At 45.4% G+C, this 144,179-nt stretch overlaps 1 protein-coding gene across 2 annotated transcripts; it reads left to right on the forward strand.

The window, feature by feature from the left end:
• The first annotated feature begins 3,487 nt into the window (after positions 1-3,487).
• Positions 3,488-83,192, forward strand: LOC119162161 (LIM/homeobox protein Lhx9). Of its 2 annotated transcripts, none has more exons than XM_075879430.1 (5): positions 3,488-3,797; positions 59,710-60,002; positions 77,286-77,686; positions 79,201-79,412; positions 79,740-83,192. In XM_075879430.1, the coding sequence occupies exons 2-5, from the start codon at positions 59,773-59,775 to the stop codon at positions 79,950-79,952; spliced, it is 1,056 nt and encodes a 351-aa protein (XP_075735545.1). In that variant the 5' UTR covers positions 3,488-3,797; positions 59,710-59,772; the 3' UTR covers positions 79,953-83,192. The 2 variants fall into 2 exon arrangements, with proteins under 2 accessions (XP_075735545.1, XP_075735544.1); XM_075879429.1 differs by lacking the exon at positions 3,488-3,797 and adding an exon at positions 22,303-22,677.
• The last annotated feature ends 60,987 nt before the right edge of the window (positions 83,193-144,179 follow it).

The following is a 144,179-nucleotide window of genomic DNA, read 5'->3' on the forward strand; positions in this document are numbered from 1 at the left end:
GCTCTCCCCAACTTGTCTTCCTCCTGGCTGGCCTCTACTCAGCCTTGTGCGCCTGTTCGAGGTCCCCGTGCACGGACGCGTTCATCTGGACGCTGGCCACTTCACAATTGGGAGGCGAGTGTTATGTCCGTAACGGTTGTGTGACTGCAGCGGATTTACCACCGCCTGGTGGAGTGAAGAGCAAGCTGTGCAAAACGAATAGCCTATCTTCAGGAGAAAAAAAAAACTTAAGAAGAGAGAGAGAATGAAGGGGATATGCCTGATGGCTGGTAACTGAAAACTCTGTGGTCTATAAGCCAAGACCTTCAGCTGTATTTACCGCTATTGCTGCGTTTCCTGCATGAAAAAGCGGCTAAGCTAGACGCATGATAAAAAAAAAGAACTGCGTTCATTGTACGAGAGTAACTGTACAAGAAATACTGGCCCAGCCTAACCATAAAGCCATGCAGATTTAAGCTAGATACCAAAGGAGGCACTCAGCTGACGGTGTAAGGGAAGCTAAACATTTTCATAGAGCACAATTGCCAGCCCAATCAACTTTCGCTAATTGTTGTGAAAACAAACGAGAGTACTAACATCAAGCTGTTGGGACGAGATTGGCTGTTTGATTGATGTGGGGGGTTTAACGCCCCAAAACCACCACATCATTAGGAGAGACGCCGTAGGGGAGGATTCCCGAAATTTCGACCACCTAAGGTTCTTTAACGTGCACGAAAATGTGAGCACACGGGCCTAGAGCGTTTTCGCCTTCATCGAAAATACAGCCGCCGCAGACAGGATTCGATCCCACGACATGTGGGTCAGCAGCCGAGTACATTAGCCACTAGACCACCGCGGCGTGGCAAGACTGGCTGTCAACACTTAAGTTAGACTGGGCTAGTGGGCATGGGGTTTGCTTGGACAAAGTGGCATTGCTTGAAAAATATGCTAAGATTTTTTAGCCTACCTTAGGTACAATCAAGAACAGGGCCATAAAATTAGCGAATGAAGAGAACTGCACACCCACTCTTTTTTTTTTTTTTTTTTTGTAAAGCGTGGCCGGTACTATTTACGGTTAACGAACTTCGGTCTTCGGAACTGCAGAGCCTCGCGAAAACCGGAGGGCTGGTACCTGTTCAGCAGAGTGAGTGGGCGACGCCACTAATAGATGTAGCTAAACCAAACAACCAGGTCAGGGTGTGGGGAGGATTTCAAGGTAACACTAAATCTATTATCTTGAGAAAGAGAAAAAGAATTAAAAAGAGAGAGAGAAGGAAGAACATAAGCGTAATGATTGGTAAGCAACTGGAAATTCGGCAGACTGTAAGCCAAGCTTCTCAGCGGTATTTACCGCTATTTCTGCATTTGATGCATGAAAATACGGCTAAGTTAGACGTATGAAAAAAGAACAGTACAGGGACAGTGCGAGCTCGAAGAGCGAGCCGTTTTCACACTTCCGTTGTAGACTGCCTGAAGGCTACTCCTGGCACTACACTTGCAAGGTACTTACATGGTCATTTTACAAAGGGGAAGTACTCACTACACAATAATTCATCATCTGGCAAAGTGGCGAGGTTCCCATAGAGTTTCCTAATGATACACTGGAGGAGACTCTGGTACTGGTGTCTACGGGAGCTGTACCGCACGGAACTTCAGCGAGCAGGGTAGTGATGGGTAGTACACAGATTTGTCTAGTCTTCGTACTTCTGGCTCCGTGTGTGTTCGTGTGGCTTAGAGCTGTTTTCTCACGAAACAAAAAATAAGGAAATGTTCAGCGGTTGTGGTTCACCACCTCATTCTTCTAGGCTTACCGTTTAAAATCGGGCCACGAAGCTCAAAAGGCTTCGTTCTTTTCTTCAAAACAGAACCAAAACACAGCAATAAACGAAGCCACAAGTGTGATTCACTTTCCGCAAGAACGAATATCAGGCAAATCCGGGTACTACCCATCATTCTCATGATCGCTGAACGATCGCAGTGCCAGAGTCCCCTCTAGGTAATTTTAGGAAACTCTATAGAGGTAACCACTACGCTTCTGTAAAGCAGTGCATGCACCTATGTAACTGCAGACTTTGTGGAGGCTGCGGCTGATTAAGATGAAGAATTATGACTGCGCCCACTGAAATGGCTCGGAAGCTTTATTTCACCCATAGTTGCGCAATTCACACTCTGTGACGGCTGTGGGAAATCTACTGCTTTCGCCACGCAATATATTCACCTGTAAACGTGATTGCTTGCCCAACATGACGCCTGTGTAGGGCGTTTTTGCGAACAAGTTAAAATCACCGGCGTGACTCCGGGGTAATAAATGAACTGGTAACGCGATATGGGTAGCTGCGCTTTTTTTCGAGTGTACGAATTTGTGCATTTATATTCCTAATGCGGTTTCATTTACATAGCTGACACGATAAATGTTATTGCAAAACTTGTGGTTTGCTTTCATACACAAAAATTCACACAGTTCTTTATATATTTGCCTAATATGACCCGAAAGTAAAATTCATCTTACATTCCCTCTTCTCAGTCGATTGCACTCAATTCCTCGTTCTCTCCTTCCCCATAAAAAAAGTGCCGCCATATCCACGAAGTGAATGATGATGAGTGGGCGAAGCTCCGGAGGTAAACCTGGTAAACCATGAATCCTCTGTACATTTTGCCCACTCGATTTTATTACATCGCTCCCCCTAGCGTACGTCGCCGCACTAAATCGAACGATTGCCTTCAAGCAATGACACGCGCCATATGTGACATCATTCCTATTTTATAAGATCTCGCGTCTTTCATCAACTACAAGTACCGCTTTCTAGTTTATAACATCTTGCATCTTTTCATCATCAGCTACAAGTACCACCATCTAGTAAACACAACAAGAACTAAACGAGAGGTGGCTACATACAGGAGGCGGTACCGCCATCTAGTGAACACTGCAAGAACTAAACTAGAGGTGGCTACATACAGGGGACGGTACCGCCATCTAGTGAACACTGCAAGAACTAAACTAGAGGTGGCTACATACAGGCTACAGGGGACGCACAGCCCACGCCCTAAGGAGCTTCGCCCCTAAAAAAGTATTTCTGCACTGAACGTCTTACCCCCGTATTCTAGAACGTCCCTTCACTCAACGCTTCACCTTCACTTGAGAAAGCCGGTGGGAGCGCCGTCTCTAGGCACGGCAAGTCACTGCATATCAGCGATAATCTGCTGCGATTCTTGAGTAGCCAAGCGTCATCTTCAGCCGAGTGGTGGCGCAGTGTTCAACTCTGTCAAGTGAAGGCTGAAAGTCGAGTCTAGGAGCGTTTGTGAATACGGGGGTAAATGCACTGACCGAAGAAGCGAAGGCCTTGAAAGCATTCTGCCCTTCACGTGGTCTTGCAATGCTCCTGGGACCGGCCGATGCCACATAGATAATTTCAGGCCTGCTCACTGTTTCTGCAGCGGGCTCTGACGTCACTCTGCTTAGATCGGTGTGTTTCGCTGCACAGACGTGCCTTCTCTTGCTCTCGTCGCTCGACAGTCATGGATTTCCAAGCTTGACGAACGTTTTCGTGGCATGCTGGTGTGCTCGTTGGCGACTCGAGAAGACCTTATTTTTCTGTGTCCGTGAACTGCAGCGGGGATATGTGATGCGCTTTATGCATTGAATATTCACAATCTGTACGGCTGGAAATCTGAAAGGCTGGGCGATGCTGCGTGGTGAATTGTCGCGGCAAAGGCCGAAGTCACGAGTGTTCTTGTTTCCTAAGGACAATGAAAGAACAAAATTGGAGCGTGTCGTTCGTGAAGCTGACGTCAATGTCCGTTTTCCTCGTGACCCGAAGGTACGTGTGTACATAATAAATATTTCTAAGCCGTTCCAATGGCACTATATCCACCATGTTCCGTTCTTGCTCTAAAATACCGGTTACATATGTGTTTCTGGCCTGTTAACGTAAGCCCTGGAATTAGAGTAATCAACGCGCGTGACAGCATGTTTTCAGAACAGGTGTTTTTATTGAGGGTCGGTAAACATTTCGCTATTGGCAATTAGTGCAGCGGAATTCTTGTATTGCGTCTGTTTACTTGGTTCTGAAAAATGAAAGGAGTGCTGTTGCATTGCTTAGTGCGTTGGTTTTGTGCATAACATATTCTAGGTGGTGTTCTAACCACTTCATTTCGTTATTATAATTTCGCGCTAGTCTTGCCAGCACTTTAGCCTAATACGATTTCTTCTAATTCAAGGTAGAAGGAATCGGAAAATTAACCTTATTTGTTTTGAGCGAACTTAACAACCACTACCAAATTTACTGATCCAAGAGCCGGTAGTGCAGTAGAAGTGCCCACGGGGGCTACACGGTTTAATATAGACGCAGTACTAAAATTTTCCTCAAGCCCTAAGCTATAGGAGCCACTATGCACCAGTGCGAGAGGGGCCATACCAAAAGAGAAATGCCATTTCTTCTGTCGGTCCAAAGAAATGTTTGTGAAACAAAAGATTTAGTTTTTCTTGCAATGGTCGTCACCCTTGTATTGTGCTGGATAACATACTTGTTGCAGCAGCACACCCACTCCTCAGTAACTACCTGTCTATGAATACAGGTGTTCGAAAGACTACAAATGAAACCACAGAAACTTTGCAAATGAGTAGGAACAGTTTCTTTACATGTGTGTGTGTGTGTGTGTGTGTGTGTGTGTGTGTGTGTTTAAGTAAAAAAAGAATAAAATAATTTAGCTTATTTGTTTCGAGCGAACTTCGGCGACCTTGAGCGTATCTATCTATCTATCTATCTATCTATCTATCTATCTATCTATCTATCTATCTATCTATCTATCTATCTATCTATCTATCTATCTATCTATCTATCTATCTATCTATCTATCCGCCTACGACCTTTAGCTCTCCTGGCCGCTTCGCCAATGGTATCAATACTAAAATTCGTATGGCATAACATCACTGTAGGATGAACAAAGTGATTAGTCATAACACGGAAATATTGATATGTATAGCATGATTTACATTTAAAGGTCTTGCTGCTCTTGCGGTGGTTCCGTTCACATGACATGTTGCAAAACGGGTATGGAATGACATGACTGCATGACCAACAAAAGTGACAGATCCGAACGTGGAAATCATGGCATGCATGTCGTGTAAATCATGACTTCTCGCTACGCTCATGGTGCGCTTGCAGTCGTTTTGATAGCTTCACATGAACGAAACTTGGCATTACGGGACCTGAATAGATGACAAAAGTATATGACTGGTGCAAACATGATAATCATAAGATGCGTGTCATGTAAGAACGTGACTACATTCCACGCTCATGATGGGCTCGCGGCCGTTTCGCTAGCTCCACATATACCAAATTTGGCATTGCGTGAAGCAAACGGACGACGAAGGCAAATGAGACGTCTAAACATGATAATCATGACACGGGTGTCATGCAAACCATGACTACATGCTACGATCATAGTGCACTCGCGGTCGTTTTGCTAGCTCCACATATATCAAAGTTGTTACCTGACGTGAATGAATGACGAAGGTATATGACTGGTTCAAACATAAAAACCATGGCAATCGTGTCATGTAAGAACATGGCAAGATACCACGCTCATGATGCATCCACGGCCGTTTCGCTATTTTCACATATACCTAATTTGGTATTACGTGACGTGAATGGACGAAGAAGGCAAATGACACGTCCAAACATTATACAAACGTCATCAGGATATGTGTGTCATGTAAAACATGATTACTTGCGACGCTCATAGCGCGCTCGCGGCCATTTCTGTAGCCTCACGTATACAAAATTTGGTATTACGTGAGTGAATAAGTGACTAAGGCAAATGACATGTCCAAACATGATAATCATGACATGCCTGTCATGTAACAAATGACTACATGCTACGCTCATAGCGCGCTGGCGGTTATTTCGCCACCTTTACGTACACCGACTTTAGTATTACGTGGGGTCAATAGACGATGAACACCAATGCCAGGCGCAAACGTAATAAATCAAGACATGGAAGTCCTGTAAGGCATAATTTACGTCCGCCTCGTAACGTTGTGCTTTTTTTAAAGTGACTTATCAACTTTCCTGATTCTTGCTTCGCATATCATCGATTCCCACTTTACGTGGGGGCTGCGGCGGCTGCACTTTCGATGGAGGCGAAAATGCTGTAGGGTCATGTGCTCAGATTTGGGTGCACGTTAAAGAACCCCAGGTGATCAAAATAAATTCCGGAGTCCTCCACTACGGCGTCTAGGGTAATCATAATGGTTTCGGGACGGTAAACCCCATATGTCAATCAATCAATCAATAAATTAAGCAACCACTCAATCAATCAATCAACTTGACGTGGGGTCTGCAATTTTTTTTTTGTAAATTGCCTCCTTATCGTATTCCTAGTACAACGCGCGGTGACGTCACACGGAGGTTGAAAAGAAGTAGAGGCACTGTGAACAGTATCCGCAATGCCCACGGCCTATAGGTGGCGCTCCGTGCAATCCAAGATGGCTGCTGAAGGATGATGAACCCGTGAACTCGCATAAGAAAAGATAGGACGCACGGATGTACTCGCCGTACCACCTTCACCGGATGAACTCTTGATCGTCAAATGAATGTATATCGAACCAAAGTACTTTCCCAACCGATAGAAAATGCTGAATGTTGGCTACCTCATTTCTTGCCGTAGTGCAAAGAGAGGTGGTGTCAGCTGATCTACTATGTATTGATGTTTTGCGTAATCCAGTGCGTTCCACATAAAACTACACGAAAAGATCCAGAATTCACGTATCAACTGAACGGCACTCCGAGATCATTTGTGCTGAGCCTGTCTCGCGGATTTGCCGCAGTAGTAGGCCATCAGCAAGTAGCGCACCATCGCGGCTGCACAGGACCGAATGTTTAACGCAGCCATGGATTGCAAACATATTACGCCGTCATCATTACTTGCGCTGTAAGCATCATGCAGCTGCTTCTTCAACGGAACACAGGCATTTAACTTCCCAATAAGTGGCGCTTGTGTCACATCCATGATCAGACTCTTAACAGTGCACAATTACCTGCACTCGGATGTTGCAGGTTCCATCAGCGTGACCAAACAAGGATATTGACATGCTAACACTTTTCGCAACATCGAAATTACGAAAACTAGTCGAACAACAACGTCGTTCGGAAGGCACTGGTGAAGCACAGGAAAAGTTAGCGTGGACTGTATAGTCGAAACTGCATATTTTCTTGCTCTAACCATTTCGCGTCGCTAGTCAAGCTCGAACAAATGTTGGCGCCATGCGGCGCTCTCTAATATCCCCTGTGATTCGGATACATTCAACGCACAAGAAAAAGTATGCTTTTATTTTGAGCTCTCTGAAGGATACTATACAATAAAAACAATCAAAGTGACTTACGAGCGTGCACGAAACATTAAATCACGATGGGACGTGAAATGCAACTCCCTGCTTGTGAGCGAGCAGCTGATCGTTCATCGTCGCTGTCACTCTCTGCGCGTTGACAACCATCTACGTTGAGCGAAAAATCTTGGACGTCGAGACGGTTTCTTTGAACATCACTGCTAAAAGTAATCCGATGAATTCTCTCCGCCAAACGACTTCGACAGCACCAACAACGGTCGAGCATTCACTACGCACAGGACCCAAACGGCGTCTCTCACCACGTTTACCTCATGGTGCGGACATCATTTAGCTCCAATGCCCGAAAAAAAAAAAAAAGAATCGCTTGCCTGTGCTGCCATCTATCAGCAAACGTAACAAAACAAGCGGCGCAGCGAAGGCCAATATTTGAAAGCGCAAATCGCGAGCCTGCGCTATATTCCGCGTACAATGAATGTTATGGGATTCCTGCACTACAAAAGCACTGACGAATGCTATACGCACACAAAACAAGGCGAGTTATAACTGGAATGGTCAGACGATAACATTTAACTATCCAAAGTGACTGCAGAAAATCTCGTGAGGCTGATATTTGTACTCTGCGGGCTATAATCAAAGGCGCGAGTTGCCTCATTTTTTCAAAAAAAAACTTCGCGTCTCGCAAGAACGAATCAAATTTATGGCGTCACGGATGGTCCGGTATATTCACTGGTGCACGAAATATACCAAGTGGTTTGTGTTCATTTCTTGCTAACGCGTAAACACTGTGAGCCGCTGAACAAAGAACAGCAAGGAAGCATTGGGAGCGTCTGCCTACTTACATGATCATCCTTGAGAGGACGCTCTTGAATTCCGCTAGGCAGCGCGACAGTCTATGAACATTGCGAATTGTCAGCCCGGGCACTGAGAGTAAACAATTGTAAAATTCATACAACGTTGCCGTAAGCAGCTCCAACAAGCACGCACTCATCACCAGCTGAAGACTATACCCAATCAAGTGCTCACGCAGTTCATCATTTACGTCACAGTCACATTTAGAGAGAAAGAATGCGACATTAAAGAGACTACATTTATTGTGGTGAGGCGAAATGCCAAATCGTGCGTACGCACAGCGGGCAGAGCTTCCTTATTTTGTCGCTTAATTCTACGACGAAGAAGGGCCGGCTCACTGAATTTCAGCCAGCGATGCAGCATTGTAACCAAATTAGTTATTGTTAAAAAATATTAGGAATTCAGAATTCCCGCTTCTTATAATCATTCCTCCCTTACTGTTTTATTATACTTGGTTTGTGTTAATAAAATATTTTGCGGTGCCAGCTAGTGCATCATTTGACGCATGCTAATAATCGGACATTTGTTTTCTTTAACGTAACGTTTTCCCACGTCATTTCTTGTGTTCATGCTTATATCCTGCCCCCTGTACCTGTCCAGGCTGGATTGTTTATTGGTCTGCAGCCTGCAGCGAATAATAAATAAAAGCTACGTTGTTTTTCGTCTTCGTATATAGCAGCTTTTAATTTACATATCTTACTCTATTCTAATAGGGCGTCCCCTGTACAGCCTGTTTACTAGATAACCTCCCTCTGTATGCCTGCATATGATCCCCATTGGTAACCTTATCGACGATGCCAATAGAAAGGACGAAGCACGACAATTATTCTTCAGCTCATCAAGGTACGTTTAAGAATTCGGACTACCCATATATTGACGAAAAATATCTGAGTTACTTTTTACGACACAAATTGAAGAATTGTGATTCGAGTGGTCGCATGCGCGCTGTAAGCATGAGCAAACTGGTGGAGACACCACTCTTAGTCACATATGACGAAAAAACAAACAAGCAATGACTCTATTCCTTTATGCTACAGCGGTAAGCGGGAACTTGTTCCTTAGACTTTGACAGACAGTGCATAGATTTTAATTTAGGTTTACAGATTCATGCTTCCCCTCCAGTTATAACGGTAATTCCGTTATCTTGCGGCGAAACACCGACAAACGAACATCACTGCCTTACACACAGGAGCACACGTATGCACAGAAAAGGGCAAGAGGTGTAACAGACGCGTGTGCGTGGGCTGCTGCGGAAGAGGAAGAGGGCACCTAAATGTCAGCGTCTTGCGCTCATCTCTCTGCTAAAGTAATGAGCGAGAATTCTCGCGTGAAGTACCCGCCAAAACGGTCGAAATCGACATGTACAGGCCCAGTGTGTGGTTCCCCTGGGGCAACACCAACTGTTGCTGCCGGTCAGGGTATCGGCGGATGCGGCGATAAAACCGAGCGGCGGGTTATCATACGCCGTCCATTTGTCTGTGACGAGTTGGGTCGGGCGAACCATTAGATATTTCGGCGGAGTCCGCCGAGGAAGAACGGGAGAAAACGAAAATAAAAGTACAAGATTACAGCCGCGGCGCAGCTCGACGCCCAGCGCCTAAGGAAAAAAAAAAGAAAGAGAAGAAATAAAGGGAAGGTAGCGCGCGTCGCACAACTGGCCCCGAAACGCACTCGCCAGGTGAATGGCGCGCGAGCGGCCGTGAAACCGCAACGCATGCAGCGAATCCCCTCTCCTTCCTCTACGGTCCGCGCTCTTCCTCCGTGCGGCACAACAACCTGAAAGCGCCGTCGAATGCGCCACGATAAGCAGCCGCCGCTTCGTCGCGGACCCTGAAACAAAAACAAAAGGGATGTAGAGGTGGAGGGAGGCAGGCAAAACAAAAGGAGACCTGACAGGAAGGTGCTAAATGAAAAGAAGGCTTTGAAAGCAAATGCGGGAGGTAGCGGGCGCAATTCAGTTGGTGCACCTTTTATTTTGTTATTTACTTATTTATTTTTGTTCCCAAACGGCGTCATACACCGGTGCACCCGCGCCGTCGGTTTCTGTTTATTTATTTTTATAAATCGTTCACGGTTTCCATCGTTTAGGCGGCTGCAACATCCACCCCTGGCGCGCAACGCACCGGTGGCTTCCCTTCCGACTGGTGCAACGCGCTTAGCTCATTCACAGGAGTCCTCGTTCTTCAGCTCGCTCCTTATACATTCTCGTATTCAGCGGCAGCGTAACGGCGAGAGAACGTGGGTGGCTGCCAAAACAGGGGGGGGGGGGGGGGGGGGCGAGCGCAGCGGTTCCTTTAGCGAACTGGCTCACGACGATGTCGGTGGTAGCCGGAGCTGGACAGGTGGTTTCTCCTTTTTAGCTCTTTTCTGCATTGCGCGCCACGTAATGCCAATCGCTCGTCTCTTACCTTCTTATTTGTTATCGTTTTCACTTCCCCGTTTACACCGTTGCTGCTGTGCTCTCTGTCGTGTTTCCGGACCTAAAAAAACCTTGGTTGCTTGAGCTATAACTGCTACTTCCCTCACTTGCGTATTCTCGCACGTTTGTACAACGGCGGTTTCTATAACTGTCCACGATTATAGCGTTGGAACCGTTTGCTGTCGCTGCGTGCGTGCCACGAACTCCCGGCAGTTTCGGTAATGGTGAGGACGCAGGTACTGTGCATTACAGAAATAGTACAGACGGTGGTCAGGCCCGACATTGCACAACTTTGTGGCATTGCGTGCAGCCTCCCTGCAGTGTAAGGGTGGAGTGGTTAACGAGACCCGACTTCAGCACCCCGGCCACCGCCTATGCCGGGAGCCTCGTGGACAGTGCAGTGACTCCCTCCCGTACAGTGACGGTTTAAGGCGCTGCCACGCTGGCCGCCGATGCATTTACACGAGCGAATTGTTTGGATGAGTCAACAATATATGAAACCTGCGCGCGTCGGACGCTTACGCGCTTTTGTATTCGGTGCATATAGGAAATTTTATGCAAGGAGCGCACCGCCAAGCATTGCAATTCTTCATATACCAGTCAATAACCCGATGGCACTGTTAAAATGTGGTATTGATGCCTATGTCTCTTGATTCAACGCTGATTTATGCGAACACTTAATACCGAGAGACCAGAGGGGACGCACAGGACTGCATAGCCGAGTGAGTAAAGCAATAGTGGTAGTTTTCAGACATGATGAAGTTGACGAAGGTGTCATGAGCGAGGTGTGTTTTGAGACAATAGCAGTAACAATAACGAGCGCGTCAAGTGTAAGTAAATACGTCAGCAGTGAATATGTCTCACACTTAGTGCAGAATTATTATGGTAATTATGAAGGTCTAGAAAACAACGAAAGACCTGACGGGTGTAGATACACGGCTCCCCAGAAATTTTAGCCTTGAGCATAAAAAAAATGAAGTTGTTTCTTCTACTTTTGCCACAGTGAATCATGGAGTTCAGTTTAATCACTTGGCAAATATGCGAAATGTCCAGGTGTTATTCTGACTTTATGGAATGGAATGAAAAAACTTTATTTCGGTCCTGCAGGACGCGCTTAGCGCGTAGCGGGCGTCTCCCACGTAGGGACCGACAGGCAGTACCTGGCGGCCGCTTCGTGGGCCTGCTGGACGGCCCATTGCTGGTCGGCGAGAAGTGAGCTCCTGAGGGACCTCTCCCACTTGCTTGAGGTAGAGTCGGGAGGAGTTGTTCTACCCTCCGAGAGCATGTGTTCGAGTGTCGCTGTGTGTCCACATGATGGGCATGTGTCGCTGGGGTATGCATCGGGATAATAAACGTGAAGCGTGGCAAGGTTTGGGTACGTGTGTGTCTGTAATAGGCGTAGGGTTAATGCCTGCGGTCGGTTAAGTTTCGGATGTGGGGGTGTAAAAATGCGGCGTTCCAAGTAAAAGTGCTTTGTAATTTCATTGTACGTAATTGGTGCATCCCGATTGGTATCCAACCCAGCAAGATGAGGTTGCCCTGTGGCAGTGCGGTCGGTAAGTGCGCGCGCTGTATCATGGGCGATCTCGTTGAGGTTGGATAGGGCACCCGGCACCTGGCCGAGATGGGCGGGGAACCAGATGACAGTGTGGTGCTTCAGGGCACTCGGGTCCGCATTGCGCAGGATACGTAACGCCTGGTCGGAGATGACTCCGCGTTCGAAGGCTTTGATGGCCGGCCTGGAGTCACTGTAGATGAATTCCCGTTTGCTGTCGAGCATAGCTATAGCTATAGCTACTTGCTCCGCTACTTTGGGGTTTCGGGTGAGGATTGTGGCTGAGTTAAGAGTCTGCTGCGCGCATGATACCGCGACCGCGGCGAAGGCTTGGTTGTTGCGATAGGCAGCGGCGTCCACGAACGAGACGTTGTCCGCTTCCATGTCTATGCGCTTGAGAATGGCGGTCGCCCGCGCAAGGCGCCTGCCTCTGTTGTATTCGGGGTGTACATTTCGTGGTATGGGAGCGATCGTGATAAGGTCGCGGATTTCACAGGGAATTAGAGTCAACTCTGGGGCGTCTCTGGCCCTCGAGGAGAAGAAGCCGAGCTCGCGCAGAATATGGCGGCCCGCCTTGGTGGTAGTGAGTCGGGTCAATTGCAGACGTTCTGACTTTATCGTGCGATAAAATTAAGTCTATAGAGAGATCAGCGGAGAATGCTCATAAGGTGCCCTTAGTGTAAGACCATGATATCCGGGCCATTCTGCTGATTGTAAGTGCCAAATATTTCTTGTCATAATGATATCGTGTCCCACACAAGTAAAACCACTCAATCTCTTATGCAAGAAAGCAATTAATACATAAAAAATCTCAGCATACTCACGGAGTGAGTAATGATGAGTGGGGCGAAGCTTCCGTCTACCATCCATTCGTTCTTGCTACCGTCCGTCCGCACGACAATCCGTGCGTCCATTCATGCGTCCGTCCGTCTGTCCATGCCTCCATCCGTGAGTCCGTCTATACATATATCTGTCTGTCTGTTTGTGCGTCCATCCTTCTGTACGTCCGCGCGTCTATCCATCCGTCCGTCTGTCTGCTAGTTTGTCTGTCCACCCATCCGTGCGTCCATCTAGTGAACACTCCAAGTACCGCCATCTCCCATCTCGCATCCCCTGTGACACATACCCTCTCTAGAGCGGGTATGTGCCACTGGTGGCTACGTACTACTACACACATACAAGGAATGGACAGACCCACGCCTTCAGAAGCTTCGACCCTAAAATGACAGTGTAAAACGCAGCAACAGCAAAAAAGTGTGCACATACATGATGCAAGGGGCTGTGGAAAACATTATCTGTGTCTTACCAATGGTAATTGTTCGGCCAATATTAATAACCATTATATTGTGATATAAATTATCTGGACACTCTGGGCGAATTTTTGCGTCACCGTCACGTCCCGCACCAAGTGCACATTGATAGCATATCCCCCCACATCGTATATGCCAGAGTAAAAGCGTGTGAACTTTGGCGTTGAATGCGGCTGAAGGAGAGATAAGATGAGCCGGCCATCGACGTCGCACGAAAGGCGCACGCGATAGTGATCCCGCGTGAGAGGCCTGCCTTCCTCTGGCTCCTCAACCAGAAAGGAAACGCCCCGCCCGTCTTTCCTTGGGCGAAGGAGCATGAATCAGCTGATTCGTGCTCCTTCGTGGGCTGCGTCGCTCGTGCTGCAACTGGGAACTTTTAACAAAGGGGTTGCGAGTACTGGGGTGCACGCTGTCTGGGAAGACATCAGCAGAAGGCTCGTTTACAATTGCTTCTCCCTTGCTCGCACCGCTTACTTTCCGCTCAGATGACAGACCGCACGAAACCTGCTTCGCTTTTGTCTTGTGGCGTTTAATAGCGTGATATGTGTGATCCTCACTGATGCGCTGTTTTCGACTTACCTATTGACATTTTTGGAAACATATAGAAAATTTGGAAGTTCGCCTGAAAAGACTATGTTAGTTTTCAAGAAATTAGGCATATAAAAACGAAACTAGCTGGAAGCTCTGAAGTCCTCACAAGTGGATTTGTATGCTAGATTGAAGACGTTCTTCCGTGCACTGTCAAGTTCCGCGTCCGTATTATTTACGAAACCGCCTATGCACAACATTGTTTAAAAGGCGCGTGCTTGATTCACGTATAAAAAAACCCAGAATTTTCATAAAGTGGTTAACCACAACTGAATAAACCAACGATCTACCTGTTGTTTATATTGCATTTACTTGGTTAATTAGGTAAGATATGATACTCCAAATTTCAATTATTCTTTTTAGGAACAAGTACGTTTCACTACATTGTAGAGGGCATAGCAATATACAACCAAATCCAGTTTGCATTTGTTTGATTGCATTTTTTCAAACGCACATGTGGCGTGACTATTTTTCCAGAGTTGAAAAAAAAAAAAACCGCGACATATGAAATGAAGCCCCAGGACAGAGCTCAATAGCTACCGTATTACAGCGCCCTCAACCGTGCATGGAGGCACCGCCGTGGTGGTCTAGTGGCTAAGGTACTCGGCTGCTGACCCGCGGGTCGTGGGATCGAATCGCGGCTGCGGTGGCCGCATTTCCGATGGAGGCGAAAATGCTGTAGGGCCGCGTGCCCAGATTGGGGTGCACGTTAAAGAATCCCGGGTCGTCAAAATTTCCGAAGCCCTCTACTACGGCGTCTCTCATAATCATATGGTGGTTTTGGGACGTATAACCCCACATATCAATCAACCAATCAATCAAGTCAACCGTGCTTGGAGCGAAAGATCCGCGCGGGCGCACAACGGTGAAATGACCGGCCACGGTTCTATGCATGGACTTTACAGCGCTTTGGCAATCAAACGCTGTCGTCCCTGATGAGCGACTGGTTGACGAGCCGTGGGCACATGGTCTTTTCTTTTCTTTTTTGCTTGAAGTATGAACAAGAGCGTTTTAATATGGTAGCGCACGAGCGCAGTCACGTGGTTTTAGCTCATAAAAAAGAAAATAATGGATAACCTCCCTATTATTTCGTTTTTCTCCTACTCCTCATTTAGTTCACAATTTGTGGGGTTTGTTTAAACGCCGGAAAAAATCATCGCGCAGTATCTACACCCTCCAGCAAATATTTACGGGGTGAAAGGTTTACAAGAATGCTATATTCATGCTTTATTGGAGAACATAGCACCTAATTAAGTGTTTCTGACTGAAGTCGTTGTTGCGACCCGCTAGATAAAAAGCGTCCGGTACTAAAGCAGGACAGATTAGGCTGTGCAGTGGAGTCCGCACCGCGTAAACTTACGGGTGTATGTTGCCATAGAAAACTTGAACGGTCGTTTGGGAAGGGCTTCGACAACTATGAGATGCACTTTGCCTCAAAGCAAATATTACGGATTGTGCCTAACTGATCTATATTAATGGGCTAATTAAGGGCATTATAGAAAATACCCCAATGGGCATCACATGACGGCAAATCATGTGTAACTGGCTTCATTCAGTTGATTATTCAAAACAAATCATCGGTTCTTGTTCTTTGAAACACCCTGTATATGAAACACCCTGTATGATAATAAGAACTAACAGACAATGATGCCTAGAAAAATATGGGGAATGTTGTATCAAGACTGTTTGTTGGCCTAGTTGGTACTTCCGTAATGACATATTTTAGCCTCGAAATAGCACAAACAGGGAGTATATAAATACAGAACGACAAGGACAGGTGGCACTTCCAACAGTCAGAAGTTCCGCCTGTCCTTGTCGTTCTCTATTTGTTTACTCTGTGTTTGTGTTATTTCGCGGCAAAAATGTGGGGGATGTGATTAGTAGTTGTTGTAATGTAAATATGAAGAAAGAGAAGTGGACGAACACTTAATTGACCGCTGCCAGGGACCCAACTTGCAACCTGCGACCTTCACATAAGGCGTCCCATGTTATACCAGATCAGCAACAACAGCATTTTACCGTCCCTCCACCTTCAGGGTGGAGGGACGGTAAAACACTCCCATTCACATATGGGAGTGTTAGTCGGCGTTGCAAGTGGCCATGATGACGAGTCGGCGCTGGCTAACACTCTCATGTGTAAACGCGCCTGTATAAAAGCCATAAAGTGGACGGGGGGATTATCAACGCGGTATAGCTCAGTAGAGCATCGGACGCATTATGCAAAGGTTTCAGGTTCGCTCTCTGCCCACGGCAAGTTATCTTTCAGTATAATCTCATTTTTTTGGCCTTACATTATACAACTACTTCAAATCACATCCCCTACACTTTCTTTGGCATCATTGTCTGTTAGTTTTCATTAATACTGTATCTAACAAAGAAGAAACGAGAGCTAAAATTTCAACTTCTTTCCTGAAATCTGTATACGTGCGAGATTACAGGTTTGGTGCATGCTTTTTCTGCAATACTTGGTCGTTGTGCGGAGAAACTGAAGCGAAGTACAATTGTTTGCTTGAGTGAACGCGAATGACATTGTAGCCCATACTCGAAGATCATGCGGCTACAGATACGCGTACAAGTGAGCTCTTGTTCATTTCGCTTGCCGTGCCTCATAAATTGCTTCGGAAGTGCTAGAAATGTCTACCATGAAATACCAACTAGGCTGATTTTTTACTCCAATGCAACCTAAAGACATACTGCTCATAAGTTCAGATTTTATTTTAAATGTTAACGTCTGGCCATTTCATACATGCTAACGTGTCCGTAACATGTCACCCTATACAAAATACCTCAATTAAAGGTAATGAAATGCCGATGCAATACGCCTACAGCATCTCAAATTAATAAGCAAAGGTGCTAACAGCCTCTCAGGACACGTGCGAGAGAGAGAGAGAGATAGCGAGAAAGAGACGATAATAATTAAGGTAAAGTTATTCGAATCTTACTAGCTGGTGACGCAATCTGTGAAAATAATGCTAATGATGTGGTAAGTGATTCACATCGGAATACAAAGGCGATGCGTGTCACCTTGCCAAGAAAGTACGTCAACCATGACACTTTGTATCGAGTTTTTGCTCGTTTTATTTTATACTAATTCTGACCCTAAATTATGATTAGCCCACCATTGCTGCTATTACTGTGGTCACACACTGCAGCTGTTATATTATTGTATTGACACACTGTAGCTACGGTGACGTGTGCCTATACACGCCATTCAAATTATTCATGTCGAATAGGCGTTTAACATACTATTCGGGACATTTCAACGCTCTTTTATTGCGTTAAGCCACATCTGTCTCTATATGCTTGAATTAAATATTAGGCACACGAAATTTCTGGCGACACAATGTGTCGGGTCCTGCTGCTAAGGGAACTCACCAAATTAGTTTTTTTTTTATTCTTGAACCAACGAAAAGGAAGTCTATGTTCCACTCTATAGGCTTCTATCACTAGTTCGAACAAATTTAACGCTATCTATAGCCGCGATTTCTCCCATCCTCAGTACATGGTTAACAAAATTTTACCTAGTGTTAAACCGAGAAATGCTGAACGGCACCGCTCACCAGTCCGCGCGAGTGGAACGTTTTGAATAAACATCTTGACATACCCGCAGATGCATATAGTGAAAGCTTCGGGAATGCCCCATGCTTTCATACAGTTCATCAGTATAATACTCTGCCACTCCGTTATACAATTTTGTTCATTAATTCAGGAGGCTGCATGGAAACGCTTCGCATTCGTGTAAGCCACGGGTATTCGCCTTTCGTATACGGGCTTTTAGACTAAGCCGCATTGTCAAATCCACCCTCCTGTCCCCCCCCCCCCCCCTCAATGGCACAGAACTTTTAAATCATCAGTACTGAGTACACACTCTGCACCATGCGAGGGTACGCGGGCGAGTGCATACACACTCCCATGAACCTTTCAAATATGGTGGCGCTCTCAGCTATTCTCTTCTATAAATCCACCAGGCGGCGGTAACGTCGAGCACCTATAGTCTCGACAGTCTTCCGATAGATTTCAATATCGATTTCACTCGTTTCCGATGAAGTTTTACTCAACGAACGAGTGCAATTCAGCATATTAAAAGGCTGTGAAAGCCGTCTTGTGCTTTTTAAGGACTACAGGCTGTGAACACCTTTAACTTTTGTGCAGTGCCACCGCTGCATACGCGTCAGCCCATTGACTGACAATCCTTTTTTTCTCTCTTTCTCTTCTCTTTGCTCCCTTTCTCTTTCATATTTATACCCCCTTCCCATTCTCCCCGCGTAGGGTAGCAAACCGGGCATGTGCCTGGTTAACCTCCCTGCCTTCTCTTTTGTTGTTCTTGTCCTCCTTAAGACGCTCAAAGAATTATCGTATAGGTGCTGGCTTTCTGGATGCTAACATGTTGTGCAGAGGTATGTCGTGAGTTTTCATGTATCGTCCGCATCCAGAGTTGCCATTTCATTAAACTGGAACGGATGACTCGGAGATCACATAACGCCAGAGATAGACGGCTTTTTTCATTACCAATTGTATACGCCAATGCATGCATGTAATGCTTCAAAAGGAGGCGTTGCACGTCTTCTGAGTTGTGGTCACGAGTTATGTGGTTTATATCCATGCGTAACAATTAAGAAACTGATAAGGAAGTACTGGTGTATAAGTGATATGCAGTTATGCGCGAGTTTTTATTAGGCATGCATGCTGGTGTTTCCAGTAAATTTGTGAGGAATTATGCCGAATGGCATCCAAGGCATGGGGTGAGAAGCCCTATAACTTTTCTATGAACGAGCACCGACACTTTCGAATACTACGTGAGCATTGCAAGGAAAATTTAAATGTAGAAAATCTTCCCTCAAACTTTCTATTCCACTACATTTTTTCATCTACTTGAGCCATCATCTTTAATATATTTCTTTTCGTGAACACTGATGGTAGCCTACTTAGAAATCTACGCTACATATATTGGAAGTGCACTCTTGGAAAAATTGGAAAAAGCTGTCACAGTATGCATCGTACCGCCAGATGACGCATTCTGAAGAACTTGAAGTAATTATCTAAGATCCGTCCTGTGCAACTTTAGGTAATTAACGTAAAACATGCAGGGCAGTGAATTTATAGTATGTTTTAGAAGGAATCATGCCGGCACCACCCCAATTTCTAGTTTTTAGTGTTTTTTTTTGGCCTTTTATTACACTCATAGAGCAGAAGCGCCCTGCAGACTTTGCGAGATCACTGAAGTATACTTCAGTGATCTATCCTATACTATAGTATAGTATAGTACTATAGTATAGTATAGTATAGTATAGTATAGTATAGTATAGTATAGTATAGTATAGTATAGTATAGTACTATAGTATTTCCATCGGAAATACTAGAGTATTTCCGGTGCAGGCGGAAATGTTGTAGGCCCGTGTGCTCAGATTTGGGTGCACGTTAAAGAACCCCAAGTGGTCGAAATTTCCGGAGCCCTCCACTACGGCGTCTCTCATAATCATATAGTGGTTTTGGGACGTTAAACTACACATGTCAATCAATCAATCTCAAGTAGTATTCATGTCAATTTCCTTCTTTTATTCTATACTTAACAAAATTCATTGCAGTCTCACTCAACTTGAAGCGTGTGCATGTGGCTCCACAGAATCAGTATACGTTACTCACTGGGTGTAATGTGGCGCACGACGACCAATGAATCGAATCTCTTCAATCTTCTCAATAACTTTGTCATAGCTGAGCCTAATAATTATAATAAAAATAACAATATTATATATTATTGAAGAATATATATATATATATATATGTGTGTGTGTGTGTGTGTGTGTGTGTGTGTGTGTGTGTGTGTGTGTGTGTAAAGATGCAAGTGAAAGCAGGGAGGTTAACCAGACGCAGGTGCGGTTTGCTACCCTGCTTTGGGGAAGGGATGAAGAGGGGAAAGAAGATAGGCGAGAGGGAAGAATGGTACACACAATCACGAGCACACTCGGGGGAGCACACGCAGTCTATACAGGCGGTCGCTCAGGATAGTTTTCTTCAAGTAATCCAGTCGCGCTTTAATAGTCGATTTCCGCGCAATCGGGACGCGTGGCCAAGGTGCCAGAATCACAGAGAAGGGTCTATAGTCCAGTTGGTTCAAAACCATCCGGAGCTGATATCGCTGTGCGTCGTAGCAAGCACAGCTGCACAGGACGTGTTCGATGGTCTCTTCAGACCCGCAGGAGTCACATGTAGAGGTGTCTGCCATACCGATGTGAAAGGAGTACGCCTTTGCGAATGCAACACTCATCCAAAGGCGGCAGAACAGAGTCTCATCGGAGCGGGAAAGTTGTGATGGTATAGCTGTAGCTTGAGCGAAGGATCCAGTGCATATAAGCGAGACCTTTGGAAGCTGGTAGACGACCAGAACGTGCGTGTGAGATCTGGAGCCAGCAAGTGGAGTTATCTTGCCGGATCAGTCCTTAGTAGAGGAATTGGTACCACACTCGTTCCTTCATGGGCTGAGTGGGCTGCATCATCGGCTAATTGATTTCCAGTAATACCGATGTGTCAAGGCAGCCACTGATATACGATATCATGCCCTCATGCTAGAGCTTGATGGTGGGAGTGTCTTATTTCATGCACCAATTGCTCTTGATTCCTCTTACACATAGACAACTGCAAACTCTGAAGTGCTGCCTTTGAATCGCAGATCATTACCCAATTTCCTGATGCTCTTTAACAATATATTATAAAGAGACTCTATATCAGCCAGCTCTGATGCCGTAGACGTAGTGTATGCGACTACCTAAATTTAATTGTCAATGCTGCAGCCAGACTACAGCAGCAAGGGCTGCATGTAAAAGCTGCGCTTCGTACAATTAGCTTGACACAGATCCAGGGCTACATTCGTGCAAAACATCGTGCAAAACATCAAACATTCACCCGCATTTCTCGCAATTTGATCTGCGTGCAGGGCAAGAAATCTACAACAGATGTCACGCATTTGTTAACTGTTTCATGCATAGAATTCTATTTTTGGTAGGAAAGAGAGTTTTATTGAGAAAAAAGGGCGAGCTATTGTGCAAAAAATGATTTTCTCGTGAGAATCGAAAAATGGCAATTTTACTTCAAAAAATATCAGGTGGTCACTTGAGGTGGCCACCACGCAGTAAGGGTCTATTGGTCACTTTCGGTGAAAGTACTGCTCTTCGTTTCCATTATCTTTAGCGTTAGCTACTCATACAACATGCTTTCCAGCACTATCAACATAGCATATATAGCACATACTTATATATCAATAAATATATCTCGGGCCAATCGTCTAGCGCGCCTTGAAGACGACGGCAGCCGGAATAAAACAAACGTAACATGTCACATTGAACCCCAAACGAAGTATTGTCATCTCAGTCAGATTGCCAAAGGCTTTAAAATATTTGCCATTCAAAATCTGGCAGGCGGGGCTCACGTGTTTCAAGAGGGGAAAAAAAAGTGAAGGAAAGGTGTACCTGGGGCGACTACCATGCTGGAAAGAGTTAAGTAGGGCAGGCACAATGCAAAATAACATCAATGGGATCTATAATAGCGCAAACTTTGAAAAAAGACAGATTTGAGAAAAGAAGTAAGGGGGAGCAGAAAGCTCGGATGCCTGGAGTATTTTGTCCAGACATACTTGAAGTGTTTTGTCCGGACAGACTAAGAGCGTTTTGTTCAGAACGTATTTATTTTTCAATTTTTTTTTGTTTCGGATATTGTGCAATGTAATTTTGATTATGCTTAGGAAAGATCACGTATGAAAATGTGGATTTCCTATCGCTTCGTTAGTTCAATGTTCGTTAACGGGTAATACTGCAGTGTACATTGTTTCCTTTTATAACATGTCGAAGACCAGAAAAATGATAGAGCGAGAAAATTTAACAAATCCTACTACCACCCCCCTCCCTCCTAAACACATTAACAAATTGCATTGCGCGGTGCCATCCCAAAATATAGCGTTATTCGGGGCAATTAAACAGGGGTAGCCGTGTCATGTCGCGGTTTAGCGAGGAAGATGACGACAAGCCTGTAGGTGCACTGACACGGGCGTGCCAGAGAAGAGGGAGCTTGGCTCTGCAAGTAGAAAGGAAGGGAGGGAGGGCAACAAGCAGCAAAGAAGCAGCGGCGGGCGCAAGAGCGCAGCTTGGAAAGACGGCAGCGCGCGCACGCAGAGCCGCTTCTCGGCGCGCCAAGTGGGCGGAGGCCCCGTGACGCAGGTCCCTCCTTCGCGGCCCTCGCGGCCCCACCGGCAGGCGGTGCCTGGGCAGAGCGCGGCGGCGGGATTTTATTCGCGACCAGGGCGCTGCCGTGGCCGCTTCTCCCGACTCGCGCGGCCGCCTCGCTGGATCCGCCGCTGTTGCCGGCTGCTGCTGCTGCTGCTCCCTCCGTCAGCGCTCGCCCTCCGCCCGAGTTACCGCTGGTGTAGGACTCGCCTCTCATCTTGCTTTTCCATCCCCTCCGCCGCTGACACCCATCATCGGCATCGATCGTCTCAGCGTTCATCTCTCCGCCCTGGACATTCGCCACCGGACTCCGTGTCGCCGTGTGCCGCGCGGTGCGCGTCCGGAGACAGCAGCGCATCGTCGGCCCTCGCTGTGCCGCGACGCAAGTGAGGAAACGCTGGATACTTCGCGTCAAGGTGGGCACTGCATTGGATATTTCATTGTGATGCTCGGATGTTGGTCGCTGTGACAGCGCTTCTCGGTTTCGCGCCCGCTCGAGGGACAAACGAGGCAGGCACGGACGTTCATCAATGAGTTCTCGTCCGCCGTGTCGTGTTGCTTGTCTCTTTTGTTCCTCGCTTTTTGGTTTCTCTTTCATCTCTGCCAGCGGTGCCCCAAGTGTACACGAAGGCGAGATGTGTGCAAGCGCTCACTAACCGCTGTTACAGAGCGCTTGTCTTTCTCATCTTTGCAATGATTCACGGTCGATCGATGTATAGCTATAAGGAAAGGTAAGCTTTCTTTTCAACCTTTTTTATCTTTATTTTACTTATTACCTGAGATTAGCCGCGCCGCGGTGGTGTAGTGGTTAAGGTACTCGGCTGTTGACCCGCAGGTCCCGGGTTCGAATCCCGGCTGCGGAGGCTGCATTTCCGATGGAGGCGGAAATCTTGTAGGCCTGTGTGCTCAGATTTGGGTGCACGTTAAAGAACCCCAGGTGGTCGAAATTTCCGGAGCCCTCCACTACGGCGTCTCTCATAATCATATGGTGGTTTTGGGACGTTAAACCCCACATATCAATCAATTACCTGAGATTACCTTTTTGTATCCTGCTCATGCGTAGGAGAGAGCGTGGGTTAAATGACATTCATAATAATTCGCTCGTTCGTGCTTGCTTTTGAAGTTTGCATCAGTAGCAGAGAGAGTGAGAAAAGACTTAGTCGTCACTGAATATTCAGGCGGTGGTTGCAAAGGATGACGTATTCGAATTTCCATAGTTGACATGATGCGTCATGAATTCGGCTCATCAGAAAGTCAATAACATTTGCGCCGTTATAAGCGAAAGAACGTTTTGAGTTTCGAAGCTTCATGCGCACCCGGAGAAGCTCTGCCACATTTCCTGCGAATTAGTGCATGTTATAACGGTTCTCCAAAATCACGCATTGTGACATCACTGCACGCTCCCACAAGATACCCCCGTGATCAGTCATTTATTGGAGAGCGGTAAGTTTGAACGCACATGAAGGTGATAGCGTTGACAGCGGGTATCTGATAAAGATACGGACATGCACTGGTGTTCTACACAAGTCATCTGATAATTTATTGGTTTTGCTGTTGACTACATCATCAGAACTACATAGAAGCGTTATCCCGCTCTCACTACTATCATCGCGATGAATTGACATGTCAAAATTAGGCATATATATAAACACTGTAGACTGCGTACGCGCATACACGATGCGAGTGCCATGCGCGAACTATGCGCACAAAATTTTGGCCTTTAATTAAATTTATCATATGCGGCGCATGCTCTGTATGTACATGTGATGACGAGCAGTCGCAAAAACTTTCATGTAGCATCGCACAGCCTCCATCCAAAGGTGTTCCAATTCATCCATCTGCGATACTTGTCAAAGGAGCCACCTCTGTCACAATGCGTGGGCTCATATGCCAGCTACATGATTGATTGATTGATTGATTTGTGGAGTTGGATCTTCGAAAACCACCCTATGATTATGAGAGACGCTGTAATGGAGGGCTCCGGAATTTTTGACCACCCGGGGTTCTTTAACGTGCGCCCAAATATGAGCACACGGGCCTACAGAATTTTCGCTTCCATCGAAAATACAGCCGCCGCTGCCGGGATTTGATCCCGGGACCTGCGAGTCAGCAGCCGAGTACCTTAGAGCCACCAGGCCACCGTGGCGGGGCATTTGCCAGCTACATGCACGTACTTCTCATGTAAAATTGAATATTAGTTAGATTTGATTTATTTGTGGGGTTTAACGTCCCAAAACCACCATTTGATTATGAGAGACGCCGTAGTGGAGGGCTCCGGAAATTTCGACCACCTGGGGTTCTTTAACGTGCGCGCAAATCTGAGCACATGGGCCTATACAACATTTCCTCCTCCATTGGAAATGCAGCCGCCGCAGCCGCGAATCGAACCCGCAACCTGCGGGTCAGCAGCCGAGTACCTTAGCCACTAGAAATATTAGTTAGAAGGTGTGCGGTGAAGTTCAAATCTTGCTTTCATCGAATTCATACGCGTCATGTCACACAAATGACTGCTTCCGTTGTCTATTCATCACCTTTAGGCGTTTTGCCGGTGATTAGCGAAGTTGAACGCTGAGCCACTCTTGAAGCTCTTTGTATATTTTGCGTCAGCACCTCTTGCCATTTTCGTGGCTGTCTGAGCTGACTGCATAGTGATCGTCTATATACGAGGTATTCCTGCTCGCGAACCTGTGTTTTATAACTCAGCCCCTATTCGGCCATATGCATGCGACCATCTGTATCGCACTTGAATGCAATTTGTGCATATATAAGGTAAAGCATCCCGCATTCTGCTTTGCGCAAACGGCGTTTCTTGCAGCCTTATTGTATCACATGCATTGTCCCAGTACTACCCGCCACAGTGGTCTAGTGGCTAAGACACACGGCTGCTGACCCGCGGGTGGCGGGATCGAATCCTGACCGTGGCGGTCACATTTACGACGAAAGCAAAAGTGCTTGAGGCCCCTGTGCTTAGATTTAGGTGCACGTTAAAGAACCCCATGGAGGTTGAAATTTCCGGAGCCCTCCACTACCGCGTCTCTCATAATCATATGGTGGTTTTGGGACGTTAAAACCCAGCGAGTATTGTAATTGCCCTATGTACTGAAGCGATTGTTGCGTGCAGCGGTTTATACGTTTATTGACACGTCGTAAGTCACGCGATAATAAGGAAGAATTCGTCATATCGCACGATCAGTCGTGAGAACGAGGGGCCGAATCCGCTTAGCTTTTTTTGATCGCGGATCTATTTAGTTAGTATTATGTACACTTTAGTTATCGGGTACTTTTTGTCACTTAAACAGCGCAACAACGATCAGCAGAAGGCCTGTGAACTGCTCTAGCTCTCCTGTGCACTCATCTATATAACTCTTCCGGAGTCAGAGCGAGTGTTTTATAGCACTCACTCAGTCTCAGGGAATTGGAACTTTTCTCTGAAATATGAACATATACATGCTGGCTAACAAGGACTCAAGTGATAGGATAGAGTACATGTGCGTAGCTTGTATGTACAGATGCGTCCACTGTTAAAGGGACCACATGAGTTCACAGCATGTTTAGGTTTAGCTATCTTACGAAAGCATAGCAGCTTATACATGTGCATAAGACTACTGTTGGTTGAAAGTTCCTCTGTACACAATGGTGATGTGCATGCAGATTGTTTTTATCAACAATTGCTGCTAAAGGTCCAGCAATATTGTTGGTGTTCATTCGAGTGTTCACTTTAACAGTGGACGGTACTGCACATCATGCCTGCCCGCTATACAGCTCCGAAAGACTCGACTTGTGTTATCCATTTCAGCCGATGGCGACAGAATAAGTGAGATTAAGCTTGGAGCCATAACAAGCCGGGACAGGGGACTGACACTTGAATTTGATTCAATTATGGAAAGCCCGCTGTGATAGATTCGGTGCTGTCACGTACGGCTGTTGAAATCGAGGTCACAGGTTCGTACCCGACGGCTCCTCAATTACATGATTGCGATATGCCGCAACGATATACCTATATGGTGGCGGAGCATATGTTTATGTGCGTGTTAAATTTAACCGGTACGAATTTATACGGAACCACACGTTGCCTTACAATCGGACTTTGATTTGCCCCTAAAATGCCAGACTTTCCTTGGGTCATTTGAACAAGGCGAAAGAAATAAAAGAAGAAATGGTGGCGGTCAGCACCTGTGATATCATTCAAAGATTATGTAGCCGAGCTTCAATATTGTTGTGCATTTCACAATATTCATATAGCACCTTATTTCGCATCTTGTGGACAGTCATAAATTGCGTGAATTGGAAGGGGTATATAAAAGCTATACTATAATGAAATACAAGCACGTTATGAACCACAAGTCACGCTTGCGCGTCCTTATTCTGCGATGTCTATACAGCTGATACCTTTCATGTGTAACGATAAAGGTTGGCCCTTTCTCATCTTCTTGCAACGCTGCAGACCGTTTCAACAGGCATATATTAGCTATGTGCAGCCATACAGACCACCCGACATATACTGTAATGTCTTATTAATCCTGGTACCACCACTTTCGTTCGTTTACCGCACGTGTGTGGAACGGTGGATGGGAAGGGCGGTGACGATGGAGGGTTGAGGGAGAAATCGAAATAGATCAATATTGAAGGTTGACGTCCGGTAACTTCGTGACTTGTAAAGAGAGATGCGGTAGAAGAGGGCTCCGTGTGCACTTAGACAACATGGGGTTCATTTAACGTGCGCGGTATACACGAGTATTTCAGCATCCCGCTCCACTCGTAAAGTGGCAGCCTACCGGGATAGAACCACTGAGCTTGAGTTAAGCAGGGCGGCTCCACGTGGACGCTGGACCAGCCCGTCGGGGGAAAATGTAGCAAGGAAGAGCTGCATGCAGCAATAATATGTGAGGTTTCGCGTTCCAAACCACGATGTGATTATGACAGATGGACGGTTCCGGAAATTTCGCCCAACTTGTGGTCTTTCACGTATACACTGACATCGCACAGTAGACGGACCTCCACCGATTCGCCTCTATTGAAATGCGACCACCACGGCCGGGATCGAACCCGCCACCTTCTGGTCAACAGCCGATCAAGCCACTGGTCAACCGGAGAGAGCCTACAAGTAGGGAGGTTACATTACGTATAGTTATCTTTAATTATCCTCCACGGTGGAAGCAGGGATACAAATAGGAGAGATCAAGGGATAAAAGTGAGAAGAATTAAGGCAGACCAAACGAAGTAACAGTGCTAGGAGAGGGTCCTCTTACGAGTCTCTCACATGAAGTCATTTAGGCGTTCGGTAGCGTGAATAACGTGTTTCGCGTGCACAATAATCGACACCGCTTTCACCGAAAATTTTGCATTAATTGTGGCTAGCTGTCTAGTTGGTACAGTACTGAGCTCATCACTTAATTACCTTTCTGCAATATAACTCTGACACATAATGTGCATGCGTGTCTCTTTAAAGTTGCATGTATGGCGAGTGGATCAAATGATAATAAAAAATCATTGATGAGTTAGTAAATGTTCGACGTGAAGTAGTAAACAGTACGTCATGCACTGTAAGTCTGTTTTGTTGTATGAGTCCGGGGATGTAAGCGACAGGTGTTGAAAACTTTCGAGTGCCCGCAAGGACATATGCACTCACGGCACAACATACGCAACACAGTCGCAGCAAAGAGATATAGGACGTGTCGACCTTACTCATTTCCAGATCAAGTGGTTTAATTGGCATGGAAATTCGCGCAGTTATTGCAGGGTGCCGCAAGCCAGCGGAAAATAATAGCGTGTGCTATGTCATGATGGCAAGGATAGCCTATATACGAAATCTTCGAAACGAGTTGCTCAAAGTGTCAGTTATATAAGCGAGAATACAGTAATACGATCATTTTACCTATACAAGACACTTCATTGTCTGTTGCGTTTCGGTTCTTTTGTCTCGTTGACTATTTAAGTTTATTGGCCAAAGTTGATGCATTCTTGAAAAATTGAGACAAAAACTAAGCTCTGGAAGATAGAACAGGCGACGCGTAACAGAAAGCTCATCCCGCTATCTATTTCTCATGGCCCACTGTCGTTAATTGCGCTTAATTTCTCCTCAGTCTCTTACTTGGTCGCGTTCTCGCTATATAGAGAAAAACTGCAACGCTGAAACTGCGCGTTCGCATGTTGCCCACCACTTGGGCGGCGGCATCGTTGCATGCGGCATTGTGAGCTGTCAATAAGGAGATTTATTAAAGGGAGTGCAAGGGCCCGTAACATAGATGCGCTAAGGGCGTCGACTTGCGGCATGCAGCGGATGTCAATAACGCGGTGTCATGAAGTTTTTTTAGTACGATGGTTGTAGTTTGTTTTCCAATTGAAAATTATTAGTGGCAATAACGTACCGAAATCCTAAATTACGCAGTCGCTATAATGTTGTGACTTTTTGAGGGCAAAAAAATCCCATGTTGTGTCACATTTTACTTTCGTTTCGCACACAACTTGCGTTATTCTCTTCACATTACCATTCTCTTCTCAGTACCATTGCACAAAGATAAATTATTCGAACCAAAACGTTACGCTCTATTGGGAACTGTAGTGGTGATTCCAGATGATGCAAACACGTCTTCTTGATACATTTGTGAATGGTCAGATTCGTTGCGACTATTTTCTCCTGGATAAAGCATCGGTTCTAGTGCCATGGAATTCGCGAGTTATTCTGTGCGCTCTTGCACTGCGAGTCAGCGGAAATGAATCGAAGTGAATGGTCTGCAGCAGTGCACGCGCGTCACAGTCGCGCGGTAATGCACCCATGCTTGAATATTAAAAACAATATCCGAACGCCTGGATGCACGTAACAATTCGAGAAAGGACTCGAGTGCTATAAAATAATAATAATAATAATAATAATAATAATAATAATAATAATAATAATAATAATAATAATAATAATAATAATAATAATAATAATATCATTGTTGAACTTTAACGTCTCAAAGCCACCATATAATTATGAGAGACGCCGTAGTGAAGGGCTCCGGAAGTTTGACCACCTCAAGTTTTTTTATTTGTTTTAACGTGCACCTAAGTCTAAAAACACGCGTTTCAATCATTTACGCCTCCATCGAAAATGTGACCGCCATGGCCGGGATGCGGTCCCACGACCTGCGTGCGGGTCAGCAGCCGAGTGCCTTAGACACTAGACCACCGCGGTGGGTCGTGCTATATACTAAGTTAAATTGAGGTCTCAACTGGAGGCCCAAAAGTTTTTTTTGTATTGTTGTTCTTATTATTTATTATTTTTTTCTTGTGACCTTGCCGTCAGTGTTCGACTCTCATCTCTAGGTCGCCATATAAATATACGTAGAAAATGTTTTCATTAGCGGTCACTTGAAATTAGCCATCCGGGTTCTGGGAGTTTCTTCGAAATAAACAGTTGCATATTTAGCTCAGCGTACCAGGTGCGAAGATAGCAGCGTTTATGCCGCACTGCAAACACCTATAGCACAAGGTTATACAGGGTTTTTTTAGGCAGAATATTTTAAATTAAAAGTTATATGATTGTCAGGCTCTTTTAATGTCAAAAGAAACTTGACTGCAACTTTCGAATGCAAAGCCTTGTGCTCAAGCCAATGACTAAAAGGATAATTATTATGTTCTTGCTAATTAGTCGCATCAGTGTCATTTCAACTGGGGTACGTCCGTCTTGGCGCGGATTCCGCTAGTCCGTCGTGTGGTGAAACAAAAGAGGCCTCACCGTCAAACAATTTTAATAAAAAAATTTTGTTGTGTGGACTAAAGAGACAACACCTGGCATATATATATATATATATATATATATATATATATATATATATATATATATATATATATATATATATATATATATATATATATATATATATGGCTGTGTGAGGGTGTTTGTGTATGCAGATTATCGTATTCGAAGAGAGCAGTCATTGCGAAAGCAATCAGTCACTTCACTCATATGTGCAATAGCTAGCCGATGATGTCTGTCACATTTTGCATGTCCTTTGCGCACAGTTATCATTGGTGAAATTTAGCGTGAAGTAGCGGGAAGATATGAAATCTCTAGTTCCACAAACATAACCGCGGGCATCAGCGTCCACACCGGACCGATGATGAACGGGTCTCTCTCGTCTCAGTGTCGTTGTGATGATTGCGGCAGCGATATTCTCTTCCTCTCAGCGTAACAAGCTAAGCTGTTTCCGCCGGTCTCTAATAGATTTTGCATGGCAGCCGATAACTGCGCGTGATTGATTGATTGATTGATTGATTGATATGTGAAGTTTCACGTCCGAAAACTACCGTATGATTATGAGAGATGCCGTAGTGGAGGGCACCGGAAATTTTGACCACCTGGGGTTCTTTAACGTGCACCCAAATCTGAGCACACGGGCCTACAACATTTTCTCCTTCATCGGAAATGCAGCTCCCACAGCCGGGATTTGATCCTGTGACCTGCGGGTGAGCTGCCGAGTACCTTAGCCACTAGGCCACCACGGCGGGGCGAACTGCGCGTGACATTTGTGTACATAATATATTGGTGCAGCTTCCTACATTTATACTTATGACATTCCCATAATAGTATCTTCGAAAAATGTTATTGTGTTAATTTTGTTTTTCAAGAATAGTACACTTGATAGCCTTGAGGTAATGTTGCATAATCCGCATACCGACGAATACATTTAGGTCAGTTTTGTTCATTTTCAATAATAAGAATTGTTCAGTTTTAATGCCCCCGAAACACGACACGATTTTGAGGGACTCCGCCTAGTGGAGGCCTGCCGCGGCTTGGATTCGATTTCGCCTGGTTCGAGTCAACAGACCACTAAGCTACCGGGGGGGGGGGGGGGGCTGTGATTCACTCCTAGTAATATTTCACGTACAATAGACTATCAGCGCTTTGATGTGTTTACCTTTTTTTCTTTCTTCCTTTATTTGTGCACTCACCCATTGTGAGCAGCTTAAGTATACAGCTGTCAAGCGTTGTAAACTTAGCACTTGGTGGTCTGGTTCGCTTTGATAACGTTATGTGGGCACATAAAAATAAACAGGAAGGGTAGTGGAAGCTGCGCTGAAGCGTTAGCATAGGAGGATTCCAGCAGTACGCATTGTATAAGTGAAACCAACAGGTGAGCAGTAGTAAATGTGTGGAGGCAACTTTGTACAAACGCGACACATGACGCGTCTGTATGCATTTCGAGTGAATCGTTGAAGCTGTTGTAGTTGCACACTCATTTAAGGCTGAAGAGCCTTAGACGAGTTTAAAAAAAATTGGTGAGTACAATGGGTATAGAAAAGTGGTTACTATGCAGGCACTATAGTAAACCTGTGCACGCGATCTGTGGCCAAACTACGATCTTTGGCCTGGACTGCTTTTAAGCGCACTCTGTTAGAGAATTGGTTTCTTTTTTAATTAGAAACGCAAATGACGCCACTATCTTCTATTTGTAGCGAACCACATCTCTGATAGAGAGCGTTGGCATGCAATACTATTTCGTAGTCTGACCACAGCTCCAAGTTAAAATGAATGACCTGTACAAAATTAGAATGAATGGCCGCTTGGCAGAAAAAAAAAAGTTGACGGAGCCTCCGTGAACGAGAATCATCCCAGGTATTCGTAACGTTTTGTTTATTCAGATTTTTTTTCGTTATTGTGGCGGCTGTTTTGTAAACGTGTAGTAAGAAGAATGTCGGAGTGCGCCTATGCCGTTAAAAAGAACTTTTTATATATCCAGGTCAATTCATGAAATTTGCCCGGAATCCCTCGAAAGTAAAAGAAAATATAATATTAGCTGGCCATCTTCATGATTGCTTTTTATTTAGCAGTATATACGGCCGCAAGATAAATATATAAAATGTGGCAGTAATAAAGAAAATAAATGATCACACTTTTAATTAGTGGAGACAAGCCGTAGCGTCAAATGCGGGCATTTTTCTGCAAAGAGTCCATTGTCGCTTTAAAATTACCAAAACTTTTGCCCCTGGGAATTACTGCGGCGCATTGAAATACGAGCAAATTCACCGGCGAAATTGAAACCGCTCATGAGCGCAACTAGCAGACAACCAGAAGGACGTTTCCGACTTAGTTCTTCTGCACTCGTTAACACACACACACACAGACACACAATCACACACACACACACACACACACACACACACACACACACACACACACACACACACACACACACACACACACACACACACACACACATATATATATATATATAGTGTGTGTGTGTGTGTGTGTGTGTGTGTGTGTGTGTGTGTTTCCGCCCCCTATATGTGAAAATAACTAAAAGGAAAAAGGGGGTAGCCCGTACCACCAGGAGGTATAACGGGCTCAAGCCAATCTAACATAAATGAAGAGGGGTAACTTCCCAAATTTTTTTTTCGAAAAAGCCAATTAGTTAAAAAAAAATAACATGGGTAAAGCCTAGTGAGTGCGGCATGAAACTGTAATAAATAAACTAGTTAGCTTCTCAGGAATGAGCAGGTCGATATGCAGCAGCAGTGTATTTCCCCCACTTGAGTTTTTGGAGTTCGCGCGCGCGCGCGCGCGTGTGTGTGTGTGTGTGTGTGTGTGTGTGTGTGTGTGTGTGTGTGTGTGTGTGTGTGTGTGTGTGTGTGTGTGTGTGTGTGTGTGTGTGTGTGTGTGCGTGTGTGTGTGCGTGTGTGTAACCCACGAAGCGACGGCGATGTATCGTTGATAAAGCAACGCTCACTGATTCCGGTCGGCTGTTGCACTCCTCATCTGCTCTGCTCGCTTTCCTGAGCTCTGATTTCATTGCTCTGCTAAAACTGCGTTTTGAGCTTGAGCGTAGAGTGCTGATGGATCGTGAACTTTTGATGACTAATACTGCCTCAGCGGAACTAAGAAGCCTTGTATTGCCACGTGCCTCTCCCGCGAATAGTGCACACCGTGCTGTTTTAATTCGAGCCGAAAGCCGTGCTCGCACATTTCGCGTGAGTCAAGTATGACGCTTCGGGAACCGCAGCTCGAAGCCACGTAAGCATGCATTCTGCGCGAGTGAACTTCGAAAGGTCACTTCATCCATATGACCATACATAACTTCCGCCCGGAAAACCACATGTTCTGAAAGTTCCTCAGGCTGAGTTGTTTACTTGCCAGATTATGAGGTGGTTGTTTATGTCAAGAGAAACAGAGAGAATAAAGAAGAGCGGGTTTGTTTCACCATAAACAACATTTAAGGTGCAAGTACCAGCTTCCTCATGTGCGACATCGAACCACCCCGGCCGTATATACGTGAGTGCGCCTGTTGACATGGTGTTTCAGGTATTCCGCAGATGTTTCGATTCCGGTACCGGTGCCCATCTACAACGCGCTGACGTGCTATCATGGCGTCGGCGGTAATATGTGCGAATAGCCTGCCATGACACCCACACACGTGCGCTTACTGTGTTGCAATATATGAGGAAGAATTTTAGTTTTCATCGCTTTTAGGCTGCATGCAGCCATGTTTGGCGGCTGAGGTTGAACGAACGACCACGCTTTACTTTCCGGCTTGGCCTAAAGGAATGTGTGCCTCCGGGGTTCTTCGTCATTATCTCTTATGTAACCATATCGGCAGTCACTGTGCGAACAGCGTCGACACCTGGGATTGAGATTGTGTATGCTGGTTTTGAAAGGGCTCTTAAAAATCACTGACACCCCTAAAAACTTTCAAGAGCGGTTCTCCTCGACCACTTTTTTTAAGACAAAAGTTCAAAGATGAGAGTGTGCATGGTTTTGTTATGGCCTTCGTTGCTCTTACAGGGCCCCGCCACGGTGGTCTAGTGGATATGGCGCTCGACTGCTAATGCGAAGGTAACGGGATCGAATCCCGGCAGCCGCGGCTGTATTTTAGATGGAGGTGAAAATGTTTGAGGGTGGTGTACTTAGATTTAGGAGCACGTTAAAGAACCGCAGGTGGTCGACATGTGCGGAGCCCTCCACTACGGCGTCTCTCATAATCAACTCGCAGTTTTGGGAGATTAAATCCCAGCTATCATTATTATCGTACTACAGGCTCTAATGGTTCGTCATCTCTTATGTCTCATGAAACACATGCACTCTCAGCACTAAGCTTTGAGCCTGTCATTACCTCGCACTTTTCAGCTGCACGCTGTTATCTCCGCTTGCGCAGTGAAAAACGCACAAAATGGGGTCAAATCATTCCATCACGCGTGATGTGTTAGGCGAAACAAGGCAGAACGGGCGTCTGACCGCTTACATAGAAAGGTAGAGCACAATTCACGTATACTGATATCTCGCTTATACAGACCAATCGAGAGCTTATTTCTTCGTGACGTAGCGCAAATAAAGTGTTGGCTTCACGAAATGTGCGTTATAGACGCGAGACGTCCGGAAAGAATTTTTTAAAGGCTATTCTAACATACTGGGTGTATCATATGGACGAACGGTTTGTGACGAAGTCACCTCTCATGTTTTCTCAGTGGTGCACTCATGACAAATAGCAGTGCCACCACCCGAAGCTTCCTATTCACTATCGAGTCCCGGGAGAAATACGCGGCAAGTATACGACGGGCATCACTTGCGTCTTTTTACAAGCGTATCAGCTGTGGGCTATAGCCTTGGTCACCAAACTGCTAGATCCTGAGTGTTATAAGCTCAAGTTGGATCGATAGCAAGTGCCGCATAGTCGTTTCTACGGGATGAAATGCAAGAAAAATGAAAAAAAACTCACGAGCCCTATCCCTATCGGGAACTTCGCCTCGGCTGAACAGTGGCTAAATGGTGTTCGGCTATACTGGCCCGAACGAAAGAGTGGCGGGTTTGATCTCAGCCGCTACGGTTGCATGCTTTTCGATGGATGCAAACTGCCATAGGCCCTTGTACGGTGCGATGTGAGTGCACGGTAAAGAACACCCGATGGGTGACATTTTTACTAAGGCGTCTCTCATAATCATATCGGGGTTTTGGTACGTCGAACCCCAGATATTTATAATAATATTTCTTTGTCGGGAAAATGAGTGCAAGGAAATCTTGGCATGTGCGTAGCTAAATTACCACTTTTCTTTCTTTCTTTCTTTCTTTCTTTCTTTCTTTCTTTCTTTCTTTCTTTCTTTCTTTCTTTCTTTCTTTCTTTCTTTCTTTCTTTATTTTGTTATTTCTTTTTTTCGTTTTTCTTCTTTCTTTTTCTCGTTCTTTATTGCTCAATGCAGGAAGAGAGAAACGTTTGCTGCTGCATTCCATAGAGTAGCCAAATTTATTCTAATCTCTGCTTGTCTCTCTTGTCATGTCTATAGAAACGTGTAAAAAATGCAACAAATTGCTGAACAATGCTTTTAAACGGACTAAAACGGAGAGGGCAGACTTGAAAGGTTTGTGTTAAAAAAAAGCATTTAAACTCAAAGCTATCGTTGCGAAAAACTTATGATTCGGCAACTAAAGCTTCTCATGAGCAGTGCTCTCTGAATATATACAATGGCTACGTTCGGCAATGGCTGCTTGACAGTTTACACTCGTTATGGGAAAACATCTGGGGATCCATGGCGTAGAACGTATATTACAGTTCTTTTATACGATATCAAAAAGAGTATTTTGTTCGCATCAACTACATAGGCAAACAGCTTAAAATTATTAGGATGAACTGACGAAAATCATAGTGTTCTGAGTTCACAATTCCTGAATTATACTTTACTTCTGACAGCTGAGACCCCTGTGGACTCGACGGGGCTGCGAAAACTTCATCTTGGCGCATAAAGAGTCATAACGCGAGGAAGAATAAAAAAAAAATATCGTGATAGAGATGTTGACAATTGTATTTAGGAGTCAATGATAAATTTGTTCAGGCTGTGAAAATTTCATTTACTCGTGGCAGAAGACGTCAATTTTGTTTATTTCGCGTCTTATATAGAAACATCATCTGGGGTTTTACGTCCGAAAACCATGATAGAGTCATGAAAGACGCCGTAATGCATGAAAGGCTCCAGAAATTCGACCATCTGGTGTTTTTAATGTGCACTGATTTTGCACAGTACGCAGGCATTTACCTTCATTGAAATGGGACCGCCGCAGTCGGGGATCAAACGCGCGACGTTCGGATCATTAGCTGAGAACTTTGTAATAAATCAAAAGCAGATTTAGGATATGGCGTGCTCGTAAAGAGGTCCCTGAAACAGCAATGAGTTTCGTTAACGTAACATCTATATTCCACAAATACCAACGCATCTCTTTCACTCTTCACGAGGGATCACTGCACTATAGCTTCAGCCATTTAAACATCATTAATATGTATCTGAAGTACTCAGATTACACTGTTTTTTAGGTGATATTAATTTTTCCGACACCTCTCTATATCACCTGGCAGGCTGCACATATATGGCGTTTTTTTTTTGTTTAGTTTCTCGCTTGAATGCGCGGAAGTAAAACAACGAAAAACGAGCGAGAATGGGCGGACAAGGAAAAACGGGACCATGTTTGCTGTTGTAATCACCACGGCTGCACCGTCACAGTGAAAGTTGACCAAACTTTCACAATTGTGCTACCTAAACTAAACAGCAGACGGTGAATTGTAGGAGTGACCTCGAATAAATGGTGGTTGTGATTACGCGAGCGCCCCGCCGCGGTGGTTAAGTGGCAAAAGTACTCGGCTGCTGACCCGCAGGTCGCGGGATCGAATCCGGGCTGCGGCGGCTGCATTTCCGATGGAGGCGGAAATGTTGTAGGCCCATGTGCTCAGATTTGGGTGCACGTTAAGGAACACCAGGTGATCGAAATTTCCGGAGCCCTCCACTACGGCGTCTCTCATAATCATATGGTGGGTTTAGGATGTTGAACCCTATACATATCAATCAATCAATGAATACGCGTGATGTGGTTTATGTATAAAGAAAACGAAATTGCCAATAGAGAGATAGGTGGCTCCGATGAGTTGGTTTGGGTTGTAAATGCGCTGCACAGGACAGGGCATGTGCATTACGGACAACGCAGCAGTTGTGAGTAGAGCGCATGTCCTGTCATATTTGCGCGTCGTTGTATTCGTTTTAGGTGCTGCCCATTTGCAGCAGCATCAAGGAAACTGTGCAGCATTTGGAAACACAATGCGAAAAGCGCGATTGACGAAACGCTTAGAATACACAACGAAAAGTGTCCACAGTACGCATTTTTTTTTTTCGTTATGTGTATACCGGTTGTGCAGAAGGCCTTGTAGCACAGTGTGCTGATGATACCCTAAGCAGGTGTCAGCCGCTGTCTGGCGTCGATAATTCTCAATGAGCCCGCCAAGCAAGCCTGCATCGTAAAGCGAACTCAATAGTTTAACCTCAATATCAAAGCAACAAGACTGTCGACCACTCACATACATCTTGGATCTTGCAGCCTCCTGTGGCGAGGGTCAGTTGCAAGGACCGCCATGTGTTTTGCGGCGTAGTGGCAACAAAAGGAAGGCAGGTTGCGTTATACGGGCCAATTTCAAATAAAATTTTCTTTCTTCAAAAAAAAAATAAAAAAAAAGTGATCAGACTTCTTTCAGTACATAGAAATGAAGCTGTCTATCAAACGCCGAATTATGAAGATTCTTACTTTGAGTGTATCTGTGCAAAAAATATGGTCAAATATGAAACAAATCCTATACTTTTTTATTTCAGAATTTCGTTAGGGGTACATGCGAAGTATATTTCGCCCCTGAACATTTTTAAGATAATTTACGCTTTCCTAGAAACCACACTAATATTAAGATCGAATAAAGAAAGTTGAAAGTTTTGGCTAGCATAAAAAAATAGTGAACTTTGAAGATTTTCGTTGCTTTTGAAAAGGCGTAGCTGGCAGGTGAACACAAAAATTTCGAAGTGATCTAGTAGCAGAACTAAACAAACTCTCCGTAGTAGCAGCTCAAGCATCGTTTCGAAGGTCAACGCACAAAAATATAATTTATATCCATTTTTCTCTGAAGCACAGTTAAGCATAGGTAAACAAACAAACTTTAAGAGGGGCGCAGCACGTCTGGCGCACTTGGATGAAATAATATATAGATATATATCCTATTCATGTTCAGTTATGACACAGTTACGCAGTGCGTAACCACCGTAGGGGTAAGCGCTAACACAGGTGATTTGAACAGTTCAAAATGTGTGCAGCTGTTTCTTGTTTTCAGTTGCGTTCACATGAAAAAACACACGCGCATACATTCTAACATACAGCTGCTGTTAGTCATCAAATAAGGCATCAAATAGGGAAAACAAATTTTATAATAAGGGAAAAAAACAACGTAGTTGGTCACGTTTCAGCCGTGGCAAGGCCTATGTCAGCGCATTTCGATGTAAGCGATATGCTAGAGGTCCATGTTACGCTCGGCGTCAGTGTACGTAAAAGAACAACAGATGATCCATATGGTCTAAATTTTTGAAGCCCTCCTCCGGCACGCCTCATATTCACACGATGGTTGTGGCTCTCGAAAGGCCTATAAATTATTATTATATTGAATCTAAGTACATGGGTTCCCTCGCATTTCGCTCCAATCGAAATGATACTGCTGTGGCCATGAATCAAACCCATTTAGGACACCTTGTCTGCTACCCGTGTAGTCAGATTTGGGTGCACGTTAAAGAACCCCAGGTGGTCGAAATTTCCGGAGCCCTCCACTACGGCGTCTCTCATAATCATATGGTGGCTTTGGGACGTTAAACCCCACATATCAATCAAATCACCTTGTCTGCTAAGCTGCCACAGCGAGCACTGATTGTGAGGAAGGATGCCTAGTTTGCTTTGCATGTCAAGTTAAACGGAACAAGTATTGCAACCTTGTTCAACCGCATTGCAAAAACAAGGAGCTACGCCGTTCTGCTGTTTTGGCAAATGCGGAGAGGAAGGTGAAAGATTTCTAAGCTTTGACAATAAAGCTCGTATTTTTAAAGTTGAAGTAAGAAGACGTAACGAATAGGCTGTACGTTGGCGCACATTTCTGAATCCTAAAAAAAGCGCAGTGGTTAAACTTCAAGTGCAGCAGAAACGTCACGTATGGTCCAGTTAGTGTAAAAAGGTGCGTTGCTGCTGACTGATAGACTGTTATAGTACACTCTAGCTCTGGTGGCACGGGCCGACTTTTGAAACTTGCCAAGTGGAGATACGTCTGCAACGCAAGGCAGAACCATCCCCTTCGTTAAATTTAACGACGTTGGTATGGCGCAATGCATGACGTTTTTGCTCAAATTGAAGCTTTGCTGATGCGCTTTGTAGGGTACAAAAATAATAATTGTTGGGGTTCAACGTGGCAAAACTACCTTGTGGTTATGAGAGATGCCGTAGTGGAGGGCTTCGAATATATTTTTAGGACATGGGAACAGATTGGAGCGGCATATCTTTATGTCAGCTAACTTACAAGGTACACCGGAATCGTCAAACGCATACTTGTAAAGAGAAATTAAATAATAAATGTTTCACTTAAGGCGCAAGCGTCGCTTCACATCACGTTCAGATGCCGTTCAGAACACCAGTCCTTTGCGCACAAATATCCTTAGACAAATGAATCGCGTGTCGTTTGTCAATGTGAAAATATGCATGTTGAAAGTAACGTCTAGCTAGAATGAAAAGTGTGATAAGGCAATATAGGTTGATAAGAAGTGGCAGTACATTAGATGTGGACATGCACGTGTAACTACAATCTCACTCGCATAGAGAGTTTGGACTGCCCCGGTGCACGGAACACTTTAATGGGCTCACGGCAACATTCTATAGTGTATACCGAGCAGAGTACGCCAAAATGTTGTAGCACTTCTATCATTCATGGGAAGTGATAGTGGCCTATCTGTATTTTTGCCGACCACGACATTCAAGTCCTGCACAAACTGATTGCGCTGTGCGGGCAATGTGGTTGATTCTCTGTGCAAAATCGAGCCTCGCCGTCCGAGTTCCATCATGCATATTGAACCCTACCCTGTGGTTATAGGCACTTTCCAGAAGCCCGATTAATACGTTCCAGTCATGCAGAGAGCATCATGCACTTCTCTTCATCTGACACTCAAAATAAATCTCGCCTGCATCTAAGCGATAGCTTGCTGGACGCTGCTTGAGACCAGTGTTTTCGCAAGAGGCGAAGAGGACCAGGTGTCCAGCTTCCAGTATAGTCCTAACTTAGCCAGAAATCACCCGCTCATCCCAGACGAATCATACTGCAAAATCAACGGAATAGGATGGCTTTCTATAGGAACGAACAGGATGAAGGAAATGTCCACCCTCCTTTAGCATCTTATGAATACACACATGCACAGCACTGCCGTCTTCCTTCTCGTCGTTCTTGCACGTAAATGCATGCCCCCGGTTTCAATCGAATGTTCTAAGTGAGCTGTTCAGCATGAAAGAGTAGTGCGCGTGTTGGCGCTTAGCGGGTGCTTGTCGTTTGTCGAGCACTCCTAGGCGTTTCACTATGCCCATCAAATGTCTCATGCTAGATTACTTACGCGGCAGTTCGTAGACGCCGTGCCCAGTCCGTACTTCCGAGTGCCCTGCGGTAGTGTTTGCGGCGCCGCAGATCAATGCACGTTAGATGGTTGATGTTTTCAATGGCATCAGCCATCTCATGCACCATGACTGACTTCTTCGTAACGTTGGTTCTATAGTATTGGACTTGGCTATGCTGAGAGCGCCAAATTCGTCACTCAAATAATTCTAGCAAAAGTCGCTGGATGTTGCTTTATTATTATTATTATTATTATTATTATTATTATTATTATTATTATTATTATTATTATTATTGCCCCGCCGCTGTAGTCTAGTGGCAAAGGTACTCGGCTGCTGACCCGTAGGTCCCGGGTTGGAATCCCAACATTTCCGGGTTCGAATCCCGGAAATGTTGTAGGCTCATGTGCTCAGATTTGGGTGCACGTTAAAAAACCCCAGGTGGTCGAAATTTCCGGAGCCCTCCACTATGGCGTCTCTCATAATCATATGGTGGTTTTAGGACGTTAAACACCACATATAAATCAAAATCTTTCTTTCGTTCGTTTTTTTTTCCTTTCTTTCTCAAACACTTCAAGAGCAACCGAGAGATTGGTTGGTCGGTGGTCTCCACGGGCTATTGATTAAAAGCACTGTAATTGCAATGTGCGCGTTTGTTACTCGTGCTAATTAGTTCGCGTGGGACGTATCGCCGTATTTTATATAATTTGAAAGAAAAAATAACACAGTTCTCCTATATAGATCACACTGTCTCCTCTTGGAGGCAAAATTTTGTGTGTATGCGGGAGGGAGGCCAGGAGGTCTGGTGGAGGAGGTGAGCAGGTGCCGACTGCGCTTTCTTGCCCTTCGATTCCCCATGTCTTTCTTACATTATTTCGATATTTCCGCCTCTCGTGCGACAAACGGAGGATGATGCGCACGCCGGCATATATGCGCTGGCAGTTGTTCCTGCTGATGGGCTTGATAGAGATGGATGAGGACGGATGCGGTGCGCGGGCTTGGCGAATGCGATCCGCAGAAAAAAAAAAAGCGCACATTCCACAGATGTCAGTTTTGTGTCACAGAAGTCATGAAAATGGCGGCTTTCGCAAACAGGCCGCAATGTCGTCTCTTGCGAAGACAAGAGATGGGCGTCTGGTGTCATCACTTGCCTCAGAAGAACAAAAAAATATACAAGTGATAAAAATGAATGATACAACGTTAATTAGGTTCTTCCGTTTCAGAGGTTCTTTTTTTTGTATTGTACCTATTTTCAATCATAAGTTTAACATAACCTGCGCTGTGCACTGCCTCATATCTGCGAATTTTTAAAAAAAAAGAACATTAATGGGGCTGCTGCTCATGCTCACGGAAACATTAGGTGAGCTGGCAGAAATATCAGCGGTCGTCTGTAAATCTAAGCAAATTGAAGTCGGCGTTATGCAAAAACGCCGACTTCAATCTTACATGTCGATGGAGATCTAAATGTGGCCGACTCAGTGTCATTTCGCCCTATCATTTTACCGAAACAATGAATTTTAGGTCATATAAACGACCTTTTTGTAGTTCAGCTGAGTCATATATATAAGCTTTGCTTTGTAACTGCATATATACATATACACGCTCTCAAACTGAACCAATGAAGAAATTATGCGATGAGGTGTTCTTTTCGAAAAACTAGGTATTATGAAATTATCTTAACAAATCTGCTAATGAATATGTATGCTGTGCGAATGTAAATGAATGAATGAATGAATCAATCAATCAATCAATCAATGTTATACTGATGATCGATAGGTAATCGCAAATTTTATACATCGCTCGGAAGAAATTAGACGCATACCTACGCATGTGAACTAGAATACGCAACACTAAAATAGGCAGATCCCGCGTACAGTGGGAATCAATGATATGTGAAGCACGAATGAGGAAGGTTGATATGTTATGCCGTACATGACTTCCATGTCATGATTATCGTGTTTGTGCCTGGAATTTGTGTTCACCATCCATTTAGTTTTCATATAATACGAAATTGGGTATATGTGAAGCTAGCGAAAACGGCTGCGAGTGCAGAATGAGCGTAGCATGAGTCATGTTTTACATGGCACGCACGTCATGATTATCATGTTTGAACCAGTCATATAAATTCGCTATCCATTCAAGTCACGTATTACCAAATTTGGTATATGTGAAGCTAGCGAAACGACCGCGAGCGCATCATAAGCATGGCATGTAGTCATGTTCTTACATGGCACGCATGTCGTGACTATCATGTTCACACAAGTCATTTAACTTCTTCATTAATTCACGTCACGCGATACCAAGTTTGGTATATCGCGTGGCGTGTAGTTATGGCTTGCATAACACCGCTGTCATGATATCCACATTAGGGCCTGTCATTTACGTTCGCCATTAAGTCATGTCATATCATACCAGTTTAGCAATATATAATGTGAACAAAACCACCGCAAGAGCAGCAAGACGGTGTGAGACATGTAAATCATGACATTCATGACAGACATGTCATGATTTTCATGTTCTGATTACTAACTTATGCTCATCGTACATTCATGTTATGCCATACGAACTTTGGAATAGATTCCATTATCGAAACGGCCAGAAGAGCTGAAGGTCGTAGGCAGATAGATAGATAGATAGATAGATAGATAGATAGATAGATAGATAGATAGATAGATAGATAGATAGATAGATAGATAGATAGATAGAATGATAGATAGATAGATAGATAGATAGATAGATTGATAGATAGATAGACAGACAGACAGACAGACAGACAGACAGACAGACAGACAGACAGACAGACAGATAGATAGATAGATAGATAGATAGATAGATAGATAGATAGATAGATAGATAGATAGAATGATAGATAGATAGATAGTAAGAATGATAGATAGATAGATAGATAGATAGATAGATAGATAGATAGATAGATAGATAGATAGATAGATAGATAGATAGATAGATAGAATGATAGATAGATAGATAGAATGATAGTTAGATAGATAGATAGATAGATAGATAGATAGAATTACAGATAGATAGAATGATAGATAGATAGATAGATAGATAGATAGATAGATAGATAGATAGATAGATAGATAGATAGATAGACAGACAGACAGACAGACAGACAGACAGACAGACAGACAGGCAGACAGACAGATAGATAGATAGATAGATAGATAGATAGATAGATAGATAGATAGATAGATAGATAGATAGATAGATAGATAGATAGATAGATAGATAGATAGATAGAATGATAGATAGATAGATAGATAGATAGAATGATAGATAGATAGATAGATAGATAGAATTACAGATAGATAGATAGATAGATAGATAGATAGATAGATAGAAAGATAGATAGATAGATAGATAGATAGATAGATAGATAGATAGATAGATAGATAGATAGATAGATAGATAGAATCATATATCTTAAGTCCTTTCCTTGCGTTACCCCCGAAGCAGTGCTATCAGTGCATGCTATCAATGCTACATAACATTCTTAATGCCTAAGTGACGAACGCTGAATTTTCAGAAAAAAAAAAGGAAACGCAAGAAAGATGATTGTTGCCCTGTGACCGGAATATTCGTGAAATACTCGATTATTTCTTTCAGTATAGCGCGAAGCCTCACTACACCGTTGCACCGTTATTGTATCAGTGGAGTCGGCACTACAAGGCAATTGTTGTATCAGTACATTATGCCAAAAATAACTTTTTTTATAATACAATTAATATAATTCCGCAAACCCACGGACGACGCGCGTAGACACTTGTATATAGCACGGTATAAGGATACGCTGTTGGAGCCTCCAAGGCGCGCGCTTTGCGGCATACAAAGCGCCGAGTGAAAGAGGGGACCTGGCGCGCAGTCAATGTGATCGCCGCTATCGCCTGCCAAAGGGAATCGACCGCGAGTTGGCCGGCTACACGCCGCATGGCACGAAAAGCCAACGCGATCCATCACTTGATCGCCGCCTGAACGCGCCGCCGCGCCGCCGATTGAGACCTCGCGAGTTTAGTGAGTGTGTCGCGGAGCTTGCATTGGGGGGGGGGGGGGGGGGGGGGTGGCAGTAGTGCTCGGTTTATATTTCGTACTTTTCATTATTTTTTGAGACACGCTCAATACCGAGTGTTCTTATCAGCTGCCAAATATGAGCATTCGAAAGGCTGCCACTGATTGCGTCTTTTCATATGCGCCCTTGCTGTTTCATTGGAAAACGCATGCCACGGCTTTTCTGTATGTATATGACAGAGCTAGCCGGTAATCGACAGAAAAAAAAAATAGCACAGTGCAATCGCATCAAGAACTGGCAAATATACGGACACAAGCGACCGGTGGCCATTCAGGCGGCTCGCTATTTTCTCGCTACCTTATTACCTTAATTATTATTGCTTTATTTTTACAGTCATTAGCAGAACTAAATCTCCGCGTGATTTCACATTGATGCTTGTGCTATTAAATCTCAATCAATCAAATTGAAATCACCACTACAATGGGAGTGCACGCAGGCAAATATTTTTCCTGGTTAGCCTTGTAATTTACTTTTAGTGCCGAAGCTCCTTAAGGCGTGGGTCGGTCCATGCTCCTATGTATGTAGTAGTAGTAGCAGTAAGTAGCCACCGGTGGCACATACCCGCTCTAGAGCGGGTATGTGCCACAGGGGATGCGAGTTGGGAGATGGCGGTGCACTTCTGTGCTTTTGGGTTTGCTGGGGGGGGGGGGGGGATAAAGTCCTTAAATTGTTTTTTTGGGGGGGGGGGATATGCTATTCTAAAAGTCATATGGCCCCCTACTACGCCCGCAACGCCTGCGGACGTTATTATAAACCCTCCTAATAACAAATAGAAGGTTTCGGGATCTTATCCCGGCTGCGGTGGCTGCATTTCTAATGGAGGCAAATATGTCGGAGGCACGCGTACTTAGATTTAGGTGCACTTCAAAAACCCCATGTGGTCGAAATTTGCAGAGCCCTCCACTACGGTGTCTCCCATAGTCATATCGTGGTTTTGGGATGTTAAACCTCTGATACTGTTATTAGATACAATACCAATGTATTAGTAAAGATTCGGCTGGTCCCATGCATTGTGGATTGGTTTTGTGCGAGGCAGCCATGCTGCGTTTTTCTACTTTGAGTCAGTTGTATTGAAGTGGATCGACGTGTGTTTGCAGGTGGAGTAGTTGTGTGGACATAGTCGGCTGGCCAGCCATGCCGACTATACACCGACGTTTTAAGGGTAACTTATATCATCCGACGTAACGTCAGGGAAGTAAATTTGTTTTATTCAAACGAAGCGCGCAGGCCACAGTGCGATTCACATTTGGTGGGTGATGTGGTGAATACTATATGTAGCATTGGTCGTGTTTCTCCGGGCTCGCACGACTCCTGATATTAGCTTGCTGAGTCATATCAGAACATTTGTACTATTTATCCGATGGTATTACAAACGCCGAGCCAACACGTACTGCAACCAGAATTGATATTAGGCAGACATGACATCTGTAGCACAGTATTAGCTCACCATAAGTATAGCTTAATATATTTTCATAAAGTTAGATTGTCAGCACTGCAACCACTACTGACGTTGTTTACACCGACAGTATTTCGTGCGCATATTTTCTTGCGCATATATAGAGTCCTTTCAAAAACAGTTTCAAGACCTGGCTTGGTTCTGGTGCAGAATACTTGATTGGTACTAAGAATGCCTCAGTTCGGTTGCTTCTGGTATTCTGATTTCTATTCTTTGCGTACGTCGGGTCATCACAGCTGATGCGACATTTTCTTTGCGCGCACCCGTTTAAGTTGCCAACGCCCGTTCTCACCAATACAGATAACTGGGTAGATATAAACTGTGAATTACCTCTGGCTCATACACGCATCCCGCGGCCCGTGTATGTGCCCCCGTGGTGGTACAGGAAAGGGTTTAATGACGTACACGTCAAGATTTTTGCGCTTCCCACGTCACAACCAGATAGTCATGTTCGTCCTATACTTGTAAACACGTTTGCCAATATTGGTCAATACCAATCAGCTTAAGGAGACGACCACGAGAGCACCTATCGACTTCGACGATAGATAGATAGACACGTAGATAGAAACACTCAAAGTGTATTTGTTTCGCTAAGAAATGTTTTGCACTGAAAATAAAAATGAAAATGGTGAGCTATTATTACGTATAGCTTGTCGCATTGAGCTTGTCAACTGCGGGGTGCACTTGCAACACAATTTGCCCTTGTCAGCTTTACAATCCGGACTTGATACACGTGGCCTGCTTCATGCAAGCGGCGACCCTTCTCTAAAGCAGACACACAAAAACGCGTATGCTGGCTGGTCAAGCCTTGAAAGCGACCGCGCAATATAACTGGATTCACTATGGGTTCACTTGAGCCGTAAAGACTTGCCTATTCTCCAAGACCCTATGAACAACTGCAAGTTCGGTAGTTATAATGCTAATATGTTTATTTTATAGCATTGATCCATTCGGGCCTGTCTCATTTGCAGTCCTGAAAGGGAAGAGGCCTCCTGGTCCACCTCCGAACGTAAACAAACGCCTAAAAACACAGCACCACGCAAAGAAGCGCAGTCGCTTGATGTCCTGACGGTTCTCCTCAGTGTGCAGGCACGAAAAAGACACGTTTCATTCTTTTTAGATCACCATAAAACACTGGTACGACAGCAAACGACTTCGTGGGAGTCTCACAGAAGCCCGACGACGGGCCCCGTAATCTGAACGCATGTCGGAGAGCCGACCGTTTCGTGAATTGATCAGAAAACGCTGTTGCGGCCGCTTCCCTTTGCCTTGGGCGACAAAAGGCCGTGGCGTAAAGCTTCGAATTGTTCAGAGCGAAACACCTCTGCTACTCTACGAATGCGATGCCGAAAGCAACAGAGCCTTCTCCACGTCGTCTGCTTCACATACCAGTGCCGCCCCTGCCGCCCCTCTCGGCGCTTTTCGGGAAGAGCGCAGCTGGCGCCATAGGACGGCCGCCCGGTGCCTATAGCCGAAACATAGAAACCAACATAATTTAATTGTGCACGACAAACCCAAGAATCAGGAGCTCCTTCTCTCTCTCTCTCTCTCTCTCTCTCTCTCTCTCTCTCTCTCTCTCTCTCTATATATATATATATATATATATATATATATATATATATATATATATATATATATATATATATATATATATATATATATAAGCAAGGTGTGCTTAAAACTTCCCAAATGACGTAAGTTTGTCACGTCAGCCAATTAGCTCATTTGGCGTTAGCCCAAAAAGTTCTCAGCCCAGCACTTCTTCAAGAATGCACGTATACCATTTGTCTTGCCTTGGCTAAGCGTTCTAGCGCTCATCGAATAATAAATTAAGCCTAACGAACTAGACCTGTCGCGTCTTGACATATGCAAGTGCGAAATCTCCAAATGTCAACGCAGAGAATGTCTTCCGAAGATTAGGCGCCTAGAATTCCCGTGAATGTCACTTAGAGTTACACAGCCGACCTCTCGCACAATTCCTTCCGCTTATGCGAGCGCCCTCCCCCTCCCAATGCTCATTTGGTTGCTGTAGATCGTAAAAAATACAATGCTATATTTTGTTTCCATAGCGTTGATATGTTTCCGCGGGGGAGGGGCACACGAAAACACTTGCGGTTGCTGGGCGCAGAGCATCAATCTACACAAAAACATTCGCATCTGCGTGCTAATTAATGCCTTTCCGCGTGACAATTTTCTGTTTATTATCTCGTTGCAGCTTGTTTGCGTTTTCTCACCGTATCTTGCTCTACGTAATCAAAAGTTAGGAGGAAATAATAAAAATCTGTAATAAATAAATAAACAAATGAATAAATAAATAAATGTCTACTGGTCATAGCCTTTTTGTACAAAAATGGCATTGTCTAAAAGAGAAATGCCCCTGCGTGGTTATAATACTGGTTAATTTTTCTTAGTTTTAAGCAACTATGAAAGAACTTTGGCAATTCATGTCTGGAATGAACTGGTTCTGCTCACTGGCTGACTGAGAAGCTACCTCGAATGACAAGCTGCTTTCACTGGTTGTGAATTACAAAAGCGTGAGTATTGGAGTCTAGGTAATACCCAGGTGGTTGTCCACAGTCGAGTTCAGTCAATGAGTGCATCCAGTCCTTTCGAATCACTTCGGACGACTGACGTGGGGGTGCGTACGCCCATGTAACGACGTGGGATCTCACGTGCTGCGAGTAATGCGCTGAAGAAAAATAATTACTTTAGTACTTTTCAACAATCATCTTCATGATAACTGAGCCTTACCACATCTTAGCTATTATTGCACAACAACATAATAGGTGTACAAAAGTATTGCGATAAGCGAGAGAGATAGCTTTATGTTCTCCCAAGGTGATTGGTACATGCCTCGAGCAGCCATTGGTATTCGCTGCTTCCCTGTCACGGCTCACCTGCTTGCGCATGCCCTCCTTCCACAGCTGCTAGCATGGCCTCCCACGAATCGTGAGCAAGATAATTGGTCTTTAGTTTATCAACAAATACGAGTGGAAACTTTCACTTTGCATCTGCGCGTCGTGCGCAGCGTTCCACATAACGTCCTAAAATTTCCAAATCATGATGACTTCACGACAAATAATGGCTTGTGGACGCGCTAATGTCAGCTACTGATGGAATGGAATGAAAAAACTTTATTTTTTTAATGAAAAAACTTTATTTTTTTAATGAAAAACTGATCGGCAAATGAAATAAAAACCGTTTTAAGACTGAGTGCATGTTATTCGTGTTTCTTTTTTTTTAAATGTCGTCAGCCAAGAAAACAATGATGTCTTTCTGATTGTTGAAGAATACGAAGTTCACCTCAGGCCTGACCCAGAGTCATTTTCGCTAAGAATACTGGAATAAAACGCCTAGTGCGAGACAGTGAAAAAAAAAAGTTAGTCAAAATAATGTCTCCATCACTCAACAAAGTTGTAGTGCGGTCAAAGATCGAACTTCAAAAATCAACTGCGATTATCATGACACTTGTTAAGGATATGTATAATCCGCATTCGTCATCATCTGCGTAATCCACATGGTCACAGGTAGGCTATCCGGCTTTAACTATCATCAAGGTGGCACTGGCCATTCTTGAGCGACTTACTGAGGAATGCTTCTGAGGCCGACATATTCACTTTTCACACAAAGTTACAAAGTTATTTAGTTGCAGTTCAGACTGAGGCAAATGCTCACGGAGTCAAGCACTCGTTTTTGTCAAACACGGTGGACGTCAATCAATTGAGCCTGTAGAGAAAGTTGTCTTGAGCTTTGCACTTCGCATTCCAAGCCAAAATACTGCAAAACTTTGGCTCCTGTACTCTTCCGGTGAGCAGGGGGCAACGGGAAATCACAAGATCTCACAAAATAAGGTCACTTACCATGATTTGCCTTTCGCGCAGCTTCTGTCGTCATGATGTACAGTTGTCAGCAAGCTCTTCTCGAACGCTCCACAATGTGTCCTCAAATGATTTGATTGACGCCAGCGCTGCGTTACTTTGGGTTCTGATGACGAATTGTTACCTATGCATCTCCACATATTATATAGCATAGCAAGGTATTATCAAGGCAACAGCTTCTGCGCTTCACCACTGGCATCAGTCAAACCAGCCCTGGCCACCCTGTGGAGCGTTCGAGTTAAGCTTGCTGGCGACTGCATCGGTCAGGATGTAAGAATGGGCATGTTGGTGATGATGTATGAGCGGTTTCCTTTGTCCGTGTTTTTTTTTCTGCAGTTTTGACGATTGGGTCTTCCGTCGTGTGTCACCATCATTCGAGATGATGAACCCGTGACGCCAAAAACTTTGCTGCCTCCTCCATTTGAGGCCGTTGTCGCGCAACGCCATCAGTGAAGACGGAATCGGCCATGAATTCCAAAATGCGTGGTGGTAGCTTAGAGGCTGAGTATTCGCTACAAAACATGAGGGTGCGGGTTTGATTTCCGGGGACAACAGCTTCATTTGGTGCGAACGAAACGCAGAAATACCCGTGCGCGTCGATATATGTACACAACAAAGAAACGTAGGTGGTCATAATCAATCCGGTGATCAAGACATTTGGAACCCAATAAGTTCAATCTATTTAAATATATATATATATATATATATATATATATATATATATATATATATATATATATATATATATATATATATATATATATATATATATATATATATATATCAGAGAACAAACGGTGCTTAAGGATATTATAGTTAAAATCAAGAAGAAATGGATTTGGGCCGGGCACGTAGCGCGTAGGCAGTGCAACCGCTGGTCATTAAGGGAAACGGCTCGATTCCAAGAGAACGTAGACGCGGGGGAGGGGCAGAGAATCAGGTGATTTGATGGATATGTGAGGTTCAAAGTCCCCAAAACACCATATGATTGTGAGATATTCCGTAGTGAAGGGCTCCGGAAATTTCCACCCCTTGGGGTTCTTTAACGTTCATCCAAATCTTGAGCAGACGGGACTACAGCCCTTTCGTTTGCATCGAAAATGCAGCCGCCGCAGCCGGGATTCCATCCCGCGACCTGTGCGTCAGCAGCCGAGTTCCTCAGCCACTAGACGATCGCGGCGGGGCCAGAGAATTAGGTGAGCTGGTGAGATTAGCAAGTTTGCGGGTATAACGTGGCAGCGGAAAGCACAGGGCCGGGTTGATTGGCTGAACATGGTAGATGCCTTTGACCTGCAGTGGGTGTAATCAGGCTGTTCATGATGATAATGACGGTGTTGGTGCTAGTGTTGTGTGTGTGTGTAGATAGATAGAGAGAGAGACAGAAGAGAGGGATGTGATCTCGGGCAGGCAACAAGCTTACATGCTGCATGACATACTGAACGTGACTGTATGTCTATAGATACGTGTATGCGAGTGCGTCACCTTTATTATATTGTGACTGCTAGTTATACTTCGAAATAAGTTAATGCTGACAAGCATCAAGGTTCATATTCGTATTTTACAGCAATCGGAAAAATTTTCCTGCGTCATTCTCTAATGCCGGCTTTACTGCATGCTTATGTGGAAGTTATGCTCGCGAGTTTTTGGCATGCGGCTAGCTTGCATGAAACGGTCCTGCAGTCAGTGGAATGTTCAAAGTGGCCGCGTTCCGTTATCGTGCAAGGTCAATGCAAATATATAAAAAAAGAAGAGATATCAACGGATTGCTTTCATAAACATACACTCTGAACGCGGGTTGCATCGCTGCCTATATAATATACCCATATCACACGGACGTCCTTAACCGCAGGTCGAGCTGACTACGGTTACGGATAACCATAGTTAGGCGTAGCTACACGGCAGACGTAGCAGCTGTTAGTCGGTAGCTTCGCGTTGTTCCAGGACTTTCACGGAATGAGAATCCAATCGGTGAACAACAGTCAAGCTAAACTAGGTCTGTCGTGTAACGGCAAACAACAAAGATTATTCCATCCTCGGCAGGCTTAACCAGAGAGTATGGATACACGTTTCTTGAAGAGAATTGCTTTTCGCATTGTTCGTGTGCGACCGCCTCACGGAACCGCATGTTGGAAAAAAGATCGATCAAGACGACGACGATCTGTTCTGGCCTTCGGTTCACGCGCTGCAGCAGCAACCCACGGAGTCGGACTGTAGTTTATTGTAAGTAAACCTCATTTCCACGCATTGGGAGGCACGATTTTCTTCAAGTGGAGTTGAAACCCATCGGAACTGTGAACCACGTCGAAGAACCCAAAGTAATCATCTTCTCCCTTACGGATTTGACCGACCTACTTAAAGATGCTCAACACGGAAACTCACCGTGGATGCTCCCAAACTGAAGCGTAAATCCGAGAGAGCTCAATTAACATGCGTTAAAAAACGAGGCAGAATGCGTAGTCGAAAATAGAACGAATAAAAACAAGGTCGCAGAGGTTTAGAAGCGCTACTCGTACCGCGAAACTGGTCGAGGGTGTGCTCAAATTCTTTGTTGACCGAGTGGTGAGCACGTTATTTCGTCGGCTTGCTTAACTGAGCTAACTTAGCACGTGTAGTGACGGCAAGCCGCGTGCGCATTAAGTGTGGTTAATACAGTGAACGACAGCTAAACATTTGATAGTTTGCGCTTCTGCGTCTCTCGTGTTTATTTCGCGCCAAAAGCTACGTTAAACATAACCTTAGTTAAAAGCTACCCATGTGACACGGGTATTAGGCCTTTGCGCCTTCAAACCCAGTTTAACTTAAGTAAAAAACTGTGTTCGGAACGTCTTTCTGTCACACAAAATATTCCTCCTACGACTTGCTTGCGTTTGCTTTACAGAAGAATATGCCTTCTTTGCTCTCTTAGAGTACTACTGCGCTGACAGCATGTACGCCATTAGTTACACAGAGGAGCCGGGCCCTGCGGGGTAAGGCAGAGAAAGGCACGCTCTTCTTTCTTTTCTATAGCGAAGCCTCAGAAGAATACTACGCCTTTTTCGTATGTCGTTTGAAGTTTCATCTACGCTTCGGAAAGTTTATCTACTGGCCCATTAATTATGCCTCTGCCAATCCCAATTACCCGCCAAATGAATATCAGCTGCATATTTGTTGCATTTGTTTGCTTACTTCGCTTTCGTTTATTATTTGCCCCTTAGGGCCAAAACTGCGTTGAAATTCATAACAAATTACCCACTTTCAAGTACCAAACCCATAGTTTAATTATGAAGCACGCTGGCGTAGGACATATAATGAATGTGGGTCTTCAATTAGGACACAATGAACACAAAAACTTAAGACGACAGTACAAATATCGTTCCGTCGTCCTATTTTCCTGTGTACGTTGTGTTTGAAGTGGTTGTTCACGCTTGATCATGTAACAATTTGGCCAGTTTTCAAGCTCTATAAAGTAAGGTGCTCTGAGTAATTATTGATCACCAGCTGTTCTTCAACGTGAGTGCAACGCGTCGTACGCGATCATTTTCGCATTGCACCGCTGGCTCTTCGGGCCACTTAGCAATCAGCGCCCTCTCGCCATACCATCGGAAGCTATCGTCGATGAACTTACACCACTTCTCAGAAGCTGCATCACAGTTCGTATTCGTGATAGCTGCATCACAATTCGTATTCGATGCAACCATAAATGAGCTGCTTCTATTTGCCTATTCCGTCTAACTTTTGTGGTCACGCATGTTTATGAGTGTACGTAAAAATCCTTACAGATTACATTGTCAACTTTCTTTGTAGTTGGGAGCACACATGTTCACTCCGATTATTTTGGACTTCCGTCATTTCGCTCCCACGGCCACTGATTAAGATCTCTGACTTTGAACAGTACCAAAAGAAAAGAGCATGAAAATTCCAATAACAGCGCATTTCTTTTTGCTCATACCATTCATGCACCTCTATGGACCTATACGTGAATAATATTTGCTTTCGCGTTTCCCTATAGTAGACATTTATTTTGTTTCTGTGACCTTGAAGTTATCTTAATATTATCTGCCCTATAGTGGATTATAGTCGTTATGGCGTTGTGATTGATATTAGGAGTTTAGCGTCCCAAAAATACCATATGAATATGAGAGACGCCGTAGTGGAGGGCTCCGGAAATTTCGCCCACCTGGGGTTCTTTAACGTGCACCCAAATCTGAGCACACGGGCCTACACCATTTCCGCCTCCATCAGAAATGCAGCCGCCGCAGCCGAGATTTGATCCCGCAACCTACGGGTCAGCAGCCGAGTACCTTAGCCAATATACCACCGCGGCGGGGCTCGTTATGGCGTTGTGCTGCTGAACACTGGGTGGATCTCGGTACGCCACCCAAATTGCCACCGATCGCGAAAACTTGGGTACCAAGATTTCGAGCACACTTTGAATATCGAAAGCCTTGCGCTATGTATATAGTATAGCCTTCATCCCACGTCTCAAGGATTTCTGAACTACCTTTAAAGTTTCAACCCGAATCTCCACAGCGACGCAGGACTTAAGAGAGACGTTGTAGTTGGAGAGCTTGGGAATAAATTCAACCTCTTCAGTGCTCATTTACGTCCAGATGACGAATATTCAGGAAATATATTTCCGGGACATTTCGACCTTCAGGCGTCGGGTATCGAGCCTACAACATACTGCTCTGCAGCAAGAACGCCACAAGCTCTGCGCCAGCACATTTGTTAAGAGCATCTAAGATTCGGTAAATATGCGTGAGATGGTGTATTTTTTCAGTGGTGAAGGGGTGGGGTTGGGGGGGTTGGTGGGAGAAAGAGGGGTTGAGGGGTCTTGAGGTTGTACTTTAAAGCTTACAAGCGTATCTTTGAAATACTCGTGGACGCGCGCCATCAGGCTGGCGGTCGAGAGTAAACGCGATCTGTCGCGAAGCGGCATGCGAACGGCGTCCGTTTATCTTGAGCCGAGTGAAGGGGCGGGTGCCGTGGGGAGGGACAGGTTTTCTTCGAAGCCCCGGCGTGTTTAAAAGCGACATTGCTCTTTCCATCCGCCGCTGCCGTCTCCGTCGTCGCTTCTTTTGCTCGATTGCGCGTCGCTCGTCGTCGTTTGTTAAAAGGTTGTCAGCGGCGCCCTGTCTTGTATTGGGGCCGGAAAAGAAGCCGCTGGCATAAAGATAATGCATCTCGCTTTTTCCCGTGTCACTTCGCCCCCTTGTCACTGTCACCTAAACAGCGGTCCTTTAACAAAGCACGTTGCCTTCCTTGCATTAGGGGCTACCTGATACGTTGTTATTGTGCCTCACCCGCAGTTCACCTCCACTTCTTTTAAATAGCTGTTATCACGTCCTGACGCCTGTGCGTGCTTCATAAGTGAAGTTACTTCTGTGAAGCGCGGTACTTAGTTTCCGGCCTTAGTTGTTCCTACACGATTCCCATACATATAGACCAGGGGCATAGGCGGAATTTTTTTTTTTTTTGAGGAAAAAGACCCCTCATTGATTTTGGGAAGCGGGAGGGGGCACCCCCTGAAATGGTCAATTTACGCTCTGTATGTCACGGGGAAAATTTGTCGAAGAAGGCGGGGGGGGGGGGGGGGGGGGGGGGCTCGGGCCCGGTGTGCTAGCACTGGCTACGCCATCGCTATAGAGCTTTCATCACGTATCTTTAAGCGCCTTGGACCTGAATATATTGCAGAAACCTAATAGCCACCTTCAACATCAATAACGTATTGCTCTAAATATTAACTACATTTTTTTTTCTGCTGCTGTATACCTACCAGCAATGCCTCCTCAGCCATTCACACTTGCTATTCGTACTGTGCGTTCAGCCTTTGCAACATGGGAAAGCTTCAAGATTACGCTTGCCACACTCCTTGTAACTACTAAATTAGGTGGTCATCCTTCCGTGCTTGCAAGAAGTTCATGAAAGTTTTGTATAATGCAGAATGCCGATTTGACTGCAAGGAACGTCACTGAAATTTACGGCATCGATACGTTTTTTTTTCGCTTTCAGAGAACTGCGGATGTGCAGTACGTAACGCATCGATTTAAAAGATGCGCGCGTACGGTCGAAACAAGATGCTGCGTACGTAACACAACGCTTACTACGTTACGTTCTCGCGAGATCTCGAAGAAACTAGTGGCGTTTGACGCAGACAGCAACAGCGTACCTGATGCAAGGCGTGTGCATTTCACAATGAAAGGTGATGTTTTCATGCGTCACAAGGTAAATTCAAGTGGCGCGCTCCGGCATCCTGACGATTCAGTAGAAATTGCCGGACGTCTCACGAAAATCCTCAATAGTCATCGATATAGTGTGGGTGGGAATGCATCTCTTTTTGTCAGGCCTCTTGGAGAATGAACCCGTAAATAAAACGGCACCTTGGTACGTATTTTTATTCGTGGTGCAACATAACATGCCTTGGACGTTGTGTGAGCTTTCACTCCTTAAATGGTCTCGAATGCTTGGAACGCGATCACTTTTTGCGGGGTACGCTAAGCCTCATCCGCAGTAGCGCTGGATAGAACGCTGGGGTTGATCTAGTGCGGCCATGCCCGATAGATGCCGATCGTATACATTGCGCACTCAAGTTCAAAACATCGAAGGTGAACGTGCGCATTCGCTGCACCAAGGAACGATGCTAAAAATCTACACGGCCTGACTTGTAAGCTGGTGGTCCTTTCCTTGGCAGTCGTGTTTCGTGCAGATCACTTAGGCCACGTCATTACTGGGAGCGCGGTAGTGAGAACGAGCATACTTATTATAACATCGGTGGCGCTGGTAAGCATTAAAAACCCTCGCATCTCGCATGCCATCTATCTATTTTAGTGAAACGCATCACGGTACGTTAACTAAATGTGTTGTTGCACGCTTCACTTGCCGCGTACGCAACATAATTTTCAAGGCGTACGCAGCTTCTCCGTATGCCCAACCAAAAGTGTCTACAGTAAATGTAGCAAAACGTTCATCAGATAGCTGTTATCACGAAAATTAAATGAAGGCTGCGGTTGTCTCTGCATTAAATGTTTTCCTCAAAATTGCTCTGCGTTTTTTTTCTTCATTCAAGACTGCAATAAACATGACAAGGGCTCCAACAACTATGTCTACTCTTATGGGACAACTGAACTGTCACGCATCTGTTACGCATCATGTTAAACTACTTATTTTTTTCACTAGAAGTTTGCCGCCGCCAAATCACTTGTATTTGTAACAGAGTTCCTGACGCGTGACCAGTAATAGCAACAAGAATACGATTGACTGGTGTGGTCGCCCAGATGCTTCTACGCCCGTGCAACTGACTTGCGAAGACTTCAATCGGCCCGCTGTAGCACTAAGGGCAGCTGCGTCCTGGTGTACTTCGCTGCCTCTTGCGTATAGTAGTCGATATACGACGCCTATGGTCTCCTAGAAATAACCGAAATCAGCTGTAATTGCAACGGAAAGACATTTATCTGGCCGTCCGCTTTGGAATCGTTTTACATTCAGTCGACTAAGTGCACGATGAACGAGACAAAGAAGAATCTACCAGAGATATACACCAGCTCGCTACTCCACCTGACCCATAAATAGCGCATGTCCCTGCTAACATCTTCATTATAATCAAGGAACCCATACGTGGCCCGAAACTTCAATGCCTTTTTCGTTTTTATTATTTACATTGGCGAGTGTACGTTTATTGCACAAGAAATAATTTCCGAGTTTCTAAATTGTCTAGATGCGATGATCCTTGAAACTTAAAAATAGAAGAAAAAGATGAAGAAGCAGGAGTTCGCTACAGCTAATTTCCCCGAAGTTGAGGTGTCAATGCAGAGAAGAGTATACTTTGAAAGCTTCCTGCTTTGACATTAAGCGCAATAGTGTATCCCGCTATAACAAAAAAATCACAGCATATCCACGAAGTGAATGATGATGAGTGGGCTGATGCATCCGTCCGTGTGTTCATCCCATCCGTCCATGCGTTCTTCCGTCCGTTTATGTGCCCATACGTGCTTCCGTGCGTCCATCCGTGCGTTCGTCCGTACGTCTGTGCATTCATCCATGCGTCCATACGTCCGCCCATGCTTCCGTCCGTCTTGCGTTCATGCGTGCTTCCGTCCGTTCGTCCATCCATGCTTCCGTTCGACCGTCCATGCTTGTGTCTGTCTGTCCGTCCGTCCGTCCTATTGTACACACTATTATTGGACCAACGCTACCTAAGAAATGAGACGAATAACGGTGATGAGACAGCACCAAATATTATACTGTTCGGCAGATACTGCGGGTTACGCCTGATGCCGGACAACGTTAGAATATGAGCAGCTTCGCCCCTAACATGACGTATTGCAAACTGGGTGATTGATGTGTTTATATTGTCTGCCAAGTTTTGATAGGGACTACAAGTGTTACTATGAACGAGCGAACAGACCACAATTGCCAAGCCAACTGTGCATCAAGCAGAAACCTATTTCCGAGTCTCTTTGCACCGGCGCCAATCGCTTTACACTGATATCTTAGCACCAGCGCACCACCGGTGCAAAGATGAAGGCGACTAGGGTTATAAACACCAAACATGACAACATACATTCTCTATGTATATTGTAATTGCATCTGTCTTGACCTCGGTGCTCGGGTAGCACGGTCGACGACGACGACCACTGCATCGTCTTGCGTAGAGTCATGTAGAACAAATGGCGTCATTGTGGCAGTGATCGAAATATTTCGAACTCCAAAATCTGCATGTATAGGCTCTGAATTGGGGTAATTATTGCGGGGAAGTCCTTTGTTATCAGCTTTGTCAGCTTGTAGCCTTCCAAGTCGTAAGTAGAGGCTCGCAGAAGGGGTGTAAGCAGAATTTTTTTTCGAGGGGGGAGGGGAGCACCTGCTTGAAGTAGTCATATTTCACTCTGTATGCCATGGCGAAACAAAATTTCAGGGGTTGGGGGCTTGGGCAGGGTGTGCCACCCCCTGACTACGTCGATGGCTCACAGTCTTTTTGTTTGCAGAATAAGCTAAAAATATCACCTGTAATAGCAAATTTATTAACGGCTTTGTATGAAACGGTAATACCATTTCGAAACAGGTCATAAAGCAGAGAAGTAGCGCAAATGAGAGATGTATTTTTTTTCCACTTCCAAATTCTCTATTTTACTGAAGATGCCATTCATGTAATCAACGTTACGCAGAAAATGCTTTTAAATCGACAATATGACGACATGTAGAGTCGTCTGGCAGTAAAGATGATGTCAAACTAAAGATAACGATGTCAAATAAACAGGGGCATATTATAAGGAAAATACTTTACAGCTTCCATGCGAAAGAAACAAAAAGACGACGACACAAGCGCCCACTCAGTCGTATTTCTGTTTCTTCTCTGCTCAGTGTTTTAATGGCAGTTATGTCTCATAAACTACATGCATTTCTTTCGAACGTAATAACTATTCTGGTGTATATTTCGTCTACAATATGCAGATAGCTTTACACGGTGTTTTGTGGCATACTTTACATCAATAAACATTTGTTTTTCTACTTTTGCTAGCAGTTTCTTTCTTCCTTTATACTGAACCAAAGACTGCGTTTGAAGGGCGCCAGTCTATTTGCAACCGAAATTTTTCGCGTTAGACATGTCATTCCGAATTCCCTGCCCTTGTGGTTCATACGCAGGGGGTTCCTGCTTCTGCCTGGCTCCGGCGGCAGCTCTAGCGGAGGCGCGGTGCTGAGGCCGGCATGCCCGTGATCAGCCCGGGCTCCGACGAGGCGGCTGCGCAGGCCCTGGCGCCGCCCAAGCTGTGCGCGGGCTGCGGCGCGCCCATCGCCGACCGCTTCTACCTGCTGGCCGTTGAGCGACAGTGGCACACCCGCTGCCTGCGCTGCTGCCACTGCAAGCAACAGCTAGACTCCGAGCTCACTTGCTTCGCCAGAGACGGGAACATCTACTGCAAGGACGACTACTACAGGTCGGTATACTCAGCTCTCATTGCAGCTTGACCCTTGCAGCTGCATGCGTTGGCAAGGATTTTCAATCCTTCTGTAAATTACACAACCCCGCTCCTCGAATTGCTGAAAATTGCATAGGCTACTTAGTGTGTCCAGATAAGAAGTTGATCGTAAACCTTATGAAGTTGTGTGGTTTTTGGACAGTGTTTTTTTTTCCTCACATTATCATTTCCCATTTATATGCTTGATGTCTTGACATGTTTCTCAAGTTGTTTTTTTCTTCATTTCAGTATTTGCACAAGTATTTGTTTCACTTAGTTTTCGAATACAAGCTCAGTAATGCTTTGCTTTAGACTAGGGCTGCGCTTTTTCGGGAAGACTGAGGTGTCGCGAATGAGAGCTCGTACTTGAAGACAGAGAAAAAAGGTTACCCGAAATTGCCTTCAAGAGATCTACGCGAATACCTGCACATGCTTTCAACGCTCCAACGAACTCCACTTTTGAGTCCGAGCCCGTAGAACCAAATGCTGAAAGGTCTTAACACGCAATGGTTGCCAACATTGCGCTGGCAGCTTTCTAAATTCCGATACGGGAAAACGCGCATGTTCGTGTCAGATTGGGAGAGAGCGAGAAAAAGATTATTCATAAGAGATGAACCAACATGAACTTTGTTGTTCTAGCCGTAGCGATTTTTCTCCTCTCTGGCTTTTGTTCTCCTCTATGGCTTTGGCCCCTGTCCACAACTATACAAAACTCAGGAGCGTTATCTGCCCTGCCACTTTCCCTTTCAGTCATAAATGTTCCTTGCACTCCTGCTTCACCCTTTGCCAGTTTGTACTTTTATGAATAAGTGCCCCAATACCACCCCTTTTTCTGCTGCCTTCTGTTCTATTACAATAGTCCCATGTGTAGTCTGGTTAGTATGTGGTTGATCCATGTTCCTAAAATGTGTTTCTACAAACTCATATACCATCAGCTTCTCCTCCCTTAGCTGTTCTTCTATCCCTCCCCACTTCAGCCTATCCCTGCCAACCTGCATGTTAAGTACCCTACGTCTGAATTGGCTCCGCCCTCTTGGCTACGTCTACTGCCCCGGACTCTACGTGTCTTAGATATTGGTGCCACTTTGGAATCATATCGGCCTATACCACCTGTAAAAGAGTCCCCCTCATTGCTTTCCTCGTTACTAGCTATCTTCGAGCCCGAAGGGCCCGCGTGCCCCCCCCCCCCCCCCCCCCAAAAAAAAAGCTACTGCGCGTCCTGCAAATCGCCAACCCACCTCATGACCTAGCCTCCAATCGAAGTGAATTCTGTCTCGTTGAAAACCACCCCACCTATGCACCTCGCTGTGTATTTCCACTACCTAAAAGCCTTTCTCTCGACTCATATGCCATATGTCTTTGCGTTGACAACCGCTCTGTTCAGGTTGCCGTCACGCACCGTTACCTCCGGTATCATGCATATCACTACCTGCACCTGAGGGGAAACGGTGTGCATGCCATCGACCCATTTCGCTAGTGTGGTCGCTAGTCCTGCCGAGTGTTCATTTAAGACATCGTTTAAACCGCCCGCAATTATTACAAGGTTTCGTCCATCAGATTTAGTTGTGAGTTTTGCGCTCGCTTGCTTCATGACTGCTTCAAGTATATACGTCCTGGAAACGTCTCTACTGAAACTCTCTTGTCACCTTGTACCCTCTTTATGATTGCTTCTGCGCATCGATTTAAATTAGAGTCCCCAGCGATTATCACGTGCTGGGACTTTTCAGCTAGGGTGTCCCGCACCTGGAGGTTACTTGTACTTGTGACGCCAGCTGCTTTGTCTCTTCTCACCACTACTTCGCTGAAGCTGGGTCTTGTGACCATTGAACCGGCTGAACCTGTTTTTCAGAACCTGTTTTCTCTTTCTTCTCCGCCGTTCTGGATGCCGCTGCCCTACCGTGCTCTCCATCGGCCGTTCCTTTGTTCCCCTTTGCTAGTGCTTCCTCGGTCGACCTGAGCCTTCTTCCCATAGCCATCGTTTTTTTCTCGCTATGTCGCCAACGCCGTCTCCAGTTTGGCAATTCTCAACAACAGTTCACACTGGGCAACCATCATTGTCCACATTTTTTTTTCCCACTACGTCACTTTGCCTACACTTCGCGTCTGCCTTTTTTACATTCACGTCCGCACTAGCCTCCATTTTCAAACCAGCCCCACATCCTAACAATTTTACAGCCTTTTTTTCATGCCTTTTTGACAAAAATTGTACTTAAGAATTGTCCCACTCGATAATTACAAAACACAGCGTACGACATCCCTGCCCTAAGCGAAAAAGTCTAAGCTCTACTACAAAAATTTGCGCACTCGGTCTATGTGCACCTCCACCACAGGGTGACAGAAAACACACACACACACACATGCACACACACACACACACACACACACACACACACACACACACACACACACACACACACACACACGCGCGCGCGCGCGCACACGCAACGCACACGCACAAACACACACACACACACACACACACACACAAAAAAGTAAATACCTGGTGACTGACCCCAGAAAACGCCGTACAATGTAATAAGTGCTATAAAGGTTTTTCACTGCTGCCTTATTAATTATAAAAGCAAGCTCGAAACATGCTAAGCACTTATCTGCGCAGTCGATCGGGAGTGCTCGAAAAACACCTTCATTCACCGTTCCAGTCCAACAGTTTAACGCCTTGAGTGGCGGCGCACCACAAAGTGAGCATTGTTAGAATCGCCCGACAGGCGACTAGAGCGGCCATAGAGTTTCCAAAATATACTCGAGAGAGAACTCTGGCGTTACTGTCGATTAGAGCTGCAATACATGACGTTTTCAGTGAGCATGGGAGTTACGAGTATGACATGGATTTGCCTAGTCTTTGTACTTTACGTTCGTTCTGGCTTCGCTTGGTTTGAAGCTGCTTTGTCACAAAACGACAATCGCCAAATTTTCGGCAGTTACGCTTCACCACCTTGATATTTTAGGCTTACCACCTCAGATTGGGTCACGATGTAAAAAACTGTTCTTTCTTTCGAAACAAGAAAGAACAAGAAAGAAGTTTGGTCGCTGAACGATCGCAGCGCCAAAATCTCCTCTTGTTAACTTTAGGAAAGTCCATGGAATCGGGGACGTTGAGTGGCGACTGGAGAAGTGTACACTGGCAACACTGGTGTACACGCCGTCGCCGCCGGACAGGGCGCGAGCAAAAGAAGCTTGCGAGCAAGCTCCTAAAGAAGGCTGCCTAAAAGGGGCGATGGGCATACGACTTGGCTCACGAAATGGGAGCGACCACGCCAAACAGAACTATACTGTGCCGCTACAAATTAGTGTGACTGTGATGAGCACCCAGTATGCTGACATGAAATTAACAACGCAATTAATAGCGCCAGAGTTGGGTTGCTTGTTGACAGACGAATCCGTACATTTGAATGACCTTCCGGGACATTAAAACTCGTTGAACATAATACTATGATAAATTCAAGCTTGCTCGCAGTCGTCGTTAGCAGTTGCAAGCATTTGGTTCTGAGAACGATCATTCAAAAGTTTGTCATCACGTAACGACGGCTGTGTTGCACTCACGGTTGACGATGCATAACAAGGCAGGCACGCTTCGAGGCCTGAATGAAGGAGAAAAAAAAGAAAGTAATAATAAGTGAAGCTAAAAACATAAACGTACCCTCGCAGCGCGTGGCGGATTGTTGTCCTTGTTGGCAAGAAAATACGTCAAACAATCTGGCTGCGAGCAGCTGTGAATGCATGCCGCATTAGGGACGCACAATTCGCAATGCCGCGTTGTCCGTCGAGTACGGGGATTACCTGACGCAGAAGCTAGGCTTCGCAGCCCCAGGCAGCTACTATGATGGGAAGTCACACGGCAACATTGACATCACATGCAGCTAATCGTCAATAATATACATAGTAAATCCCTTACTAATGAACCTTCTGACGAATAAAAAAACTGCTAACACGGTTTCGGTTCATAAAATCAAGTCTCGAGATATATAGTGACCAAGTAGGGGCTCATATTTATAGATGTATTGTCTCCTTTGAAATTGCGCAATTTACACAAGACTATACAAGGGAATAGTTATGGTGCCTTCGCAATATATTTTGCTTATATGATGCAGATTTTTGACACTCACTGCATTCCGATTTCATTTTCAAAAGCTGTGATCAGGTCTGTCATCACTAATAGAAGACTAGCTATCTTTTCTTAGTCACTATAACAATAATTTATCGAAGCCATATAGTCGTATATTAGGCAATTAAAAAAGGTGTCAGCGCACAATAATGTACCCCTGTCCTATAGAACAGGGGTGCGGCCCCAAAAATTGGAATAATTAGGTTTGTCCCAATTATTCTTGTATTTGCCGCAAACAAAAGGGGCGAAGGTGTGCCCTCGCTTCACTGGATGTCATTTTCAACAACTGAAAGACCGCAAAAAGAAGTATACTTGGCTGCTCACCAAGTGTGCCACTGAAGTGGTCCACGATATACCCCTATCGAGCGGAAAGAGCTATGTTGGCCGGCGCTGCGTCAATGAACGAGAGCGGGAACGCGCCCTTACGGTAAAAAATAAGGACGGTGCGCATTTAAGCACGCGTGTGGCTTCATGTAGATGCACGCTACGCTTCACGCAGATTAGTATATTAGGTAAAAGCAATAGCAAGGTAGCACGAGAAATTTCGGAGTCATTTTACACACAGACGTGGCGTATCGATGGCGTAGCAGAAACTTAACTCAACCTGTACGAGTCGAAAGCACGGTATCTATAATGCATGTATCCTACAGTGCGATCAAGTAAACGACGGCTCGAGCACGTTGCGCATGCGTTGACGAGAAGTGGGTTTATATGGGCCTGTTTCCTCAAGGCATAAACAGTTGCAAGAGAGCACCCGCCTTGTCTACGTGTTTTGTTCGTTTGCAGTGTAATCATAATTTTGGGGTGAAATTAGATATCGTTTTATGTGCATTTGCTACTATATTCATTTAACAAAACATCTGAAATATTTTTTATTGTTATATGTATATCACTCGTTGTTTCGTGTTTGACATAGCTCTGCTATATTTCGACTACTTGCTACGCTCTACGAATATTCTCATGCCAAACCATTTTCATGTCAAACACTGCCTCTAATGGTGTATTCTTATTTATTTATTTATTTATTTATTTTATATTTTTGTTATCGTATCCAGCCTGCTGCAATGCCATGTCGATGAGCAAAGTGCACGAAATGAAAAAAAAAATTCAAACATGCTCATACTCAGTGTTTCGAAGTATGCATCAGCTCGTACGGGCTTGCGAATTTAACATTTTTCTAATTAAAAAGGAGGCAACCATAGTTGTCATGTCGCATATGATCCCAGCATGAATCTGCTGTATGTTCATTTAAATACTTTGATATTTTACCAGTAGATAGCTTCAGCTTATGCGTCAAAGAGCTAATCTAACAATGCTATTATAAAATTTACCGGGAGAAGAGGAGTAGTCAGAAGATCACAGCTCCCTCCCGTACATTCGTAGAGGAGGGAACGGCGGCGTCCTCGATCTCCAGCTGCAGGTGCCCCCACTTGCGCGCTTTTAGTTTTTTTCTTGTTTCAGCTACGCTTTCACCCAGCAAATGTGCGATGTATATTCCATACAAAAGAAGAAAAAAAACAGTTTTTTTCTGGATTTTACTACAGACGTACGCGCGGACCCATGGCAAGGGCCCGTTGTTGTGCGCTTCGCTGTGTCGCTCGCAGAGCATCGCTAATGCCAAGGCTGGAAGCATCTTTTGTGCAGCAAAAGAAAGCCCACTGCTGGACACTAAAAGAAACTATTAAGCCGACGTTGATTCTTGAAATAGGGGTCCATAAACCTCGTAGTGTTACTTTTGTGCCAAGGATCGGATTATTTTAAAATAAAATCACGTTTTAGTGGCCCGCATCGGGTTAGCGCACTTCAAATTGGCCGCCTTAAGAAGCGGACCGACTCACGTCACTGTTGCCGTTCACAACGTTGCCCGGCTTTATTCCGCAGTCACCAACACTACTAGACAGAACGAAAGCAACGGGAGCCACAGAAGCAACAACGGCCATTGATCGATTTCCCGCCATTGGTTCCGAGATGGCAGACGTGTTTTGGTTCAACTGCGCCCCGCTAGATGACATGACCTGTCGAGTGTAACCACGCGAAAATTGAAGTTTTTAACCACTCGCGCCATTCCCCATAGTAATGTCCGGCGGTTCTTTTTTTTCCATGAATCAAACAGACACGAACAAGCAGCATTTTATTGCGTCTCTTGATGCACGTAAAGTTTTGATTTAGTGCAGCTAGATCGATTACTAGTGATTAATTGTCGGCGGTTTGTCTGGCGACATTGGTATCATTTTGAGAATGTCCTACGACGGCGCATGTATTCTTGTGCATTTTCCTTAATTTCTCGGTAAGTAGGGTGCTACTGTTGATAATATTGTCGTTTTAGATGTTGTCATACATTGCGCTTTCACTCTGACGTGAATTGTTATTTGACTTTAGTGTCCCTTCAAACGGTGACCTCCGCGCAGAAAACCTCTCGCGCTGCTGGCACGGTCGAAACATCGAGGGGCGTGTAAGAACGTAAGAATTGGTAAGAAGTGTGGAATTGTGTGCGCAGTTTTTGAATTCATTAGCTGTAGTTTTCATGAAATAGATAGAGAGACTAGAGGAAACGAAATCAGCTTTGAGAATGGCCGTTTCTAGTAATAGGCAAAGTATTACTATTCCACCATTATCACGGTGAACTAATGGTCTTATTGATTCGTACAAAACGAAAGCCTTAAGGGTACAACTCCGAGAGTACGCACGACTTGTTTTTGGCGCTGCTCGTTCTGCATAAGTTTGACGGGCTCGTCGCCAAATGTGTCCGAACGAGCTCGCACCTACTGCCCATGTCGAAAGCTGATCGCTCTTTATACTAAGAAACGAGGCGTCTGAAAAAATCAACGACTTTCTGTCTGCAGGTCGAAGGCTGTTCTATGTGGCCAGAAACTTTTATAGTTGTTCAGCGAATTGGGAGCGCGAAAGGAACACACACACGAAGCAAAAAGGAGGCAAACATAATATCAATATTATCAAGAGTATAGTGCCCTACTTACCGATAAATTAAGGTAAATGCACAACTATACATGCCCCGCAGTAGGTCATTCTCAAAATGATACCGATGATGTCAGACGAACCACCTACAATTAATCACTAGTAGTCGGTCTAGATGCAATAAATAAAGAACATTACGTGTTTCGTATGTGTGCGCACTCTACGTTAATTTATTAACAACACACAATAATGTAAAGAGAAGCACCAGAGAGCCATCAATAGCTCGGAACATATTTACGCTAAAGGAAAAGCAGCGGCCGCTCGTCAAACGTTCGTCTCGAACAAACGAAGCCTTTTTGCAAGTTGCCCCCTTCGTTAGCATTTCTATAGGAGGAGGTAATGCGTGGTTTTGCGCTGCACTCGGCGCATCAAACTTTGGGGCACCACTTGCAGGTCGCCCCGCCGCGGTGGTCTAGTGGCTAAGGTACTCGGCTGCTGACCCGCAGGTCGCGGGTTCGATTCCCGGCTGCGGCGGCTGCATTTCCGATGGAGGCGGAAATGTTGTAGGCCCGTGTGCTCAGATTTGGGCGCACGTTAAAGAACCCCAGGTGGTCGAAATTTCCAGAGCCCTCCACTACGGCGTCTCTCATAATCATATGGTGGTTTTGGGACGTTAAACCCCACAAATCAATCAATCAATCAACCACTTCCAGGTCCCATGCATAAGAGCAGCTTCTAAACTGGCCAGGTGAGTAAAAAAGGCACGCAGTTGCACAAGCGTGTGTGTGCGTCCGCCAGGAAAGTTCGTGTTTCATGTTTCATAGTCCTGCGTGAAAGCCTGTGGTATAGAAAGCTGCGATACCTGTGCGCTGTCTATACACCCAGGCGCACAAACAACAAAGACAAAGCAAGTTGTCATACGAGAAGGAGGGGGGGGGGGGAGTTCAGAACTCGGCGAACGCACTTATTTTCGGCACAGCTGTTCGAACGAATTGTGATTGTGGTCTTATCCTGTACAGAATGCATGATCTTGTCAGATGATGGCCCATCTGGTGCTACATTCAGTCTCCTGATGGCAATACAGCACGCTGTGTGTACCGACAGACAAGGTAGAGCAACAATATCGCATGCGCGATGCAAACATGCATGATGCGGCATTGGTTGAGAGACTAATCTGACTTCGCTCTCGCAAACGTTATTCAGTTGGTGTTTTTTACGCCGTATTTATTTTCGGTTTGCAGCCGCATGTGGCGCACGGGATGTGCCGTTCTGTGAAATGTTATGTATACATGTGGAGACACCACGTGACAGCCATTGCATTTGTTTCTGACACCTAGCGCGCTGCCACGGAGCATATATATGACAGATGTTTGACTTCTGGGCGACATCCAGTAAATTGTCGCATTACCCGGGTCAAGTCTCTAATGAAAGTGTTCAAGGAACTGATGATAGCCCACATTATCAACTTACTGAATCATCCGGCGACCACGTACGGCCGTACCAGATGACGACGAATCGAGGTAGAGAGACGCTTGATTCGTTGACAGAGCGTGGAAGGGTGAAGTAAAACAAACAAATAAGAACTGTTGAAGTTATGCGCGAACTGCAAAGCGCAACTTGCTCTAAAAGTTAAAAGTTGTACAGCTGTTCAAATGACCGTGGTTTCATACACACGAGGATACCCACGAATAACGTTCATTCGATGACAACACTGACATTAACAACTATGGTGTGATTAGAAGCGCCGACCGGCGTAGAAAGCGCGTGTGCTTGCACCGAGGCGAACGCGTTCAAGTCTTCTGTGATACCCAGAAAACGCGGGATGAGTGTCTGTATAAGTTTCTATGTTAGTGAAAATTAAATAGGATTATTTCGTTGTCAGAAGCAAACTGTTTCACACATGACCTCTTGTTCGCTTGCGCCCGTCTTTAGCATAAGACATGAAATTTACCGAAGCCGAAAAACTTAAAGCTGAGCAGCTCAACCCAGAACAGATTACGAATTAGGTACACGAATTCCCTTCCATGCCCGTAGAAGCGACCCCCCCCCCCCCCACTTGTAAAAAGCAATCTCTGAAAGGCTTCATAAGGGGTGAAGTCTTTCGTGCTGACACATTTGCTGTTCGCGCTTTCCAGTCACACGGGTTCGTATAACGAGAATTATCTTAATTAGTTGATTCTGTACGGACTCTGAGCGAAACTAACGCAGCCCCGCTGCCATCGACAACAGATACGTGTCTCGCCGCAATGTCGACCACCGAGTGGACGGGCTGCTGCTGGCGCCCACAGGACGGCCCTTGCTCTGCACGCACGGGAGTCGACTCGGGTCCGGGGACCCCCTCCGGGCGAACGACGGCGCGCATCATCCACTCGGTGACCACCAACAAACTGGCTGCTTCCTGGAAGCCGTAATGACCGGACTGGTACCGCGCCCGGCACTTCTTTCTGTCCGCGCCGATATAACGAAGAAATCACCGGCCGCTCGTAAACGACGCGGCGCAAGCCAACCCGTGGGAACCCGCCAGGGAAGCGGCCCCGAGTAGAGCGCATGCTGCGCATAGGGTGCATCGACGCTTCTTTGTGTGCGAGCGTTGCGCCCATCGTGGGCAGCCCTTTTCTTTTTACGACCGTTCATCATGAAGAGGCCCCCTCGTGGCTCCTTGCGCGCGAAGCCCGCTTTACGGCGGTGGATGACGGGGGCGGGATGGAGAGCCCGCAGCTTCCTTTCTTCGTCGTCCACTTCACCTGCTATCGCATGCGACGCTCGGCCGGCATGCGTGCGTACGAGCCCGTGCGGCGCACGCACCGGCTGCTCTTTGGTGCCTCCGCTTTTGTGATGCTTTGCTCACCCCGACTTTTTCTCATTTGCGCGTTAGTCCCTTTTTGGGGCACGCGGCCCTTCCGCGCTTCGACGGTACCCCGGGGATCTGTTGACCCTCGCGCGGCTGTTCACTGAGGGCTACCCGCTGCGTGATGCTATGCCATCTTTATCGAGGAAGACACCTTCGGTGGATCCTTCATTTTTCGGTGTGGAGGTGACCCGCCGAGCCCGGCATGGTGCCGATGTGTGACGATACCGGCGCCCTAGGAGAAAGGTGCGCGCAGGTGATCATCGATGTATGGGCAGCGTGGCAGGGCGGCGCTCAACGCTTCGCTAACGAGGTTTAATGCGTGGGTGGTTCTTACTTCAAGCACATCGCTGGTGAAATCTTGTCCCTGCATCGCTTTGTTGCTGTGGGTGAAAAGAGAAACACGTTCAACAATGTCATGAATCCATGGAGTCAAACGTATTGCCGAAATTCCACTGCTTTCAGCACGCTGTGACTGCTATGCTTCTGCGGTGGAAGGCCACGTGATCTGCCGTTTTATTCTATTTTCTATTAGGCGCGTTTGAAAGGTGTACCGTTAAATATGTTACCGCCTACCGTAAATAAAAACATGAAAATGTCCAAGTGCCTAAGAGTATGTTGAAGCATCTTGAAATGTATCCGTTTGCAAGCATAGAAAGAGAGGTAATCGTGAATGTGTAGAATGTTTGGTTAACTGTTCGTTCCAAATGAAATATACACGTACATTATAACACATTATTTGAGCCGGGAGGCTGAAGAAAAAAAAAAACAGGACAATATGTTTTTTCCCTTGCTGTGGTTGCTAGCAGTGATTTCTTAGGTCAGGAGCCTTTTACATGTTTCTACGCAACTTTTTTTTGCCATGGGCTGACATCCTTCACTGATAATATGTCAAGTAAAACGTTTTTTCTGGCTTTGCTCAAATGAACCTTTCTAGTGTAGAAACTTATGGCGGGTGGAGCCCTTGTTTGTTGTCATATACAATTATCATTTACATAAAGTGTTTTAGATAAAGAATGTGATATTTCTTGGGAGAATTTGGTGTTATCAGGCGTGATCTCCAATTATTAGTAAATTGTATGACTATTTCATAGTAATATACACTTTTTGTAACCATACTGATTCGTATTTTCTCGTTTCAAGGCTTAACCGTGCAGCCTTATGAGCACAAAGGGCCTTCAGGCACTTTCGAGCTGTTTACAATGACTTTTAACCAGAAAGACTTTCAAAAATTGTGCGAAAATGTTGGGGAAATTTTGATTGATTGATTGATTGATTGATTGACAGTACCTGTGTCGTCTTGCTTACATTGAAGCTAATGACATGTAAGGTGGTGTCCTTTCTCGTTCAAGCTTTGCCAGACGGCCTGTAATAAAAAAACTCACACACTCCCGTTCAATGACTACTCGTAAAAGAATATTTTTAGCTAGTTCTGTGACTCCCAATCTAAATAGTCGCTGTTTTAGGCCTCAATGAATACGTTCGGGTGACAAAGAGTACTTAGGGAACAGAAACTTCGTGATCTCAGTCGAAATTCTCTAATATCGATATATAACATGTGGCAGCTGGGGTCCACTCCGCATGGCTGATAGAAAGAGCTTGAGTGGTGCCGTCGAGTCGCCTAATTCAGCAACCACCTTCCAGATTGTCCTGCACAGAGAAGTGCTGAGATGCTTCACAGCCACCCACCCAGATGCCGCTGGGAAGCATGTCTTGAAAGTGACCGGACCGGTTCTCTCTATACGACAACCTCTGGTACAGTGATACGCTGAAGAGTAGCGCCCTATAAACATATAAGTAGCGCACTAACCAATTGAAACATTAAACACCCATACCCTTTTGTAGATGAACTGGTAAGCGCTATGTCTCGAGATAACCGCGTCATGTCGCTACGAAAAAGTAATGTGGGTTCTCATGTAGATGTTCGAGTGGAAATAGCGCCGAGATGGCACCAACTCGGGATGTTTTTACTTGCATTATTTAGCCCTAATATGTAGCATTTCAATAAGTCAGCACTGTACATCGCCAGCCTATCTTTCGAGTAGACGACCAGAAGTTTTCGTTCAAGAGCGCATGAAAATATACGGTCGGATCTTTATTTTTGATCGTGGTAGTTATGGTAAGTTTAATGTAGTTGACCCAGAATTTAGGAATAGATTGGTGATTCAGTTGAAGCGCCTGCAGTACGATATAAGGATGGTAGAATAAGTACATGTCATGCTGAGTGATTACTCCGAGCTTGCTTAATACTCTGTCGCGGTAGAGGGGAAAGGTGTTAAGAGAAACTACTAATGGGCACTCTCAGCATCTCTTACCGAGGGTGAAGTTGCATGTATTGGTTCATGCCAGGTCATTGCAATAATCGCTGCTATTGACACTGTAGCGCACTGTCCTCTGAAGTTGTTCGCAAGTTGATGAGCAGGTAATACTTTTTAGCAAGCGCATTCGCCATGTAGCTGTATTTTAATCAGTACATAAAAACTTATCTGTGCGCAAGAGTTTGTAAAAACACTTATCCGCATCGCATTGTCTATAGCTATTCTTCGACTTAATCTCAATTCCAAATTGCTGTTACAGTAATCATCACTACAAGACCATGAAGCTAACTCAGGTATATTAGATTTGAGGGCCAGTTGTTAGATTTGAGGCTGCCAGTATCACCGCTTCAAACAGCTCTCTACTGGCCTTGATTATAATTCGCTCCCCTAGAATTTGAGCCTGCTACTGTGATAGACAACCGCTGGCGCACTGAATACGTTTTAAATGACTTTTCATACTCTTTTTCATGGTATCCTCGCACTGGAAAGCAGCCTCATTCGCTAGCTTATTAACACAACCAAGCCACCATCTTGCTGTCTCCGATAGTTATCAGGTCTCAAGGATGTTCGTATTCTTCCCTGGTGTGGTGCAGAACTCGGGTAGAATTTGCATTGTGTCGTTCTGTGAGGCGCATGATTCTTGGCCCTGGTTTTGCTTCACTGAAGAGCACACAGAGATGAGTCGACAGTCACTCTTTAGAGTTATTTCTCGTGAGCTGTTTTTGCGCCTTTTGATAGAAAATTGCCTAAGTTCAAGTGCAGCCACACAAAGGAAACCACAAAGCGTTTGCTCGACCGACCACGTGCGCACCGTTGCGAGGATGACATTCCAAGCTAGCTCTAAGCTTTCTTTTTATTTTCAGGTGTTTACGAGGAGCTCCGCACAAGGAGCTTAGATAAGGGCACCTATTACTATGAGAAAATGAGAAAACGTTTCTCGGCTTTTGCAGTTATTTTGCAGATTTATATTTTTCGATCGCAGTCTAAACGAACTCATGAAAACCTATATAAACATGCGGTCGTATGAGCAGTGTGCAAATCAAAGCAACGCCAAGCCGGTTGCAGCCATAACGAGCCAGTGAAGCGTCGTAGTCGTGCTCGTACAGAAGCTAGCGTAACACAAGTTACGCAAGCGTGTTTTGCGCTGACGTCTGTGGCAACACTATAGCGAGCGCAAGCAGCGCAGACGCCACCGAAGCAAGGGATTCCGTCACCTTGGCCCAGAGAGAGAGCTCAGGGGGACGTAGTGCGCGACGCCGCCTATTGTAAGCGGGTTAGGCACCCGCCTCCCTTCGGTAACGGATCATTGCTGCACGTGCGTGGCTCGCTTGCCCGCATCAACTTGGTAGCAGCGAGAAGACAGTTTGGGGACAGTGTCTTCGGGGCCGAGCTCGGGCGCCCCCGCTGCGCGAAAGGTGCGCTGCGGCGCGGCTGCCAAGCTTTTGTGTCTCCAAATCTGCCATCCATTTGAGGCATGGGGTTCCCCCCTCTTTCCATGTCGCCCTGATGCTGCCGTTCTTTCTAGCTTCCTAATGACGACGCGCTGAGCGGCAGCTCGTCTTGGCGCCCTCTAGCTTCCGAGTGCGCTTCTGGGTCGTCTCCTCTTGGCAGCAAGTGACGCCGTCTCTGCGGAGACCATTCTTTGGGGAGACGTGCTTCCTCACTTCTCGGTCACCTGTGTTGTCTCGATGAAGCGTTGGTTTAGAAAGAAGAAGAAGAAGCAAAAGAAAGGAGATGTAAAAAAAACCCCGAGGGTGTCGTCGTCTTCTCTTTCTTCCTAGCATACATGGAGAGCTTTTCGCGCTGCGGGAGCCCTCTCGCGGGTGCTTCTTCTCCTGTTTTTCACTAGGGTGCTGTGCTAGCAGTGCGGCCTTCGCGAACGATGGTCCTCCCGTTTCGGTGCGACCGGAGACAATGGCTCAGAAGAGGCGTATACTTGTCGTTGAGGGCCCGGGCGACTGCTCTTCCCTTATCTTGTGCACTCGGGATGCGCGCCTTTGAGCAGCGCCAGCCTTTCAAGTGGTAGCCACTCTCTTGTCTTGCCCTACGAACGCAGCTATTCTGTGCTGGGTGCAGAGGTAAAGCTTGACGAAAGTGCTCACTTTCCTTTGTCGTACGCGTGCTCTCTCTTTTTTCCCTTCTGCGACTTGGGGACAATATGGAGAAATCCATGTTGTCCATATGTGGAGAAATCTGTGCGCTACAAATGGAGATAGTGTTGTGTCAGTATTTGACCTGTAAAAATAATGAGAAAAGGAACAACTGGTCTTCGGTTCACTTTATGAACCCCCGTTGAGCGTGTTAGTCAGGTGAACGAAGAGGTCTTGCTTTTCTTGCCTTGTCGTCGCGCGTACGGGCGTTGAATGAGTGGTGCGTGGAAGATCATAAAAACTGCGTGTAGGTTAACGCGCCTGCTACGCCTGTTCCTTTAGCACTTTTGGAGTGATTAAGGAAGATGGTGATGATGCCAGACTTTTCATATCACGGAAGGCGAAGAGGGAACAGAGAAGGGAATTGCGTCCCTATTTATATGCGTCTAAAACAAGAACATTGGCAGTGTACATGTAACCGTGTTACAATATATATATATATATATATATATATATATATATATATATATATATATATATATATATATATATATATATATATATATATAATGTGTGTGTGTGTGTGTGTGTGTGTGTGTGTGTCAACTGCCAGTGGTTTCTACGTATGCAGTAGGACGCTTTTATGCGTTTTTGAGAACCAGTACGTTGCTTACAACGCCGAGCTTAAATTTGTGCAACTATCGCGCGTATTAGCTGAAGGTCGCGGGCCTCACGCGTGCAATAAATGAAGACATGACCGAGTAGACGGTTTATTGTTCATGTCCATGCATCAATATTTCTGTGGCTATATTCCTAAAGAGATGTCATGCATGTATCCAACATCGGCCAGCAGGTATAGTGCCCCCTTGTCGTCGAACGCGCTATCTGACTAACAACAGCTGAATGAGACAAGAACGACACAAAAAGGAAAACAAGAAAGCGATATAAAAGGCAGGCGGGCAGCTTAATTGGCATCGGATAAACCACGACAGACAGGATACGAGCGGCGAAATAGTGCGAAAGCCGAGCTCCCGGACTTCCGTCTCCGCTGTTCGAAATTGAGCCGGAGGCGAGTTCCTACACCACTGAGATAGCGGCTTCCGCTTTAAGAAGCGGCTGTGTCTACCACGCGTGCTGCTGGAATGGTGCGGGGTACGCGTTCATCTCGCGCACGCCTGTGGGTCTCGCCACACTTGGCAGGCGTGTGGTCCACCGGACGACGCCGGGGTTATTAGGCACGCCGCATGAGCAAAGTCTCAGGACACCGGAATCAAGTTCGACCACCTTCCTTTCGGTTCCTTATCACAAGCCGGCGGATCAGGCGCCACGCAAACTCTCTGTGTCGTGCTTTCTGCTCTCTCTCTCACTCTCTCCTTGTGGCTCTGTCTCTGATCAATACTTCTTGGGAGTGAATATATGCTTGATACTGTTCTGCTAAGCCTTTGGCATCAGTTCTGTACAACGATTTCTTGCTTTGACTTCCCTTGTTATTTGTGTGCACTGAACGCTGGCTTACTGTATCCTAATAAATGTTCTTGGGCAAGTTGGTGCGATGCAGAAAACTTGATTTCTGCCCGTTATAGAGACACACACGTCAAGAAGACACACACGCACACACATATCACCGACTGCAAACTGATTTGTTGAAATGGAAGATGTAGCATCTTATAATTTTAGTGCACGCACAAATTGATACATGTGACGGGACTCGGAAGGATTATCTCTGCCATTATATCTATTCTTCAGTATTCAAGCCAATTTGTACGGTACTGACGATTCACTTGTTTCAAGCACAGATGTTGCGGCGGAGATTGTCACTCATTGTTAAATAATTTCTCCGGCATTGCGCATGCGCTAAAATTGCAACACGCTCCATCTTGCATCACAATAAACCAGTTGGTAGCTGGCGCTCTGTGTTTGTGTGTTGCTCCCCCACATGTGCCCTTTTAACTCGTGACAGTTGAGTTTCCTGAGCAGACTTGGAGTGTTCGACCCAGAAACATAAACCAGTACGCGTGAGTGAGCATATGAGCATGTGAGATGGATATTGTGCAGACGAGCGCATCACTAAATTAAGCTTAATTTAAACTCATCTCTAGGGAGCATCCTTATGCTACTAAGTAAAAGAAGCGAAATAGAATTTTCAGCTGATTAAAAACACTGCTTCACCTGGATCCTCTATTTCCGTGCCTTTCAGGACAAAGTATATACGACGTTAAACGCTCTACTGAGGTTGTGGGAAGGCCTGTTGGTATGGAGTTTAGTGAATTTTAGTTTACAGGGTATGCTTGCTATTGCGCAATAATAAAGAGCGACTGTTAAACATACTGGTTTTAGTGAGCCCTTTGTCACGTATTAGAGCTGCTTGGAAGAAGAGGAAAAGAGAGCAACTGAACAGGATACAATGCGCACCAAATACCTTGTTTTAGTGCTGCAGTTAGTTCAAGAGAGAGAGAAAAAAAAACGCGACATTAAATATTTGTGCTTCTGAGTGGTCCGTACGGAATCTAGTCATTGACAAACAAACGGTTAAGGAAAAATATTTCTTGTAAATATTCATGTAGTTATAGTAATAGAGGGAGCCCCGCCGTGGTGATCTAGTGAATAAGATACTCGGCTGCGGCGGCTGCATTTTCGATGGAGGTGAAAATGCTGTAGGCCCGTGTGCTCAGATTTGAGTGCATGTTAAAGAACCCCGGGCGGTCGAAATTTCGGAGCCCTCTAGTACGGCGTCTCTAATAATCATATGGTGGTTTTGGGGCGTTAAACCCCACATATCGATATCGTATTGTAATAGAGGGAAACATAAGCCTCTACTGCCCCGTGGAATTGTGGAACCTACCTAGGACAACGCAGACTACTTTCCTTCAAATTTATCTGCGGTTACATGCATTGCGCAAGCGTCGAACGTGGCCTAACAGGGCGCAGTAAAATAATCCCGTTACGTGGCTGCTCCACGCAACGCAGGCTGTTCGCCGTGAAGCGCTGCGCGCGCTGCCAACAAGGCATCTTCGCCTCGGAGCTGGTCATGCGCGCCCGAGACCTGGTGTACCACCTGCACTGCTTCACGTGTGCGTGGTGCAACGCGGCGCTGGCCCAGGGTGATCACTTTGGGCTGCGCGACAACCTCGTCTACTGCCGCACCCACTTCGAGCTGCTGGCCGAAGGGTGCCAGCCGGGGCTTCCGCCGCCTCCACCCCCACCGCTGCTGCCGGACGACGACGGAGGCGGCAACGGGGGCCCAGCCTGCAGCCCGCCGCTGGTGCCTGGCGCGGCGTACGCGCCTCCGCAGGGAGCGTACGGAGTGCGCAAGGGCCGGCCGCGCAAGCGCAAGCCGGGAGAGCTGCCCGAGGGCCCACCGCACCTAGGTACGCCGTCTCTCGCGGCATTTTGAAAATTTCTGAACCGCTTCGGGGGGGCCACCACAGCAGGACACAGGCCCACACGTAATGCACACACTGTCAGTTGCCTTCGTATTTTCTCTGCGACATTTACATGTATATTTGCAGACTTTCTGGCAGTCGGTTTTAGTGGATAGCGGAAAGATCTGAAAGAGGGTGGTTCTTATTTTAATGTTTTAGCCCGCTTGAGTGCTATAAGGTTCAGCAAATGAAAACCCAGCTAGCAGTAAAGAACGGAAGCCATTTCAAATATTGCTAACTGCACACTTCTGAATTAGTTACCCAATAAAACGCGAACTTGACGATCAATACCTTGTGAGGCTGAGTGCTTGACAAGGACATGAGCGTTTCTTCTATAGTGGTAACCGTAAATTGAGTGGGAGTGCATGAGCTTTTTTTTAATGCATGCTACAACATTGCTGATTTCTACTGTAGGTGCACATTTTTATACGTACTTGCTGCAGTCATGAAATGTTTCATGATATATGCACCGGTACACTAATTTTTGTAGCAACTGTGTGCAAGAGGGTAAGCAGCTTACCAAGGCGTGGTTAACGGCAGATTATCACGCCACTAGCGAACATACCAAATTACGTGACCATATTCAACTGCGTATAACAATATGGTTTTCTTTTTTGAACCATTAAATGTCGCGGAGAGCTTGCCATTGTATTGAATTTTCTATGCTGCAGCAGTTACATCCAAGAGGATCACTGGAATCAATTTATTGCAAACTGCATAAAAAATTAAGGATTAACTCGAGCAATTATGGTAGTTGCTGCTCATTTTTGCTTTCGCACAAACTGACGGGAAGGCGTGGAAAGGTTCTATGAACACGTTTGCGCATTGAGAAATAATGTCTCGCGTTACGTTCCCATATTCAGAAACATGGTTTGGTAGCGCATGCTTTGATGAGTGGCATCCTCTGTTCCGATTCGTGCGGGATACGAGGGAAGAAGGTTCCTACCAATCAGCAGACGCTACTCTGGGAAAGTGAGTGCCGCACATGGGTAGCTTTACAAGACCGCTAAATGCCGTCCACTTAGGTCATGGTCGAAGTTGCCGTCGTACAGGTGTATTTGACGTACATGCGTACATTTCAGGCGTACAGGCGTACAATTGTACAGGTGTATTTACCACAGCATCAACTAAGGACTTTTTTATGGGCTCTTTTTCTTTCATTTGTATTTTTTCTGTCTTCCAGGTGGCATGTACGGTAGTATTACAAATAACTTATCTGATATTCTTTGCTTTGCTTTTTTTTCGCTTCGCTTCGAAACATTGAAGCACTTATGACATTTGAACTAAGGCGGAAATTCACTCCTCACATAACGGTGATGGCAAATGTTTCGAACGTAATGGTAACTATCACAATAAGGGAAATCTTAAGTGCAGAAGAAACTATGTGATACCAAAAACTAGAGGAGTCTTATAGACAAATATTAGGGTTTAAGAAGTTTCCTACGTGTGTCTCTCTGCAGGGCTCCAAGACCTTGCCGGCCTGGACAGCAATGGCTCAACCATGCTGCAGCAGCAACAGCAGCAGCAGCAACGTACCAAGCGAATGCGCACTTCCTTCAAGCATCACCAGCTGAGGACGATGAAGTCTTACTTCGCCATCAATCAGAATCCCGATGCCAAGGACCTCAAGCAGCTTGCCCAGAAGACGGGGCTCTCCAAGAGAGTTCTCCAGGCACGTTGTATGATTTTTAGCGTACGCTTTCAGAACGAACGCGCAACGATTGGCGCACTGGTCAGCTATCCCATAATGTGAGCGCTTATGTGTGAGTATCCGCACATTAGTTAGGAGGGGCATTAGTGCACTGCAAGTATTAGGTATTGTCTGTTCGCGGATAAGTGTAGGCCTTCCAAGATAAAAATTCTACTGCTTGCAGTCATTTACTCCTCCACGCACTTCTCCTCTACCTCTTCCTCTTTCTTTCAAGCTCTCTATCTATGCATTCGCGTATGTTGCCATCTTCGATTAATGCGGTTTGTCTTGTTTGATCGTGCACCGCAGGTGTGGTTCCAGAACGCCCGGGCAAAGTGGCGGCGAAACAATGTACGTCAGCAGGAGCAGCCCACAACTTCCCTACCGGCAAGCAGTCCAGGAGGCACGAGCTCATTTTCGGAACCAAGTCCCGGAGCACCCCTGGACTACAGCAACGCTCAAACGACCCTCGTGGTGACAGCGTCGCAGGAGTCACTCGGATCGTTCCAGGAGCTCTTTTGATGGCACCGGGGCTAAACTATTTATTCACTGCATCCTCCCCTCATCACTACATCATCACCTCGACCCACGTGCCAGCAGAAGTGAAGAAATGCGCCCCTCTCTCAGCACCTCTGCGAAGTACTGTTCCAAAGGTCACACCGACGGACCTTGCGGCGTTCGAAGCCACACTTGGCAACCTCCTGCGGGACGCTCCCTTTTACGTGTGTGTGTTCTTGGCCAAATGCATTTACTGCAGTCTGCGCCATGGGAACTCATTCCTTGGACTGTGGCGGTTCTTCTCAAAGGATAGCGAAGCGTATATGCGCAGAAAACTGTGTGAGTGAAACATTGCAAGTGGATGGGAGAAAAAAAAATATGAGAGATATATATTTAGAAGTTCCATCAAACGTAGTGTCTGCGCTTCGGGAAGTCAGCTGGCTTTTCTTTGCCGCGATTTCACTGTGCATTGTACAAGTGTTCCTCTGTTTTTGTGTTTTTATTGTTTCATTGGAAAAAAGTTGTACATATTTATTGCTCTGAGACACCACTTATATATCTGAAAGGGTCAATTTATTAAAATGAACTCTCCACTCTCGTTTTCTTCATGGTCTCCTGCTAGCAGTTTCAGTGTACGGTGTTATGTATGCATCGTTAGAAGAGTCCTACGCAGTGCGATATAGCGAGGCATTGCCCTGGTGGCCAGCGCTGATCAGTGACGTTAACTTATTTTTGCGACGCAACAACCCGAGTAAATTTCTTATATATAGTCCGCTCTCGGAAGTACCTCTAATGGCTGTAAGCCTATACGCAAGTTTCAAAAACTTGGGAGAAAACAATGTTTGTGTAAACTAATGCAGTAATGACAGCTCTTGTAAGACTCGTGCATCCTGCCTTGTTGGCTCTAGTAGACAAATGCGCTTCTGGCATGTGCTCTCTTGGGCTGCGTAATGTGAGCCTTCATTCTAAATTGATTCACTCCAGTGTAACTTGGTGGCACATTAAACGACTGAATGTCCTTAGATAGGTAATTTTCGCAGCAATACGGATTGTAGTAAACTCAATGAGGGACTTCGGCACTTAATTTAAAACTATATTTCATTACTCAGTGCAGCACCTTGGCTTCTAAGCACTGTACATTGAACTTTAGAGCCAAACGCAGTCAAAGGGAGCAAAAATTTCGCGTTCCTAAATAAAGGAACAGAAAGAATGCCAACTCCTAGAAACCACGGTATGTGTCAGTAAGTTTTCTAAGGACACTTTGATTTTCTGATAATGAGGTCCCGGAATTTGTGAGGATTATGCTCGCATACCTTGGTTGAAACAATGTGCGTGTCATTCTCTTAAATGCATTACACAGTCATTGAACCAGCCGCATACAAGTGAACTACGGCCGTACTAACGCCACAGAAGGCTACTGGGCAGAATGCAAGCAGTATACCCTCGAAAAAACACCATACCGACAGCACAAGCCAATATCCAGTATCACATGTCCATAACTTCATGGGTTTGTAGAATTCACAGCAATATAATGAAATTACAGCTGTTCTCTTCACCCCTATTCTGGCGTATCTGGCTCGATTGTAGAAACAAACAAAAAATGTTGACTTGTTATGTTATACTGTTTCGTTCAGGAAGAGTGAAGCCCAAGAAAAAATTATAACAGCTTTTTGACCGTACGTACGAGGACCTGCCGATGCCTACGCTAATATATATTTTATTTATTTTTTTGTTCTTGAAACTGACTTTTTCAATATCATCATTGGCAATCTACAACTCATCTAGTGAATTCAACAGAGAATTTTATATTTCCTAAATGCCAGTGCGACATTCACACTCCTAGACCAAAGAGGTGGGCTGTACTTACTTTTTTTTTCATTTTCGGTTGTTGTTCTTTTTGTTGTAAATAATCCCACTGTCCTTGTCAATTTGTATATCTGGTGAACCACACATGTAGCGTTCGTCTCGGATATATCGTCCTTGTATCGAGCGTTTCTCAACGAATGCTGTGAGATGGATGTTCAGATGAAAGACAGTATTGGTAAAACACTGTTGTGAGCGTTCACTTTTTCATCACTGGGGATCGTAAGGAACGTTTTCTTCGAAAATTTAACAACCCTAAATTGTTCCGATCGATCTACAGGATGAAACTGTGCCTGAGCGTCGATGTGAGACAATAAAATAGCTATAACATGGGCTTGTGTATGTATGAGTACCAGATTGAGCCCAAGAACAGTTGTCTAGCTCTAATTTAGCCCGTCGCAGGCAGTGCGCAATTGTGATGATCAGGGTCTCCCACGTAAACATATGCTTGACAGAAAAAATTGGCCTGGCGTAGTTTTTTGTTTACTTAAGCGTCGTAGGGCCTCACAAAATTACATTAAATTGCTCAGGCTTTATTTTCACAGCTCCGTGGCCAGAAATAGGCACCACTACACCCGATGAAAAAGATTGACTATTTCACCATGTTGTGCATCTATACCGACCTATGACATCGCTCAAAAGTATTGGAAAAGTTTGGTACGTTCGTTGATGAATTGCTATTTTTGCAAACCAAATTGACCATTTGGTAGAATGCCCTCTTCATCGACGTGTATGTATGTCGTTGCTAACTACTGGTCACCAGCAGGATTGTTTAATGCAAGTAATTACGCCCATGCTGCTGCTCTACCTCGCCTAAAGGTACGTTTCACAGACGCTCAATACAGATTTAGCCCATTAGCTCCGAACGAGTGACACTCACCTAGTGCATGAACTCAGACGAAGGAAATGAAATTATGCAGGACGGCCTCTGATGGCTGATATGCGAGTCAATTGATAAACCGGGAGGGTTAACAAAGTTACCTTGATTGTCGTCTTGTGCGGTGAACAAGCCTGCTGACGAGGGATTGCGTCCACGTGGATTATACCTCACCGGTCAGATGTTATCTTTCCTTCTACCTTCTGTGCTCTCTATTCCTATCACTGTCCGACGTCGTATGTGGTGTGACCGTGCTCGCGTGCCTGCTTGCGAGTATACGTGATAAGGAACCCGGCGGAGTCATGTCAAAGCAAAGAAGCGGCTCCGCTTGTACAGTGTGCGCGTTCCTGAAAGAAAATCGTTGTGTGTTCGCGATCTCTTACTGAAACTGTTGCAAAGGTTGCTTTCCAGTGACACATTCACTACCATTGTCAGTGTACATATTGTCATCATTCAACCGTCGCCTGTCACCGATAGTGTCGAAGTGACGGAAAAATAAACGCCAGGCTGGCTCAATGAACTCACCACAGCGCTTTGCTCTTGTCTTCAATATATATATATATATATATATATATATATATATATATATATATATATATATATATATATATATATATATGGTCATTATTTATAAATATTACTATACGACCCTATGCACTATACGTAATCATGTGCATGGAAGGGATGCAATCTCACTTAGAAACGTTCGCAGTCTTCCACTGTGAATCAGTGGCTTCGGCATCTGGACCGAAGGGTGCGGATTCGATTTTGGCAGCAGCGGTCGCATATTGAATCCGGCAAAATACATGGGAGGCCCATGTACTGTGCGATGTCAGTATCCAATAAAGAACGCAAGATGAGGAAAATTTTCAAAGCCCTCCACTATAAGGCGCCCCTCACAATTGCATCGTGGTTTTGGGCAGTAAAGCCCAAAATGTAATTGTGAAGAAACGTTCGCAGAACTAATGTGCTTGCGCGTGCGTGCGTGTGTGCGCTCGCATCATATAAGCGATGGTGGCCTCATGAACTCTCTTCGACCGTGAACTCCGGATTCGGTAGAGCTCAAATAAAGGTGAATCTACCGCACGCATTAATGTTTATTTCAATGCAACATTTCTTCGAAACTGTTAACTTCAAGAAAGCAAGCGATGTATCAATGTGATTGTTTAAGCCAGTTACTATGATGCCGAGGGACACAAAAACTTCCACTCGGTGTTGAAATTGCCCCGCCACGGTGGTCTAGTGGCTAAGGTACTCGGCTGCTGACCCGCAGGTCGCGGGTTCGAATCCCGGCTGCGGCGACTGCATTTTCGATGGAGGCGGAAATGTTGTAGTCCCGTGTGCTCAGATTTGGGTGCAAGTTAAAGAACCACAGATGGTCGAAATTTTCGGAGCCCTCCACTACGGCGTCTTTCATAATCATATGGTGGTTTCGGGACGTCAAACCCCACATATCAATCAATCAATCTGTGTTGGAATGTCTAAAAAAGCCAAGCGGCTCGCCGAAGGCTTTGTCATGTATTTCAAGAAAAGGCTGCATCTGATCTGTTTATTTGTATCATAGCGTAAGTATCGCTACGAACTCAGAGTGTGTGAAAAACTAAGATTTTTAAGTATATATATTAGCTAAATCACTAGCCTTTAAAGAAACAAAATCACTTGCACTGACAACCAAAATCCCAAAATGAAATGACCATACTAACTTATGAAAAACAAATGCAGCACATGCACTCGTTGTGCGTCCGTATGAGGCTGTCGAATTGAGAAATAGGAAAGGTGGACAAAAAGTTGTTGTTTTTTATTGACCACGTGATCTGCATGGGTCGTATAATATTCTACATGTATCCATTTAAACTTCTTGTGGTTTAGAATAATAATGTCAACTAACAAACAATAATGCCAAGGAAAATGTAGGGTCATCGCTGAAGACCCTAAATTTTTGCAAAGGGCCTATGAAGTGAATAAAAAATGACGACGACCCTATACTTTCTTTGGCATAATTGTCTCTTAGGTTTCATTACTATTGTGTCTAACGAAAAAATGAGCCCTTCCGTTTCAACTTCTTTCCTTCTGTATTAGAAGATGCTGCGATGGCAGGCATTCGCCGACGCAATATATGTTCCCGTGAGAGCGTGTCGTTGAAGCGAAGTACAAGCAAGCAAGTAAAAAAAAAGAAAACTCTGAATGTACTCATAGCCGGAAATTGACAATGAAAGCGTCCTCGTCGTTTCCTTGCCGGCTTCTCGTTCATAGATAGTTTCACAACTGCCACCTATCACGGAAGGACAACTCAAAGCGAGTGTCGTTCCCGCCGCGGTTTCCGGCGCTTGTAGCGAGCGCCTTCGGAAATCCTCCCACGCGAAGCAATGGACGTGAAACGTCGGGAGCCGCAGGCAGCGCTGCCTTGTATCCTCCTTCTCTTCTCTGCCACCGAATGCCGTGCACGGCCGCACCTCTAGGTGTCTTCATCAAAGTGAACGCCGAGCCACTCAGCACCAACAAAAAAAATAGAGGGGATCTACACGCAAAAAGGTAAAGTGCAGAGAATAAAAATGACTACCGCACGCACTTATTTGTCAACGTTTCTGGCTGTATTCTTCACTACTTTAACATTTTAATGGGGTTACTAAAATAGCGGGACTGCAAATAACCAGAACCAACTGCATTGCCTTAGTGGATATATGATGCTGAAGGTAACGGCACTCAGGACGTGGTCGCGGGGCACGGCTCTAGTGGCGCGCATTTCGTTACAAGTTCAGTGCTGCAGGTCCGTGTCTTAGATATATACCATTAGGAATATATCTTACGACATCAATTACGGCAGACATCACTTGCCAGAAACTAAAGTGCTTAAATTAATCAATATTTTAGTGAGTAGACACGAGCGGTCTGGGCAAGTGGAAGTATTGTAACCTTTCCTGCGAAGGAGCTATTGCCGCTTTCAAATTTTCAAAAAGCGACCGCCAATAATTTAAACCCGAGTGATGAAATATGACCAATTCAGCCGACTAAACCGAAGCCTAAACGCGAAAGATCGTGTATTCCCACTCAAGGCTATCCTCACACTCATGCCGGCACACACACGCCCACAAACACGTGCAGAGAGAGACGCGTGTTGGCGGGTGCATTGACGCACGCAATAATTATTTCGCTAACCCCCTATTCTCCAACCCCGGTGCACGTTAGAATACACTACCTTCTGGTTAACCTCTCTGCCTTCCTCTTCTATTTATCACTCTCTCTGTCTATTTCACTAAACCACGTGCCTCCTGCCGCTATCTTTTCTTGAGTTCTTGTAAATTCGGCCGTCAAATAATGGAATTCACAGGGCGTGAGTAGGAGCAAGTTGTTGTTACTCTCACTTAATCAACAATGGCCATGAAGAGGGCACATATTTACAATAAAGATGCCGGTGATCCTGGTGATGATAATGATGACGATGGCGGTGATTACATGCGGGTATCTTGTTACTAATTTTGCTGTAAGCACAATGTAAAAAGTGGTTATTTCAACAATACTGTGGCCTTACACTACTGTCTGGGTAACCAGTTTGAATGCACTTCGCTTCTTCAGGATATGTCAAGTAAGCCGTAATTATCGCTTACCACGTTTCACCTTCAACTATCTCGCTTTACCTTGTCACCGTCGCACAGTGTAGGCAGTTAGTATTTGCACTGACTACATTTCCGTCTATTCCTCACCCTATATTAGGCTTGGGATGTGACGAGAACGATGACGCAAGTACAGGAGCACAAGTCACGAAGTGCTGCGCACAACTTTGCAACATTTGTCTACAGCTACAGCAAGGCGAGCGTTGCCTTTTTGGCAGGACTTCAACGTCCCTTCACCCCCCTTGTTTCGCCTTCTATAAACATCACAACTGGCGGTGAAAACACACGTTTGCACGTTTTGCATAGCATTACAACAGCCCACACCCCGCCCTTCAGTAGCTGTACGTCAAACAGCCATGCAGCCCCAAAGTCTGGTATTTTCATTCCTGTACTGCCGATCGAAGAGGTATCGCCATAGAGATAAACTCTTCATACATAGTTGACAACTAATTTGCACTGAAGTAAACATAAACATTTAAAACGCGGTTAAATGTAGTTTTGTAAAACTGGGCAAATGTTGGGCCAAAAATAATGATGTCTTTGAAACAAAGACACACACACACACACACACGCACACACACACACACACACACACACACACACACACACACACACACACACACCATGTCGTCGCAAATGTTCGCGCATGAATCGCAAGGCGGCATGTACAGATGACCATTTCTGCATTCCAATCTGCAGTTCCTTTTATCTTCAGCACTCACATGGCGTTAGGTTATCAAGAAATTTTGCGGCTAATTTAGGGCCAACTTCACTTTTAAATCATGTTGGCAGTCACTCATGCAATCAACAGTGTCTCAAATATAGTTTTTTTTTTCATCTAAATTGGTTACGCGCCTGTTCTCTAACTGTCGGCGTTCATATTAAATCATCCTTTATGTCGGCCGCGGTGGTTAGTGGCTTAGGTGATCGGATGCTGACCCGCAGGTCGTGGGATCGAATCCCAGCTGCGGTGGCTGCATTTCCGACGGAGGCGGAAATGTTGTAGGCCCGTGTGCTCAGATTTGGGTGCACGTTAAAGAACCCCCGGTGGTCTAAATTTCCGGAGCCCTCCACTACGGCGTCTCTCATATACATATGGTGGTTTTGCGACGTTAAACCCCACAGATCAATCAAATCAATTCTTTATGTCGGATGCCAAAGCCAGATAGGGGACCTAACGACTGCACACACGCGGCGATACCTGTTCTTTTTTGTTGTTGTTGTTAGGACGGCGAAAAAGAAGAATGTGATGGAAGGGTGTTCTGTTGTTGAGATACTGCGGCCACAAGGAAAACAACAGTTCGCCGCCAGCGAGGGCACACTGGAACGCGCCAATCACTCTCGCCGATGCACTCCCACTGTTTATGACGGTGCAATATATAGCTTCATCATAGGCTTTATGCACTTTGAGCCCCAAAGTGATCACAACTTCATCGACCTTTCTTCGCCGACAGTGTGCATGCTAACGCGGTGTCACCAATTCGAGGTCTCCACCTCCGTCACTCGTGCAGCGACCGTGGCCCCCTCGGGGCTACCGGGTGTCGCGAGGCAGCAGCTGTCAGTCCTTGTTAACTTAAAAGCCCATCGGGTCGAACGACAACGGACGGGAAGGAGAGGCTCGTCAACACGGCGGCGGCGCCGCTTTGGAGCAGCGAAGAAAGCCCGCCGATCTTGTCACTCGGTTGCCGACGAGTGCGACTCCTGGAAGCGGCGTTCTGACTGCTCTCAGATCCCGGACCGAGATTGCGCGCACAAGTGGCCGTCGCCCTGAGTGCCGGCACGCAAGGCAGAGTTGACACGCGTCTGGAGCGGCTGTGCATCGCTGACCCTCGGCTTTCAGAAGAAGTTCGCACATGTTCGAATAAAATGAACGAGAGACCTCAAACTAAAAGCAAGATGTTGCTTACGCGTAGTAAAGCGCTGAATTGACGTGTCGCAATACATGAAAGTAGCTTAAACGCTGATTGAGACAAAATATAAAAATGAAGGTGAGTAGACTCAGTTCTTTCGTGTCAATCGAAGAAATTTCGGCAAATTTTGAAAGTTGGTCTTCAAAATAAGTATAATAATAAGTGTTTTTTAAACCCGACTGTTCAGCATCACTACAAAGGAAAGCCTCACAATGCTGGATGAATTTCCAGCCATCTCTATATTTGCTTTTAAGCATTTAGTTTTGAACTTTTTTTACGCGAACTTTCAGCCAGTGGAACAGAAGAACACTGAATAACATGCATACTATGTACGGTATATTCAACTAGCGCACTTCGAACGTGTGCAGGTCATTGCACCATGACATTTCCTTCCAATTGACGTGTAGCTTGGGAAGCGTCATGACCAATATCTCAGGTCCGCTGCATCAAAACAACAGGACGGTAGAATTGAAGGGCAAATATTTTACATTCCACGTGAGGTGAAGCCCTCTTTCCGGAATGCTCACTTTCCAAACTTCACCAATAAAAAAATATTTTAGTAATGCTTTTTGACTGCTCTGACGGTCTCGTCAAAATTTAGTGATGATGAACATAGGTATTTTACACAAGAAGTGAGGGCCAGTACCTACTTGCTGCTTTCTAAAAGCACTGTAGACTGTAAATTTACGAAAATGCACAATATCTACAGAATTGAAGAAACACACGTGTGTTCACAACACACATAATCTCCCAAACAAGTTCGATGTAGGATTGCTCTCAAAGGCAGTGCACCCTCCTATATACATAGAACCTGTTCGATACAACCTGATTCTGGCCGCCCGCAGAGTGTTTTTTTTTTTTTGCTAGTATCTGTTGCTCCACCATTATTTTATTATGCGTACATCGATTCGCCGTGATTTTTGTGCCAGAGTGTGGAATGACACGTGCCTCCACTCCGCTTCACGTTTTCGTTACGAGATCGCGCTCTTCAAATATCTCAAGGAGAGGAGCGTGGTTGGAGGGGAGCCGGGGTTTCCAGTATGTAGAAAGGCGGCGAATTGGAAGCGGGGAGGCAGTTCATGACTTTTCCTTTCACGAGGACGGGGCCGCGCTTGTTGGCGACGCCGCCCCGCGGGTCGAACAAAGCGCGGTGGCCGGCCGAGGAGATAGGCGAGCCGCGGCGATCCCGCGACCACCACGCGTCGCGCACGCCCTCGGCCGCACGCCGGAAGCTTCCGTCGCCCGTCCCGCTTAATTATAAAATCAGCTCCGCAGCGGCAGGACAATGCGACCGGAGACGCGACAAGAGCTCCCGCGACGACTGGAGCGCGATAAGGCGCGTCGCGACCTTGGGCCCGCTTTCTTTTCGCCCTCTCCTCTGCGCGCGAGTTGACACGGGCCGCAGAGGACTCCATTGAGTCGTGAAAAGAAGCCCTTTTGAAACAATGCGGTGTGCGCGCTGACCCTGAACGCGTGGCTGGCGCGGTGTTCCACTCCATCTGCGACAGCGTCGCCGGCTGCGCCGACGTGAGCGTTACCAAGTGGGCGGAACAGGGGGGGCACTTTCGCCCCGCGCTGCAACCTCCGGTGACAACACACGCACCGCTTCCTTCCACAAACGGCACGCGCGCGTTCCCACAGGACCGGAAGCCCCGACGCGAGTAGTGGCGCGCGCGGTCTCAAGGAGTGCGACCTGCCGTTTGCAGGCTCACTTCGTCGCGGACCGGAAGCCGTGGCCGGCAGCGAGAATCCTCCCTTCTTGGCCCGCCGACGGAAATCGGCGAGAGGAAATATCCCGCCGCTGGCGACACCATGGTATATTTTGCCGCCCGATTCTCACGGCTATCGCCGGAAACACGAGTTATGGGAAGCCAAACAAACAAGGTGTGCAAAAGAACACACATCTTTATGCGGCGCAGCAATGAAGCGATCAGCACCGGACAAGAATATTTCCATCCTTACAAAACTAGTGGCGCTATTGCGTACAAAACTCTTAAGGCGTGCTGAAACAAAGAATTTATGGTGATGGGCAGTGATTTTAAACCCATTGTGCTACTTGAAATCGTGATTGACTGTAAAGAGCACTACAAAGTTTTTCCGGGTGTTTAGAATGACAGGCTTAAAAGCAGCATGACGGGCACCCATTTATATACAGTAAAAACTAATAATACTATGTACACGAATAAATAGGAGGATGTGAGGGAACGGGGATTGAGCCGGACACTTCCCTGAGGCGATTCACATATGCTTCTCGCAATGCGTTCATTAGTCGACGTAGAAGAATCACGATTCGAACAGTCATCTTCAAGTATTACATAAGCATCCTCGCTCGAAAGTTGCACTAGTACATGTACGGTCACCGTCAAAATGTTGAAGATCATTGAATTTGGAGAAAGTTTAATATTTCGTGATAGTGTGTGAATATATGAAAACTTATAACATGCAACAGTTCTCGCTTTCAGTATATAGGACTTCAGATCACAGGACTACTGCTCGAAAGTTCTAGAATATCTCAAATCAATACTTCCAAATTTCAGCTGCACCAAAATAAATATAGACTTGGCGTCAGATAAAATTAATTTCATCTATATTGGAACAGTATATTTAGATAACAAGGGCACCTCTGTAGTGCAGAGGGATACGCCGTTTGGATTACAAGCCCTTCATTCGCACACATTGTATGTGCATGTGCTCGAAGAATGTGATCACTTGTTTTTCACGCTGCCTTGGGGATTTTAATACGAATATTTTAATGCTACGATGGGATCATAATTTTATGGTGATTGGGAGGATCAGTATAGAAAACTATTTCACTCGTGTTCAAATTCTGATTCGGGACAAGTATTCCACTCCACAACTGACTTCAATCGATTCACTTCCAATAAGAGTAGATTGGTAATGGAGTCAGTCTCGAAACCAGGTATTCGCCCAACTATAATATTTTTTTCGTCTATTTCGAAAAAAAAAATACCATTGCTGCGATGTCGAGTCGTGATTGCAAGAAACCTATCACCGTGCAGTTTTACTGGCTACCTATAATCCAGATCAGGTACCGTATATTGGTTATATCGCTTCCACCAGGGCTATCAGAACCGCGAGGAATTTAAGTGTGTTCTCGGATATCGCAGTACTTGAACTTCTGTCCCCGACTGCACGCATGTGCTCGTCCCCTCAGGAATTTCATACCTAGATGAGAAACGTGATGTCAAGTCTAAGTTTCCTTTTAGCTAGAAGCTGCACATGCAGACTTGTCACTGCGGCTGCTCGCCTTGAGCACCGTGTATGTCTCGGAACGGTGCGATGCGCTGGGCCGTGAATTACACGCGTTGCACGCATACGGACGTGGGTCGTACATATTCTGGATCGATCGCCTTCCGGGTATATCTCGCTCTGCACGTGTAGATTGGCCGAGTAAGCGCAACGGATTGCCGGTCGTTCCGACGTAGCCTAGCGGTGGTCTTCGTATCATGCTATCTGGCGAAAATGTTTACGAACGTTATCAATCAAGAACAGCGGTGGCTTCATCAGTTATAACAGAGGACCTGCTTGGAGCCAGGAGCCGCAGTAGACGCACACACACACAAAGAAGAACATATCGCAGCAATGAGCATGCTCTCATTTGTGAGAAGAAAGAGGGAGGGAAAAAATTACGCCATGATACAGGCATGATTTGCCGACGTTTTCGTGACGCATACCGTCAGAACCTTTAGGCCGTGTTTAGTGGTGAATTTTATGTAACGCTAAGCACACTATTTGCATGATTCCATCCCACCACACTACGAATATTTAACCAACAGGACAAATGGCGGAAGACGTTGATTCAGAGGCCTGTCGCTATTCATATCTCAGACTTGTGTAACCACGCTCAGTGCGGTAAGGCGACGGCCGCTTATAGCCATCATAGCAAGAGGGAGAGTTGGGCTAGTTGACCTGCGTTTATATTGGAACAGCGCAAAAACGATTCAATAAGGAAGAACACAGCACTCGTGTTGTTCAGTCTGCCTTCGTGATTCGTCTCTGCGCTGTTCCAATATGAACCATCATGTATAGTTAACTTTGCGGCTCAGCTAATATGCTTTTCATTCCCGTAGTGTGCTGAAGGTCACCGCACAGCAGGGACCACTTTCTCCTCTCGCTAACGCAGAAGTAGTGCAGTTTGCTTCGGCGGAAGCTCACTGCTGACCTATAATGGACACGACAACGACCAAACTCATTAGCCGCCGGGACCATTCCTCGGTGCTGCCTCCATAGTGCCCGAACTTATCATTGTACTTCGCGCGGAGCGGTGGCTCTTCACGCGCGACAGCGAGCTTTTACAACACTCGTTTACGGAAGTTCTGAGCCTTGCGAATGCGCGGACGCGTTAGACGAAGAGGCTGTGTGCGGAATCGGCTGCTCAACCAACAGCCGATTCATCACCGCGAATTGCTTTCCGGCGCGCACTTGCGAGCGACCGGCTTTGCCGCCGATCGCTCTTTTCTTTGTTGCCAAAAGCACCCGAATGTTCGGAGTCATTCATTGGTCGCGTCTCGGAAGAGGGTGAGAGATGGAGCCGAAGTAAGAGAAAGACTCTGCTCTTGGCAGCCCCGTGGAAGGGAGTATGGCTCCGCGACATCGGCAGAAGGTGCCACCCGTTGTCGGTATTCGCTTTTTCTCCTCCATGCACTCCGGCAAACTTAGCCTCGGGCGCCGCTAAAGCACTCCTCAGCGGCCTTGCTCTTTTTTGTCATTATTACTTCTTCTGCATCTGCAGTGATGCACATGTATACATGAAAGAACTCGGTGGCACATTCTGTGCGAAGAAGCACTCGACTTCTTTGTGTTTGGCGTCCTCGGGCTGTATAGAGTCTCGGGGAGAGGATGAACTCTGACTTGTCTGCTGCTTGTTTTCTTCAGCAGCGTGTTGATGATCCCCCGCGACGGCACTTGACATTCTTTGGCTGCCGAGCCAAGCAAGCAAGGTATCGACGCGGACTGCTCGGCCGTGACACCGCCATTGTTCTGGAACAGTCACAGAGCGCGTGACTCGATCGTGTTTTATGGCTCGGGTACCTTAAAAGCGCGTGAGCGACAAAGCAGAGGACCGTGGCTGTTGTATACAAGACGTCGCTTATGCGGGCGCATCTCTTGAAATCACGGCACGTTGCAAATCTCTGGTGTTACTTCAGAAGCTAGCAGCTGCTGCTTTGCGTGTTGTTTCTTGATGTTTCGACATCGCGCGTTTCCATCTTTACCGTGAGAACAGATAACACGTTTTAATCAAAGCCCGAGAACACGTTGCAATATAATTACAGGACGCGACACGACAGTTGGCTGCATATTCAAGGAGCCCCGCAGCGGGGGTCTATAGTGGCAAAGGTACTCGGTCCCGCCAAGTAGCGGGACTAAATCCCGGTGGCGGTGGCTGCATTTCCGATGGAAGCGAAAATGCTGTAGACCTGTGTGTTCTTAGATTTGGGTGCACGTTAAAGAACCCCAGAAGGTAGAATATTCAAGAGCCCTTCTCTGTGATTTCTCTCATAATCATATGGTGGTTTTGGGACGTTAAACCCCACATATAAATCAATGCATATTCAAGAACATGGTATACATATACTGTGATTTGACCAACAAGATCCTACGAGTTCCGTTTAGTCCGTAACCAACTGCCCACTTTCTATCCACGTACTCTGATGATGGTCTCCTTTACTTCACACACGTCAAAATTTCTGTGGAAGGGCATTGTTGTTTGACGAACACGATGAACAGGTGCTTACATGAATACCGTGAGATACTTGTCGCGGACGTCATAAAACCCTTTCTTCAGGCAAGTGTGAGTGAGTGAGGGAGTGAGTGAGCGAGTACAACTTTATTAAACTGCAGTGGAGGCGCTGAGGTTGCCCCACGCCACCTAGCTACCACCATGTGGGTCCCGCGGGTCTAGCCTAACGACCGCATACCACTGCCGAATGAGTTGCGGGTTTGAGCCACAGTGGATTGACAATTTGTATCAAATTGGGAACGGTGATAACAGACTTTCAAAAAGTTTCAGACAATTGTGTTGTGGATATTGCATCGCAAGCAGGCCAGGCGTCGGCAGTCTTGTCGGTGGGTGAGAGCCAGAATTGACCCCAGGAATCCTGTGTGGTAGTCAAGTATCGATCATAGGGCTATAGTGCTTGAAAATGTTTATGCAAAAGATCATATAAAGACCTGATAGTGCGGCACCTCTAACTGTGTTCACAGTGTTCGCTATCGCATTTTGTAACTATGTAAGGAGCATTGCATACAAACTTAAAACTTGAGCATTGTTCAGCTTGGAGGAATAAGGCGGAAACCGCCTGTTATTACATGTACAGTCGAGTCCACTGTTAGAGGGAACAGTTGCCCATGCAACCCGTTTGTATTTCACTCTCTTGCAAAAGCGCACTGGCTTAGATTTACCCTAAACGTGTGGTGACTGGTTGTTCTGGCTCTTTTTGACAGACTAGTGCCCCGCATAAGCATTGTTTCTTTCTCCATTTGCTACTAAAGGTCCTGCAATTTGAACGGTGATCAATATAGTGTTCCCTTTAGGAGTGGATGGTACTGTACACCATTGCATAGTGCATATGCGTTTCATTTCCATGAAATTTACACCTGTGCTCTAACGTTAGTATCGACATTACGTCGTACTGCTGTATCCCTATAGGAGTCACTGCAGTCGACGTGCCTATTAAGCCCACAATTATTCCGTATCCAGGGGCCGCGGAGGAGAAGGGTCCTATGAGACTCTCTCTTTTACGTCTAAATTGTTTCTTCTTCAGAAAAGATATACGAGGAATAAAACAGCGCTAAAGGCGGTATGAGAAGACGACATATACATGTCATGGAACTAATAACTGGGTTTTATTGCAAAGCAACTCCAATATTTGTTACATAAAAGATTCAGGTGCACGTTCATGAACCACAGGTGGTCGAAATTTCTGGAGCCCTCCACTACAGCATCTCTCATAACTATATCATCGTTCTCGGACGTAAAACCTCGACAAATAATATTATAGAAGTATATAAGAAAAGATGTGGGACAATTAAATTTAAGCACAAATGAACATAAGAGTGATCAAAGCCATACAGCAAAAACTGTCAAGAAACTGTCACGACAGTGGACCCCACATATCTGATTGTACATTTTTAATGTTACCCTCAATTCGTTATTTTTAATTTATTGTTATATATTACCCTAAAAAATACCCTCATCGAGGGTCATTAGGGGTATTTTTGAAATAAATAAATAAATATCTGATTCCACAGCCGTGAAGCGAAATCGGAATAGAGTAACCCAATAAACACGACGCTGTTGAATGGGGAGGACTTCGCTAATCTCTCGAATGCGAGATGTTGCGTGGTTCTTTGCAAATGGCTGTGTCTCATATATATTGCCGTTCTTTTGCAATAAATCTTGGTTGTTAGTTCTACTTGTGTCTACCTCTTGTCCCATATTCCTATAGCGCTGTTTCATTCTTTCTATACCGTAGAGCACCAACCAGCCCAGTCAAGCACTCTGTTAAAAAAGCGCATTTATTGGTCGAGGTCTTCTGCAAAGTGCTCTTCCCCTCAGAAAAAACTTTTCACACTACGGGCCTGCTCATGATATACACAATAAACAAACTGTCATAATAGTGGCAATTCGTTTGTCGGTGATCGACCGAAATGTTTCTTCAAGTCAATCTGCGTGGTTATTTACTGCAGTCTCACTACCAAAGTCCTGTGTAGCATGCACGTCGTATTCGTCCCGATATTGCGAGCTCTGTGACTTCCACTGCGCTGTGCAGTTTTCAAGAAGGACTCACAAACTAACTGATAAGCAGCACGAAGCCATAGGGAAAGAGGCAAGATTAGGAAGCTGATCTGTCAGTTGGAACAAAAACAAGGCTGCAGTGAAGTACCACTTTAGGTCTCTAGAAAAGGTCGATAGAGGTGCATCCAGTGCGCGCTCTTCCTTCATGTAGCTTATTTGAGAAAATAATTGCCTTTTTGTTCCACGTATGCCCCTAAGTCACCCGTAAGCATAAAGTTCATACTTTCTCTCTGCTTTTTTTTACTTTGCTCATCACTTGTTTTATTATGCTTTCCTATTAGATAACAACTCTGAGAGGTGCGGGTGTCAAAATGTCTGACGAAAGTTTGACAATGCACTGAAAGCTGCTGGTTCTTTGGCGCCGTAGTTACAATAAATCGACCATCTAGGCGGATAATGCAATTGTGCGAATTAACTAGAATCATCGTATTAAACTCGCAGCGACATTGCAGAAACGATGTGCACTTTTTCAGGCACAATAAATAGTTACTCAACTGCGATGTAAAGTTATATATACTTAGGCTCCATCCTGCTGTGGCTCTCGTGCATTTTCAATCGCATTATGCGTGTTATATATTCCCTATACTATATGCACCAACGATGGATGTATACCTACACCGAGACTTATTGCCTTTTACATTAGAGAATACTGTGGTAGCGTTAAATATGTGAAAATATCATTCCAGAGTTTCCTTGGAGTGACACTTATTGCCTCCCCGAAGATCGTGTTTTCCATACCGGCCGCGGCGGTCACATTTCAATGGAGGCAAAACGCGAGAGGCCCGTGTACTCTGCGAAGCCTTTGCGTGCTAAAGAACGCCGGATGGCCGAAATTGCCGGACCACTCGTCATAATGATATCGTGGTTTCTGCACGTAAAACCTGAGTTATTCCTAATGTTATGCAACTGCCTTCAAGCAGCAAAACAACGCTGCCACGCTAAAAATAGAAAATAGTGAAGCTGAACTCTCAGATACCATTCTTTTCTTTAAACTGTATACATATGGTTTGCCGACAGCGTCACATATTTAACATGCCAATGTCACTATGTCACTGGAGACACCAGAAGAGTCCCCAGAGGCAAAATGATTCTTTCTGGTAATTTTGTACGCACCCGTGGCTTCCAGCGTTGTTTATCGTGACGGCGACTGCATTCTGAACACGATTCGCGTGTTCATTCAAAATGTTTGAAGAAATAATAAATGTTGCAAGCCTAGCATTATCATTAGATAGATAGATAGATAGATAGATAGATAGATAGATAGATAGATAGATAGATAGATAGATAGATAGATAGATAGATAGATAGATAGATAGATAGATAGATAGATAGATAGATAGATAGATAGATAGATAGATAGATAGATAGATAGATAGATAGATGAAGTCTGGAGTTCGCTAAAGAATGCTTCGCATTTGAAAACTGTAAAGCTATATACGTGCTTAAGAAAAAATGTATCGCCGCATTCGTGTGTGTTACAGTGAAAAAAAAAACAAGTGGTGTTACGATACAGGGAGGTCAATACAGAACATGTTTGCGACTATTAATAAATGTAATCAATCAGATAAAAAAGAAAAGGAAGAAAGAAGGTCTATGGAATGGTTGTAGTGGTCGCGTTCAATGGCAGACGTGAGCTCGGATTGAGGATGTACGTACACTCGGCAGACGTCGCAACAAGTGCGCACCATGGCGAAGCGGCTGGAACGCGCGTCGATCGAGGAAGGGCGGTGAGCCGTGCTCAAGTACCCAATGCAGCATTGGTTGGCAGCTCACGTGAGCATGAACAGTTTGTCAAGAACATTTGATTTAACGTTTTTTCTTAATTTTTTGTATTGAAAGATATGAGAGAAGAGGAAGAAAGAAATCAAAAGAGGGGCTTAGACACCGGAAAGGGGGCGGAGAGATCGACCCAGAACTTTACGTGGGTAACGACAAGTAAATTCAGGTGTCTCCACGGGGGCAACAAAAGAGACCCACTGCCTTGCGCACTGCTGCATGCGCATTGAACTCACGATTTCCGAAGAGGAAAGGATAGAGTTCCGACATGCACACAAGCCCTTATTCTTGGGCAACAAGGACGCTATTAACTGCAGATACAAGGAACACTCACCGACATATACTGTGTATAGATGGAGTGCGGCAAACACCTATATTGTTAAGTTGTACAGAGGTGGGCTCGTAAACAAGTCCCTAGGTATTTACTTTCATGATACACTGTGCAATCAGTGGGATTGAGTGCTTCTGAATCTTCGTAGGATTGCGTTTGTACACATAAGCTATGCGTTGGAAAATGGAACTTACTGATCCCGGGAAGGAAATTTTCAGTTGATTACAAATAGCTTGAAGTAAGCATTTTGAGGCTATGAACAGCCAATTTTGTTGGCGCCTGGAACCAGTAAACTTAAAGAGGATAATAATGATCCCCGAGAAGGACTTAAGAGTATTGCAGCAAGCGATGTAAAAAATAATATAAGAACATCACAAGATTAAAACTTCATTTATTTATTACATGGAGGCAGCTGGTACAGTCGCACTATTGTACTTTTTGGTGACCGTTGACATTCGTGCATGTTAATCTACCTCACTACACTTTCATTGCTGAGACAACCTAAGGTGATGCGAAAAAGTAAAGGGAGATAATGTTCTGCTGACCCGAGTATTTAACGGTACCTGCAAAAAAAAGCTTTGTTTAAAGGACTTCTTAAATGCCCTAAAACCAAATGCAGTGAGAATCATCTCTACTGTGATATATGCAGTGTCTTCTGATACACAGCTTTCATAATGCAGCGAATTGCTCCCACCTTTTACATAATGCCGCGTTTATGTTTATGCGCCACGCAGTTTACAATGCCGGTATGAAAACGGCAGTAAATAGATTGTGAGGCGTCAGGGCAGTGCAGTCGTTAGGACGAATGAGAGAAGAAGACTAAGAACTATCGGTAAAACGATTTATTATTCCCCGCTCTTCATTGCGTGTATCCATGACCTCCCATGAAATTTGACGTGGTCTGCGGATCAAGAGCAGGTTTTGCTGACAAGACAGAAGAGGCATGGTTAGCAAAGTCTAGAAGAGTTGGCTAAAAAAACTTAAAAAGCGTTCCGTGAGGATGAAAAGAAGTGTATTTAAGTACTCGTTTTTCTTTGTTATATACAAGTTAGGACGCAAGATTTATGCGCGTGAAGAAGTGGGAACGATCAGAATCTCGTTATTATAGCGATAATTCATGCAGCTGATATCTCCATCATCATGTAGAACGTGATTTTGGCATTGCTGTGAATATTATCCATCATTAACCCTCCCTCGCTATGCGAGACACGAAACACTACTGGTTTCTGGGAATGCCTGGGATGGGCGGTCCGTCGCACCGGAGTGTTCAAGTTCGGCTGCTGTGTCGCTACGTTAGTCTGTAACCTGAACAATAACAGGGCAAAGAAGTAAAGTACGCGTGAAAAGTGTTCGGTTATTTACCTTTAAAGGGACACTAAAGGCAACCATTGAGTCCATGCTGATTGCTGAAATAGCGGTCCATGAAACCTCAATTAGAGATGTGTAGGGTTTTAACGTTCCAGAACTATAGATACCGTATATTATGAGAGACGCCAGAGTGAAGGGCTTCGGAAATTTCGACCACCTGAGGTTCTTTAACGTGCACCCGAATCTGAGCACACGGGCCTACAGCATTTTCACCTCCATTGAAAACTCAGCTGCTACAGGCCGGATTCAATTCCACGACCTGCGGGTCAGCATGGTCCAGAAACCTTGTAGGGCTATTTTCGTGACGAGGAAATGTTTATTTGAAAATAAAACTCCTTTTTTTTTTGCGGTCCACCCAGCGCTAGCGTATTTCAAATCACCCGCCTGAAACGGACCCGCCTTTACAGCGTGGTCACTGACACTATAGCAGCAACGGAGCGAAATCAGCGGGAGCCACAGCTCAGCAGCAACAACGGCCATTGAACAATTTTCTGTTTGCTTGGTTTCACAGGGCCGTGCTAGAGATGACACCTCCTTTCAAGCCTAACCAGGCGGGAAACTTTTCAACTTCTCGCGCTTTTCCCATTGCAAGGCCACGCGGTTCTTTTTTCTCCGAATCAATTATAAACAGACAAGAAGCATTTTATTACGTGTTGTAATGACCGGAAGGTTCTTTTTTTACTGCAGCTGGTTTGATGAAGAGTTTATGGTAGTAGACGTCAATGGGATTATTTCCAAAATGCCCATCTCGCAGCGTATGTGGTGTTGTAGATTTACATTATTTTTCAATCAGTAGAGCACTGCTGTTGATAACACTGCCATTTCCGACATTCCCAAACATTGATCTTTCACTCTGACGAAAATTCTCATTTGCCTCCATGTCTCTTTGAAGAATAATTTTCCCTGCCGAGAGAAGACCAAACTAGAGCTTGTTCATTATACTTCTCTGTGAATACTCGATGTTCTTCACCTTGAAAATGTGTGGCAACTGATTCATTTTGATTTCACATTGAGTATGACCCGGTAGAATAATTTCCTTTGCCAAGTTTAGTTCGCCCACCGTTGACGGGAACACTGAGTACGGCGGCAACGAGGCGCTTGTCGTCACATCAGCACCCCGCCGAGAGGCTTAAGCGGGGGCGAACAGACCCCACCGGTCGTCGCAGTTACAGTTGGCCCCCCCTGGGTTCACCCCGCGCAGCGCGAGCTTGCGCTCACATATAACACTCGGGCTGGCAGAGAGAAAAGCCCGACGCTCTCGATGGCCATCTGCCTTCTCGGGGCCCGCTGCATCGGCGGAGACCATGAATCCATCTTGGCTGTCCAGCCTTCTCGCCAGCTTCTCACGGACCTGTGGCGCTATGCGGCAGCGACCCTCCAGGGCGGCGGCGCGTCTTGCACGGCCAGCGGTCCGCTGCTACCGCCAGCGTAGCGGTAGCCCTGCGTGTAACAAACAGCTCGCGCCGACGTCTCCCGCTGAGCAGCGCAACGGGAGATGGACAGCGCGATACAAGGACGGACAGAGTCAGGCCCACCGCCGGCACATTACCATTGCTCCTTTATGATGTGTGGCCGCGTGTCGATATAAGAGTCCGTGGGCGGAGTTGTGAGGAGTTGCCCCTTCGAGGCGGTGTTATATAGACGTCTTCTGCGTTTGGTGGGAGAAGTTACACGTGCGGCAATCACACTGAAAGCGTGATGGGTGGCCGCAAGGCTATTGCTGGAAAATACCGAACGAGTGCTTGCGTCAAATGTTACCTGGTTTAACGCGCGCTTTCAGCGGCATTTCGCGCACCAGTTATGCGTATTCTATTAAACCTTTAGGGTTCTATTTTTTAGAGGAAGGGGGGAAAAGGAAAATTTAGATGGTGCAGGGCTACTATTGTTTTTTATTGTTCATCAAGAAGCTGTGAGAGTATTGCTATTATACAGTGTTTAGGAAGACACAGACAGAACAAAAATACAAAGAGGTTAAACAGGTGGCACCCTGATTACAAATTTTTCCTTCTTCTTTCCTTCCAACACTGGGTCATTGCAGTCGCAGGTGACGCCACCTGATTGTCACATCACGGCACCCACTCTGTAATCATATATCGTTCTCAGAAACCAGTGTAGCTATAAGGCTTTGTTTGCTGGCACGTGGCCTAACACTTGCACAGTGGCACTCGATGAATCTCACAGACGCCCATTTACACAACTCTGATCCCAATCTGAAGCGCTGTTTTATTCAAAAATTTCTCGAGCTGAGGAAAATATTTTGAGCCGCCTGTGGCTTGGCGTGGCATTCACAATTTCATACTCCTTTCTTAATGGCATGGCCAGCAGCTCTACTTATAGCCACTGCAGCTAAAAAAAGGCAATCTCTCATCTCCTGTGTGAGTGTAACCGTTTCAATGCCTCAAGACAAGAACTTTCAGATGCGATAGACAGGCCGGATAATCGCTTTTTGCCGAAACAAAGGATTCTGGGACGCTGGCTGAGTCGCTCCTTGCGGAGAACTGGTCTTCAAGACAGACCTTGGCATCCCTTTCCTCTATCCCTTTCCATAGTGTGTCTATCATTCCGATTATACTAAACTAATCAACATTCCTGCCTTTCCCCTCTCTCCTGCAGTCCTTCCTTTCTTCGCCATTGCCAGAGGCAGAGTTTATAGCGTGTGCTGCGAGCTGGCGCGTTCTGCGTCCGTCTGGTGTCTCTTGAAGAACCAAAGTGTTCACTTATGGGACATTCACCCGTCGACGTCATTGCGTGATGCGGCGCTTCGTGAACCAGTTTTATTATATGGTGTGATCGCCAGTGAAACAGTATGGGCAACGTGCAAACATGGCGGATGCACGTAGAAGCGGTACTGAGTAGGAGACGGGGTTTCACAGATTAATTTGACGCCAAAAACTGAGCATGTGCAGAAACTGCATCGTCATTGAAGAAGGCCTACACTGCATTGCACCTAAGCACTCCGCGTTGCTGTGACTACCGACGTGCCCGTTATCGGCGTTCGCTGTTGTGATCCCAATGCATTATTTTGCTTTTACCACTTGAAAGGCAACATCACATCAAATATCCTCGAAAATGTTTCCATTGCTTGAAGAGAATGTCCATGCGAGCAGAAACATTCTCGCGTGGTCTGTCTATTGCGCGTGAGAACATCTTGCATGCGGTAAATGCACAAACATTTCATGCGAGCATGCTATATATAATGCTTGTTCCCTTTGTGTGCCTATAGTACGAGCAAATAAAATGTTCGGGGTGCACGTTAACGATGACAACATCCTTACATTACATGTCTGAGATATTGGAACATTGCGCAACAAGTTCTGTGCAGCCTTCCTTATTTCGCATGTCGTTATTGCTCGCTTAGTGTCGACGTAAGGTAACATTAAATATATATATATATATATATATATATATATATATATATATATATATATATATATATATATATATATATATATATATATATATATATATATATATATATATATATATATATATATATATATATATATATATATATATATATATATATATATATATATATATATATATATATATATATATATATATATATATACACGAAAAAACGAAAGGCCGTGCTTTTGGAGAAGGTCTAAGAGGTCTCTCTTTTGCTCGGCAGTGAGGTGAGGACTTATCGTGTCATTTAAAGCAACAGTGGCAGCCTTCATATCAGTTGTAGCAGACAAAGGCGTTGTTCTGCGTGAAGGGGAACCAGCGAAAAAGGCTCGCTGTCAGCGAAGCAGCTCACAGCAGTGCCCTGGGGCAGCATCACTGGCGAAGAAGTTGGGTTCAAGGCGGTGGCCAATGCTTTACTGTCGTTAAACCGCACAAGGCCGGGTGCTATAATAAGCCCCGCAGGTTTGGAGCGAACTGATGGAGCTATGAACACGTCATTGTTAACTATAGTATCCGAAGAGATCGTGATAATTTGTTCATCTCCTGGCGAAATGAAACAATCAGCGGCAGCAACTGTATGGATCGACATCGGATTAAATCTCAGAAACTGACATTTGAATTACTCGCTGACGACACGATATGAAAGCTGATGCTGAAGAAAGGAAGGCCCATCCTAAAATTACTGTGTGGGTGCACCAAGGAAGTACAAGAAAGTGAATGTGGTGAAGAATGTCATCTATGAAAGGCGGACTGTGCAAACACTTGAAGGCTGAATAGGGACTCCATCTGCGCAACGAAGGGGAGGGCCATCGTATGGCGTTCTAACTTTTTTCAAGCGGGTACAAAAGTCTGCACGAATTACGGAAAGTTATGCGCCTGTGTCTACCAGTGCCTCTGTCTGTATACCTTCAACATACGCCAATAAAACATTCGATGGGCGATCCGGAGAAGTTTGAGCAGTTCGAAAGATGCAGCTTTCCCTCCCAAAGCAGCACTGTTTAGTTTTCCAGTTGGCGGTCGGGAATTTAAGTAGAAGGTCGGAGAGGAGAAGAGGAAAGCCGCATCGGTGAAGGTGAGTGACGACGTGAAAAAGGGGGACTGCCAACTGAGCCAAAGTTCTGCGGAGACGGCGACCGACGTGTGCTGTTCTGCTACAGTCGGCGATAGGGTGGTCCAGTGGGATAGAAGTCGTCCCGTTCAAAGTTATCGTAGGTTCGTCTTTCATCTCGCTGATGGCGTCAGAAAAACTTTGAAATGTGACCACGGATTCCGCAATAGAAGCAAGTCGGGCGCGAAGTGCGCCAGTCGTTGTAAGGCTGGGAAGATGGTCACGGTGCGAGTGAGTTGAGTGAACCATGAAATTCGGGCGCTGGTAGCTGCAATGGCTTTGCTGGGGTGCAGGTGTCCTAGCAGCAACTTGAGCATAAGTTGGCATGGCCACAGGATATGAGCTCGGAACTGGTGTGACTGTCATCGAGGCCAGGCTTTGCTGGGGCGCAGGTGTCGTTGCAGCACCGTGAGCATAACTTGGAATGGGCACGGGATGTGAACTCGGAACTGGTATACCTGTGATCAAGGCCAGTTCCTCCCTCACAACGTCACGTAAACTAGTAGCAGGTGGTGTCGTTCGGATATCAAAGCGGCGAGGTGAAGCTTGTGCATTAAGTTCCTCGCGGATGATAGAGCGGATCAATGCACGCAGCTCTGTTGTATCATGACTTGAGCTCAGATCAGACATATCAGGTTGCACCCGAGCGGTCTGAAGCTATATACTCAAGGCGCTGACAAGTAGCGACAACATCGGCTACGGTCTGGGGATTCTGCACCACAAGCACTATAAAAACGACAGCCGCAATGCCTTTTAGCAGGTGGCGCACACGGTCGTTTTCCACCATATACATGCCGATGCGGCGGCAAAGGGCGAGAACATCTTCGATGTAAGAAGTGTAAGACTCACCGGGGCGTTGAACACGTGCACCAAGCCTCTTCTTGGCGATATCCGAGCGCACTGACGGGTTGGCGAAAATCTGGTGGAGCTGGCGTGCAAAGGCAGGCCATGTCGGAAAATCCATGGCGTGGTTGAAAAACCACGTTTTTGCGACGCCGCTCAAGTAGAATGCAACGTGGGTGAGTTTCGCAGGCTGATCCCAGTTGTTGATAACACTCACGCGGTCATAATCCTCGAGTCAGTCTTCAACGTCTTCACCCGGAAGCCCTGCGAACAGCGGAGGATCCTTTTGAGGGCTGGTGACCAGGTGAGAAGGGTTTCTTGGCGGGGGGAGCGGTGGCGAAGCTGGCGCGCTGGGTTGGTCGGCTTGCGACATTACCGAACCCAAGTCGTTTGAGCGGCGGCCTGAACGGAGCTCGAGTGATGTGATCTAGAAGAGGCTGGAGTTGTCCGAGATCGCGAGAGGAAGCAGGAACGCGTGCAGCACTCTCCACCACTTGTAAGATGGCGTCGAGTACCCTCAAGACTCTTCTTTATTGCCTCGAGTATGTACCCCGCAACCTAAATTTGACTGGTGATCATGAGTATGTACAGATGAAAAGATGGGACGCACAAATAATGCTCACACTTATATATATATATATATATATATATATATATATATATATATATATATATATATATATATATATATATATATATATATATATATATATATATATATATATATATATATATATATATATGAGATATAACAGACAATAATGCCAAGGAATGTATAGGGGAAGTTATTAGAACAAATGTAATGTAAATAAGAAGAAAGAAAAGTGGGTGAAAAAATAACCTATCGTGAGCAGGACCAACCTGCTCCCTGTAGGTCATTTTTTCACCCACTTTTCTTTCTTCTTAATTTCTTATTTACATTTCATTTGTTCTAATAACTTCCCCTATACATTCCTTCGCATTATTGTCTGTTAGATCTTATTAATATATATATATATATATATATATATATATATAATAGAAATTTGGAAATTTGGAAAGTGTTGGCAGGAGTGTCGGAGATAAAAATGGCATCCACTACAACTTGGAGCGGAAATATTCTTCGAAGAGCATTGCACAAAAAGTAAACAGACGCAAAAAAAAACGCTAATATATCGGTGCATCCACTGCTTAAAGTTCAAGTGGCGAGCTGTATCTTCAGCACGTGTTTCTGATGGTAAGCCTCCGCGACGCATTCTAGGCCCAATGAAGAATAATCCGCCGATATGGCGTCTGCGAGGCGTTCGCGTACTCCACTCGTAAAAATACATGGGCCCCGTCACCGGGAGCAAAACACGCGGGCGCACGATGACGACGCAAGGGCGAGCACGCGCGCAAAAACACGCACGGCCCGTCCCGCCTGAGAAGAGACAGCGCACGCCGATGGCGGAGGCATCTGTACTTCCGCGTGACGAAAAGCGTGGGAGAAATCTGCTGCTGGTGGCGATGGAGGGGGGGGGGGGGGGGGGAGCGCGCGTATTCTGCCTCGGAGCGCAAAGACTACCTGGCGGAGGCCGCAATGAGTGATGCCAGACGCGACCTGATGACAGAGCCCTGGTGAAACGAGACACCAGAGGGGCGGGATATACACTGGCGTAAACAGCCCGGCGCGCCGCGAGCTGCATGTGTACGCTCGTCGCCGGCGATTACGGCGGAAGCACCGAATGGCCGGGAAAGAAGGGACGCCCGAGCTCAGCCTCGCAGTTACGATACTAAGAGCGTCGCCGAGGAGCTTGGGCATGCTGCTTGCCTTCCGGAAAGAAAAAAAAACCTGTCCGCTCCCCACTGACAGTGTGGCGACGGAAAATGACGTTGGCGATCCATCCTCAGTCGCCAGTTTGGATAGGGTCAGCCACTGGATAAGTGACTACAGCCTAAATGCACTCACTATCTATAACCCGGAACAGAGTTTATCTGCTGCCAACTCAAGGTGTGCTTTTCTCGCTCAGATGATGCATCCACCATTTTTAAGGATTAATTTACGACCATAACTTGGTTTTCCTAGCTAAGTTCTCTCGGCTAGTACTCTCCACCTCTTCTATGAGAGACTGAACCATCAGTTTATAAAGAGCGGACAATGAATACTTTTTATTTTGTTATTATATATGATACCAAAGAGAGGCACACATAAAGTGCTGGCAGCTCCTTTGCTCTTAATTAGGTAAATGTACGGCTTATGGGGTACAAACATACACATGCAGCCATGTGAACAAATCACTGTTTCATCAGAGTGTTCATAAATGTATGTGTGCGTGTGGTACATACAAGATATGGGTTCGGTAGCACATGCCAATTAACAATGTCCAAGATATAGCAAAAGTCGAAAATGCTTACAACAATGCCTCTATAAAGGAGCACTGTAACCAACATACATCACATACAGTTTTGTTATTACGCACAGAGGTTACTAGCAATAACACACTCATAAACAGAGATGTTAAAAATACTAAAGTGGTTGACAGTCTACAATGCCCCTCTTCGAAGTAAAAAAATTATGTTGATTGAGTGGTCCTCTTCCTCCCTTAGTTCGAGCGCATATTCAAAAATTGTCAATAACCAATCGTGCAGAGCGTGTTCGAAATGCTCAATGTTTTTAAAAAGTCAATCAAAAAGACATAAAAAGTAATCAGACTCTTGCAACGGCTGTCCGTGGAACTACGACGCCATTTCGCAGTTCCTAAAGTGCAGCGGTCTTCAGAGCACAATGCGTTGTTCTCCTTGCAACGTAAGCTCCAATTCAGCATCCAGTTAGTGAAAACAAACCGACAACAGCATGCATCTATACCTAAGGATGAAACAATAGCCTGGGAAAACGTGGTAGCCCCCCGCTCTCCGACTCTGTTCCTTCCCAAGAGTTTAAAGTGACACGCGTGTATATAACAGCGTGCACGACGCTCTACTCCCACGGCGACCAGACCAGGTAAGTTCTCTCGGATATCGTATATGATCGCCGGACGGAAAAGCCGCCAGTGACGCCACCGTGGCGGCGGCGTAGCATTGCGCATGAACGGCGGTGAAACCCATAAGAGCTGTGGCGCGGCGGCCTCGCGTCTCTCTCGCTGTCGGGGCGTGCGGAAAGAATAAACGATGTCTGTCACGGTGATCGATGAGCCGCTGATCGAGCCAGATCGGTCGCCGTCTTCCCCGCATCGTGGCCCCCGCGTCCGACGATGGGACGCCCCGATTTCAACGCACTGCGATGCTCCGCTCCTGCACCCTCTCCACCCCTCCGAAGCTCCTTTTCCCCACCGTATAAGACTCGGTAGTAGCAGACACGCAGGAAAAATCGAAAGCAAGAGGGAAGGACGCGCGCACGGGGAAAGGGGCAGCGTCACCTCCCGTGCTTCTGCAGAAGACCCACTGCCTTCTTTGGGTGGTGCAAGAAGGCAAAAAAGTAACCGGCCTCACTCGTCGTGACGACGCTGCCACGTTTGTCTTTTCTCTCTCCCCGTTGCTCGAGTTCCTGTGTGATCGGTCCACTAAATCATTCCTATACACACTGTCCCCGCCACCATGAACGCGTCTGTGTGCCTTACGCGACCGGTTGCTGTGGTTGCACCGTAGATAGGCGCTGGGCGATGTGCGCGCGTTACGCAGAAGCGCGGGCCAGCGCTTTCGCCTCAATCTGCGGCCCATCAAGCGCGTGTCCGAGGAGACGATGCGCTGCTCGATCCGTGGCGCTTCCGCGGCGAGACGCATAAACGTATATGGGAGCCGACCGAGCTGGCGGCGTGGCTATGGAGATATATTAGCGTGCGGCACCCGGTTATCGCGGCGGACGTTCACTCTGCGCTACCGGCCCCATAGGCCGGGCTTGACGAATGCGAATCGACAGCATCGATATGCGTGTCCTCCTCCGTGCGTTATTGGGCCGCGCCGCGCTTTAAATCTGTTTTCTCAGGCGCGGCGGAGATTCAGTCGGTGATTCTTTGACGGAAGAGCGGGGAGCAACAGAGATCGCTTCTAAACAACGATTGCGTTCTGTTGCTCCGTCTCTTATGAGGCTTTGGTTGGAAGTTCTTAGATTGCCCGATTGGTAGGTGATTGCTGCGAGGATGGGGCACCGAATGCATTGCGTAGTAACTTGAGCGACCGTCTATAACGTATCCAACTGGAGACTTTTGATCAAATTAATGATCACAAAAAATTTATTTAAGTGCCGAGTGCCCTGGACGATTTTGCGTGATCTCGTTTTGCAGTGTAAAAGGAGGTATACTATAGCGGCCAACAAGGCTCTAGACGCAGGTATATTTAGTACTTGTATGTATTTCAGTCTACGCGTTATTGAGCAGCGTTCTATTCGTCATGTTCTTATCGTGGAGAGTGTTGCTCTAAAGAGTAGAGCCAATAACAATTCCGACGCAACAAAAGCATAAAAGAATATCTGATAGTTGTCAATACAGGCAAATTGTATTTGTACGAGAGCGAAGTCATAAGTGTATTGAGAACGTTTGTGGCATGCACCATAAGGAAGCCCTTAAAGTCAGTTTTACCCGGCCTGACATTTTTATCAAATACTCCAAATGTATCGCTATGGGCCGTGCAAGTTCGTCACGACACCACGAACCTTTTTTTTATGTGTCGCGATATTAGAGCATAGGTTTACCACACTTTCTGTTACCTATGTGAAACTTTCCTGCCGCCAGTTCTGCATCAGTGGCTTGCAGTCATTTTAAATATCTGCATGGCTCGATTTTCAAAACAGCTTCACTATTCACACTACACAGTTTCAGTGCAAATATTACAAGTTTGAGCTCTCGCTTAAAGCCGTAATCATATGCGACTTGTCGCGTCTCGCACCCTCAACCGGTAACCCGTGGTTAGCCTGTTCAAGCAAAGAATCTCGTGCATTGCTCCCAGTTATAATGTTGAGGCGCGCGAGCTGCACGTTCACTTCGTCTTTGCAGCGTTCGAGTGACTAAATAAAAATTGGCTGATCCCACGTACCGTGGGAATCGATCATATGTGAAGCACGAATGAGGGAGGTTGATAGGTCCCTTTGAAATGAGCACAACGTTAGGAGGTGGATGTAAATTATACCGTGCATCCCTTCCATATCATGACTATCATGTTTGCGTCTGGCACTGGGGTGCATCATCCCTTCACGTCACGTAATACCAAATTTGGTATAAGTGAAATTAGCAGGTAGTCATCTCTTACAATTAGTAGTAGGTAGTTAAATAGTAGGTAGTCATCCCTTACATGACCCGCATTAGACGATTATCATGTTTGGTCGTGTCATTTACCTTCGTCGTCTATTCAAGTGACGTGATACCAAATTTGGCATATGTGGAGCTAGTGAAACGACCTCGAGTGCACTATGAGCGTAGCTTATAGTCATGTTTTACATGACATGCATGTCATGATTATTATGTGTGGACGTGTCGTATGCCTTCGTCTATAATTCGCGTCCAGTAATACCAAATTTGGTATATGTAAAGCTAGCGAAACGACCGCGAGTGCACCATAAGCGCGGCGTGTGGTCACGTATTACATGACATGCATGTCATGATTTCCACGTTATGGTCGGTCACTTATGCTCGCCATGCAGTCATGCCATTATAGGGAGTTTTAGAATACCGTTTGCAAGCGCTTCGGGCGTTGTGGGCGTAGCGGGCGCCATATGAGTTTTACAATAGCGTTTGCCCGGCAGCGAACCGCAACGCGCGATCGCAGCGACACCGTAGCCTCGAAACCAGCGCTTGCAGGCCACATGCAGGCCGCCATTACTGCACGTAATTTCGAATTTTTCGCGTGCGGTACGCGAACGCGAACGCCGACTAGCGTTACGACGCATGCGCAGGGGCAGCGACCGCACCGCAAGGGCTCGCGGTGCGCTATTCTAAAACTCCCTTATATCATACGAGTTTTGTAATATTTCATGTGAGCGAAACCACCGCAAAAGCAGGAAGACCATGAAATGTAAATATAAAATTTATGATATACATATGATTTTCATATTATGACTGGACAGTTATCCTCGTCATACTGTCATGTTATGGCGTACCAATTTCGGTACAGATACCATTATCGAAAAGGCCAGGAGGCCTAAATGTCGTAGGCGGCTAGATAGATAGATAGATAGATAGATAGATAGATAGATAGATAGATAGATAGATAGATAGATAGATAGATAGATAGATAGATAGATAGATAGATAGATAGATAGATAGATAGATAGATACGGTCAAAACCACCGAAGTTCGCTAAGAAATTCATTAAAAAATTGGCCCCGTATCTGCATTTTACACTGCAAATGTCGTCGAAAGGCGACAGTCTTGCGTCTGGAGAGAGTGAACAAAACGTTTATTTTATGTTCTATGCAAGAAAATTGGTGAATGGTATTCTGGAGACGCTGCGTTAGCATGCCTCGAGCGTGCAGCGGAGGCGAACGAGTGCATCGAGGCACGTCACACGTGAGAGATGAGCGCTATCTGGCAGTTATCTTGGAAAACGAAGCGTGTGGCGTGCGAACCTGTCTCGGAGGCGATAACGTGTAGAACGCAAGGCGACGGGTAGTGGCCACCACCGTGTCGTCTTAGCAAAGCGTTGGAAACACTTGCCTTTTTGTGCAGGCATTGCCTGGCCAGCGCAACGTGTTAAACGCTACGGTCCTTATAAATACTTATGTATTTTTTTCTAGTAAGAGACACACATGCAGAGCGATGGAGGCGGAAATGTTGTAGGCCCGTGTACTCAGATTTTGGTGCACGTTAAAGAACCCCAGGTGGTCGAAATTTCCGGAGCCCTCACGGCGTCTCTCATAATCATATAGTGGTTTTGGGACGTTAAACCCCACATATCAATCAAATCAACACACATGCAGAATATTGACGTGTTGTTACGGTGCCTGAGATATGTGCAATAATTGCTTTATTAATTGAGAATCACACAAACATGAACGCTGAATCTGGAGAATATTGGTGGGCGCTTCGGATGGGGTCGGCTGTTCGAGGTATTGTTAAGGACGAACAATTAAAAAAATGTGCAGACAGACAGACAGACAGACAGACAGACAGACCAAAATTTTTGCGCCGAAGGTCCCCAAGAAAGACTGTCGTCTTTAAAAAAAGCTGCAAAAGTGGCGTTCGCTTGGCTATAGGCTAACCGAAGGATATACAACTTCGCGGAGAAGACGCTTGGTGGTTGTGACTGAGCCGGGGCCTAGTAGATTGTGCAGATTGTGTTTCAGGTCGAGGTGGTATGCCATGCCGAACGACAAGCACGCAATGAGACGCGACGAGCCAAAACGGCTTGTCGGATACTAACGTGACGTTTGTGGGAACAGCGCACGCCGGCTACGGAGAGATAGCGTCGCGTTTCGAGCAGTAGCGGTTCGCGTGGCCCACTTGCGTGCTTCAAGAAGGAAAGCATGCGCGCTACCCGAGAGGTGCCTTGGCTACCAGGAATGACGGATGCTGGCACCCGCGCTGGCCGATTGCTGCTGCCCGGAGAGAAGAGAGCCGCGCCACTGTCTCGTGTCCCCGTGCAGACCCTACAGTATGCGGTATATAATAAGAAAAATAAACGGTTGTTTGTTTTGTGTTGAAACCTCCGTCGTCCTTTCTTTAACTACGGCTGGGACGCAGCAAGTCTGATATCTAGAGTTTAATAAACTAGTTGCCGTACGTTAGAATTTTTAATGCATCGCCAGCATGATTTTTGCCTTTGAACCGCCTTAGCAATAATGCATGACACCCTCATTTTTTTTTTTACTTGGTGCACTTTTCTCCGCGTATAGAAGGGTCATAAAGTATTGAAGTCCATATTATATCAGGTCATGGACTAACCTGACGTATGGCGGAGCTACGTAGTGTTAATTGTTAACTTAAATAGCTGGTACTGAGTAAAAACGTAGAAATGTCCTCTGGAGCTTTCACCCGTGCGCAGCATGGCTTTATTTTTAAGGAATAAAGAGCAAGACCATATCACCCCCCCCCCCCCCCCGCTGCATTTATAAAAAGAGGCCCTTCGGTGAATTCTCGTTTTCACTTTACAGCGAAAAGAAACGGGTTGGCACTTCACCAACCCTTTCTCTATCGTTGTAGCGGTCAGCACTCCGGTATTGCTTAACGAAAACTTCAAGCAGGTAAGAAGTCTTCTTTTAGTCCAACCTGTGTAAAGAGGGTCACTTTGTTTTCAGCATATAAACACAGACTTCAAACGTACGAAAACGATGTGAGCTGCTCCGGGTCTGGGATGGAGCAATGCTATTCTAACAAATATATGCCCCCGAATACTGCCCGCCACCTGTGCGAAGCCGAACAAAATTAAGCGCTCAAGGCATACGCAAGTTCACATGAATGGGAGTTATGGCAGATATATATCCAGCATAACTCCCATTCGCAATCCAATTCAGAGCCACTCGTAACCGAAGTGAGTGAATGAGAATAAACTCGATGCCTTGGTTACTAGTTACACTGGATAACACTCCCAGATTTCACGCACAGATATACTGAGCAATGCGGACGGGGGAACGCCCGCCATCTTAGCTCAAGAGGTAGAGCATATGATGTGTAATTCGAAGGCTGTGGGTTCCTACACCACCGATGGCAGAGGTACTTTTTGTAGCATTAGCTACACTGGCCTCACTGAGCCAATTTCGCGTGGCACTAATCTGCGCATGCGCAATGATACTCCGCCGCCAACGCACGCGGCTCGCCGCCGGTGTGCATGCAATTCAATGCGCTGCGCAGACGATTAGTGGTGTCACGCACCGGACCCGGCACCTCCTTTGCACACGGCCACGGCCGCGCGCGACTCGCCGCCGCCGGTGTGCGCTTTCCAGAGGAGTGCCGTCATAGCCTTGGTAGACATATGGACGCCGACGCGCGCGCATTTCCTGTGCAGTCGCCATCTCACACTGCGCTGGAGCCGCTGATAGGGACTCTCACTGGCGGTTGCCACTTTGGTATAGCCACGGAGAAGGAGAGTGCAAATGCTGCTCAACGGTGCAGTAGAGCGGAGAAGCCTAACTCATCGAATCCCGAAGTAGTTGCCCGGCAAAATAAATATACATGTGCCACATAATACGTATACCGTGTATGTGTCATTGGAACAGCTGTAAGCATGATATCTGGAAAGCTAAAAATAATCAGCTGAACGTTTGCTAACGCTACGTATATCCTGGCATAGCTGAGTAAGCCACTGCAATTTTTTATCCACTTTTTGCATCTATATGAATGTCATAATAACTACACTACAGGTTCAAATGATAAATAATGCTCTCGATGAGTTCCTTGTATTACCTCGTGTTGGAGTTATTAGGTTTTATTAAGGCACGTGTAGGCTTGCACGCCGCAACAAAGATTGCACCGCGTCCCAAGTGTGTACTTCTCAGCATCATTTCGATACCTCTAAAAGAGGGCAGCTTTGTGTCTGCGAACTGAAAAAGCCCACCTTTCGTTGAACGTGATGAGCACAGCTCAGTCTATCTAATGTTGAATTCCAATGGCGAAGTCGGTGCAGCCGACTGACTTCGCGAGCGAGCGCTCGACTCTGGCGTAGAGCAAATCTTCCAAATCCGCCATCGGAACACAACCCGCCCTGCTGGAGCAAGGCGGAAGCTGCCGCGTTACCCAAGATACCTTGCGCGTGCTCTTTTCCGCTGTCTGTTTCCCACATGGATTACCAGCATCGCCGCATCGTTCTTTTGCTTGTTCAGCGCTATTCACCTGTGTGGAATGGATATCACGCCAAGCGTGCAACAGCTATTGTCCACGATGTCTGCTGTCGCTATCGAGTAGCAGAAGCATTGCCGCACGCTTTGCCGAGGTAGCCGAGCCGTCCATGCCGTCCGCCATTATCAACACAACTGGCGCCGCGCCAGCCGCGCCCCCAAGCAGGCAAACGTGTTAAAGGAAATGCGTCACGCTGAGTTCAGGTCCACTCCACCGATTTCGGCGGAGCAGTTTTTCCTGCTCCACGGAGGGACTCCCGCTCTGAATCTCCTCCGGCTCTCTCATTGGAACTTTTGACTCTCGCTCTCACTCTGTCATTGGAACACACTTGCTCTGAAAGGAGCAGAAAAACTTGCTCCGACTCCGCCATTGGAATTCAACATAAGGCAGGGGGGCCCACTCCCGTTTTCTACGGATCACCAGCGTCTTCTTCAACGGTTATTTAGAACGCGTTATTTGCGAATACTTTGACGCACAAGTTGACGCGCTCTTGTAGTTGAATCCTTTCGTTGTGAAATCTACGGTAATGGCTGATAGGATTGAGCCGCGCAGGCCGGTTAAGTACACTGGAGCACGAGCACGGAGAGCGCGAGACGGTCGGCGCGACTCAGACGCGCCGGACGTCTTCAGCAAGACGATCGCGTCGACGGCGAGGGGGCGCACGTCACGCTCCGGAGACCGGCCGCGGGCTCGTGTTTCTCGAGCAGACCTCACGAAGAGGATCGGGTTGCTCCCTAGGCGGTTCTGACAACGAGCACTGCGAGCTGCCTTGTCTGCGCTGCGGTCGCACGCCGCGCCGCTGCCAGTACCGCGCGCGCCGAAGCGACGGAGACAGACGGTCGGAACGCGTGTGAGAAACGGCTCGGAACGCTATTGGTGGCTGCTGTCGTCGCAGAGAGAGACTTGACACAGATTGCTGTGGCCGGCTTGAAGAATGTGCCGCGACTTATATAGAGAGATGAACAACTTCCCAAGGCCTGCTCGCCTGTATGCCCCCATCATGAGCCGCCCTGCAATCGTCGTGGATAGATCATCCCGCCACGCTGAGATCTCATAACAGAGTGTCGCTTTGTCAGGTGCATATGCGCACATATCAAAAAGTGAATAAAAGCCAGCTCACAGATATCGCTGTTAGAAGCTTTCCTTGTAACTTAATTCACAAGTTTTCTTGAGGATTAAAAATATAAAAAGATAAATAAACTTTCTTAATACCTGCTTCATAAAGTGAGCTGCTTCCTAAAAAAAACCAACAAGCACAAATAAAAAAAAAGTGAGTGAAAGTTCAGCTGTGAGGAATTTGCTGGCCTTTGCAGTGCGAGCTAATTCCTTTGACGCTTGAACAGATAATTTTTCTTCTCAGCTTCTTCAAGAAACCCGCATAATCTGAAGTTGAAGGTAAGGCATTGTTTCACTCTTAAGAATTCCACCCGCAAGCAGAACAGAGACCAAAAACAAACCGAACGGCCTGTCACGCCGGCTTCCTTTGAGGCGCCCATTTACTTTCTGTTAGACACCCGGAGGATGGTTATTTTTAGTTTCCCATCTCTCATGACGTTCTACCCGGCTAACTAACGCGGCGTCTCTATATATACATTTCGTGTTTCTGATCCACCTCATTTTTCTTTGGTTTTTTTTTCCTGACGTGAGGCTGTGGTAAAATGAGGTGCCATGCTGAAAAAAAAAAAAAGATTAACGATGGCGTAAATTGCCAAGCAGCCTACTTTACACGCGTAGAAAGGGCTTAAAAAGCAACAAATGAGGAGTCGGCCTGGATGGCCACGTTATGTCCTGCAATGTAGTGAGTTTGCATTTCATACAAAGAGAGAGAAATCTCAACTACAGTGCACCAGAAACACTGCGCGCTCTCGATAACTTAGCTAACAAAGTAACACAGTTTAGCCACGCAGAGAGACAGAGAGAAAACGAGAGGACGTAAATGTAAATAGAAAGCATGGATGTTAAGCAGAAGATACTAAAATCAATTCGCTACCCGACACTGGGGAAGGGAGACAGGTAAACAAGAAGGATAAGAAATGAGCCATCAGTGATTCAGCACCACGTATCAGGCACTTAGCAACACTATCTATTCTTCCTCAAACTTGCCTCACAGGTGTTCAAGTGGGCATGCTCTGATAATAATGATAACATATAGAATCACAAAGTGGATGTGGGGATAGAATGAAGGAGTATAATACGCAACTAATTCATTATTCACTTAGTGGTGCATTGTCATACAGCTATTCAATACTTTCATGCGCAATGTGATCACAGGAAAATTTTGAGACTGAAGACAGTGGTGAAAGCTCGACCACATCTAACGATTATGGTTCCTTAGTACCCTGTGCATATCAAATTAATTTAACACATCGTGTCATGATGAGTCATGCGTTCCACGTGGTTGTATCGCAATTTTTACATTCACTGCTCACCTGATGGCTACAATATTGCAGGAATTTAAGCTAACGAAAATAAGTAAATGTCTTTCTTGAAGTATATATATGAGCATACCTATCATAACGCTTCACGCACCACCTCGTGTCATGTAAACCTAGTGTGCTGATTATATTGCGCCAGCTTACTGTTGAGGTCAAAATGACCCCTACACTATGTGCATTACATTCACAACGAAAGAGGTACTGACCTTACATGCGGCGTTCATCATTTCCCGATTTATTACAGATAGGACTAAAGGTGCAAGCTAAGACAAATGAGGAGGAGGAATTGACGTTTATTGTGCAAAACGGTATAGCGGTGTAGGTTCCGCTTCTTTATATGGGAGGTTTCCTCATTCCAGGAACCCTCTGGCCTTCGCTGCCTCTTTGGCCCTGGCGACGAGACGTCTTTGTTGGTCCATGTCCTCCGAGGCGAACTTGGTCTCCCCCGTTTCGAGAAGGTGTGAGTTTTCTTGACGAGCGTCACAGGTATCCGACGGCGGCGATAGGTCTGTGCGCGTATTCCATGGGCATTCTAGGATCATGTGGGCCAACGTGTGAGGTGTGCCGCAAAACGGGCAAAGATATTCCTGTAATGTTTGGGGCAATCTGTGCATCAGTATACCGTGTTTTTAAGTGTTGCATTGAAGCCTCCTTAGTATGGTGCTGTCACAAACCAGCACTCAGGAAAGCGCGCGCCGCCGAGTTCTGGTGACATTGCTGATACCAGGTGCCAGAGAGTCACTCCGAAGCCAGTAGTAGAGAAGAAAACAAACATCAAAGGACTCCTCAGGCGCGCTGTGTCCACCCCCCCCCCCCCCCCTTCGGAGGCGCACTTTAACCGACCAACCTTCTCGCATCAGCCGGCGAGAGATAGCTCGAAAAATCTCGAAGGAGAGAGGCGTGGTGATGTATAGTTGTGTTACGTGTCGTGGCCGGTTCTCGAAACGTGTTGCCCTTTCTCCAGCATTGGCTGAGCATCGCGCCGACGAAACGATTCGAACATTTCTGGAATCAAGCGTGGAACGTATATAAGTGAGCAGCGGAAAGTGGTGATGAGGAGACGAAGACAGTTTACGCCAGTGTGCGTAGGGTCATTCTGCCGTGTCGTCAAAGGCTTTTGTCGTGAGTGACAAAGCTGGTGATGAAGAGGGTTTCCGCCTGAAAGGTGAAGGCTGGTGCTACCAGCAGAATATTGTGAGTCTACCGCCAGAGAGCGTGACACGTCCTGCAATCGCAACGCGTGGGAAGCCGACGTGTTTCCGGGGAAGTTTGGTGCTTGGAGAGCAGACATCATAGACGCGAGATTTCCCGGAAGAGAAATTTCGGGGCAGCGAATCGACAACAGCGCTGGACTCTGAGTGAGTGATTTCTGAAAAAGTATCATTCAATCTTTGTTCCACGAACTTTGGACTGAATAAGTTCACGAACACATTAGTCTTCAAGTGTGTGAGTTGATAAGTGTCTTGGTTGTTTCATGCATGTGATTGCATTGCAGCGAGTATTGTTGTTTTGTTCATTGCTTCCAGTGTATCTGATTGCACGGTGCAATCCGCTGTTAGATTGGTGACATATTGGATTGAACTATTGCTGAGTGTGCATATTTGTGTATTGTTTGATCTGCAATATTTGAGAATATAATTTTCTTTTGTTTATAAACTCTCGGCTCTGACGCGTTCTTTGGACCGTAGCCAACGTCTGGTGGCACGCCAAATAGGACCACTTCTAAATTGTCCGTGCTTTCATGGTGCAGTTCAGGGGGCCGGTACTTCAGCTCTCAGAATTAGCCCGATCGCCTCCCTAATTAACGGGACCTGTGACAGGTGCCGTCCTCTTTGTTGAACTTTGAGTGTGGTGGTGGGTATACTCTGCGTACCAGGTTATGGTGTTGCAGTAATTGGTTCGGACTCAGCCTTCGCGGAGAGAGAGAAAAGAAAAAAAAGTCAAGAATGGAAAAAAAGCACAGTTTGAAGTTCACGAGTACAATGTTAAGCTTTTGCATTGTATTTAATCAATTGCAGCACATTACCACAACGTAAACTCCCAACGCATTAGCATTTTCACGTGTTGTATTATGCAGGAAGAAAATGGGCGAAGGTGTCGTATCATAGAGCTGCACTTATAATATACGCCCTCAGATGCCTTTGCGTTATTTAAAGTGCAATGGCTGCAGCTGTCGATTTTATGCTGAATGAAAGCGTCCAGTTTATGGGTAACACCCAAGCAAAAAGTTGTAGTGAACTTCGCACCAGGTTTGCCAAGTCACTGTAAATAGGGCATTTTTGTTTCATTATTCTGATGGTCACCAGTTGAGTGAAAATATTGTTTAAGCTGAAATTCAAATAATTATTCTCGTCAGCTGTGCTGCAAGCAACGCTTAATAAAAAAATAACAATAACTACTCACTGTGAAATTATAGTAAATGACAGTAGATCGCAAGGAACACGCAATGAATAAGGGGGATAATTTATTACTACTACCATTACTGATGAGTGATGCGCGATATATACGAAATAAGCTGCGTTGACAAATGTTCCAGAAAACTTGATTTGCAAATGGTGCACAGAACTCTCCGTTATGATCTCAGAACTCTCAAAATTAATCTAGGTGTAGGACTTAATATTCTGAGAAAGTTTAGCCGACCTGTAGAAAAAAGTCGTTCCTATAGGTTTCGGCTTCAAAAGGCCTACCCGAATAACTTCATGTACACCATACGAACACCTGATAGTGCTACCATCTCATGTGGAGAAGCTGAAGAATATTTAAAGCTCGTTCTTGTACACTGTAAAAGTTAAGCTGCTCCAAAAAAAAAAAAACTTTTACAGATATTTCCTTCTTCTTCTCGACTCGCCTGAAAGAAACTGCCGGACTTTAAATAAAGTTTGTTCATTCATTTACAAAAAAAAAACTAGATTATCTCAGTAAGCAGCCCCCGTCAATGGCGAAAATCTTAGGCTCAATGCCAAGGGAAACTTGAGAAAACATATTGCTGCGCGTGCATTAGTAGAATTTCAGCAAAAGTTAAAAATATAAAAAAATAATATATGCGATGAAATTATGTTTGCGTTATTATTAACAAGTATGTCTGACTATAACGTTCTTGTGTTTCCGATTTGGCAGAAAACGCTTTGTTAAAAATCACCAGGCCTGCGTGGAACGAGCAGCACAGTCAGAGCGAAAGCATGAAAAGTGACTTTTCAGAGCCTTTTCTAAACACTTTTTGAGGAAATGCTCAACACTCTAAAAACTGCGTAGGGTATCGCAGGAGTAAAAAGGCCAAGTTACTCTTCGAAGTGTTATTCTACTCTCCCGAAACATCAAATAGAGTGAAAATCATTTTCACTCTCCATGAAATGCGAGAGTGAAATGCCCATATACTCTTCAGGCACGATATAGAGTAAAACACCGTTATACTCTTGCTCTTGAATACGTTTAGATACGTTGGCACACCACGAGTGATTAGCACTACCTAATAACAGTAAAACGTAATAATGACAGTAATAACAGTAAAACAGTAATAGTAACATATGTGCTGTAAAACGTACTGAATTGGTCTGCTGAGGCGTTAACGATGCTCAACAAAACGAACGGCGTTTCCAAAGTGCGCACCGGTGGATTTGAGCACTCTGGAAGGCACTTAGAACTCTGAATCTCCACGTTTTTAGTCTTGGATTTGTGTAGTGAAATAAGCGAATACTATCTCATTCAAACGGTAACAATCTAAACTCAACGCAAATGGCTATGATAATCTCCTTATAATAATATTCATGTTTTTCGCTATGACCTTCGCACACGGGCGATGTTGTCGTAAGCCTAACATACGGTATGGCTGCAATGAAGTATGGAGGCTTTAGTCGTAGAACATGAACAAGAATGTGCGAAAATAAGTCCAAGGGTGTAGTATAAAAACTAAATTGTTAAGTGTACACTTCGGATGCGCAATGTTTCGTAGGCAGAAATGACTAACCACTTAGCGAGTCAGTGCAAGTGACGTTCTTATAATAGCTGGCGGTAATCTTCCTTTTTCTACTGTAAAGAACGTGTCGGAGAGACGTTTTGATTTAGCGAAGAACAAAACAAACACAGTAAAGACGGTAGCTACAAAACGCACGTACATAGACTTCGGCAGCCGCAGTCATTTTAACTCATGTGTTGTGCCATAGAAATGGGAGCTGTTTATGTTACAAGAGCAGAACCATGGGTAAAGCATTTTCAGTAATGACCGTTAGATTGACATTACTTCTTTTTGCTGCAGATCATGTAGTGTACCCACACCAGATCAGATTCACGAGTTGTTTTGATGAAAAGAAGGTACGGCCTAAAGTACAGACATCACATATATGGTGTACTGGAATGGGGCAGTGTGCCGTCTTTACAGCAAACCAATGGAACAGTGGTGGTCGCTTTTGACGCCACCACCAGGGCGTCATCATCGAACGGTGTGCCCAGCGCGACTAATTGAAAGTTGCATTGCCAATCTTTCTGCAGACTTTGAGTAAAATAGTCACATATCACGCTTGAAATCAAAAGCGTCTGTAAGGTGAAAACACATACAACACATATGGAGGCATTCGTGAGATAAGTAAAGCTGCTTCTGCGTAGTCGAGCTCGCACATTTGGTTTGATTGACTGATTGATATGCGAGGTTTAACGTCCCAAAACCACCATTTGTTTATGAGAGACGCCGTAGTGGAGGGCTCCGGAAATTTCGACCACCTGGGGTTCTTTAACGTGCGCGCAAATCTGAGCACATGGGCCTACAACATTTACGCCTCCATCGGGAATGCAGCTGCCGCAGCCTGGATTCGATCCCGTGACCTGCGGGTCAGTAGCCGAGTACCTTAGCCACTAGACCACCGCGGCGGGGCCAGCTCGCACACTTCCTATAGCAAAACAGGGACCCAGATCGTCTGCTAGCTTACTGTTTTAACTCAAGAAGGAATAAAATTGGCCGCGTATCTGCATGTTACACTCCGAATGTCGTCGAAACACGATAGTCTTGCGTCTGGAAAGAGTGAACAAAACGTTTATTCGATGTTCTGCGCAAGAAAATCGGCGAATGCTATTCTGGAGGGGCTGCATCAGAGTGCCTCGAGCGCGCAGCGGAGGCAAACGAGCGCATCGAGTTACGTCACACGTGAGATATGAGCGCTATCTGGCAATTATATTGGAAAACGAAGCGTGCGGCGTGTGCGCTCGTCTTGGAGGCGATAAGGTGTAGAACGCAAGGCGACGGGGAGGTGCCGCCACCGTGTCCTCTTAGCAAAGCGTTGGTAACACTTGTCTTTTTGAGCATCGTGTTGCACTGTCAGCGCAGCGTGATAAACGCTACGGTCTTTAGAATTACTTATGTGTGCCTTCGCTAGTATAAAGCCACACGTAGAAAATATCAACGTCTTGTTATGGTGCCTCAGATATGTGCAATAATTGCTTTGGAATTGAAAATCGCACAAGTATGAACGCTAAAACTTTAGCAATATTTGTGGGCGTTGCGGATTAGGCCCGCCGTTTGGGGTATACCGTTTGGTGTCGTTTGGGGTAACATTAAGGGCGGACAAACAGACAAATGTTCAGGTAGACAGACCAAAACTTTTGCGTCGAAGGTCTTCAAGAAAGACTATCGTCTTTAAAAGCACATCACTATTAATTTGATCCATATGTACCACTTGCTATCACACTAACTTGAAGTCATGCGCCAAAACAAAGGAGGAGGCCCTCAAGGATAATGTTATTAGGGGGTGAGTTCCCAACCATCACTTACCGGCATGAGGAGAGTAAGCAGTCATGCTGTTAAAAAATAATGCTGAAGGACGTACTGATTTACTTCCTTATACAATTTTCTAATCATTTTTACATATTTTAGGACCAGCGTGGCGACTACAAGTAGTAATCTTTAAGGCTTCTTTTCTCAGCTGCTCATAAATTACTTCAGATGGTGCCGACAGGTAGTGACACAATAGTACGGTGTGCTTGATTGATATGTGGGGTTTAACGTCCCAAAACCACCATACGATTATGAGAGATGCCGTAGTGGAGGACTCCGGAAATTTCGACCACCTGGGGTTCTTTAACGTGCACTAGTGCGATCTGCTCCACAAGCGCTCACTGTCATTGCAAAAAAAGCCACATCTGGGGCGCCTGACAGCACACTGCCCCGTTCTAGTACACTATACCTGGCACATACAATAGCATATTTGTCGGAGAAGAAACCCTGCGGCTAAAGTTATTTCAAAGCATGGCGCACTTCGCATATCTAGACTATTATTTTTTTTAGCATTTGACGGTTGTCGCTGCCAACCACAGCACCTTGGTAGCCTGTCGACATTTTTTTCGACCGGTATTTCGATTTTCGCAAGCACAATTGCTTTAGTTAGCGCATAAAAAAAAGATGGAAAGCTAGTGACCCCTCACGCGACGCGCATGCGAAACGCAGAAATACCCATTTCGTGTAGTGACGCCCCATGGCTTGTCCTTGAAACCACGAAGAAAGGTTCTTCAGAGGTGAGGCCGAGGGGACTTCCCAAATTTTCAACCGCATTTGAAACCTTGAGGACCTTTACGAAGCCGCCGTAAGGTGAACCTGATGTGCGAGGCCTAACCATCCCGATACCAAGATAACAAAGAACGACGTCTCGACAACGACCAGATATTCCTTGTGCGAAACTTCTGTGACGGGTCTCACGTTCACGCCGACTTTTCTCAGTGACGCTGCTGGCCAGTGATCTCTCACGTTTCTGACTCTGGACCGGATCATAGAGGCCCTATCTGAAAGGCGGAGTCAAAAGACCGTGACAAGTCATCGCAAGCATCGAAATTCATCTGGAGAACCCACCGATAAGTGAGCTCAGTTTCTGTTTCAGTTTAATATTCAATAATATTGCAAAGGTTCATGATCAGTGATATTCACTGGGCTTTCACTGACACGTATGAGCCTCTCAGAAGAATTGATAAGGAAGTAGAAAACAGAGTGGACATAAGACATAGAGAACACAAATAGTAAAAAATGCCAGGCCTGTGCGGAACGCTCAGCACCGTCACAGCGAAAGCTGGAAGAGCGGCCTTTCAGAGCCTTTTAGCACTCTTTAGCTAATTGCTGCATGCATAATTGCAGGGCACCCAATACGCCATAAAGGATTGTGTAGTAGGCACTAGCAGACATTCACTATGCCATACTTATTCATTACTGAAAGAATCGTGGTACACGCTGCACACTTTCAAAGAATTTTGTGCAATTTTTTGATACCGTGGCTTACGACAATGAAAAATTATGCCAGAACCTTTTGTATTCTCCACAATCCCCCACAGTGGTATACGCCCTAGCTAATAGATGAACAAGATCCTACTTTTGTAATAAGTTGGAGCATTAGACGACCCACTCGTTGCGCAATTCACATAGTGTGGAACCTGATTGTTTCATTGCTGTTCTAAAACGCTTTATTACTCATGATACCTCCATGCTGCTGACCCGCAGGTCGTAGGATGAATCCCGGATGCGGCGGCTGCATTTCCGATGGAGGCGGAAATGTTGTAGGCCCGTGTGCTCAGATTTGGGTGCACGTTAAAGAACCCCAGGTGGTCGAAATTTTCGGAGCCCTCCACTACGGCGTCTCTCATAATCATATGGTGGTTTTGGGACGTTAAACTCCACATATCAATCAATCATCATATCACTTGCATGACTTTCCCGACGTCATGCCATTTGGCAACGAAGGTGTAAGCATGGCCGTGGCTCATTGGTAGAAGACTGGGCTGGCACGCTGGGGACTCATGTTTGAATTCCATCGTGCCATTGGTGTTCCTTATTTACTGAGTTTTCTTTTTTTCTTCATTTGGTACGAGAGTGATTACGGGCACCGGAGGCGGCGGCGGCGGAAAACTACGGCGCCGGGAAACCTTGCTGTGGTAATAAAACAGCTTTCGCTGTAAATAAAAAAAGGACACATGGCACTTTTCAACAAATCAAGGAGATTTCTTACAAAAGAAGAATGAATTTTATAAAAAAATATAGACGTTATTTGCAAGGCATGCAAGAACAAAATATGCACGTTTAAGCATATGCTCTGGTAGTGTGGGTCGTTTGGCCCTGGTGTTTTCCTGGGATGGTTTCCAATGATGATTAAGTCACATGAACTTATTCCCTAATTCCTGGCTGCCAAGTACGCTCATGACAGGACTAGTAGGCTCGACCTCTTGGTCCCAAAGGGGGATTAGTCATGCATGTGGAAACACCGTGCACAAAACTAAAATAAAGCTCTTTCCTTCCATTTATTCTTTTAGTCATATCTATCTATCCACCCATGGTTAATGAGACAGAATGCGCCCCGCCGCGGTGGTGTAGTGGCTAAAGTATACTCGGCTGCTGACCCGCAGGTCGCGGAACCGAATCCCGGCTGCGGCGGCTGCATTTTTGATGGAGGCGAAAATGCTGTAGGCCCTTGTGCCTAAATTTGGATGCGCGTAAAGAACCGCAGGTGGTCGAAATTTTTGGAGTCCTCCACTGTACGGCGTCTCTCACAATCATATGGTGGTTTTGGGACGTTAAGCCCCACATATCAATCAACCATGGAATGAACCAGAATGCGTGGTCAATAAATGATTTGCACTGACGTCACTCAAACAGCCACGTTTGAACACCAACACGGTGGGACGTGAGCTTTACAACGTCAAGTTAGTGGTAATAATACCTCGCAAGTTGGTTCCTTCGCTGTTTATGCACAGAGGCCCCGTAAAGTTTAAGCGACGTTAATCGCCATGTGATTACGCTGCCTTGACGTCATCTAGGCCCTCATGTTGGAGCCATCTTGTGTGTGGATGACATCACCGGAAGCATTCAATCGGAAAAAAGACTAAAACGCATCTGGTCGTAATGAATCTACGACTATGGTCACTTTTGTCGCATGCCCCTGCGGAATGCATATTTGTACAGTGAGTCTGCCTGCCTGCCTGCCTGCCTGCCTGCCTGTTCCAATTTAGTATCGACTATTATTATGTAAAGTTCTAGCGTGGTCTTTCTGGCTCGTTTCTTTTTCTTTTTTGTGAATTCACAGCAGGCTTTGACAAAGTACACCATATAAAATAAAGTGGATTTTGTTGTCGCCTAAATGCTCGCATTATTATCCTTTAAAACAAAGTAAGTGGAAGCGCTACGTGAAGAAAATCAGCCGCGTGATCGATATTCTTTCAAAATAGAGGAAGAAGTATAGTGTACAGCCCTCTATAGTAACAATATTTCAGTAGAGAGCTCCCCCCCCCCCCCCCCCAACTGCACTCCTCGAAGGGATTGAGAGGGTGAATTAGAAAGAAACAGAGGAGAAGATGCACAGGAGCGAGAGATACGTCATGATCACGGCAGAAAGATTCCTACGGGTTAGAGCTCGGCAATGGTTGCAGCGTCGTTGAATGAGTGAGTGACAGTGAGTGAGTGAGTGAGTGAGTGAGTGAGTGAGTTCATTTCTCTGTCGTTTCGCCTTACAATAATCGTGAGGCCCATCGTGTCTATGCGTGCTCTTCTCTCATCATTCAGTTAGTATACGCATTCCGGGTGCATACCAAGCACGTGAAACTTCTATAGTTGACATTACAAGTTACGTCGCGTTCTCCACCTTTACGTCGAGCCACAATAAAGTGGCACTCTGCGAAATGGACAGCCGCGTACATGCATACATGCATTCATCCCTCCGCTGTAGTCGCGGTCGCCTCCACGTACGGTGGGCGCTAGTCCACGGCGGCCGTGATGCGGACTGGCAGGCCGTGACGGCTGTCCCTTTCTGCTGCCGGTGCAGTAGTCCATGCACGCTAGTGATGACGGGGCCGAGGATCGATGTGCTCTGGGCCGCGAAACCGGACTTGAGCTGCCTTCGCGACGACAGCTTACGACTTTCCCAAGGACCGCTTTCCCTATAGTATTCAAGGCTGGACGAGCTAAAGAAAAGTGAACGGTCTAAACCGCTCCGGAGGCCTAGACTGGAAGCAACACAGCGAGTTCCTGATTTTGATCACCACTTTCAGTATACATATGCCGGCAAGCGGAAGAGTCCAGTCGCGAGAATCGGACGTTTGCTCGTTTCTATTTCGGACGTTGTATGTTAGCTTTTGAATGAAGCATCCTTCCTTGTGTACGAATAAAAACATAGACGTATCGAGTTTTTAGCTGGTCATCCACAGAGAACTCCATGATAGCAGCACTGGCACTTTATGCAAAAACATTCATGCAACGATATACATTGTCGTCATGTAGTGCGACCTGAACAGTGCACGCCGAATGCGGCAGCGTTTTGGATATACAGGCGCAAATGCTAGAGTCCTGTTTACTTATATTTAGGCACACTTTTAGAGCCTCAAGTGGTCAAAATATCTGGAGCCCTTCAATACTGCGTCTGTCATAATAAGATCGTGGTTTTGATATGTTACAGCCAATTAACTTTTATTAGACCGCAACAGTGCATGAACTATGCAAGAGGTTTTGCATCCACAATTTTAGGCGCAAACAAAGCATCCTTCATAAAAATTCGAGGCAAAAATAACAACAGAGGGAAAAGAAGGCGCTGTGGGTCATCTGATTTCCTTCACCAAGCTATCGTGATCGTAGAAGCCAACATGGGTGAGGGCGCTATTAGAAGAGCGAAATATTTTACGGGGAGATGTGCCACCAGCCCGTGCTTAACGAAGCTCTGAGCCTTCACAATGTTTCTCTACCGTTTCTGAGGCCCCCCGCTGAGTGTCCACTCACAGCGTTATTTAACTCTCTCGGTTAAAGCTTCTGCCGAATGGTGGTGGGCATGGTTGATTGGGACATTACGAGTTATTTATACTTCATCATGTCTTAACAGTGTGTTGAATATCATTATATCTGCAGCCGAGTTAAGCAAGTGTGTCCCTGCCATTCAGAACTCACAAAATCTACGTCAGTAGAGGGCTTCTGTAGCCCACTCGTCGTGAAAGTTTATCTTACGAAGGTATAGAGCTGGTCAAAAGTGCCGAGGCCACGCTTCCGTAAAAATGCATATGACAGTGGCCTGGGCATTTTTGACCAACCCTACACATGGCAGCTAATAAGGGTGCCTTTGCGAGTCGTAAGAAGTGTTTCTGGGTATCTAGACGGCCTTAATTCAGATATTGGCGAATGTAATTGAGAGTTTCACAGGCGAGCTTCCGCGAGTAAAGATACTCTTGCTTTCAATCTGTGTTTCATGTGTATGTCATTAAACCCTTTGTAGTACTGCTAAGACTTCACCGAGTTACATCACCTATTTTGCACTAATTTACTTTAAATTACCGGTTTGTTGCGTCTAGTGATTGCGTAAGCATGAGTGCATGCTTCTTGGTCATATGAGTCTTTATTGCATTAATTTATTCAGTGCACGTCGCAAGGTATGCATATGAAGTAGTATTACGCATTCCGTACTTAAATTTCTAACAAAACGGACATTTTGGCTAGTTGTTGTGTGCTCATCTTGATGGAAAAAAAGATGGCGCCTCTGCCATCACTTGCTTCCTCTTTAGTCCGCTTACTCCTCCCCCTCTCTTCCTATTCACTTTTATTCTTGCTTTTTGATGCAACAGAATTAGTTTGCTATCCTACTGCAGTTTGGTCTGCCTGCCTTGCTGCCTGGCTGGCCGGTTTTGTTGAAATTAGCGACGAAATAAAAAAAGCACCGCATATCCACGGAGTGAATGATGATGAGTGGGGCGAAGCGTCCGTCAGCCCGTCCGTGCTTCCGTCCGTCCGCGCGACCATCCGTGCGTCCATCCATGCGTCCTTCTGTCTGTCCGCGCGTCCGTCAGTGAGTCCGTCCATTCATCTGTCCCTACGTTCGTGCGTCCATCCGTGCGTCCATCTAGTGAACACTACAAGAACCGCCACCTTGCATCTCGCATCCCCTGTGGCACATACCCACTCTAGGGTGGGCATGTGCCACCGGTGGCTACATACTACTACTACAGACATCGAGGACGCACGACCCACACCTTAAGGAGCTTCGCCCCTGAAAGAAATCGAAAACGATGTTAAATAATTGTTCTCCTGCAAGTCACACTTACGGTCACAGTGCTTGCTGTTACTCCTAAAGTATGTGTAAAAGAATTGATTATCTGCATTTCAGTCACGTAGAAATTCCCCGAGGGAGAGGGAGAAAAGTAAACCTTTATTTAGTAAACAGCGAGGCCCGAGCGAAGCCCGGTGTCACCCTAAGGTGGGAGGGTTTTCTAGTCCAGGAACCCCGAGGGAACCGTAAAAATAAAAATGCAGCACAAGTGTTGCGAGCGAGCTTCGGTGTGGAACATATATCTGCGCCAATAATGCCATCAGTTCCGCCATTTGTTAAATTCATTCCCCTTGCGCACTTCGTATTAAGACGAAAGCCTTCAAACACAATAATTGACCGGTGGCGTCATCGGTGTCAACACGCGTGGTGCAAAAAACGACCATGACATGATGACATTGCCATATGACGTGATCACATCACATTGCCGCCCGGGAAAATGGGCGCTAATCACGGAGACAGCTTAAAACCAGGTGAGCTGCACAGAGTGCCAGTGCCTTGGATTTTAAAGGCAATGCGAAAGAACGTTAGGGGCAGAAAACTGTCGGAGTGGGGCGGGGGAGGTTCAAAACATTGACTTAGAAGAAAAAAAAAAGATAATTGTCTTCGTGTTGTCTTAGGCAAACGCATAACTGAGTTTTCTTTTTTTTTGCTGCTACTATGCCACCGTTTGCTTTTTATATTGTGTATTATACTGCACTTTCTTTGGCAACAAAATGGTTAGATAGTTACAAAAAATCATGAATAGTTTCCCAAATGAGTTTAACCATCTAAATCAACCCAGGTGCCTGCCGAAGCTACGGGAAGAACAAAAGAGGGCAATAGAAGTCATGTGAAAGACAGAAAGATTAACTGTAAGTAGAAGGAAAAGGCATAAGAACTATTTTGAGAGGCGCTAGAAAATTGCTAGCGTTTACATTTATTATTGATAAATACAAAGTTAATTAACAAGGCTTTTGCCCCGCCGTGGCGGTCTAGTGGCTAAGGTACTCGGCTGCTGACCCGCAGGGCGCGGGTTTGAATCCCGGCTGCGGAGGCTGCATTTCCAATGCAGGCGGAAATGTTGTAGGCCCGTGTGCTCAGATTTGCGTGCACGTTAAAGAACCCCAGGTGGTCTAAATTTCCGGAGCCCTCCACTACGGCGTCTCTCATATTCATATAGTGGTTTTGGGACGTTAAACCCCACATATCAATCAATCAATTAACAAGGCTATCTTATTTAGGCGGCCATATTAACATTGGCCGTGATAGTATTATTCGTGTTCCATACCAGCAGCGACTTTCGAGCATATGCTGGCTGAAGCCACGTCGAAGCGAGCTAGTGAACACCTGCTGTGTCACCATAAGCTGAGCGTGAGTGCCCAATATCAAGAATGCATGCACATGCCTGCATTCTTGATACACTATCTATTCAGTACAATATATTGATACAATATCTGTTGGAAAACAATATATTCTTGATATAATATCTATTCTTGATACAATATATATTCTTGAGAACAGTATCAAGAATGCATGCCCATACATGAACGGAACGCCAGTCAGAAAACGATCGGGAATATGGTAATCGATATAATTTACCGCACGTCATTGTGCCATTAAAAGCACGAAATCAACTAGTCAACCTTACATAACACATATGCGTAGTTCTAAAAGAAATAGCATGTTATTCGCGGCAAGAAAACATAGCCTGTGGTAGGCCCATAGGATTTATTTTATTTGGAGTGATTCAATCAAATAAGTTAACAGTTGGTTCAAAATATTCAGTACAAATGTTTGCTGAGCTTATTGGTGTATATTCAGAAAAGTAAAGGAACCCAAACTGAAAACCAGACAGAAAAAGTGCCGCCATATCCACGAAGTGAATGATGATGAGTGGGCGAAGCTCTGGAGGAAAACCTGGTAAACCATGAATCTTCCGTACATTTTGCCTACTCGATTTTATTACAATGCTCCCCCTAGCGTACGTCGCCGCACTGAATCGAACGATTGCCTTCCATCAATGACACGTGCCATATGTGACATCATTCCTATTTTATAACATCTCGCATCTTTCATCATTAACTACAAGTAACGCCGTCTAGTTTATAACATCTTGCATCTTTTCATCAACTACATGTACCGTCATCTAGTGAACACTGCAAGAACTGAACGAAAGGTAGCTACATACATAGGACGGTACCACCATCTAGTGAACACTGCAAGAACTAAACGAGAAGCGGCTACATACAGGGGACGCACAGCCCACGCCTTAAGGAGCTTCGCCCCTAAAAAAGATAAAATCCGAGGTTTCTGGCCCCATTTTTTTTTGCTCTTCCCTTATCTTACAGTATGTACTGCTTTGCTTCCCTCGAGACAATTAGTAACACTTCTACCAGCATGTATCAAGTAATTCTTCATGAACTCTACTTTGGTCATTCGCAATTCGGTTTAAGGGGTCAGATGAAAGCCCAATAAGTAAAAGTTGTCTTTTTATTTATTAAAATAGTTAGAAAAGTACTCTGTCTGATCATTCAGCTTGATCCAACTCACCAGATTTTGAGAAATGTGGGAGGTTCCACGTCGCAAAACTGCTTATGGAGAACAAATGTTATGCCTACAGTTACAACGCCTCCTAAATAAATAGGTTTTGTAACGTGCGCATCTTATTGACTTTCACACTTTGTGCTTTATGTTGTTTCTGTTGCTATTCTCTTTCTTTTTTTTTTTTAGAGAAGGCTTTAGCTGCGGGATTTCACACGTTAAGCTTAGCTTGTATGACTTATTTAGGTTATTGACTTCCTTCAACCTTTCCTGTTTGGTGACAATATTTTCAATTTTGTAAAAACAATGTAATACGTAAATAGGGAATATTGAATTTCTTTTTTTGTAGATTGTTTTTTTTCTACTTGCACTGCTGTACTGCATTATGTTACTTGATACGTACTGCTGTCTGTGAAATGCCATGACCAGTGGTCGCTTTCAAGGCCACTTCAGAGGCTTTGTGTCCACTGCCCACGACATCACTTTACGCTTTATCTAGATGTTGAAAATAAACTGACACTGAAACTGTAGCGATCACCAGTGGTCGAACAAGAGCTGCTCAGGAGCCAACGTTTTGCCTGGAGCACATCTTATCGTCATAGGTTTTACATAAAAAAGTACACAAGGGTTCAAATGTGCCCTCATCAAACCTAGGCTTCAACTTCCTACCTCTTTCTCACGCAATCACTGTTCAGTACGTCAACTCCTACAGCTTTTTCTTAAACATCTGTCTGTTCTAAAATGGCTCGTTGATAGATGTGGTCAAGCGCCGCTTGCAGAACAGTATTCGTCTCTTTTCTAGTATCCATTATCTCTTTTACAGCCAAAGCTGTTATGAATCACAACTCGGGTCACGCGCAGGTCTCCGCCGCCACCACTGCCGGTGTTCATAACCACATCACGAGAAATTCAAAAAAAAAGAAACCTAGCACCAATGACATAGTGGGGCTTGAACCCGGGTCCACTGGGTGCAATCCCATTATTCTGTCACTGATCCACACCGTTTTCTTTTGCTTTATTGCCTGTTCTTAGGAGCGTGCATCAAACCACAAGCTCAACATAAACAAGCAGTAACAGTCCGACACAAACTAAAATTCCTTAAGTGCTGCCAAGGGCTCTGCCCTCGACAACCACTCAGGTACTATCTCCTGAGTTTTCTGCAGTTCAACAAAGTTCGCCATATAGTCACGAAAATACATTCGTGCAGGCCGCGCATCCTGATCGCAATAAAAACCCGCACCTGTGCTTGGCAATTGTTGGCAACCTTGCCTTAGGCAGGCTTGATGTCGGGAAAGCAATCGCGTTAGTACGACTTATAAAGCGTTTTAAAACAGTGAAAGGACAACCAGTAGTCGCACAATGTGAATAGCTTAACGAATGGGTCTTCGAGTGCTCTCACCCATTACAAAATTTTGTTCTTGATCACCTAATAACTGTGCCGCATGCCCACTGCAGCCATTATTCCTCATCGTCGTTAGCCGCTGCACGAACAATTGGCACAAAATTCCTTGCAAGCGTTCAGCAGATACCACACTTCTCAGAAGGAAGACAAAAATAGCGTGGTGATTGCCGGCCTACTACCACAAAAATTTTATTAATGTCCTAGTGGGTATCAAGTAGGTGTCCTTGCAGTACTTACTCAACGAGTGTTTTGAAAAGGCTCTGAAAGGCCCTTCTTCTAGCTTTCGCTGTGACTGTGCTGCGTCTTCCGCACAGGCCCGACGTTTTTCTTCAGTTCTCATTCCTAATTCATGGACCTGCACTGGCTCATCTCATTGTCGTGGGCTGCGAAGAGCTGTGTTGCAGTGAACATTGAAACTACTTAAACTGAGTAATCTATCTATCTATCTATCTATCTATCTATCTATCTATCTATCTATCTATCTATCTATCTATCTATCTATCTATCTATCTATCTATCTATCTATCTATCTATCTATCTATCTATCTATCTATCTATCTATCTATCTATCTATCTATCTATCTATCTATCTATCTTTTTTTCTTTGTTTCTTTCTTCCTTCGTTTCTTTATTTTTTTTGTGATGCATATTTCAGCAGTAGAAAAGCATCAACTATGTGTGATCTTAAGTATGAACTTCAGCTGGAGTACCACCTCCCATCAAATAATTTAAATATTATAAAATAGGTGTCGTTCTTGATGGAATAGCTGTTCACGGCTTTCCCCCTTTTTTTACGGACGGAATAATTTGTGGCCAAGTACCATACGCGTTTCGAAGGACAGACTCACTGTGGTCACGACGCATAATGAAATGAAGTCCAACTCTCTGTCAAGTGCTGTTATCGCAAGTGTCATAAATCAGCTAGAGATATATTTTTCTTGACACTGCTCAGTGGTACGCTAGTTAGTTTTTGTTTGTGAAGTATAGAAGTAAAAACGCAAAGATTATTTTGAAATTGCCTTATTAGTTTACGCTGGAACACCCAGAAGCAAGGAGGAAGAAAAGCCCCCTTTACCGACAAGTGTTTTACACTGGACGCAATCTATACTTTCATGACCAACCGTTCTCGCGTACAAGATCATTCTGGAATGAAAAGTTTTGAATGACTGATTGGCAGCTCGATAATCGCTTTTCAGTGGTGATAAATCTTCTCTTTATACTTTTGTTTTCTTCCTTGTGTCGAGTAAGACGGAGTACGCGAACGTACACCGCAAACAAGATCTATGGATGGGCGACCCTGTTTTCAGTCGCTACATCAAGACGTGCTCTTTCCCGCAAGGCGGGCGCTTGCATCGCCGGCAGGGTGGGTTGTGCACCAAGAATAGCCAGCGGCGAAGCGGTCGCGCTGCGTGGCGGCGCGGGGAGAAGCGGGGTGGGCAAGCCATCTGCAACTTTTTGGAGTCTTGCGAGCAGGATGGAACAAAAGGCGAAACCTGGGTCTACAGAAGGTTCCAGGCATATGCCTTGCTGCTTGCCTCCTACTCGAGCCATCCCGCGGGCTTTTCCCCTTGTGCTCCCTTGTGCTAGACTGGCGCCCACGGCCGCCAGTGAACCCCTCCACTCGACCATGCACATACATTCCAGTCGACGCATCACACAGGCAGCGTGAGCTTGTCTTAGGTTCTTGACGATGCACTGCATGCTCGGACCCATGGGCGCGGGCCCGGCAGGTATGACAAGGTTCCCGATTCAAGCCATAGGCTAATGGTTTCGGACAGTCACAACCACGCACATGCTCTATCACTCCACTGCTTGCTCGTATACAACGCGCAGCTTTCGTGAATTCTCTCCGGGTTCGCGAGGAAATTGTGAAGACGTAGAAAGTGAAGCTCAATGGCCACAGTAACAAACATTCTAATCTGTACCAGCTATATGAAGTTTATGCTAAACAGCAAGGCATGGTTGTTTGCGCCGCGTGAAGACTGTGGTTGCGCACTCTATACGCTTTAAAACCGGAGTGGTGACTATGAGAAATTGGATGAAATGAGAATAGGGAGCTAATTAGGATGATAAATTAAACTGAACTTACAGAAGTGCTATTGCCACTGTTCGCATAGCACAATCTTCTTGATTCAACGCCGATCGAAGCATTGCGTGGCACACGTATACTAAAGCTCCATAAATTATCCCGTACCATTTTTCTCTTGTATGCGCTGGTACCTCGGCCTATTTACTCAGTCAGCTCTCAACGTTGTTTTTTATATCACGTCCGTGGCTAAGCTCTCTGTGATCTATTGCACTGTGCGCAAAGTTGTCTCTTTTCTCTCAGAGTCTATAAATACTGTTTATAATCCGCGCGTTTTACCGTTATTGATAAAGTTTGCACTCACAAAGGCTTGCCAAAAGTTTTGACAAATCCGCTGCACGCACATATCACGCATACTCTCTACTCAAACACCCGCTTCCATTGAAGCGTGGTACTTCGTTTAAACTTAAGAAAAGATCTGCGACAGAGATAGCAAGATGCCCGCGCTCGTCGGCGCTTTTAAAGGATAAATATTTTGCTTTGCCTGTCGCGTTCACTTTGGGCCCGCTTGGATTATAGCGTGCAGGAAGGGGGAGCTGGCGAGCGTCAGGGGTGAACGCCAACTGGAGCGGCAAGATTTAAGATCCAAACAGAGTTGTCGGGTGCATAGGATGCTGTCGTAGCGCCGCTCATGGAGGGAGCGCCAAGTGCACCGTTTGGGATTCTTTGTCAGATCGGGCGGTGACACTAACTCGCACTCGAGAACGCTATAGAGAAAAAGTTTGTAGCATAGAGTTTAATATAAGTACACTACATGTAGGGAGCTCTAGCGCTAGTGCGCATGGGTGCTTCCGCAAGCATGGAAATGATAGGTACTACACAAGTTTGTCTAACCTTCGTTATTTAGGCTCCATTTGGCTTTCCGTGGCCTCGAGCCGCTTTTGCACGAGACAACAATCAGGAAAAGCTAAACAGTTAAGCTTCGCCACCTTCACTTTTCTAGGCTCACCAATTCAAATTGGGTGACGAAGTTCACAATGCTCTGCTGTTTTGTTCGAAACAAAACCAAAACACAGCAATAAACAAAGCAACAAGTGTGTTTGAAGGCCGAAAGCACGAAGGATAAGCAAATTTCTCTAATCATCATTCCCATGGTGGCTGAATGATCGCAGTGCCAGAGCCTCCTATTGTTAATTTCAGGAACATCAGCGGTTTGTAGAGTTTTGGGGAAGGGGGCGTAAAAAACGAAACACTGGATCGAGGAAAGCGAATCTGATGGAGCTGCCTCAGTGAAACAAAAAGATCGGTACTTGACAAATAGAGATGACACTGAATGGTCCAAGTGATAATAATGCGTCATTGACAGCTTGTTGTAACCATACTTCCATTGACAAGTACATATATAGGTTCGAAGCAATCACCAGATGCACCCGTTGTGCTACCGCAGGATGCATATTGAAACGCCGACTTGCTTGCTTTTGTTTCACAGTTTCACGGGGACCACTTTTTTAACTTTCTTGTGACGTGCTCTACTGCTCAGCGCCGGCCGCGCGCCGGCTTGCATGCTGCTTCGCTATTGACGCCAACTGCGGTGAATCATTGCATGCCCGACGCGTATGTTTGAGTTCTTACCATGCAGGCTGTACGCAACTGTGAGTGATGATATTATACAATGTACTGTGCGGCACGTATGAAAGCCTACGCATTGCACCACCGATCAGATTACCGACGACTGTGATCGCGCTATGAGTGTACAACCTGCATTTCTCGCTAGCTCTATGACTTACCATTTTCCAGGGACAAGTTCACAAAATATTGAGTTTCGCCTTGGACTGTTCGACGGCCGCCTTCATTATCACAAGCGCGTGACGAAACAGTAGACGGAGACAGATGTCTCGGTGAGGAAGCTACTTATTCTGAAACCAGCGCACATTAGGTCTTGTAGATACTGGAGACACCGCGATTTGTAAAGGGAAGCTTTTAAAAAGTGCACAATTCCAACATCTGAAGGGCAGCGACGCGAAATAAAGGAGTGCAGAACGTCAGGGCGCGTTCACACTGAGCATTTTGGCCACCGAAAGTGCACTGAATCTAATTCAGCGGCGGCCAGATCCGCCGAAAGGGCCTTCTGCGCGCCGGTCACTCTCGGACTGATTTTTGCGGCGTCTGCCGCCGAATTGGTTGCCGCGGACCAATAGGAGTGCTAGTCAAGAAATTAAAAAAAATGATGGCAAAGCCCTGCTCACTTGTCATGTCACAGTGCACGTAACTGAATGTTGTAAACAACGGGAGCTTAACTAACTCTTTGCCTACTTCATGTCCCTATTTCTTGGAAGAGGTGACCGAACTTCTCGTTCGCGTGACCGAGATTTTTGCGGTCTTGCAGAGCAAGATGAACCCAGCAGTGCCACTGGCGTCAACTGTTTTTTTCTGTTCTTCATGCATTACAAGACAGCGACTTGCCAGCAAAGTGAGTAGTACTGCTTCTTCTTGCTTCCAGCGTACGAGAATCAATGAAGACTAGCCCACTGGATAGCCTAGTCGCATTTGCGAGTCGCGACAACAACCGGGAGACAACGCATCCCTCCGGCGTTCGCCCCGTGGTAGATGGCATATTCGGCGGCGCGGGCGCGTCCAGTGCGAACGATGCTGCATTTCGGCGGCAGGATAATTTCGATCGCTGTAGAAAGCGGATGCTTCAGTGGGAACTAGGGGTCGCACGATGTCTTTCACGTGCTATCAATATATGCGAGATCAGTGAGTTATAAAAGTATACTCGCCATGAATGAACATTCAATCGAAGCCTACATTATGATTGAGGAATAAAAGGAATAGAAAGATGATCTGAATCAGGGCACTCGAACATGGTTGCAAGGAGTAATTAGAAGTTTCATAGCATATCTAATTGAAGGACGCGAACTGTAATCTGGGCCTTTTGAATTTTTTTTCTGTCTTTTAGGCTCGTTTGCATGCATATTCCCGGAAGTTGTTTCCTTGCTACTCAGGAAAAAAAGGAAGGCATGGTTTAAAGACAAAAAAAAAAAGAAACATTTTTTTTCCAGACCTTCTTATCCTATCCCAATCACCTTGGGTATAGTTACACGATCACGGTCGTGATTTGCTCGATCGTTATGGCGAATAGCTCCAGTTTCGGGAACTCTGCGAACACGGCTCAGTTAGCAAGCACGTCATCTGGAAATAACTCGTTATCCTATTCTGTCGGCCATCCAAGAGTGATGTATATTTAGTTAAAGGCACCCTGCAACATCTTTTCAGCATGGTGAGAAAGCGCTTAGTCGAGGCTCCTGAGAACGTGTCAGCCAAGCATTACAGCACAGCATGCGGTAAGTAATGTACAATTAGTCCTTATTGAAATGAAAATTGTTCGCTCTCTCTCTACAAATGAAGTCATATGCAGTAATACGGAAAAACGGGCTAGTTGGTTTTGTTGCATACTGAAGCTTTATCGCACACACATTGTTCACTCTGCGCTGGTCGCTGTGTCTCTGTCGTATTTGTCCTCTTGTGTGCGCGCTAAAGCTTCAGGATGCCATATACCCAAATGACCGCGTCATGCACGTGAATTTATGACAATCGGCTAATTTGTGCACCATCAGCTGCATAGTTTATGGGGACGCCATGGGTGCCAACACCTGCCCGCACGCACCCTCGCGATCACACTGTATGCAAGCAGCGTGTTCGAAGAAAAAAAAAAGAGAAATATCGCTTGAAGTGATAACGCGCGCATGACAAAACTTCTTTTCCCCGTTCCATTCCCCTCTACTTAGCTTCCAGAGTGCTAGTCAAGATGATAGAAGAACGAAAGCAATCACAGCGTGTGACAAATCTCTGCAACACCGCTTGTACCTGACGGATTCCGAATTTTTTGTTGGTTTGATTCGTGAGGCAATAACCTTATTTCAATGAAACCATTGCGTGGCAGGGCTCATTTAAGACAGCATGCATAATACAATTCTGCTCTAGCCTTGAGGAAGACAAGCAGTCATGAGCACATTACCAATAAAAAAAAACCAAAAAAAGTAATTTAGCCTAAAATTGCCTCTGTAACAGTAACGGAGCTTCCAAAAGTAACTTGTTACAGCTGCAGTTACCGTGTGAAAGTAACGTCGTTACATTTCCGTTGTCGCTTGGTATTTGCATACCAAATCATTTGGTGTTTGCATACCAAATGATCAAAATAATTTAATAAAAAACGCACCAATAGCTACGCAAAGTTTCTACCTATATAGTGGAGATGATGAGTGAATGTGTACCAGACGTTATTCGGATAGTTTTACGTCCACTGAGCGGAAAAACCACAGGGACACATCTTCGTGAAATGAAAAGACCGTTCACCTGAGGGTGACCAGTGCGGGATCATCTAGAAGAACGATGCAGGGATTCTGAAGTGACATAAATATGTCGGCGAAACGAGCAGCAACGGATCAGGAAAGGGCAGGGAAAGCAAAGGTTGCCAAGTCAACTATGCAATGCTTTCTTAGACGTGGCTTGTTGAACACTGCTGGATGTGCTTTGACCTTAAAGGAACACTAGAGAGCAAAAGAATTTTTCATGCATTAGTTAAGCACAATTTTACAATCACGAAAACACCGCTCTTGCCGCGAGACCTTACGTGGTAAGCGGAAAAATGCCCGAAAATAGAAAAGTGCGTGCAGAGGCCACATTGAGATTCCAGCACCAAACACCAAGACGTAATGACTGTTTAAGGCATCTACTATGTCTCACGTAGCTTATAATGGACAAAAACTAAGTGCATTGTGACATGTGGGTGTCAGATCTAGCATAACAAGTTTCAGAAAATTTACTCAAGCCAATGTTCCGAAAATACGAAAATTACATTTTGAAATTTTTGATGTCACGCGCGGAGATATCAGCGCGAAATTTAAAAATGAAACTGCAATTTTGGTTTTTACCTCTACTAATGACCTTATCATACTGAAGCATATGACATTAGGCTTTTCAGAGTGCAGTTTCTCAATTTAAACCTAGTGATTGTTTCCCTTTAGTGACCCATAAACAATGTGATGATGCTGGCTCATGACCAGAAGTGAAGGGGGGGGGGGGGGGTCTGGAAAAGTTTACAAGGACATACGTGACTCATAGAATGATCGACATCCCCTCACTTTTCCTTTTTTGCCTGTGTATACTGAGGATGCCGCGTAACCTGCATAAGAGATGAAACATTTGTCATTGTGTTAAAACATTTGATAAGTTGATGTCGGCCTATGCAAATCAATCACAAAGAAGTTATAAAAAACTGCTTCGCTAGTTCAGGGCCTTCTGCCTATCAGCCATTGAGCGCTGCTGTTTTCTAGCCATCTTTTGAGCATGATTAACTCGGAGCCTCGGATAAAAAAAAATGCTCAACTGGCACACCAAGAACACAGCTAGAAATTGATGTCACAAAAGCATCGTATGAGCCCCCCCCCCCTCCTACCCCTACTACTAAATAAGGGGAACTTGAACTCAGGAAGCTGTTCAACGTGTTTGATTTGCAACTTGATTGATTTAATACATGCAGCTTAGAAGAAAATTCCAAATACGGTATTCAGCATGGAAGAAATTCGTCTTAAAATGCATCTTTTATACTGCAAGGGCAGCCGTATTGTGGAAAGTTGAAAGGGGAAGCGGTTACGGTAAAGAAGAAAGTTCGCACAAGTGAAAAGTTTCAATATCGACCTTTATTGAGTGTTGGTGTTGGATAATTTTTTTTATAAATACAAAAGTAACTGTAGCAGTATTTTCGGTTACAGTTACTCAGTTTTAAAAGTAAGTGTTTCAGTTACAAGTTCCTCTAAATTAAAGGTAAATATTGTTAAGGTTAACATTTATTGAATAAGAAACAAGTTACCGGTAACGTTTTCCTAGTAACTAGAGCTACTGCGAGAGACTGAAGACAACTTCGCTTGTCGAAACATCGGCTCGACAGAACCCCTGAAGTTTACGGCTATTATGCAACAAATAGCGTAAGAGTTGAACATTCAGTTCCTTTACTGAATGACTCATCGTCACACAGTGATGTGCATTTAGCTATAATTGTATTTCCGCGAATTACGTTTAGTTTTTTCCTCTAAAAACATGAGCTTCAGCTTGAACGTCAGCTGAACAGCTCTCATTTCAAAATTATATTGTTTGGACAGAGTCGCAAACTCACCGAGGGTTTTACAAGCCAAATAAGGTATAGAAATATCGACACAGCCGCAGTTCACGTTGCTAAACTGCCTCGGCAAGAAGTTTAAAAACAGGAGATACAAAGACATCTTTTACTCCTTTACACAACTTCGGCAGAGGCAAAAAGAGACCCCATATTATGGTTCGTCGGATTGTCAAGGGACATTCATGAAACCGCACTGAGAGGAGTAAAGTGAAAGAACTCTGAAATGGATTTCCTGAATACGAAGTCGGGTGCTAATTGCTAATGGAGAGCGGCAGCGCGTGGGGTCGGTCTATCGCAAAAAATTTCTACCGGGTACCACAGTAAATGGGTGGGTGCTTTTGAACCCACCGCCTCTCATTCAAATTACCGCCAACAGACCGCTGTGCCCATAAAGCCTTTCGTGTGCCGCGCGAGGTGTTTTCGGTACGCGGAACGGAATTCGCTAGTGAATGAGAATCAAGACACTAAATGAAGAAGAGCAGTTACTGATAGTGAGTGTCGTTTCTTGTCTCTTTCTCTTTGCGTTTCTTTTAGCAATTTACCAGAGAAAGAGAAGAAGAAAGCATGGCATCATATATTATAAAACATCAAACAAATGAGTGAAAATGGAAAGACGGAATATGTCTAAGTGCGCACTAATATCCTGAGCTGTACCTCTTTACCTTCACTGCCATCTTTTTCGCTTTCATTGTTTCCCATTTTTTTTTGCTTATACCCCCCCCCCCTCCTCACTTTTTCCTGAATTGATTAAGTTAGGCAACAAACAAGAGCGGGTGAGAAAGATGAACGTCGTTCCCCGGTAACTCCGTGAACGCGATGAAGTAAGTGGGCATGAAGTTTTACGCAACATAGGTTTCGATGCAAAGTTTAACATTAGTTACCCAAGTAAGAAGGTTGAAAACGTTAGAAAACATTAATCCACAAGATTTGCAAAGATAATATGGGGAATTCAGCTTAAGTCAGTTAGAAGAGGACACCGTATTGGTCGTTTCATTGGAAAGACTATAGCGACCGTGCAATTGTGAAGTTTCCTCTTACAAAAAAAAATATCAAGACGTTCCCCTAAACGCGAAAAAATTCCAATTGACAGTTTTCATTGTTGCTCACGATTGCTCGCCTGAGACACGTAGCATGTGCAAGCACCGGTGGAAATAAACGAAAGCTAAAAAAAGATAAAAATAATAAAGTAAAGCTCAGTCATCATAAGCTTATTGTAAACGGCAGGGGTTTTAGGTTAGACAAAGTAAAGGAATCAGGGGTTCCTGATATAAAACGTTGACGTGGTGCCCAAATTAGGACATGCCGTCATCTCGACTCACTTGCCTTGGTTGTGAACTGCCGTAGCGTGGGTAATAAAGCTGATGAACTTGCGGCGCTAATAGAGTCTGTTAATGTGGATACAGTAGTGGGCACGGAATATTGCCTGAATCCTTTCACCAGCGGCAGTGAAGTTTTTCCAGGTAACCTTGTTGCCTATTGAAAAGATAGGCAGAGCATCGGTGGTGGCAATTTTTGCTTGTTCGGCCTGATCAGCGCACATCCGCCCTTGATATCAGGCTTGAAGCGGTGGAAGCAGTGTGATGTAAGGTGAATTTATCTGCTCATTTTCACTTACCACTGGAGTGGTTTGGTCGGCCACCAAACTCTGACGTGGCGCTACTACATACTTTAGGCGAAGTTATCTCTGAGGCTTCCGATCAAGATATGCTGTTGGCTGGCGACTTCAATTTACCGGACCTGCTGTGTATCGCAAAGATGGTTATTGCAAACATGTATATTGCAATACTGTGTATTTCGATACTGTGTATTGCAAGGGTGTAGTCACGCTAAGAGAAAAAGGAAGAGACAACAAGTGTAAAATAGTATTTTAGACTTGCTGTTTTACAACTCGAAACATCTCGTAAACTCTACATCTATCATTCTGGGCTTAAGTGACCACAAAGTTGTAGTCGCAACTATAAAAAAAACTAAAATTCATCACCTGTAGCACCGTGGGAACCGAAGTGCAGTCTTATTTGACTGAGGTGATTATGTTAGGATAAATGAGAAACTGTATAGCTATCTACCAGTATGCGAATGCCTGGTAGCTGATATTGATGTGCATGAACTGTGGCGTCTGTTCAAAAACAAGTTATATGATGTTGTTGACGCATATGGGCTAAGCACAGATTTTTCCAAATCGAAAAAACAAAACAAAAAGACAGGGGTGACATCACGACTATTGCACCTAATCAACAAGAAAAAGTGGCTATTTGCTAAATTCAAACGAACAAAGCAGGCTTGTCACTACCGAAACCTACTCCAAATTACTCAAGAATAATAAAATGGTATAAAAATGTAAAGTATGGTACAAAAATGCCAAGGATCTTTATTTGAAAAATGAAACAATAGGCTGGAAACTAAACCTAAGCAATTCTGGCAATACATTACCATTTGTAGTTCTGACAGTATCGGTATAAATGAAATTGTTCATAATGACCAAGCTATCATAGATGACGGAGACAAGGCGAACTGTCTTAACAACTCTTTTAAATATATCTTTTTGCCGCTACAGCATTCTTCATTTTCTCTCAACGCCAGTAGCATATCTCAATGAACCCAATTGAGCTTAGGGTAAATGATATCGGAAAGCTATTAAAGCAAATAAATTAAACAAAAGCAATCGGCCCCGATGCAGTTTCTCCGCGTATTAGAAGACGCTGTGCTGGAACAACCTCGCTTTACCTGCACATAACTTAAAAACAATCCTTAGTAACAGGCGTATTACCTGCTGACTGGAAAGCTGTTCCTGTTGTTTTAACTCACAAAGGAGGATCGAAAAAGAATGTTAGAAATTTCCCTCGAATTTTTCCGACCTCGATAGTGTGCAAGGTAATGGCGCACATTCTATACTCCACAATAATAAAACATTTTAATTGAAAACAAAATGTTAACAAATGTTAAAGACGGTTTCCGGAGAGCGCTCTTGTGCATCACGCAATTGGTAAAATTATTTATGATCTGGTATGCGATA

This window comes from Rhipicephalus microplus, chromosome X, assembly GCF_043290135.1.
Source record: "Rhipicephalus microplus isolate Deutch F79 chromosome X, USDA_Rmic, whole genome shotgun sequence".
Lineage (NCBI taxonomy): Eukaryota > Metazoa > Arthropoda > Arachnida > Ixodida > Ixodidae > Rhipicephalus > Rhipicephalus microplus.

Coding starts and splice junctions, on each gene's coding strand:
- LOC119162161 (XM_075879430.1), top strand. CDS start 59,773: ATGCCCGTGATCAGCCCGGGCTCCGACGAGGCGGCTGCGCAGGCCCTG. Junction 60,003..77,285: donor TGCAAGGACGACTACTACAG/GTCGGTATACTC, acceptor CACGCAACGCAG/GCTGTTCGCCGTGAAGCGCT. Junction 77,687..79,200: donor CGAGGGCCCACCGCACCTAG/GTACGCCGTCTC, acceptor GTCTCTCTGCAG/GGCTCCAAGACCTTGCCGGC.